This window comes from Eleutherodactylus coqui, chromosome 1 (assembly GCF_035609145.1).
Source record: "Eleutherodactylus coqui strain aEleCoq1 chromosome 1, aEleCoq1.hap1, whole genome shotgun sequence".
In the NCBI taxonomy this organism is placed as follows: domain Eukaryota; kingdom Metazoa; phylum Chordata; class Amphibia; order Anura; family Eleutherodactylidae; genus Eleutherodactylus; species Eleutherodactylus coqui.
Genome location: NC_089837.1, coordinates 529,905,559 through 530,049,737, shown reverse-complemented (window position 1 = coordinate 530,049,737; position 144,179 = coordinate 529,905,559). Strand labels below are relative to the sequence as shown.

Genomic DNA, 144,179 nt, shown 5'->3' with positions numbered 1-144,179 from the left:
TAAAATCTCGCAATTCTAATGTTAAAAATGCATCGCATTGTGCGAAAATCGCAAGGTTGTGCGATGCGATGATCAGGGGAAACGGGTTACAGAACAAAGCAGATCGCGGCGGTCGAGAAAACATGGCTAACGTGAAGGAGCCGTCGGAGAGCGCGGCCTTCACTTCTGTGTGTTGTCTCACGCTAGCTCATCGCAGAAAAATAGCGCGATTTTGTCGCCTGTCTGAGAGCGGCCTTAGGTCGCATCGCTACACGGTGATCTGTACGACCGCTGTGCGACCAGTAGTCGGTGCATGGCCTTGTCTAAAGTGCAGATGTCTGCAGTTCGCCTTGTGACCTTCGCGGTACGGATCTCCGGTGGAGGAATGACGTCCCAGTGCAGCGTCCAGCCCCGGCTGCCATGTTGGGTTCCCACGCTGCGACAAGCATGGCGGGTGCGAAGACTTCCTCACAGCGCTGCATTACCCGCCAGCTGGGATCTTTCTGCTAGCTTCTGCGCTGCCCGCTCTTCCACATCAGGTTGGCACCGCAGCGACGTCGCCCCGTCCTCCTCGGCTTGCGGCCGCAGTGGGAGGCTATATGCACTCAGGGGAAGGCGAATCGCACGTTTAAGCCTCCACTTTGTCGCAATGGGCTTTACAAGAGTCGTGCGGTTTTGCAAAAGTCGTGTGTATTTTTAATAGGAAAAGCTAAAAGTGCGCAGCAATATTTTGGGGGCGAAGTCTCTGCGGACTGTAAACCGCGCGCTGCGATATTTCTATCTCACGGCATCGCTACAAGACAGAAGCACATGTAGATCCACCTATTGCAAATAACGGGTTGTATTTCCGTGCGATTGTCTCAGCCTACGAGCGGCATGACACGGCTGTGTTCGCAGAGAGAACAGAACCCGTTATTTTCTCACCTTCGCTTTTACACACAAAAATAAAACGCAGAACGCATTTCTGCACCGCAGGCACCAGAGGAGTCCATAGCTGTGAATTGTGCAATGAACTTCGCAATGTTGCAGGTAAAACAACACGCCGGGGACTAATTAGCACTGCGCCTCCTTTTTATTCACATCATAGATGTCCTGCGCCAATGTGGACGGTACCCGGCTGTGCAGAAAGCCCAGTGAGATGTGTAGACGTGCGTGCGTGACCTTCACTGGGCAAATTCACGTTTTAGGCGCACAAATACAATAGGGTCTATTCTCTGCGTATTGTGTGCGCAAATACGTCCGTGGAAAGTCGCCCTCAGCCACTACGTCTGTCCTGCAGCCGGTTAATGCCTCCGCCCCAGCAGATAATCTGTGTCAGCTGCAGGTGATTGCGCCCCCTGCACTGTTCTGCAGGTGATTGCGCCTCCTGCACTGTTCTGCAGGTGATTGCGCCCTCTGCACTGTTCTGCAAGTGATTGCGCCTCCTGCACTGTTCTGCAGGTGATTGCGCCTCCTGCACTGTTCTGCAGGTAATTGCGCCTCCTGCACTGTTCTGCAGGTAATTGCGCCTCCTGCACTGATTTGCAGATGATTGCACCCCCTGTGCTGCAGGTGAGTATCCCGCTGGCGGTGAAGACTCATGCAGCTTGCACTTTGCCCCCAGGAGGAGGCGGTGAGGATCTCCTGTTTTTTCTCCAGTCTGCAAATCCTAGTGGAGATAAAAGCAGCTCCACCTGATCCCCCCGATCTGACCACCACCTACCTGCCCATAGTGGTAAGTACGCACCACTGAGTGGTCACAAGCCCCTGCAGTAGAGGCGAGGCGAGGCGAGGCGAGGCGGGGCGTGGCGAGGCGTCTGGCTACAGATGTTGCGTTAGGGCCCAGAAGCTACAAGTTTTATCCTGCCTTTTTTGCTCTATTTATCGCTTGACCGATATGTCACCATTATGGCCACCTGTGCGCAATACGGAGCATATATATATATATATATATACCTCTTTCGGTGAGCCCTAAGGGTTTATTCACGGGCGTATTTGTGCACTGCATTAGAGTGAAAAGAATCCATTGACTTAAATGGGTTTGTTCGCGCAATTTTAAGTCACGTCAAAAAAATATGTAGCGTGTGCTCCTCTGGGCAGCACGGGGGTCTAAACTAGTCCAGAGAAGTAAATAGTTAGTCGTTCTCCCTGCGTCCAAATGACATCGCTGGGGATTTCCTGCACAAAAAGGAACGCAATCAGCGCAACGAACCCAGCGAATAGTTTGTCTGTGACTGCGCTGCCCGTGTGAATGAGCCCCTCCAGAAGGAAGCAAGATGCAAACAAGTACAATCGCTGTACAAGGAAAAGTTCTGGAACTTTCTAATAAACTTTCGTGAGTTCAAAAGAGCTCTGCCTGCTGTCAGTGAATGGCAACAATGTAACCTATAGTCAGATTCCTGTAGACGCCTGATGCTTCTCACAGCTGTGGGCTGTTACAATGTATCACTCCAGACCAGTGTTCCCAACCTCCAGGCCTCAGCGCCCCCAACAGGTCGTGTCTTCAGGATCTCCTATACTATAGTAAGAACACCAGTGGAATGTCTGAGGACCGACAATAATTACATCACCGGTGCGATATACTGAGGAGATCCTGAAGACATGACCTGTTGGGGGTCCGGAGGATGGGAGGTGGGAAACGCTGGTCTAGACTATCTCTGTGTCCCAAACCCGTCAGTAGCACAAGTCTGTCTCCTCTCTTGAGTTTATGTTTTCGCTGCATTAATACATTGTAGAAGTCTTTAAACTGGAGCAAACCCCCAAGTAAAGGGGATGCAGAGCTGGCGGATGTACCAGGCGCCCAAGGGACCCTCCACCCTCTCAGAGGTCACCAGTGTTATAAATGGCACGTGGTGGGGGCGGGGTCCTGGCACAGACTTTTATGGTGTCTATGGCTGTAAACAAAAAAATTAACCTTATTCACTAACTGCAAGCAGAGATCTTGAAAATGCTGAAAAGCAGCCGATTGGTTGCAAAACTTCTTACACCCTGATAATACTTGTATAACAGAAGGTCCTCGGGTTGTCATGACTTCTTCATGTAAAGCAGAAACTTCCTGAACTTAACTAATTATCAGTAAGAACCTAATGAGCAACACCAGAGCCTAGAATGATCGGCTGATAGAATCCGGAACATACTGATATATGTTCATCACCCTAGAACCATGCTGCGCTGCATCCTCCTCCTCACCGCTGTATCCTTATTGTACGCTGCCAAAGAGGACTTTATGGATGTGTGCATAAATGGTACACACCAGAAGACTAAACCAGGGCCCGAAGATAAGTTGCATGGTCAGGTGAGAGAATATAACTACTATAATACTGCCCCCTATGTACAAGAATATAACTACTATAATACCGCCCACTATGTACAAGAATATTACTACTATAATACTGCCCCCTATGTACAAGAATATAACTACAATAACACTGCCCCCTATGTACAAGAATATAACTACTATAATACTGCTCCTATGTACAAGAATATAACTACTATAATACTGCCCCCTATGTACAAGAATATAACTACTATAATACTGCCCCCTATGTACAAGAATATAACTACTATAATACTGCCCCCTATGTACAAGAATATAACTACTATAATACTACCCCCTATGTACAAGAATATAGCTACTATAATACTGCCTCCTATGTACAAGAATATAACTACTATAATACTGCCCCCTATGTACAAGAATATAACTACTATAATACTGCCTCCTATGTACAAGAATATAACTACTATAATACTGCTCCTATGTACAAGAGAATAACTACTATAATACTGCTCCTATGTACAAGAGAATAACTACTATAATACTGCCTCCTATGTACAAGGATATAACTAATATAATACTGCCTCCTATGTACAAGAATATAACTACTATAATACTGCCTCCTATGTACAAGAATATAACTACTATAATACTGCCCCCTATGTACAAGAATATAACTACTATAATACAGCCCCCTATGTACAAGAATATAACTACTATAATACTGCCCCCTATGTACAAGAATATAACTACTATAATAGTGCCTCCTATGTACAAGAATATAACTACTATAATACTGCCTCCTATGTACAAGAATATAACTACTATAATACTGCCTCCTATGTACAAGAATATAACTACTATAATACAGCCCCCTATGTACAAGAATATAACTACTATAATACTGCCCCCTATGTACCAGAATATAACTACTATAATACTGCCCCCTATGTACAAGAATATAACTACTATAATACTGCCCCCTATGTACAAGAATATAACTACTATAATACTGCTCCCTATGTACAAGAATATAACTACTATAATACTGCCCCCTATGTACCAGAATATAACTACTATAATACTGCCCCCTATGTACAAGAATATAACTACTATAATACTGCCCCCTATGTACAAGAATATAACTACTATAATACTGCTCCCTATGTACAAGAATATAACTACTATAATACTGCCCCCTAGGTACAAGAATATAACTACTATAATACTGCTCACTATGTACAAGAATATAACTACTATAATACTGCCCCCTAGGTACAAGAATATAACTACTATAATACTGCCTCCTATATACAAGAATATAACTACTATAATACTGCCCCCTATGTACAAGAATATATCTACTATAATACTGCCCCCTGTGTACAAGAATATAACTACTATAATACTGCCTCCTATGTACAAGAATATAACTACTATAATACTGCTCCTATGTACAAGAATATAACTACTATAATACTGCTCCTATGTACAAGAATATAACTACTATAATACTGTCCCCCTATGTACAAGAATATAACTACTATAATACTGCCCCCTATGTACAAGAATATAACTACTATAATACTGCCCCCTATGTACAAGAATATAACTACTATAATACTGCCCCCTATGTACAAGAATATAACTACTATAATACTGCCCTCTATGTACAAGAATATAACTACTATAATACTGCCCCCTATGTACAAGAATATAACTACTATAATACTGCCCCCTATGTACAAGAATATAACTACTATAATACTGCCCCCTATGTACAAGAATATAACTACTATAATACTGCCCCCTATGTACAAGAATATAACTACTATAATACTGTCCCCCTATGTACAAGAATATAACTACTATAATACTGCTCCCTATGTACAAGAATATAACTACTATAATACTGCTCCCTATGTACAAGAATATAACTACTATAATACTGCCTCCTATGTACAAGAATATAACTACTATAATACTGCTCCCTATGTACAAGAATATAACTACTATAATACTGCCTCCTATGTACAAGAATATAACTACTATAATACTGCCCCTATGTACAAGAATATAACTACTATAATACTGCCCACTATGTACAAGAATATAACTACTATAATACTGCCCCTATGTACAAGAATATAACTACTATAATACTGCCCCTATGTACAAGAATATAACTACTATAATACTGCCCCTATGTACAAGAATATAACTACTGTAATACTGCCCCCTATGTACAAGAATATAACTACTATAATACTGCCCCTCTATGTACAAGAATATAACTACTATAATACTGCCTACTATGTACAAGAATATAACTACTATAATACTGCTCCTATGTACAAGAATATAACTACTATAATACTGCTCCTATGTACAAGAATATAACTACTATAATACTGCTACTATGTACAAGAATATAACTACTATAATACTGCCCCCTATGTATAAGAATATAACTACTATAATATTGCTCCTATGTACAAGAATATAACTACTATAATACTGCCTCCTATGTACAAGAATATAACTACTATAATACTGCCTCCTATGTACAAGAATATAACTACTATAATACTGCCCCCTACGTACAAGAATATAACTACTATAATACTGCTCCTATGTACAAGAATATAACTACTATAATATCGCCCCCTATGTACAAGAATATAACTACTATAATACTATCCCTATGTACAAGAATATAATTACTATAATACTGCCCCTATGTACAAGAATATAACTACTATAATACTGCCCCCTATGTACAAGGATATAACTACTATAATACTGCCTCCTATGTACAAGAATATAACTACTATAATACTGCCCCCTATGTACAAGAATATAACTACTATAATACTGCCCCCTATGTACAAGAATATAACTGCTATAATACTGCCCCCTATGTACAAGAATATAACTACTATAATACTGCCCCCTATATACAAGAATATAACTACTATAATACTGCCTCCTATGTACAAGAATCTAACTACTATAATACTGCCCCTATGTACAAGAATATAACTACTATAATACTGCCCCCTACGTACAAGAATATAACTACTATAATACTGCCCCTATGTACAGGAATATAACTACTATAATACTGCCCCCTATGTACAAGAATATAACTACTATAATACTGCCCCCTATGTACAAGAATATAACTACTATAATACTGCCCCCTATGTACAAGAATATAACTACTATAATACTGCTCTCTATGTACGAGAATTTCAGATGCTGCTGATGTGATATTTGGTGCTGCTTTGGCAGTGATTGGAGTCTTGTCTATTCAGTTGCTCCTGATTGGTCTCTATCTTTAGTGCACTCCGTGGAAGCTGAAGTCCTGCTGCACTACAAGCACCTCTGAAGCTGCCCACCAGGACCAGTCCTTCCTGTATAACTTTAACTGGGATCACTGCGGCACCATGTCTGAGCAGTGCAAGACGCACTTCATCCAGGACACGTGTTTCTACGAGTGCTCCCCGAACCTGGGGCCCTGGATTGTGCAGGTGAGAAGGGGGTCTATTGGGGGACGTCTCCAGCTGTGTCCCCTGGTGGTGCGGAGCTCCAGAACCTCCTACCTCTTCCAGCAAAGCTGCAGTCCCAGTTATTGTGGTAAATCATTGGTTCCACCAGTCACATCCAGAGCTGCAGTCACAATGAAGGCTGTTGTTGGGAATCAGTTGTGACACTACGGGGTTAATTTGCTGCGCTGTATTTCAGGAGGTGTTTAACTGTATGGCGAATAGTACATCTCCCACAATGCACCACAGCTCTCTACAGACCCTTTCAATGGGGCTAATTGACGTTGGGCCGTAACGTAAGGGAATGGTAAAGCAGTATGTTCAGCTGTCGTAGCAGCAGAATTGTAAATGCAGCTCTGGATGCAACTACACGATTTACTCCTTCCCGCCCAGGATGTACAGTTTCTATGAATGGGCATATACTTGCAGGCTTAGAAGCTGGAGCTGACTAGGACTGGCAGCGGGCCTCCTGCTGTATCAGCGGGGATGGGTGATAATACTGATCCTCACTGTTAACCCCTTAAAGTGCAGCAATCGCTGTTGGTTATCAGCCGTCACCATGTAATCGTGCAGAGCTGACAGGTTGCCATAGCAATCAGATGACAGACAATAAGGTCCTGTGGTCTGTCTGAGAAGTGATAATGCATTGCAATACAGAGGTACTGCAGTGTTTGGTGCAGCAATCATAGCGTCACAGGTTCAAGTCCCCTACAAGGACAAAAAAAATCTTTATTTTTTTTGTGCACTTTGCTTTCTTTACGTTTTTGGGTTTTGTTTTTTTTTGTTTTTTTCTTCATTTCTCACTCCGCCATCCAGAAAAAAACCTTCCAGTCCTCAGAGCTCCGCCCACAGGAAAATAGGTTAGGGGATTTGGAATGCAGCAATTTAAAAAAAAAACCAAAATAACTTTGCCGTAATCTTACCAACCCGCAGGAAAAAAATGTATCGTGATGTTTGTTCTGCGCAATTAATGCTGTATAACAAAACTAACCAAAAAATGGTACCAATTAAAAAACAAAAAAGAACTACTACAGCTCGCCCCGCAAGAAGCCAGCCCGTGTACGGCCGTGTGGGCGGAAAAATAGAGATGAAAATCCCCCTAAAATTGTTGTCCTTATGGCCAAAATAGGTGGCGTCACTAAGGGGTTAAATAGTGCAGTTCAATTGTGAGTTCAGCTCTGGAGGTGACTGCAGTAGTTGCTCTCTTTGGCTTGTACAGGCGGACCAGCAGTGGAGGAAGGAGCGGATCCTGGACGTCCCGCTGTGTAAGGAGGACTGCGAGGCCTGGTACAACGACTGCAGCGCCGACTACACCTGCAAGGACAACTGGCACAAGGGCTGGAACTGGACGTCGGGTGAGTGAGCCCTCCGAGGCCATGAGTGGCGCTGCCGAGCCACCGCTGTAATGTCCGTGACCGCCTTATCCTGTATGTACGCGGGCAGGTTCTGCGCACTGCGAGATGTACAAAACTTGCACAGAAGTGGAACTTTTTTTTTTCTTCAGTGTGCGAGTTTTCTCTGCTGTGCGATTTGGCGCAGAGCTGTCCCGCTGCCTGCTGCTGCGCGTTAAGATTCGCACGTACGGACGCGATTCATACGGTGAAGCGTTTTTAATTTAATTATTTTTTACAGTCTTCCTGTTGACTAAACTTGAATTTTCTCACTCGCAGTGAAAATCACATTTTTCAAGTTCCTCAGCCCGATCTTGTGCCGCTCCGTATAAATGCCGCCTTAAAGCTGTAGCTCCCACTTTACTCCCTTCACAGGAACCAATGAATGCCCGCTGGGGACGTCGTGCCGCAAGTTCACCGCCGTCTTCCCGTCAGCCAGCGACTTCTGTGAGAAGGTCTGGACTAATTCCTACAAGTTCACGGAGTCCACGCGGGGCAGCGGCCGCTGCATGCAGCTCTGGTTCCAGAATGATGATGTCACCCCCAACGTCAGAGTGGCGGAGTACTACGCCGCTGTCAAGGGCTCCGCCCACTCCCTTCGCTTGGCGCTGCTCATGATGCTGGTGCCTCTCTTCACACTGTTGGCATTGTAATGTGGGGGAACCCAAGACCCCTCCGTGTATCACTGCTTGCAGGAACTGACTGCGCCTCTCTGCTGCCGCCCTGCTGGATGGAGTCATGTCTGCCACAGAACTTCATACCATTAATTCCACTATTAATTATTGTGTCTGCACCTAATACAGATGGAATGTATCTCGATGGTAACAGTGTAACGGCTTGGTTTTTTTTTGCACTCGATGATGTTTATTAAAGGGCCATAGCCACTAATAAAATGGTGTCCGTGGGGTGAAATATGCTGTTGGCTCACTAAGCGGAGGGTGCGGGCCGCTGCGGAGGCAGTACTTCCTATCCACAAACAGTGGCTCTGGGAGCGCTATTACACCGCTGACTTTCCCGCACGACTTCTGTGCATTGCGGATGCGTGGGAACAAGCGTATTATTGTGAATGTGTCCTTTCACACGTTCGGTTTTCCAGCTTGCAGCGATGCTGTAAGGGGGAAGCATGCGGTGTGCCCTGTTTGTGGGTGATACTGGATATTATTGCTGTGGACCAAATAAATTGCGTGGCCCTCGTGGACGCTGCGGCCGCACAGGTGAGGCTATTTTTATTTTTTTCTTTTCCATCATGCATTTGCTGACGCCTGAGAATCGCCGACGCGGTGCTGCGAGGGGGATCTGATTCTTGTGCGCTGCATCACACAGAGCGCGGAGTCTAGATCACACGGACTGATTGTCCCCCTTCTCTTCGTTAGGCCTCATGTCCATGGGCGGATCGGATCCGTATGCGAGAGTCTGCAGTGGGATCTGACCCTGGCTGCGGACACTGCGCTAAACCGTCTGGGTCTGTGGATGTAGGCGGAAGCCTAGCCAGCGCTTTGGCGCGCATGCTCAGAACCTCTTCCTTTTTTTTTTTTTTTTAATTCCTGCTTTCCTGTGGAATCCACGGCCGGTCTGCAATTCAGTTGTGTCTGGTCCGTGGATCAAATAGCGGATTATTATTTTTTTTCTTCTATAATAGCCGTCTACAAATATCTGAAGGGCTGTCACAGTGCAGAGGGATCAGCCCTATTCTCATCTGCACAAGGAAAGACTAGAAGCAATGGGATGAAACTGAGAGGGAGGAGATACAGATTAGATATTAGACAGTGAGGGGGATCGATGAGTGGAACAGGTTGCCACTGGAGGTGGGGAGTTCTCCTTCAATGGAAGTCTTTAGAGGTCGCAGTGCTCCCAACAGGTCATGTTTTCAGGATCTCCTCAGTATCGGTCATGTACTTATTGTCGGTCCTCAGACCTTGCCACCGATGTAATTACTATAGGATATCCTGAAGACATGACCTGTTGGGGGCGCTGAGGACTGGAGGTGGGAAACAGCTGCCTGGGGTGACTTAGTGAGCCTGCACTGAGCAGGGAGACCCAACGCCCCCCGGGGGTCCTTCCAACGCCCCCCGGGGGTCCTTCCAACGCCCCCCGGGGGTCCTTCCAACGCCCCCCGGGGGTCCTTCCAACGCCCCCCGGGGGTCCTTCCAACGCCCCCCGGGGGTCCTTCCAACGCCCCCCGGGGGTCCTTCCAACGCCCCCCGGGGGTCCTTCCAACGCCCCCCGGGGGTCCTTCCAACGCCCCCCGGGGGTCCTTCCAACGCCCCCCGGGGGTCCTTCCAACGCCCCCCGGGGGTCCTTCCAACGCCCCCCGGGGGTCCTTCCAACGCCCCCCTTCTATGTTCCCCTAATGGCTCCTCAGGTCTCAGTCACACAAATATGAACCCTGTCCGTGTGAACGGAGTCCTACACATAAGATGTTTTCGCACATAGAACATGCCGCGGGTTGCTTACCGCCGTGCCCATCTCCCTGCGCACTCACATCACAGCGCCATTGTTTTTAATGGGAGGATCCTCGCAAGCGCCTGCCGCGGCTGTGACATCCGGAGAGGCCGGTCCCCCGCAGTGACAGAGGGCTGTACTCCCATGACAACGCCTCGCGCCCTCCGCGAATCCACATAAATGGCGTGGGAGATGAGGGGCGGGATCCACGTGGTGCGCTGCGGATTGGGTTGTGACGTTTTCTGCACCGTGTGGATAAGTTGGTTTTCTCATTGCGCCCGTGTAGCTTGTAGTGCAGACGTGCCCCCTACGGGCACGGACCCTGAAGCCCCTCTCACACGAGCGCTTCGTATGTGTGGCATGAACCATGCTTTTTTGCGCATACATCAGCGCACTTTACCGTCCGCAGGGCACGTTTATTAGAGCGCTGCAAACAGACGCGCTGAGTGAGATGGCTAATTAGACTAATGAGCTTCAGAGCGCCGGAGGATTGCAATGTCACAGAAGCGATGCCATTTTTTATTACAAACACTTCACACGTTGGCCAGCGCCCTATCACCCGATGTTCTCAGCGCGATATCGCCCTCGCCCGTGTGCGTGCAGCCGTACTGCACTGAGGTACAAGGTCCCGGCGCAGCGACAGCCCAATGTGATAATACACTGCAGTGCCTGTTATCTCGGTGTAATGGTTAACCAGCAGTTATTGGAGGCAAAGGCCAGCGGAGTACAGTGGCCTCTGCTGCCCTCTAGTGGCCACCTGCAGACCTGCATACACTAAGGGATATGGTGGCTGATGGTGACTTCAGAGCTTTCTGCAGCCTATGAAGTGTGTGCTGCGCATCTCCCGGCGCGGTGGGGGGTCGCGCTCACACGGGCGGCTGTGTCTCACGTATTCGGCTGATTTCACACAGCTGAGAAAATCGCCCAAGATTAGTGCGGTGCGAGACGGAGAATGCGAACTCCATTCTGTTGAACGGGGTTGTATACATGCGCCATTCTTTAGTTGCGGCATGTCCGCTCTTTAGGCGCGCCTTTGCATCGCAGCACTTATTGTTTTCAGTGGGGCCGGCAGCAGCAGCGCATCGGGGGGGAGGGGCCCGCGGTGCGATACCAGGTTTCCCATTGAAAACAATTGGAGAAACTCCGAGGATCGCTACTTCCCCAAGGTGATGCCCGACTGCGCCGACTGCAACAGCCAGCGGTGCTTCCGTTGGCGGCCAGCAGGGTGTCGGCCGCACGTGGTTTTCATCCGTCACAGTGGGACTGCTAATGATCACTGGGCGCTTCAGCTCGGCCACGTTTGACGGTCCCATTGACATGGATGGTGCGGCTGCCCTCCCTCCGGGACGTGCGGGGACCCCGCTCTCAGAAGCTTTGGGGGTCTCGCACCCTGGCAGTTCTCCTCTATGATGTAGATAGGCGATGACTCCTCTGCCCGGTACGTCCGGGGTCCTCCGCTAGGCCGGATGGAGCCGGGTCTATATGGTGACATATTCTATGGCTGCGGCTGAACAAGGACACACAGACTCCTCACATCTCCTCTGCGGCCCCGAGCGACCAATCACAGCGCAGCTTACATTTTACCCCAGCAGGTTCCGAAATATAAGCTGTGCTGTGATTGGTTGGTTGGGGCAGCAAAAGAAATGGGGCCTCACAACCACCACCATCCTCCTCAGGGAGCCTGCTGTGAGTTGTGGTGCACAGAGGCCAAACCACTAACCTAACGCCGCCACACGTAGGGCAGGCGCTGACCGCCCCTTTCATACCCTCCATTTAACAGCATTGGACTCCTTCGGCCTTCACAACGGCAGCCATTCATCGTGGCGTAGATCCCGTGAGGGGATAAAACCGTTCTGCAGGAATGTCGGCCCCTGCGGACAGGAAGCTTCTCGTAGTTGCTGTAGATTAGATGGCGGTGCTGACATGTTTTGTCCGGCTGACGGGAAGGGGTCAGCGATTCTTAACCCCTTCCTCCCCAGGATGTAAGCTTATGTCCTACAGATGGCGCTGGATCAGAATCTGACCCCAGGCCATCCGCAGCGGGACTGACAGCCTCCGCTGCAACACAACGGAAGCAGCGATGCCCGCTGTTAATCCCATACATCCCGCAAGCAGTGTACCTCACGGCATGGAAAAGGTTCACAGAGGGATGGCGCTTCCTCTGTGACATCATCAACCCATCGCTAACAGCGTCCTGGTCCGTCACGGCCTGTGATCTCTACCATTGGCAACAATACATCGCAGTACAGAAGTACTGCACCGTATTATCAGTGCGATCACTACAGGGATATAAGGATGCCGAAAAAAGAAAACAAATATTTTAAATAATGTAAAAAAAAACCCTTTTTGCAACTTTTTCTTTCTTTAACCCCTTAATGACTGCCCATACGTATTTTATAGGCGCTGCATTAGAAGCCATGCACTTGCTCTAACAGTTTAACAGATTACACGTTGTGATGTGTGACTGCAGCATGTAAAAGGCTGACAGAGGGAAGGGGCTCCCTCTGTCACCCATCGGACCCCCGTAGTATGATTGCGGGGTCCCTATGGGTTGCTATGGCACCCAGAGGCTTGACAGCTATGGTGGCCTGTGAGGCTCAGTCTCTGCTGTACTGGAAGAATGAGAAAAGATGCTGAGAATGAAGTGTGCCCCCCCCCCCCCCCCCCCCCCCCGTGGGTCAGAAATAAAAATGTGAAAATCCCCCCCCCCCCCCCCATTACTACCGGTATGTAAAAAAAATTAACATGTAATTGCTGCGTCAGAGCCGTCAGAGGAGCAACATCGCGCATTATTTACCCTGCGCCGCGCACGCCACGACAAAACGTACAAAAAAGTGGTGATAATAGATTTAATTTAACATATTTATCCCGCAAACTGCCAGCAGTGCCGGCGCCGCGCTCAGCGACATCCGGGAGGGAAGACGCATCCGTTTATTTACGTTTTAATTCTATTTCTCTGCTCCGAAAAGGAGAGAAGGAACAGAATTATGACGGAGGCCCCAACGCCGGTGTGAACTGAGCCTGACGCTGCTGTCACGTCTGCGCCGGCGCCTCCGGTCGGATCATCCGGCACCAAATCCCAGAAGGTAAAGTCCTGCGTGCAGCGCGCAATCTTCCGGTAAAATGCCAGGCAGCTGAGCGGAAACCAAGCGGACCCCAATAACGTATTGGTCGCGGGTCCGCCTGTCGCTGCCGCTTCGCTCGGCCAGGGGATTCCCCTTTCAGGCTGGGTTCTCACAGGGCGCAATCTTGCGGTTTTGCAGCAGTGAAAAACCGCAGGATTTCCACCGGGAAAGCGCAGCTTCAAATCCGACAGCACGGAGCCGCGGGTTTTGGAGCGGCTTGTCCGCATGCTTTTCTGTTGTGGCCAACACTCTTGTATAGACCTGCGGCGGCTCGCCGCACGGCGCCGATGACCTACATTGATTTTTTATTGATCTATTCATACTTGCATATAATATGCGCATAAAAACCGCAGCGGCTCCTATTCTACCGCGTGTTACGAGTGATAAGGCCAATTGTTCTCTAGGGGCGCGTAATAAACGCCGTATACACGCAATTGTGTTACATATGTGCGGAGCTTCTATGCAATGTCGCTAAGCAACAGTGAGGGAGGTTTTTAAAAAAGTCTGTGGTGACCGCATGCGTGAGATATGCTGCCACGCTCAGCGAAAAATCACTGCCACACGCCGGCCCCAGCGCCTCTCAGGGCGCCATAGGATGCAGTATATACACTCAGAGACCTGTATACTTGCTGTGTGTTGCTAACCCCCAAACATTATCTTGACCTTGTATGCGTGTGCACCGTGCCGGGATAGTGCATGCTCTTTGAGAGCGGTACGGCGTATCACTTAGAAACTGTGGGTGTAATACACAGTGACCATATGTAATATACAGTAGCCAAATGTAATATGTAATACACAGTGACCATATGTAATACACAGTAGCCAAATGCAATATGTAATACACAGTGGCAATATGTAATACACAGTAGCCAAATGCAATATGTAATACACAGTGACCATATGTAATATACAGTAGCCAAATGCAATATGTAATACACAGTGACCATATGTAATACACAGTAGCCAAATGCAATATGTAATACACAGTGACCATATGTAATATACAGTAGCCAAATGTAATATGTAATACACAGTGGCCATATGTAATATGTAATACACAGTGGCCATATGTAATATGTAATGCACAGTGGCCATATGTAATATGTAATGCACAGTGGCCATATGTAATATGTAACACACAGTGACCATATGTAATACACAGTAGCCAAATGCAATATGTAATACACAGTGACCATATGTAATATACAGTAGCCAAATGTAATATGTAATACACAGTGGCCATATGTAATATGTAATACACAGTGGCCATATGTAATATGTAATGCACAGTGGCCATATGTAATATGTAATGCACAGTGGCCATATGTAATATGTAACACACAGTGACCATATGTAATACACAGTAGCCAAATGCAATATGTTATACACAGTGACCATATGTAATATGTTATACACAGTGACCATATGTAATATGTAATGCACAGTGGTCATATGTAATATGTAATACACATTGACCATATGTAATACACAGTGACCATATGTAATATGTAATACACAGTGAGCAAATGCAATATGTAATACACAGTGACCATATGTAATATTTAATACACTGTGGCCATTTATAATATGTAATACAAAGTGGCCATATGTAATATGTAATACACAGTGGCCATATGTTATATGTAATACACAGTGACCATATGTAATACACAGTGGCCATATGTTATATGTAATACACAGTGACCATATGTAATACACAGTGGCCATATGTTATATGTAATACACAGTGACCATATGCTTGTGAAAGGGAGGCCTAAAAGATCTAACAGCACTGGAGCAGAAAAACAAAGTTTCAAACTCTTGGCCATGACTGCGGTGAGCAGTGTGTGCGGTTATATGTCTATGCAGTGATTAGTGAGGGATGTATACTGTGCTCGGTGTGTGCAGTGTATATAGTGAGGGGTGTATACAGTCCTCGGTGTGTGCAGTGTATATAGTGAGGGGTGTATACAGTGCTCGGTGTGTGCAGTGTATATAGTGAGGGGTGTATACAGTGCTCGGTGTGTGCAGTGTATATAGTGAGGGGTGTATACAGTGCTCGGTGTGTGCAGTGTATATAGTGAAGGGTGTATACAGTGCTCGGTGTGTGCAGTGTATATAGTGAGGGGTGTATACAGTGCTCGGGGTGTGTGCAGTGTATATAGTGAGGGTTGTATACAGTGCTCGGGTTGTGTGCAGTGTATATAGTGAGGGGTGTATACAGTGCTCGGTGTGTGCAGTGTATATAGTGAGGGGTGTATACAGTGCTCGGTGTGTGTGCAGTGTATATAGTGAGGGGTGTATACAGTGCTCGGTGTGTGCAGTGTATATAGTGAGGGTTGTATACAGTGCTCGGTGTGTGTGCAGTGTATATAGTGAGGGGTGTATACAGTGCTCGGTGTGTGCAGTGTATATAGTGAGGGGTGTATACAGTGCTCGGTGTGTGCAGTGTATATAGTGAGGAGTGTGCAGTGTATATAGTGAGGAGTGTATACTGTGCTCGGTGTGTGCAGTGTATATAGTGAGGGGTGTATACAGTGCTCTGTGTGTGCAGTGTATATAGTGAGGGGTGTATACAGTGCTCGGTGTGTGCAGTGTATATAGTGAGGGGTGTATACAGTGCTCGGTGTGTGCAGTGTATATAGTGAGGGGTTTATACAGTGCTCGGTGTGTGTGCAGCGTATATAGTGAGGGGTGTATACTGTGCTCGGTGTGTGCAGTGTATATAGTGAGGGGTGTTTGCAGTGCTCGGTGTGTGCAGTGTATATAGTGAGGGGTTTATACAGTGCTCGGTGTGTGTGCAGTGTATATAGTGAGGGGTGTACACAGTGCTCGGTGTGTGCAGTGTATATAGTGAGGGGTGTATACAGCGTGCAGTGTATATAGTTAGCAGTGAGGGTTGTCTGCAGTGCTCGGTGTGTGCAGTGTATATAGTTAGCAGTGAGGGGTGTCTGCAGTGCTCGGTGTGTGCAGTGTATATAGTTAGCAGTGAGGGGTGTCTGCAGTGCTCGGTGTGTGCAGTGTACATAGTGAGGGGTGTATACTGTGCTCAGTGTGTGCAGTGTATATAGTGAGGGGTGTATACAGTGCTCGGTGTGTGTGCAGTGTATATAGTGAGGGGTGTATACAGTGCTCGGTGTGTGTGCAGTGTATATAGTGAGGCGTGTATACTGTGCTCGGTGTGTGCAGTGTATATAGTGAGGAGTGTATACTGTGCTCGGTGTGTGCAGTGTATATAGTGAGGGTTGTATACAGTGCTCGGTGTGTGTGCAGTGTATATAGTGAGGGTTGTTTGCAGTGCTCGGTGTGTGCAGTGTATATAGTGAGGGTTGTTTGCAGTGCTCGGTGTGTGCAGTGTATATAGTGAGGGTTGTTTGCAGTGCTCGGTGTGTGCAGTGTATATAGTGAGGGTTGTTTGCAGTGCTCGGTGTGTGCAGTGTATATAGTGAGGGTTGTCTGCAGTGCTCGGTGTGTGCAGTGTATATAGTGAGGGTTGTATGCAGTGCTCGGTGTGAGCAGTGTATATAGTATGGGGTGTATATAGTGAGGGGTGTATACAGTGCTCGGTGTGTGTGCAGTGTATATAGTGAGGGGTGTATACTGTGCTCGGTGTGTGCAGTGTATATAGTGAGGAGTGTATACTGTGCTCGGTGTATGCAGTGTATATAGTGAGGGGTGTATACAGTGCTCGGTGTGTGCAGTGTATATAGTGAAGGGTGTATACAGTGCTCGGTGTGTGCAGTGTATATAGTGAGGGGTGTATACAGTGCTCGGTGTGTGTGCAGTGTATATAGTGAGGGTTGTATACAGTGCTCGGTGTGTGCAGTGTATATAGTGAGGGTGTATACAGTGCTCAGTGTGTGTGCAGTGTATATAGTGAGGGGTGTATACAGTGCTCAGTGTGTGTGCAGTGTATATAGTGAGGGGTGTATACAGTGCTCGGCGTGTGCAGTGTATATAGTGAGGGGTGTATACAGTGCTCGGTGTGTGTGCAGTGTATATAGTGAGGCGTGTATACTGTGCTCGGTGTGTGTGCAGTGTATATAGTGAGGGGTGTATACAGTGCTCGGTGTGTGTGCAGTGTATATAGTGAGGGGTGTATACAGTGCTCGGTGTGTGTGCAGTGTATATAGTGAGGGGTGTATACAGTGCTCGGTGTGTGTGTGCAGTGTATATAGTGAGGGGTGTATACAGTGCTCGGTGTGTGCAGTGTATATAGTGAGGGGTGTATACAGTGCTCGGTGTGTGTGCAGTGTATATAGTGAGGGTTGTATACAGTGCTCGGTGTGTGCAGTGTATATAGTGAGGGTGTATACAGTGCTCAGTGTGTGCAGTGTATATAGTGAGGGGTGTATACAGTGCTCAGTGTGTGTGCAGTGTATATAGTGAGGGTTGTATACAGTGCTCGGCGTGTGCAGTGTATATAGTGAGGGGTGTATACAGTGCTCGGTGTGTGTGCAGTGTATATAGTGAGGCGTGTATACTGTGCTCGGTGTGTGCAGTGTATATAGTGAGGCGTGTATACTGTGCTCGGTGTGTGCAGTGTATATAGTGAGGGCTGTATACTGTGCTCGGTGTGTGCAGTGTATATAGTGAGGGGTGTATACAGTGCCCGGTGTGTGTGCAGTGTATATAGTGAGGCGTGTATACAGTGCTCGGTGTGTGCAGTGTATATAGTGAGGGGTGTGTGCAGTGCTCGGTGTGTGCAGTGTATATAGTATGGTGTGTATACTGTGCTCGGTGTGTGCAGTGTATATAGTGAGGGGTGTATACAGTGCTCGGTGTGTGTGCAGTGTATATAGTGAGGGTTGTTTGCAGTGCTCGGTGTGTGTGCAGTGTATATAGTGAGGGTTGTGTGCAGTGCTCGGTGTGTGCAGTGTATATAGTGAGGGGTGTATACTGTGCTCGGTGTGTGCAGTGTATATAGTGAGGGTTGTATACAGTGCTCAGTGTGTGTGCAGTGTATAGAGTGAGGGGTGTATACAGTGCTCGGTGTGTGCAGTGTATATAGTGAGAGGTCTGTACAGTGCTCGGTGTGTGCAGTGTATATAGTGAGGGTTGTGTGCAGTGCTCGGTGTGTGCAGTGTATTTAGTGAGGGGTGTATACTGTGCTCGGTGTGTGCAGTGTATATAGTGAGGGGTGTATGCAGTGCTCGGTGTGTGCAGTGTAAATGGTGAGGGGTGCCTGCAGTGTTCGGTGTGTGCAGTGTATATAGTATGGGGTGCCTGCAGTGCTCGGTGTGTGCAGTGTATATGGTGAGGGGTGCCTGCAGTGCTCGGTGTGTGTGCAGTGTATATAGTGAGGGTTGTTTGCAGTGCTCGGTGTGTGCAGTGTATATAGTGATGGGTGTGTACACTGCTCGGTGTGCGCAGTGTATATTGTGCTCGGTGTGTGCAGTGTATATAGTGAGGGTTGTATACAGTGCTCGGTGTGTGCAGTGTATATAGTGAGGGGTGTATACAGTGCTCGGTGTGTGCAGTGTATATAGTGAGGGGTGTATACAGTGCTCGGGGTGTGTGCAGTGTATATAGTGAGGGGTGTATACAGTCCTCGGTGTGTGCAGTGTATATAGCGAGGGTTGTATACAGTGCTCGGTGTGTGCAGTGTATATAGTGAGGGGTGTATACAGTGCTCGGTGTGTGCAGTGTATATAGTGAAGGGTGTATACAGTGCTCGGTGTGTGCAGTGTATATAGTGAGGGGTGTATACAGTGCTCGGGGTGTGTGCAGTGTATATAGTGAGGGTTGTATACAGTGCTCGGGGTGTGTGCAGTGTATATAGTGAGGGGTGTATACAGTGCTCAGTGTGTGTGCAGTGTATATAGTGAGGGGTGTATACAGTGCTCGGTGTGTGCAGTGTATATAGTGAGGGGTGTATACAGTGCTCGGTGTGTGTGCAGTGTATATAGTGAGGGGTGTATACAGTGCTCGGTGTGTGCAGTGTATATAGTGAGGGGTGTATACAGTGCTCGGTGTGTGTGCAGTGTATATAGTGAGGGTTGTATACAGTGCTCGGTGTGTGCAGTGTATATAGTGAGGAGTGTATACTGTGCTCGGTGTGTGCAGTGTATATAGTGAGGGGTGTATACAGTGCTCTGTGTGTGTGCAGTGTATATAGTGAGGGGTGTATACAGTGCTCGGTGTGTGCAGTGTATATAGTGAGGGGTGTATACAGTGCTCGGTGTGTGCAGTGTATATAGTGAGGGGTTTATACAGTGCTCGGTGTGTGTGCAGCGTATATAGTGAGGGGTGTATACTGTGCTCGGTGTGTGCAGTGTATATAGTGAGGGGTGTTTGCAGTGCTCGGTGTGTGCAGTGTATATAGTGAGGGGTGTACACAGTGCTCGGTGTGTGCAGTGTATATAGTGAGGGGTGTATACAGCGTGCAGTGTATATAGTTAGCAGTGAGGGGTGTCTGCAGTGCTCGGTGTGTGCAGTGTATATAGTTAGCAGTGAGGGGTGTCTGCAGTGCTCGGTGTGTGCAGTGTATATAGTTAGCAGTGAGGGTGTCTGCGGTGCTCAGTGTGTGCAGTGTACATAGTGAGGGGTGTATACTGTGCTCAGTGTGTGCAGTGTATATAGTGAGGGGTGTATACAGTGCTCGGTGTGTGTGCAGTGTATATAGTGAGGGGTGTATACAGTGCTCGGTGTGTGTGCAGTGTATATAGTGAGGCGTGTATACTGTGCTCGGTGTGTGCAGTGTATATAGTGAGGAGTGTATACTGTGCTCGGTGTGTGCAGTGTATATAGTGAGGGGTGTATACAGTGCTCGGTGTGTGCAGTGTATATAGTGATGGTTGTTTGCAGTGCTCGGTGTGTGCAGTGTATATAGTGAGGGTTGTTTGCAGTGCTCGGTGTGTGCAGTGTATATAATGAGGGTTGTTTGCAGTGCTCGGTGTGTGCAGTGTATATAGTGAGGTGTGTCTGCAGTGCTCGGTGTGTGCAGTGTATATAGTGAGGGTTGTATGCAGTGCTCGGTGTGAGCAGTGTATATAGTATGGGGTGTATATAGTGAGGGGTGTATACAGTGCTCGGTGTGTGTGCAGTGTATATAGTGAGGGGTGTATACTGTGCTCGGTGTGTGCAGTGTATATAGTGAGGAGTGTATACTGTGCTCGGTGTATGCAGTGTATATAGTGAGGGGTGTATACAGTGCTCAGTGTGTGCAGTGTATATAGTGAGGGGTGTATACAGTGCTCGGTGTGTGCAGTGTATATAGTGATGGTTGTTTGCAGTGCTCGGTGTGTGCAGTGTATATAGTGAGGGTTGTTTGCAGTGCTCGGTGTGTGCAGTGTATATAATGAGGGTTGTTTGCAGTGCTCGGTGTGTGCAGTGTATATAGTGAGGTGTGTCTGCAGTGCTCGGTGTGTGCAGTGTATATAGTGAGGGTTGTATGCAGTGCTCGGTGTGAGCAGTGTATATAGTATGGGGTGTATATAGTGAGGGGTGTATACAGTGCTCGGTGTGTGTGCAGTGTATATAGTGAGGGGTGTATACTGTGCTCGGTGTGTGCAGTGTATATAGTGAGGAGTGTATACTGTGCTCGGTGTATGCAGTGTATATAGTGAGGGGTGTATACAGTGCTCAGTGTGTGCAGTGTATATAGTGAGGGGTGTATACAGTGCTCGGTGTGTGCAGTGTATATAGTGAAGGGTGTATACAGTGCTCGGTGTGTGCAGTGTATATAGTGAGGGGTGTATACAGTGCTCGGTGTGTGTGCAGTGTATATAGTGAGGGGTGTATACAGTGCTCGGTGTGTGCAGTGTATATAGTGAGGGGTGTATACAGTGCTCGGTGTGTGTGCAGTGTATATAGTGAGGGGTGTATACAGTGCTCGGTGTGTGCAGTGTATATAGTGAGGGGTGTATACAGTGCTCGGTGTGTGTGCAGTGTATATAGTGAGGGGTGTATACAGTGCTCGGTGTGTGCAGTGTATATAGTGAGGGTGTATACAGTGCTCAGTGTGTGTGCAGTGTATATAGTGAGGGGTGTATACAGTGCTCAGTGTGTGTGCAGTGTATATAGTGAGGGGTGTATACAGTGCTCGGCGTGTGCAGTGTATATAGTGAGGGGTGTATACAGTGCTCGGTGTGTGTGCAGTGTATATAGTGAGGCGTGTATACTGTGCTCGGTGTGTGCAGTGTATATAGTGAGGAGTGTATACTGTGCTCGGTGTGTGCAGTGTATATAGTGAGGCGTGTATACTGTGCTCGGTGTGTGCAGTGTATATAGTGAGGAGTGTATACTGTGCTCGGTGTGTGCAGTGTATATAGTGAGGGCTGTATACTGTGCTCGGTGTGTGCAGTGTATATAGTGAGGGGTGTATACAGTGCCCGGTGTGTGTGCAGTGTATATAGTGAGGCGTGTATACAGTGCTCGGTGTGTGCAGTGTATATAGTGAGGGGTGTGTGCAGTGCTCGGTGTGTGCAGTGTATATAGTATGGGGTGTATACTGTGCTCGGTGTGTGCAGTGTATATAGTGAGGGGTGTATACAGTGCTCGGTGTGTGTGCAGTGTATATAGTGAGGGTTGTTTGCAGTGCTCGGTGTGTGTGCAGTGTATATAGTGAGGGTTGTTTGCAGTGCTCGGTGTGTGTGCAGTGTATATAGTGAGGGTTGTGTGCAGTGCTCGGTGTGTGCAGTGTATATAGTGAGGGGTGTATACTGTGCTCGGTGTGTGCAGTGTATATAGTGAGGGGTGTATACAGTGCTCAGTGTGTGTGCAGTGTATAGAGTGAGGGGTGTATACAGTGCTCGGTGTGTGCAGTGTATATAGTGAGAGGTGTGTACAGTGCTCGGTGTGTGCAGTGTATATAGTGAGGGGTGTGTGCAGTGCTCGGTGTGTGCAGTGTATTTAGTGAGGGGTGTATACTGTGCTCGGTGTGTGCAGTGTATATAGTGAGGGGTGTATGCAGTGCTCGGTGTGTGCAGTGTAAATGGTGAGGGGTGCCTGCAGTGTTCGGTGTGTGCAGTGTATATAGTATGGGGTGCCTGCAGTGCTCGGTGTGTGCAGTGTATATGGTGAGGGGTGCCTGCAGTGCTCGGTGTGTGTGCAGTGTATATAGTGAGGGTTGTTTGCAGTGCTCGGTGTGTGCAGTGTATATAGTGATGGGTGTGTACACTGCTCGGTGTGCGCAGTGTATACTGTGCTCGGTGTGTGCAGTGTATATAGTGAGGGTTGTATACAGTGCTCGGTGTGTGCAGTGTATATAGTGAGGGGTGTATACAGTGCTCGGTGTGTGTGCAGTGTATATAGTGAGGGGTGTATACAGTGCTCGGTGTGTGTGCAGTGTATATAGTGAGGGATGTATACAGTGCTCGGTGTGTGCAGTGTATATAGTGAGGGGTGTATACAGTGCTCGGTGTATGCAGTGTATATAGTGAGGGGTGTGTACAGTGTTCGGTGTGTGCAGTGTATATAGTGAGGGGTTTATACAGTGCTCGGTGTGTGTGCAGCGTATATAGTGAGGAGTGTATACTGTGCTCGGTGTGTGCAGTGTATATAGTGAGGGTTGTTTGCAGTGCTCGGTGTGTGCAGTGTATATAGTGAGGGGTGTATACAGTGCTCCGTGTGTGCAGTGTATATAGTTAGCAGTGCTCGGTGTGTGCAGTGTATATAGTGAGGGGTGTATACAGCGTGCAGTGTATATAGTTAGCAGTGAGGGGTGTCTGCAGTGCTCGGTGTGTGCAGTGTATATAGTTAGCAGTGAGGGGTGTCTGCAGTGCTCGGTGTGTGCAGTGTATATAGTGAGGGGTGTATACTGTGCTCAGTGTGTGCAGTGTATATAGTGAGGGGTGTATACAGTGCTCGGTGTGTGCAGTGTATATAGTGAGGGGTGTATACAGTGCTCGGTGTGTGCAGTGTATATAGTGAGGGGTGTATACAGTGCTCGGTGTGTGTGCAGTGTATATAGTGAGGAGTGTATACTGTGCTCGGTGTGTGCAGTGTATATAGTGAGGAGTGTATACTGTGCTCGGTGTGTGCAGTGTATATAGTGAGGAGTGTATACTGTGCTCGGTGTGTGCAGTGTATATAGTGAGGAGTGTATACTGTGCTCGGTGTGTGCAGTGTATATAGTGAGGGGTGTATACAGTGCTCGGTGTGTGTGCAGTGTATATAGTGAGGAGTGTATACTGTGCTCGGTGTGTGCAGTGTATATAGTGAGGAGTGTATACTGTGTTCGGTGTGTGCAGTGTATATAGTGAGGGGTGTATACAGTGCTCGGTGTGTGCAGTGTATATAGTGAGGAGTGTATACTGTGCTCGGTGTGTGTGCAGTGTATATAGTGAGGGGTGTATACAGTGCTCGGTGTGTGCAGTGTATATAGTGAGGGGTGTGCAGTGTATATAGTGAGGAGTGTATACTGTGCTCGGTGTGTGCAGTGTATATAGTGAGGAGTGTATACTGTGCTCGGTGTGTGTGCAGTGTATATAGTGAGGGGTGTATACAGTGCTCGGTGTGTGTGCAGTGTATATAGTGAGGGGTGTATACAGTGCTCGGTGTGTGTGCAGTGTATATAGTGAGGGATGTATACAGTGCTCGGTGTGTGCAGTGTATATAGTGAGGGGTGTATATAGTGAGGGGTGTGTGCAGTGTATACAGTGAGGGGTGTATACAGTGCTCGGTGTGTGTGCAGTGTATATAGTGAGGGGTGTATACAGTGCTTGGTGTGTGTGCAGTGTATATAGTGAGGGATGTATATAGTGAGGGGTGTGTGCAGTGTATATAGTGAGGGGTGTATATAGTGAGGGGTGTGTGCAGTGTATATAGTGAGGGGTGTATACAGTGCTCGGTGTGTGCAGTGTATATAGTGAGGGGTGTATATAGTGAGGGGTGTGTGCAGTGTATATAGTGAGGGGTGTATATAGTGAGGGGTGTATACAGTGCTCGGTGTGTGTGCAGTGTATATAGTGAGGGGTGTATACAGTGCTCGGTGTGTGCAGTGCATATAGTGAGGGGTGTATACAGTGCTCGGTGTGTGTGCAGTGTATATAGTGAGGGGTGTATACAGTGCTCGGTGTGTGTGCAGTGTATATAGTGAGGGGTGTATACAGTGCTCGGTGTGTGCAGCGTGCAGTGTATATAGTTAGCAGTGAGGGGTGTGTGCAGTGCTCGGTGTGTGCAGTGTATATAGTAAGGGGTGTATACAGCGTGCAGTGTATATAGTTAGCAGTGAGGGGTGTCTGCAGTGCTCGGTGTGTGCAGTGTATATAGTGAGGGGTGTATACAGTGCTCGGTGTCTGCAGTGTATATAGTGAGGGGTGTATACAGCATGCAGTCTATATAGTTAGCAGCGAGGGGTGTCTGCAGTGCTCGGTGTGTGCAGTGTATATAGTGAGGGGTGTATACAGTGCTCGGTGTGTGCAGTGTATATAGTTAGCAGTGCTCGGTGTGTGCAGTGTATATAGTGATGAGTGTATACTGTGCTCGGTGTGTGTGCAGTGTATATAGTGAGGAGTGTATACTGTGCTCGGTGTGTGCAGTGTATATAGTGAGGAGTGTATACTGTGCTCGGTGTGTGCAGTGTATATAGTGAGGGGTGTATACTGTGCTCACTGTGTGCAGTGTATATAGTGAGGGGTGTATACAGTGCTCGGGGTGTTGCAGTGTATATAGTGAGGGCTGTATACAGTGCTCGGTGTGTGCAGTGTATATAGTGAGGGGTGTATACAGTGCTCGGTGTGTGTGCAGTGTATATAGTGAGGAGTGTATACAGTGCTCCGTTTGTGCAGTGTATATAGTGAGGAGTGTATACAGTGCTCGGTGTGTGCAGTGTATATAGTGAGGGGTGTATACAGTGCTCGGTGTGTGCAGTGTATATAGTGAGGGGTGTATACAGTGCTCGGTGTGTGTGCAGTGTATATAGTGAGGAGTGTATACTGTGCTCGGTGTGTGCAGTGTATATAGTGAGGAGTGTATACTGTGCTCGGTGTGTGCAGTGTATATAGTGAGGAGTGTATACTGTGCTCGGTGTGTGCAGTGTATATAGTGAGGAGTGTATACTGTGCTCGGTGTGTGCAGTGTATATAGTGAGGAGTGTATACAGTGCTCGGTGTGTGCAGTGTATATAGTGAGGAGTGTATACAGTGCTCGGTGTGTGCAGTGTATATAGTGAGGGTTGTTTGCAGTGTTCGGTGTGTGCAGTGTATATAGTGAGGGGTTTATACAGTGCTCGGTGTGTGTGCAGCGTATATAGTGAGGAGTGTATACTGTGCTCGGTGTGTGCAGTGTATATAGTGAGGGTTGTTTGCAGTGCTCGGTGTGTGCAGTGTATATAGTGAGGGGTGTATACAGTGCTCCGTGTGTGCAGTGTATATAGTTAGCAGTGCTCGGTGTGTGCAGTGTATATAGTGAGGGGTGTATACAGCGTGCAGCGTATATAGTTAGCAGTGAGGGGTGTCTGCAGTGCTCGGTGTGTGCAGTGTATATAGTTAGCAGTGAGGGGTGTCTGCAGTGCTCGGTGTGTGCAGTGTATATAGTGAGGGGTGTATACTGTGCTCAGTGTGTGCAGTGTATATAGTGAGGGGTGTATACAGTGCTCGGTGTGTGCAGTGTATATAGTGAGGGGTGTATACAGTGCTCGGTGTGTGCAGTGTATATAGTGAGGGGTGTATACAGTGCTCGGTGTGTGCAGTGTATATAGTGAGGAGTGTATACTGTGCTCGGTGTGTGCAGTGTATATAGTGAGGAGTGTATACTGTGCTCGGTGTGTGCAGTGTATATAGTGAGGAGTGTATACTGTGCTCGGTGTGTGCAGTGTATATAGTGAGGAGTGTATACTGTGCTCGGTGTGTGCAGTGTATATAGTGAGGAGTGTATACTGTGCTCGGTGTGTGCAGTGTATATAGTGAGGGGTGTATACAGTGCTCGGTGTGTGTGCAGTGTATATAGTGAGGAGTGTATACTGTGTTCGGTGTGTGCAGTGTATATAGTGAGGAGTGTATACTGTGCTCGGTGTGTGCAGTGTATATAGTGAGGAGTGTATACTGTGCTCGGTGTGTGCAGTGTATATAGTGAGGGTTGTATACAGTGCTCGGTGTGTGTGCAGTGTATATAGTGAGGGGTGTGCAGTGTATATAGTGAGGGGTGTATACAGTGCTCGGTGTGTGCAGTGTATATAGTGAGGAGTGTATACTGTGCTCGGTGTGTGTGCAGTGTATATAGTGAGGGGTGTATACAGTGCTCGGTGTGTGTGCAGTGTATATAGTGAGGGGTGTGCAGTGTATATAGTGAGGAGTGTATACTGTGCTCGGTGTGTGCAGTGTATATAGTGAGGAGTGTATACTGTGCTCGGTGTGTGTGCAGTGTATATAGTGAGGGGTGTATACAGTGCTCGGTGTGTGTGCAGTGTATATAGTGAGGGATGTATACAGTGCTCGGTGTGTGCAGTGTATATAGTGAGGGGTGTATATAGTGAGGGGTGTGTGCAGTGTATACAGTGAGGGGTGTATACAGTGCTCGGTGTGTGTGCAGTGTATATAGTGAGGGGTGTATACAGTTGTTGGTGTGTGTGCAGTGTATATAGTGAGGGATGTATATAGTGAGGGGTGTGTGCAGTGTATATAGTGAGGGGTGTATATAGTGAGGGGTGTGTGCAGTGTATATAGTGAGGGGTGTATACAGTGCTCGGTGTGTGCAGTGTATATAGTGAGGGGTGTATATAGTGAGGGGTGTGTGCAGTGTATATAGTGAGGGGTGTATATAGTGAGGGGTGTATACAGTGCTCGGTGTGTGTGCAGTGTATATAGTGAGGGGTGTATACAGTGCTCGGTGTGTGCAGTGCATATAGTGAGGGGTGTATACAGTGCTCGGTGTGTGTGCAGTGTATATAGTGAGGGGTGTATACAGTGCTCGGTGTGTGTGCAGTGTATATAGTGAGGGGTGTATACAGTGCTCGGTGTGTGCAGCGTGCAGTGTATATAGTTAGCAGTGAGGGGTGTGTGCAGTGCTCGGTGTGTGCAGTGTATATAGTAAGGGGTGTATACAGCGTGCAGTGTATATAGTTAGCAGTGAGGGGTGTCTGCAGTGCTCGGTGTGTGCAGTGTATATAGTGAGGGGTGTATACAGTGCTCGGTGTCTGCAGTGTATATAGTGAGGGGTGTATACAGCATGCAGTCTATATAGTTAGCAGTGAGGGGTGTCTGCAGTGCTCGGTGTGTGCAGTGTATATAGTGAGGGGTGTATACAGTGCTCGGTGTGTGCAGTGTATATAGTTAGCAGTGCTCGGTGTGTGCAGTGTATATAGTGAGGAGTGTATACTGTGCTCGGTGTGTGTGCAGTGTATATAGTGAGGAGTGTATACTGTGCTCGGTGTGTGCAGTGTATATAGTGAGGAGTGTATACTGTGCTCGGTGTGTGCAGTGTATATAGTGAGGGGTGTATACTGTGCTCACTGTGTGCAGTGTATATAGTGAGGGGTGTATACAGTGCTCGGGGTGTTGCAGTGTATATAGTGAGGGCTGTATACAGTGCTCGGTGTGTGCAGTGTATATAGTGAGGGGTGTATACAGTGCTCGGTGTGTGTGCAGTGTATATAGTGAGGAGTGTATACAGTGCTCGGTGTGTGCAGTGTATATAGTGAGGAGTGTATACAGTGCTCGGTGTGTGCAGTGTATATAGTGAGGAGTGTATACTGTGCTCGGTGTGTGCAGTGTATATAGTGAGGGTTGTATACAGTGCTCGGTGTGTGTGCAGTGTATATAGTGAGGGGTGTGCAGTGTATATAGTGAGGGGTGTATACAGTGCTCGGTGTGTGCAGTGTATATAGTGAGGAGTGTATACTGTGCTCGGTGTGTGTGCAGTGTATATAGTGAGGGGTGTATACAGTGCTCGGTGTGTGTGCAGTGTATATAGTGAGGGGTGTGCAGTGTATATAGTGAGGAGTGTATACTGTGCTCGGTGTGTGCAGTGTATATAGTGAGGAGTGTATACTGTGCTCGGTGTGTGTGCAGTGTATATAGTGAGGGGTGTATACAGTGCTCGGTGTGTGTGCAGTGTATATAGTGAGGGATGTATACAGTGCTCGGTGTGTGCAGTGTATATAGTGAGGGGTGTATATAGTGAGGGGTGTGTGCAGTGTATACAGTGAGGGGTGTATACAGTGCTCGGTGTGTGTGCAGTGTATATAGTGAGGGGTGTATACAGTTGTTGGTGTGTGTGCAGTGTATATAGTGAGGGATGTATATAGTGAGGGGTGTGTGCAGTGTATATAGTGAGGGGTGTATATAGTGAGGGGTGTGTGCAGTGTATATAGTGAGGGGTGTATACAGTGCTCGGTGTGTGCAGTGTATATAGTGAGGGGTGTATATAGTGAGGGGTGTGTGCAGTGTATATAGTGAGGGGTGTATATAGTGAGGGGTGTATACAGTGCTCGGTGTGTGTGCAGTGTATATAGTGAGGGGTGTATACAGTGCTCGGTGTGTGCAGTGCATATAGTGAGGGGTGTATACAGTGCTCGGTGTGTGTGCAGTGTATATAGTGAGGGGTGTATACAGTGCTCGGTGTGTGTGCAGTGTATATAGTGAGGGGTGTATACAGTGCTCGGTGTGTGCAGCGTGCAGTGTATATAGTTAGCAGTGAGGGGTGTGTGCAGTGCTCGGTGTGTGCAGTGTATATAGTAAGGGGTGTATACAGCGTGCAGTGTATATAGTTAGCAGTGAGGGGTGTCTGCAGTGCTCGGTGTGTGCAGTGTATATAGTGAGGGGTGTATACAGTGCTCGGTGTCTGCAGTGTATATAGTGAGGGGTGTATACAGCATGCAGTCTATATAGTTAGCAGTGAGGGGTGTCTGCAGTGCTCGGTGTGTGCAGTGTATATAGTGAGGGGTGTATACAGTGCTCGGTGTGTGCAGTGTATATAGTTAGCAGTGCTCGGTGTGTGCAGTGTATATAGTGAGGAGTGTATACTGTGCTCGGTGTGTGTGCAGTGTATATAGTGAGGAGTGTATACTGTGCTCGGTGTGTGCAGTGTATATAGTGAGGAGTGTATACTGTGCTCGGTGTGTGCAGTGTATATAGTGAGGGGTGTATACTGTGCTCACTGTGTGCAGTGTATATAGTGAGGGGTGTATACAGTGCTCGGGGTGTTGCAGTGTATATAGTGAGGGCTGTATACAGTGCTCGGTGTGTGCAGTGTATATAGTGAGGGGTGTATACAGTGCTCGGTGTGTGTGCAGTGTATATAGTGAGGAGTGTATACAGTGCTCGGTGTGTGCAGTGTATATAGTGAGGAGTGTATACAGTGCTCGGTGTGTGCAGTGTATATAGTGAGGGGTGTATACAGTGCTCGGTATGTGCAGTGTATATAGTGAGGGGTGTATACAGTGCTCGGTGTGTGCAGTGTATGTAGTGAGGGGTGTATACAGTGCTGTGTGTGTGCAGTGTATATAGTGAGGGGTGTATACAGTGCTCGGTGTGTGCAGTGTATATAGTGAGGGGTGTATACAGTGCTCGGTGTGTGTATATAGTGAGGGGTGTATACAGTGCTCGGTGTGTGTATATAGTGAGGGGTGCTCGGTGTTTGCAGTGTACACAGCAGTGAGCGCCGCTTGCAGCGGGTTGTTCCGCGCTTCCCGCTGTGGCTGCAGTGCCGCGCTGTGGCCACCCGGGGGCGCCGCTGATGTCCGGGTTGGAGGCGGCGGCTCTCAGTTCGGCGCTTCCTCTTTGCGGCCGCGGGATGGGGCTCCGCTGTGCGCCCGGGCTGCGCCCTCCGTGCGCCCGCTGACTGCGGCCTCCTGCCCGGTGGGCGCGGGGTCTCCGCTGCTGCCGCCGCCCGGGGCTCTCGGCTTCTCCTCTTCTGCACTTTTCTACTTTTTGGATTTCCCGTTATTTGTGTTTTTCTGCTTTTTCTCCCGTTTTTTTGCTGCAGTTTTTGACTATTTTTGCTTTTGGAGTTTTGCAGCGATGGCGATGAGCTGCAGCAGCGTGCCAGCGGCGGGCGCAGCCGGGAACATGGCGCTGCCCTGGTACCACCGGGACCTGAGCCGGGCGGCCGCCGAGGAGCTGCTGGCCAAAGCGGGGCGAGACGGCAGCTTCCTGGTGCGAGACAGCGAGAGCGTCACCGGCGCCTACGCCCTCTGCGTCCTGTAAGTAGCAACCCTTCCGGAAAATGGCGCAAACATGGCTGCAAATGTGGCGTTCGTCGCGGGCACCGCAGCGTCTGACCTGCTAGCACTTGTATATTCGAGTATCGGGCCGTAATATCGTGACTCCGTAGCGCCCCAGCATGGCGGTCACTTGTGGCGCATACAGCGCTGCCCCTCCGCTAGTCGCACTGTTGATGCGTCCGCCGCCGGCTGTATGGAAAATAGGGCAGATTCAGAATGGCGCCATTTCCCATTCGCCCGTCCCAGCATCACATGACCTCCAGAGGACGTTGCGTCATTTGGGCCTAGAGACTTGTGAGGCCTCGTACCCAAGAGCTTACAATCTTCTGCAGTCCTGTCTGTAGGGTCCGGCGGGCGGCTGCCCTGATCTGGATGATGAGCGCAGTGGGAGGCGCAAGAAGTCTTAAAAGGTTCCCTAAGGAAAATTGCGCGATTGTAGTGTGATGTCATCAGACGCAAACGGCAGCCAAGAATAGACGGGCGCGAGTGCGAAGCCACACGGGCGTATGATAAGGCGCAGCGCCTCCTCCTGGGGAAACCAGAAGATCTTAAGTCGCCAGCGATCAGCGGCGTCCTTCACAGACCGCCGTCAGCGAGTCACAGGACCGCGGCTTCTGTTCTCGCGGTTACGTTCGGCGGGATTAGATACTTTTTTAATACAAGAATTCTCTAACCAACACCCCCCCCCCCCTTCGCCCGCACCCCTCACCCCCCCACTGGTGCCAGTCTCGTGCCCGGTAAGAGTCTACAGGCGGTTGTCGGGCAGCTCGGGGGGCATACTTGCGGGTCTCATCACCGTCGCCGAGGTCGGAGCATCAGGGAGTCCCTCCAGCCGTTCCGTGGAATGAGGCGTTCGTCGCGGCGGCACAAATACCGTATCGGTTCCCACTGAGCTTTACTGAATCACAAAGATGGCGTCACGAACCCGCATGTCTGACTGGGTATAAAGGCGCTCTGTGTGGCGCAGCTGCAGGCTGGAGACCACCGTGAGCCCGGACCACTTAAAGGGACAGTAACCTCAACGTAAAAGTTTGTAGAGAGAAGAAAAGTCCAGAGCGTTTGGCTCGTGCCGCCAGGCAGATTTGCGCCACGTATTACACGGTGAGTAGAGCCCCCCCGATCTCAGTACGCTCGTTCGCGTGGGCGCCTGTTATCATGGGACGATTGAGTGAAAAAAATGCGCGTCCCGCCTTGTTGCGTATTACGTACCGCAATAGGCTGTTGAAGAGAACGTTCCGGCGCAAATACTCAGGAAGCCGCATATTCACGGCAGATTTGCGCAGCGGATACACGGGCGCTCTGAGTCCGCGCACATAATCGGTTTGGGGTCGCATAAATGCGCAGTGTATTTGCACAACTGAGTCCCGCTGTCGCCGTGCGAATGAGCCCCAAGGCGGAGAAACACGGAGCGGTATCGCGCTTGTAAACGCGCTTTTCATGCGTGACTATTGGTTTTTTCAGTAGGAAGAATTTCAAGCCCCATCGCCCGCACGAAGCCTCCGCCTACGGCGACTCCAGCGCGGCGCCATGTTTTTAACTCGCCCGTAGCAAATAATGGGTGAGTTTCCTGCAATTTGGTGGACGCGCTGCAGTTTTTTCGTCTCATAGTGTCGCTTCAAGAGGAAAATCGCAGCCTGTGCGTCTCACAGTGCGCAAAACTCCCGGGGAATATTGTCCGTGTAAAGCAGCCCTCAGGCCGTATTGACACGTGCGATATTGTTCGGACACACCCGTGCGGATACTGCGCTCCCAGATTGGCGATTTCTGCGCCGCTGCGATGCGTCTTTTTACGTGAGTGAAAATTGCGTGTTTCAGTATGAAAAAATTTAAATCGCATCTCATTCGCGGTAAACACGAAATCTGCGAGTTTCATGTAAGTGCGATGCAAATAATGAATTTTCTATGAAATCACGCAAAACGGAGCGTCGGTTATTCCGTCCCGCAGAATCGCTGTCAGAGGAAAACGGCTGTGAGAATTGACCGTTGTCAGCAATGGGTTAATACCTCGCAGAATCCCGCGTGTCGCGCAAAACACAGAACTCGTGCGATTCTCTCCTAAAGGAGATCGCCGACTAGAAAGTGTCACTGGATGAGGGACCGCCCCCTTCTGACAGGAGGGCGGGGCTAGGAGCAGTCAGCCCCACCCCCGGGTCCGAGAGAGGATGATAAACATGGCCGCCCACAGTGGTGAGGTCCCCGAGGAGGGACCAGAGGAGCCTCCGCTCCGTGTAACGCAGCATGAACCCCACAGACCTGCGTTGTGGCGTCAAACGTGCGTATTACGGACTGAACCGCCCTTGTAAGTCAGCGGCAGCGCTAAAACACCGCGGCGAGCGCGGCGCCTGATTACAAGCACCCGAGACATCATTCACTCACTCGCACAGAAATGGCGTCCGTTATTTGCGAGCGTTGTTCACAGGCGCGACTTTTCTCTTGCAGCGATTCCGTGAGCCGCGTTATTCTGCCGTTCCGCTCGTGTCGCCGCGGCGCCGTCCGCTTTGTAAATCTTCTCGTTGAAACGACTTGTCATTTTCATGCGGGTGAAAAATCCAACTCGCTTGGGGTTGCTGTGATTGAAGGGGGATGGGCAACTCCCTTTCCTGCTGGACATGGCTGATAACAGAGAGCAGTAGATAACGGGTGTACTGTTCCTTTAAAATGAAGTTGCGACATCTCCGCTTGATAGTTTAACCATGCGTTTGCTGGAGCCTCGGGATCACATGACGCAGTGACCCCGGAGTCATCCTGTCCAGGAAGAGGACTCTCATTACAGCCTCGGCGCCAGCGGCCGCGAATACTACTGCTGGGCTTAAAGGGGCGTTACACTGTAGTCTGCCCGCTACTGTTCCCTGTTATCAGCCATTTCAGGCTAAGGAGACTCTGCCTTCAGTGTTCTTCATTGAGATGTGTGACAAGAAGTGTAGAAACCTCGCGGCGATCGCCATCACGTATCCGTAGAGGTTCTCCGCAGTGGAGGCGTGTACTGCATACGCCGCGACAAACTCATGACGTGTCACATGACCGCCCCGTCCTTCGCCATCAGATCCGCAGCGATTCATCCTGCTTCTTCAGATTCCACTCAGGGATGAAATCGATCTGCAGGAATATCGGCCCCTGCGGACAGGAAGCTTCTTGTAGTTGCTGCAGATTAGATGGCGGTGCTGACATGTTCTGACCAGCTGACAGGAAGGGGTCAGCGATTCATGCTGCTTGCGCCAAATTCTGACCTCCCAGCAGCAACAGACATCTGGCCCCATCTGACCAGGAGAGGTTCTTCTGCCGCACAGTGATACAAGTTTTGCGCTGTTTTGCCCGCCGGAGATGTCTGTTGGGTGACGGCGCTGACCGTTACGGGGGACGAGCGATCGGCGGTCAGTGGGAAGGCTATTTAAACGATCGCTGATCTTGTTGATTGGCGCTCATCATCCGGCGCGGATCGAGCCGTGTAAAAGCCCACTTAGACGCCGCTGTCATCCGTATTGGCTCTTCTGGTCCTCTTTAACCCTTTGTGGAGGGGGTGTGATCTGCCGATCCTGGGCTGAGACCCCCTGACTGCCCCGCGTGCCCCCTGAACGCCCTCGTCGCTCCAGCGATGCCATCCTGCCGTCCCGTCCGGCGGTTACGGAGTCGGTCGCGCGGTTTTCTGCTTCTCCTTGAGGTATTCTAGGTGCTGAACACGTAAAGAGGATGTGGCGAACCAGAGGCGCCGCCGCCGCACGTTGGTCCAGTTGTGCTGACTAATTAGAAGTTGCCCCCGTTGAATCACGGTGGGCGCTCTTGTCGGTTCTCACATTACTACCGCTGAGGCCGCGGACGCGTTCGCTCGCGGTTACGGTGGAAGCCCTTCCGGCCGCCTCTTTCCTGAGACGAAGAGGAAGTGAAGAGCTTGTCACCGCCGCAGGTTGCCACTCCGCCCCACTGACTAATCAGTAGTCACATCCAGAGCTGCACTCATGATTCCGCTCCGGCCGCTGCTGCCCACCTTTCTGTCCCGCTGACTTGCATTGTGGGAGTAGTGGTGTTCAGCCCCGGAGCGTACACTGGTCTAAGGTGAAGCCCCGCTCTCTGGTGCGCCCGATACGGCCAGCCTGAGCTTGGCATGGCGGACAGAGCCATGAATGGCGCCATCATTCGTGCCCCTGTGTGCCTGCAGTCTCTCCGGTACGGCGCTCTCTTGCGTCTCGACATACGAGGAATGTGGAGAAGAAGCCCAAGAAACAGCTGCAGCCGAGAGACCCGACAGATGCAGAACAGCAGCTGTGCCCGCAACACCCACATGTCCGCTACCCGGGTATATTTAGCCACATGCCGCCCGCCAACAGCACCCAGCGTGTATACAGCCACCCACCAACAGCACCCCGCTACTTACATACTCGGGTCACGACTATTCGGTACAGAGCTGCTGTATCTAATCCTGTAGTGTGATACTGTCAGCTGAGCCGTGTATCTAATCCTATAGTGTGATACTGCTTGCTGAGCTGTGTATCTAATCATATCCTGTGTGATACTGTCTGCTGAGCCGTGTATCTAATCCTATCCTGTGTGATACTGTCTGCTGAGCCGTGTATCTAATCCTATCCTGTGTGATACTGTCTGCTGAGCTGTGTATCTAATCCTATCCTGTGTGATGTCTGCTGAGCTGTGTATCTAATCCCATCATGTGTGATACTGCTTGCTGAGCTGTTGTATCTAATCCTATCATATGTGATACTGTCTGCTGAGCCGTGTACCTAATCCTATCCTGTGTGATACTGTCTGCTGAGCCGTGTATCTAATCCCATCATGTGTGATACTGTCTGCTGAGCCGTGTATCTAATCCTATCCTGTGTGATACTGTCTGCTGAGCCATGTATCTAATCCCATCATGTGTGATGCTGTCTGCTGAGCCGTGTATCTAATCCCATCATGTGTGATACTGTCTGCTGAGCCGTGTATCTAATCCCATCATGTGTGATACTGTCTGCGGAGCCATGTATCTAATCGCATCATGTGTGATACCGTCTGCTGAGCCGAGTATCTAATCCCGTCGTGTGATAGTGTCCGCTGTGCCGCCGTATCTAATCCCATCCTGTCTGCTTGGCTGCTGTATCCCAGCCTGGGATACGTCCTGTGCCATGTGTTTTTGGCAGACCCGAGTAGCGGCGACTGATATTACATGACATGAGGCGCTTTGGTCGGCGACCGTCCTGCAACGTTGCGGTATAGAGGATAATGGAGGGGGTGTAGCGGCGACTGTTGGCCGCAATATGGCTGCTTGTTCCCTGGAGGTGCGACAGCCCTGAGGAGGCTTCCGGTCCGCCATATTAAATCCATCTGAAGGAGCAACCAATCAGAATCCTTCTTTCATCTTCTAAGCTTTGGTGGTCATAGCAACCAATCAGAGCTCGGCTTTGCTGCTGCGCCCTGCTGTGGAGGAATGTAAGCTGAGCTCTCATTGGTTGCTATGGTGACGTGTGGCTCGCGGTGCGGTTTGTCGGCTCCTTTAGCGCCATTTTCCCCACATGGTGGCGTGATCGTTGTGCCTCTGATAACCGTGTTGTGTGGGGACGATGGAGGATTAGTCGCGGGCGAGCGCCGGCCGTGTGATCCCTGAGGCTCGTCGGGCTGAAGGACCCCTAATTATACATCCTGTACACGCGGCAGCGCGGTCAGCGGCCGCAGACCTTCTACACGGAACGCTTGGCGCTCAGTAAATCGATGGAGGCTGCGAATCTGAAGCTAATCGTTCCGTGTAAGCATGGCGCCGATTGGGCGAGAATTCGTTCGCTTTGCGCTCCTCGCTTGTTTTGTTGGCGCGGCGCTGCATGCGGATGGCGGTCGTTTAGTCGCTCACATTCACTGGCACAACCGAACAATTTGCGAATGCAATTCCGATCGGAAGCGCGAACGATTTATCTCTCCGTGTATTAGGAGCCTTTCACAGCCGAGCTTAAAGGGGATGTCCGAGCTTAGAACAACATGGCTGCTCGCTTCATAAAACAGCGCCACCCTTGTCCACAGTGTTGGCTCTGCAACTGCAGCTCAGCTCCCATTCACTTCAATGGAGCTGAGCTGCAATACTGCACACAGCCTTATGGACAAGGGTGGCGCTGTGCTTGGAAGGTGGCAGCCATGTTTTTTTAACCTTTGCCATCCCCTTGAAGCACAGTTGTGTGTGATGTGGACCTCATGTGCCGTACCTGACACAACCAATGTCACGAACCGCGAGCCCTAAACACCGCGCCGAGGTCGTGCACGGGAGATCCGCCCAGTTGTCACACAAGTCTAGAGGCTGGCGCTCTGCATGGTGAGAGGGCTGTGCCTCCATATTGGCGTAGTGATGGCCCCCACCCGTATCATGGCGCCGCTCTCCCGCTCCGGCTTTTGTTACTCTGTATATTTGCGCGGCGTCTTTACATAATGGAGAAGTCAGAGCCAAGATTTCCATATGTAAATCCGCCTGGGGAAGCTGGAGGTCATGTGACACGGACAGGTGTGCGCGGCGCCCCCTGCGGGCGGCTGATGGCAGCTTTTACGTCTCCCTGCTTTGTTTTGTTTTAATCCAGATTTTCCTGATTATCAGACTGCGATATAAAAGTTGTGTGCGGCGGGACGGCGTGACGCACGGCGACGGGTTACACGCAGGGCGCAGATTTATGACGGCGGGCGCCACAATTCTACATGGTTTGTGCCGCACTTTGGTCTTTCTACGCCGCCTTCACTAGTTTTTAAACTAATTGGGCGGGGCTTAGCAGAAGGGGTGTGGCCAACCGTAACTTCACGGATTTATAATATCGTACACCGGAAACTGGCGGAATGATGGCGTATATTGTAGCGAGGACACTTAGAGGACGGCCGGCGAGCTGCCAGATCTATTAACCCCTTCGTGACCACAATGCGCCTTCATACTGACCTCGCTGGTGGGCTGTAAACCTGCACATACGTCTTTATAAGGCGCTGACAGCCAGGATCCTGCTCTAACCGCCAGGCATGGACACCCCTCAGAGCCTGGCAGTTTAACCCTTTACATGCTGTAGAAACGAAACCCCAAAACAGAATTTCTGTGTAGGGGTTCCATCTCTCCCCCCCGAAATGTAATAAAAGTTATCCAACCCATTATATGTCCCCCAGAGTGCGGCCAGTAACATCTCCAACACATATGTCCCCCAGAGTGCGGCCAGTAACATCTCCAACACATTATATGTCCCCCAGAGTGCGGCCAGTAACATCTCCAACACATTATATGTCCCCCAGAGTGCGGCCAGTAACATCTCCAACACATATGTCCCCCAGAGTGCGGCCAGTAACATCTCCGACACATTATGTGTCCCCCAGAGTGCGGCCAGTAACATCTCCGACACATTATGTGTCCCCCAGAGTGCGGCCAGTAACATCTCCGACACATTATGTGTCCCCCAGAGTGCGGCCAGTAACATCTCCGACACATTATGTGTCCCCCAGAGTGCGGCCAGTAACATCTCCGACACATTATGTGTCCCCCAGAGTGCGGCCAGTAACATCTCCGACACATTATGTGTCCCCCAGAGTGCGGCCAGTAACATCTCCGACACATTATATGTCCCCCAGAGTGCGGCCAGTAACATCTCCGATACATTATATGTCCCCCAGAGTGCGGCCAGTAACATCTCCGATACATTATATGTCCCCCAGAGTGCGGCCAGTAACATCTCCGATACATTATATGTCCCCCAGAGTGCGGCCAGTAACATCTCCGACACATTATATGTCCCCCAGAGTGCGGCCAGTAACATCTCCGACACATTATATGTCCCCCAGAGTGCGGCCAGTAACATCTCCGACACATTATATGTCCCCCAGAGTGCGGCCAGTAACATCTCCGACACATTATATGTCCCCCAGAGTGCGGCCAGTAACATCTCCGACACATTATATGTCCCCCAGAGTGCGGCCAGTAACATCTCCGACACATTATATGTCCCCCAGAGTGCGGCCAGTAACATCTCCGACACATTATATGTCCCCCAGAGTGCGGCCAGTAACATCTCCGACACATTATGTGTCCCCCAGAGTGCGGCCAGTAACATCTCCGACACATTATGTGTCCCCCAGAGTGCGGCCAGTAACATCTCCGACACATTATGTGTCCCCCAAAGTGCGGCCAGTAACATCTCCGACACATTATGTGTCCCCCAGAGTGCGGCCAGTAACATCTCCGACACATTATGTGTCCCCCAGAGTGCGGCCAGTAACATCTCCGACACATTATGTGTCCCCCAGAGTGCGGCCAGTAACATCTCCGACACATTATGTGTCCCCCAGAGTGCGGCCAGTAACATCTCCGACACATTATGTGTCCCCCAGAGTGCGGCCAGTAACATCTCCGACACATTATGTGTCCCCCAGAGTGCGGCCAGTAACATCTCCGACACATTATGTGTCCCCCAGAGTGCGGCCAGTAACATCTCCGACACATTATGTGTCCCCCAGAGTGCGGCCAGTAACATCTCCGACACATTATGTGTCCCCCAGAGTGCGGCCAGTAACATCTCCGACACATTATGTGTCCCCCAGAGTGCGGCCAGTAACATCTCCGACACATTATGTGTCCCCCAGAGTGCGGCCAGTAACATCTCCGACACATTATGTGTCCCCCAGAGTGCGGCCAGTAACATCTCCGACACATTATATGTCCCCCAGAGTGCGGCCAGTAACATCTCCGACACATTATATGTCCCCCAGAGTGCGGCCAGTAACATCTCCGACACATTATATGTCCCCCAGAGTGCGGCCAGTAACATCTCCGACACATTATGTGTCCCCCAGAGTGCGGCCAGTAACATCTCCGACACATTATGTGTCCCCCAGAGTGCGGCCAGTAACATCTCCGACACATTATGTGTCCCCCAGAGTGCGGCCAGTAACATCTCCGACACATTATATGTCCCCCAGAGTGCGGCCAGTAACATCTCCAACACATTATATGTCCTCCAGAGTGCGGCCAGTAACATCTCCAACACATTATATGTCCCCCAGAGTGCGGCCAGTAACATCTCCAACACATATGTCCCCCAGAGTGCGGCCAGTAACATCTCCAACACATTATATGTCCCCCAGAGTGCGGCCAGTAACATCTCCAACACATTATATGTCCTCCAGAGTGCGGCCAGTAACATCTCCAACACATTATGTGTCCCCCAGAGTGCGGCCAGTAACATCTCCGACACATTATGTGTCCCCCAGAGTGCGGCCAGTAACATCTCCGACACATTATGTGTCCCCCAGAGTGCGGCCAGTAACATCTCCGACACATTATGTGTCCCCCAGAGTGCGGCCAGTAACATCTCCGACACATTATGTGTCCCCCAGAGTGCGGCCAGTAACATCTCCGACACATTATGTGTCCCCCAGAGTGCGGCCAGTAACATCTCCGACACATTATGTGTCCCCCAGAGTGCGGCCAGTAACATCTCCGACACATTATATGTCCCCCAGAGTGCGGCCAGTAACATCTCCGACACATTATATGTCCCCCAGAGTGCGGCCAGTAACATCTCCGACACATTATATGTCCCCCAGAGTGCGGCCAGTAACATCTCCGACACATTATATGTCCCCCAGAGTGCGGCCAGTAACATCTCCGACACATTATGTGTCCCCCAGAGTGCGGCCAGTAACATCTCCGACACATTATGTGTCCCCCAGAGTGCGGCCAGTAACATCTCCGACACATTATGTGTCCCCCAGAGTGCGGCCAGTAACATCTCCGACACATTATGTGTCCCCCAGAGTGCGGCCAGTAACATCTCCGACACATTATATGTCCCCCAGAGTGCGGCCAGTAACATCTCCGACACATTATATGTCCCCCAGAGTGCGGCCAGTAACATCTCCGACACATTATGTGTCCCCCAGAGTGCGGCCAGTAACATCTCCGACACATTATGTGTCCCCCAGAGTGCGGCCAGTAACATCTCCGACACATTATGTGTCCCCCAGAGTGCGGCCAGTAACATCTCCGACACATTATGTGTCCCCCAGAGTGCGGCCAGTAACATCTCCGACACATTATATGTCCCCCAGAGTGCGGCCAGTAACATCTCCGACACATTATATGTCCCCCAGAGTGCAGGCACAGGTTAGGCTGGTCACTAAGGGGTTAAGAGGGTCGTGGCTCGGGGTAGATTTGGCGCACCCTCCTTCTCCTCCGGTGGCTGCAGATGAATAAATTGCTATGAAGGTTTTACCACAATCAGAGGCAGATCTTATAAATTGCGCGTTCCACTTCTGTCCTTCACCACAGGCGGCGCTCTGATACTCCGCTGTGTGGCGCTGCCGCCATTGTTAATTTATAAAATGTGCGGCAAATACGGATGTGCGAATGATCCTTGATGGCGGAGGTTGTGTTTACACCTTTTGACAATTTTAAAAAGTGGGGCGGGGCTAAGAATTGTAAAATGCACCAAATTTATAACGGATTTGCTCCATTTTTTTTGTTACAATAACCCCACATTTTAGTCCAGCAGACAAAAGGTGACGGGAGGAACGTCTGCAGGTCTGTCAAGTGGCGCCAAATGTATCAGGCAGCCATTGATAAAAGCGGCAGCACATCGCGGTGTAGTATGTGATGCGTGATCCGTGGCGGCCGGCGGTAAGTCCGCCTCCAGGAAGCTGCGTTGTAGGGAAATAAGGCGTGCCGCGTCGCTCTGTGGACTCCGCACGGGGTTCACCCGCTGTAAAGGGCCACGTCGCGGTGCGGATCGGCGGTCCTGCATCTCCGTAGCTGCCATGTTGGATTCTGCCGTCTGCACCCACGATACGTGACGCTCACCCTCGTGGCGCCTCTTGAGTTGGCGCCTATTACACCAATATTTTGTGCCAAATATGTAAATTTGGTGTAATTGACAATTCCTGTGAGTCGCTGAGTCTCCCACAATTCCCTGCTCTGCAGCCTGTACCGTATTTGCTGATCCTTCTGGTTCTGGAATAAAATGCCTGAATCAGTGAAGACTGACACAAGCAGAGCAGTAGGAGAGAGGAAGCAGCGGTGATATCTGCTATGAACATTGTAATGGCGGCCATCGTGTTGGCTCGGCGGTCGGAGCGGCGTGTGCTGCTGCGCCAGTCAGTTGTTTACCGTATGACCTGGTTGGCACAATAACCCAAAACATGTTTGTTGTGAGCCGAGCGCTCGGGTGACCCGACAAGGACGCAGCTGCAGGACATGGCTGGAAAGTCCCAGCATCGTCTGCTGCGGGCCGCGCCCGTCCCGCTGCGCCCGTCTGCCGGATACTCCGGAGCCCCTCCCCCACTAGCATCCAGTAACTAGTAGAACTGTCCGCTTTCCTGGAGTCCTGAATGGCAGAGCTGCGAGGTGGGCAAGAGATGCAGCCGCTGATTCACAATAGACTCGCCACTCAGGGTTGTAGGAAAGCTGGGTGGCCAAGGGTGCACTAGAAGTGACCAGGGACCAGGACTGCATCCACAGACAGTCCCCGCAGTAAACCCTACAGAGGACCTCGCAGACCCGATCCCTACAGAGAAGCTCCCAAGAAAGTCCCCACTAGGATCCCTTCAGTGATCCCTCTAATGAACCTCCCAAACAAGACCCCACAATGATCTCTACTGTGATCCTGAATCTCCCAGATAGCTTCTCACAGTGATCCCTACAGGGAACCTGAATCTCCAAGGCTGATCCCCACAGAGAACCTCCCTAGCAAGACCCCACAACGATCCCTACTGTTGTTCTAGACTAATTTCCAAGGAGAACCTTAAAAAGTCTCTAGAATGATCCCTACACTGAGGGTTTGGCCACACAAGGCAGGTCCACAACAGAAAATCTGCAGTAATCCCTACAGAGACCCCAGTAATCCTTACAGAGACCCTCGACAGTGAGTACTTACAGTGAGTCCCTGCAGCCACTTCCTAAAATGATCCCTACAAAGATCTGTTAGACATCCCTATAAAGAGCCTCTGCAACAAGCGCACACACAATGATCCCTACAGAGAACCTCCCCAGAATGTAGGACCGGTCAGTCCCTGCAGCTACGCTGATCCCCGCCGTCGGCCTCCACACTACTGCATTATTTCACTACTGCCCTACAGATGACCGGACCACAAAGAAAGAGCCTTCTGTTTGTAGGATGTGACCTGTAATAACTCCTGTATCCTCTCCCCCGCAGGTTCCAGAAACACGTGCACACCTACCGCATTCTGCCCGATGAAGAGGACTACCTGGCTGTACAGGTACCACAAGAAGTCTTCTCTTATAACGCTGCTGTACTGTAATAAGATGGGACTGATATCAGCCGCTCCTCTTATATAACACTGCTGTACTGTAATAAGATGGGACTGATATCAGCCGCTCCTCTTATATAACGCTGCTGTACTGTAATAAGATGGGACTGATATCAGCCGCTCCTCTTATATAACACTGCTGTACTGTAATAAGATGGGACTGATATCAGCTGCTCCTCTTATATAACGCTGCTGTACTGTAATAAGATGGGACTGATATCAGCCGCTCCTCTTATATAACGCTGCTATACTGTAATAAGATGGGACTGATATCAGCCGCTCCTCTTATATAACACTGCTGTACTGTAATAAGATGGGACTGATATCAGCCGCTCCTCTTATATAACGCTGCTGTACTGTAATAAGATGGGACTGATATCAGCCGCTCCTCTTATATAACACTGCTGTACTGTAATAAGATGGGACTGATATCAGCTGCTCCTCTTATATAACGCTGCTGTACTGTAATAAGATGGGACTGATATCAGCCGCTCCTCTTATATAACGCTGCTGTAGTGTAATAAGATGGGATGGATATCATCCGCTCCTCTTATATAACACTGCTGTACTGTAATAAGATGGGACTGATATCAGCCGCTCCTCTTATATAACGCTGCTGTACTGTAATAAGATGGGACTGATATCAGCCGCTCCTCTTATATAACGCTGCTGTACTGTAATAAGATGGGACTGAAATCAGCTGCCCCTCTTATATAACACTGCTGTACTGTAATAAGATGGGACTGATATCAGCCGCTCCTCTTATATAACACTGCTGTACTGTAATAAGATGGGACTGATATCAGCTGCTCCCCATATATAACACTGCTGTACTGTAATAAGATGGGACTGATATCAGTCGATCCTTTTATATAACACTGCTGTACTGTAATAAGATGGGACTGATATCAGCCGCTCCTCTTATATAATGCTGCTGTACTGTAATAAGATGGGACTGATATCAGCTGTGCCTCATATATAACACTGCTATACTGTAATAAGATGGGACTGATATCAGCCGCTCCTCTTATATAACGCTGCTGTAATATAATAAGATGGGACTGATATCAGCCGCTCCTCTTATATAACGCTGCTGTACTGTAATAAGATGGGACTGATATCAGCCGCTCCTCTTATATAACGCTGCTGTACTGTAATAAGATGGGACTGATATCAGCCGCTCCTCTTATAATCTGTACTGTAATAAGATGGGACTGATATCAGCCGCTCCTCTTATATAACGCTGCTGTACTGTAATAAGATGGGACTGATATCAGCCGCTCTTCTTATATAACGCTGCTGTACTGTAATAAGATGGGACTGATATCAGCCGCTCCTCTTATATAACGCTGCTGTACTGTAATAAGATGGGACTGATATCAGCCGCTCCTCTTATATAACGCTGCTGTACTGTAATAAGATGGGACTGATATCAGCCGCTCCTCTTATATAACGCTGCTGTACTGTAATAAGATGGGACTGATATCAGCTGCTCCTTTTATATAACGCTGCTGTACTGTAATAAGATGGGACTGATATCAGCCGCTCTTCTTATATAACGCTGCTGTACTGTAATAAGATGGGACTGATATCAGCCGCTCCTCTTATATAACGCTGCTGTACTGTAATAAGATGGGACTGATATCAGCCGCTCCTCTTATATAACGCTGCTGTACTGTAATAAGATGGGACTGATATCAGCCGCTCCTCTTATATAACGCTGCTGTACTGTAATAAGATGGGACTGATATCAGCTGCTCCTTTTATATAACGCTGCTGTACTGTAATAAGATGGGACTGATATCAGCCGCTCTTCTTATATAACGCTGCTGTACTGTAATAAGATGGGACTGATATCAGCCGCTCCTCTTATATAACGCTGCTGTACTGTAATAAGATGGGACTGATATCAGCCGCTCCTCTTATATAACGCTGCTGTACTGTAATAAGATGGGACTGATATCAGCTGCTCCTTTTATATAACGCTGCTGTACTGTAATAAGATGGGACTGATATCAGCCGCTCCTCTTATATAACGCTGCTGTACTGTAATAAGATGGGACTGATATCAGCCGCTCCTCTTATATAACGCTGCTGTACTGTAATAAGATGGGACTGATATCAGCCGCTCCTCTTATATAACGCTGCTGTACTGTAATAAGATGGGACTGATATCAGCCGCTCCTCTTATATAACACTGCTGTACTGTAATAAGATGGGACTGATATCAGCTGCTCCTTTTATATAACGCTGCTGTATTGTAATAAGATGGGACTGATATCAGCCGCTCCTCTTATAATCTGTACTGTAATAAGATGGGACTGATATCAGCCGCTCCTCTTATATAACGCTGCTGTACTGTAATAAGATGGGACTGATATCAGACGCTCCTCATATGTAACACTGCTGTACTGTAATAAGATGGCACTGATATCAGACGCTCCTCTTATATAACGCTGCTGTACTGTAATAAGATGGGACTGATATCAGACGCTCCTCTTATATAACACTGCTGTACTGTACTAAGATGGGACTGATATCGGCGGCTCCTCTTATATAACACTGCTGTACTGTAATAAGATGGGACTGATATCAGCCGGTTCTCTTATATAACACTGCTGTACTGTAATAAGATGGGACTGATATCGGCGGCTCCTCTTATATAACACTGCTGTACTGTACTAAGATGGGACTGATATCAGCCGGTTCTCTTATATAACACTGCTGTACTGTAATAAGATAGGACTGATATCAGCCGCTCCTCTTCTATAACGCTGCTGTACTGTAATAAGATGGGACTGATATCAGCCGCTCCTCTTATATAACACTGCTGTACTGTAATAAGATGGGACTGATATCAGCCGCTCCTCTTATATAACGCTGCTGTAGTGTAATAAGATGGGACTGATATCAGCTGTGCCTCTTATATAACGCTGCTGTACTGTAATAAGAAGGGACTGATATCAGCTGTGCCTCTTATATAACGCTGCTGTACTGTAATAAGATGGGACTGATATCAGCCACTCCTCTTATATAACGCTGCTGTACTGTAATAAGATGGGACTGATATCAGCGCTCCTCTTATATAATACTGCTGGACTGTAATAAGATGGGACTGATATCAGCCGCTCCTCTTATATAACGCTGCTGTACTATTATTAGTTTTGGACTGAGTGTTACTGGCCTTTAAATCTCCCCTGCATGTATGACGCATTAGCTATGTGATTCACGTGTGCGGTCATGTGACCTCTCTGATTATAGTAAATGACTGTGCTGGTACCGTACATCCCAGAAGTCGTATGCAGTCGCGTTTCCTATTCGGTACGCCTGCAGCGCGCCGTTCTGCGTGTCGTCAGGTGACATCACAGAGTCATGTGATTGCGGCATGTACATATAACGGGACTTGTCCACTCGGCCCACAAGAGTGACCCCAAGCAGGTCTTGTGTGTGATGCCCCCTGTCATCGCGGCTCACCCCCAGGACGGGGCACGGACAGGTGGTGGCGTGGCTCGCTGTGGGCGGGGTTTACATGTTCAGCTCACTACAGGTTAATGGTGGCGGTCCAGCCGCCCGGTGACAGCTGCTCCATACATCAGTCTAGACTGGCAGCTGCAGGAACAGGTGTCAGCACCCTGCAGCCTCCGACAGCTGCGGGGGAGGGGCACAGTGCTGCCTGTACTAATCTCATCTGACCACTAGGGGGGCCGCTCAGCCATAACATTAAAACCCGGGCGATATCAGCGGCGGATGCTGGAAGATGTGCGGTGCGCCCTCCGTTGGTCGCATGAGATCTAGAAGAAGTTGTCACCGTCCTCGCTCTGCCTGTCGGTTCCTGCAGTGTGGAGCATTATCCTACCGGGGGCGCCACCAGTAGGGGATCCCGCTGCTATGAGGGAGGGGGGGTTGTCTGTAAAATGTTAGGTAGGTGGCACATGTCACATGATGCCAGGACCTGGGTACCCCGCAGCATGTTGCCCATCACACCCTCCTGCGGCCCCCTCCTCCCCAGGTGAGTGATATGCCGGCCGTCCGCATGGTGTAATGTGATTCATCAGTCTGGCTGCCGCCTTCCATCACCCCAGTGCTGGTGCCCACTGTTGGTGCTTCTGGTGGTGGGCATCGGTCCCGGGGTCACATGGGCTCTCTGTCCGGTCTGCGGACCACCCGGTGGGATCGGACTCCGTTCTATCATCGCCAGGGGGCGACCTCATCAGTAACTACTCCTGCAGTCGCCCTTCTGTGGGATCTGACGGCGCTCTCCCTACCACACCGGCGCCCCTCACCCACCCCACAGACCAGCCTTCTTCACATCAAACAGTAGTCCTCATCACAGTCGCTTAGATCCCCCCCCTTGCTGCGCATACAGGCAGCGTATATACCCCATATCTCCCCCTGTCGACAGGCGCCGCTGTTGCCGGATAATCCGTGTCCCTTCCCTGGCTGACCTGCAGTGTTACTCCTCTGTACTGGGGGCGCTGACCGCACATAGCCCGCGAGGGCATCGCCAATCCCCTTCCTGGCCCAGCGCCCGACCACACATACCGCCCGCGGGGGCGTCACTGACCCCTTCCTGGCTCAGTGCCCGACCGCACATAACGCCAGCGGGGGCATTACGGACCACTTCCTACAGTCACACTTCCGTATATGTTATTATATAGTACGCCTGTGCAGTCTCCTCTGCCATATACGTTATTATATAGTACGTCCGTAGGTCACCTCTGCCGTATATGTTATTATATAGTACACCCTTATGGTCACCTCTGCCGTATACGTTATTATATAGTGCGCCCGTGCGGTCACCTCTGCCGTATATGTTATTATATAGTACGCCCGTAGGTCACCTCTGCCGTATACATTATAATATAGTACGCCCGTACGGTCACCTCTGCTGTATACATTATTATATAGTACGCCTGTGCAGTCACCTCTGCCGTATACGTTATTATATAGTACGCCTGTGCAGTCACCTCTGCCGTATACGTTATTATATAGTACGCCTGTGCAGTCACCTCTGCCGTATACGTTATTATATAGTACGCCTGTGCAGTCACCTCTGCCGTATACGTTATTATATAGTACGCCTGTGCAGTCACCTCTGCCGTATACGTTAGTATATAGTACGCCCGTGCGGTCACCTCTGCTGTATATGTTATATAGTACGCCTGTGCGGTCACCTCTGCTGTATATGTTATATAGTACGCCTGTGCGGTCACCTCTGCTGTATATGTTGTTATATAGTACGCCCGTACGGTCACCTCTGCCGTATATGTTATATAGTACGCCCGTACGGTCACCTCTGCCGTATATGTTATATAGTACGCCCGTACGGTCACCTCTGCCGTATATGTTATATAGTACGCCCGTACGGTCACCTCTGCTGTATATGTTGTTATATAGTACGCCCGTACGGTCACCCTTGCCGTATATGTTAGTATATAGTACGCCCGTGCGGTCACTTCTGCCGTATACGTTATTATATAGTACGCCCGTACGGTCATCTCTGCAGTACATGTTATTATATAGTACGCCCGTACGGTCATCTCTGTCGTACATGTTATTATATAGTACGCCCGTACGGTCACCTCTGCCGTATATGTTATTATATAGTACGCCCGTACGGTCACCTCTGCCGTATCCGTTATTATATAGTACGCCCGTACGGTCACCTCTGCCGTATACGTTATTATATAGTACGCCCGTACGGTCACCTCTGCCGTATCCGTTATTATATAGTACGCCCGTACGGTCACCTCTGCCGTACATGTTATTATATAGTACGCCCATACAGTCACTCTTGCCGTATATGTTATTATACAGTACGCCCGTACGGTCACGGTGCCATATATATTATTATATAGTACGCCCATACGGTCACCTCTGCCGTATATGTTATTATATAGTACACCCATACGGTCACCTCTGCCGTATATGTTATTATACAGTACGCCCATACGGTCACCTCTGCCGTATATGTTATTATACAGTACGCCTGTGCGGTCACCTTTGCCGTATACGTTATTATATAGTACGCCCGTACGGTCACCTCTGCCATATATGTTAGTATATAGTACGCCCATACGGTCACCTCTGCGGTATACATTATTATATAGTACGCCCGTAGGTAACCTCTGCCGTATACGTTATTATATAGTACGCCTGTGCAGTCACCTCTGCCGTATACGTTAGTATATAGTACGCCCGTGCGGTCACCTCTGCCGTATATGTTATATAGTACGCCCGTACAGTCACCTCTGCTGTATATGTTATATAGTACGCCTGTGCGGTCACCTCTGCTGTATATGTTGTTATATAGTACGCCCGTACGGTCACCTCTGCCGTATATGTTATATAGTACGCCCGTACGGTCACCTCTGCCATATATGTTATATAGTACGCCCGTACGGTCTCCTCTGCCGTATATGTTATATAGTACGCCCGTACGGTCACCTCTGCCATATATGTTATATAGTACGCCCGTACGGTCACCTCTGCTGTATATGTTGTTATATAGTACGCCCGTACGGTCACCTCTGCCGTACATGTTATTATATAGTACGCCCGTACGGTCACCTCTGCCGTATATGTTATTATATAGTACGCCCGTACGGTCACCTCTGCCGTATCCGTTATTATATAGTACGCCCGTAAGGTCACCTCTGCCGTATACATTATTATATAGTACGCCCGTGCGGTCACCTCTGCCATATACGTTATTATATAGTTCGCCCGTAGGTCACCTCTGCCGTATACATGATTATATAGTACGCCCGTATGGTCACCTCTGCCGTATACGTTATTATACAGTACGCCCGTACGGTCACCTCTGCCGTATATGTTATTATATAGTACGCCCGTGCGGTCATCTCTGCCGTATACGTTATTATATAGTACGCCCGTGCGGTCACCTCTGCCGTATACGTTATTATATAGTACGCCCGTACGGTCACCTCTGCCGTATATGTTATTATATAGTACGCCCGTACGGTCACCTCTGCCGTATATGTTGTTATATAGTACGCCCGTACGGTGACCTCTGCCGTATATGTTATTATACAGTACGCCCGTACAGTCCCCTCTGCCGTATATGTTATTATACAGTACGCCTGTACGGTCACCTCTGCCATATACGTTATTATATAGTTCGCCCGTAGGTCACCTCTGCCGTATACATGATTATATAGTACGCCCGTACGGTCACCTCTGCCGTATACGTTATTATATAGTACGCCCGTACGGTCACCTCTGCCGTATACGTTATTATATAGTACGCCCGTACGGTCACCTCTGCCGTATCCGTTATTATATAGTACGCCCGTACGGTCACCTCTGCCGTACATGTTATTATATAGTACGCCCATACAGTCACTCTTGCCGTATATGTTATTATATAGTACGCCCGTACGGTCCCCTCTGCCGTATATGTTATTATATAGTACGCCCGTACGGTCCCCTCTGCCGTATATGTTATTATATAGTACGCCCGTACGGTGACCTCTGCCGTATATGTTATTATATAGTACGCCCGTACGGTCACCTCTGCCGTATATGTTATTATATAGTACGCCTGTGCGGTCCCCTCTGCCGTATACGTTATTATATAGTACGCCCGTACGGTCACCTCTGCCGTATATGTTGTTATATAGTACGCCCGTACGGTCACCTCTGCCGTATATGTTGTTATATAGTACGCCCGTACGGTCACCTCTGCCGTATATGTTGTTATATAGTACGCCCGTACGGTCCCCTCTGCCGTATATGTTATTATATAGTACGCCCGTACGGTCACCTCTGCCGTATATGTTATTATATAGTACGCCCGTACGGTGACCTCTGCCGTATATGTTGTTATATAGTACGCCCGTACGGTGACCTCTGCCGTATATGTTGTTATATAGTACGCCCGTACGGTGACCTCTGCCGTATATGTTATTATATAGTACGCCCGTACGGTCACCTCTGCTGTATATGTTATTATATAGTACGCCCGTACGGTCACCTCTGCCGTATATGTTGTTATATAGTACGCCCGTACGGTCACCTCTGCCGTATATGTTGTTATATAGTACGCCCGTACGGTCACCTCTGCCGTATATGTTGTTATATAGTACGGTCCCCTCTGCCGTATATGTTATTATATAGTACGCCCGTACGGTCACCTCTGCAGTACATGTTATTATATAGTACGCCCGTACGGTCACCTCTGCCGTATATGTTATTATATAGTACGCCCGTACGGTCACCTCTGCCGTACATGTTATTATATAGTACGCCCGTACGGTCACCTCTGCCGTATATGTTGTTATATAGTACGCCCGTACGGTCACCTCTGCCGTATATGTTATTATTCAGTACGCCCGTACGGTCACCTCTGCCGTATATGTTATTATATAGTACGCCCGTACGGTCACCTCTGCCGTACATGTTATTATATAGTACGCCCGTACGGTCACCTCTGCCGTATATGTTGTTATATAGTACGCCCGTACGGTCACCTCTGCCGTATATGTTATTATTCAGTACGCCCGTACGGTCACCTCTGCCGTATACGTTATTATATAGTACGCCCGTACTGTCCCCTCTGCCGTATATGTTATTATATAGTACGCCCGTACGGTTCGCACGGGCGTATTATATAACGTATACAACAGCGTGACCGTACGGCTGTGCGGTCCTTGTACTCTGCTTGTCTCACTCTACAGATGACATGTTTGCTCCCCTGTCTCCTCTTCTACACATGTCTCAGGGGGCAGCGGGTGGCTGTGCGGTCCTTGTTCTCTGCTCGTCCCGCTCTACAGATGACATGTTTGCTCCCCTGTCTCCTCTTCTACACATGTCTCAGGGGGTAGCGGGTGGCTGTGCGGTCCTTGTTCTCTGCTCGTCTCGCTCTACAGATGACATGTTTGCTCCTCTGTCTCCTCTTCTACAGACGTCTCAGGGGGCAGCGGGTGGCTGTCCGTTCCCTGTACTCGGCTTGTCCCGCTCTACAGATGACATGTTTGCTCCTCTGTCTCCTTTTCTACACATGTCTCAGGGGGCAGCGGGTGGCTGTGCGGTCCTTGTACTCTGCTCGTCTCGCTCTACAGATGACATGTTTGCTCCTCTGTCTCCTCTTCTACAGACGTCTCGGGGTAGCGGGTGGCTGTGCGGTCCCTGTACTCTGCTCGTCTCACTCTACAGATGACATGTTTGCTCCTCTGTCTCCTCTTCTACAGACGTCTCAGGGGGCAGCGGGTGGCTGTGTGGTCCTTGTTCTCTGCTCGTCTCGCTCTACAGATGACATGTTTGCTCCTCTGTCTCCTCTTCTACACATGTCTCAGGGGGCAGCGGGTGGCTGTGCGGTCCTTGTACTCTGCTCGTCTCACTCTACAGATGACATGTTTGCTCCTCTGTCTCCTCTTCTACAGACGTCTCGGGGTAGCGGGTGGCTGTGCGGTCCTTGTACTCTGCTCATCTCGCTCTACAGATGACATGTTTGCTCCTCTGTCTCCTCTTCTACACATGTCTCAGGGGGCAGCGGGTGGCTGTGCGGTCCTTGTACTCTGCTCATCTCGCTCTACAGATGACATGTTTGCTCCTCTGTCTCCTCTTCTACACATGTCTCAGGGGATAGCGGGTGGCTGTGCGGTCCCTGTACTCTGCTCGTCTCACTCTGTGGATGACATGTTTGCTCCTCTGTCTCCTCTTCTACAGACGTCTCAGGGGGCAGCGGGTGGCTGTCCGGTCCTTGTTCTCTGCTCGTCCCGCTCTACAGATGACATGTTTGCTCCTCTGTCTCCTCTTCTACACATGTCTCAGGGGGCAGCGGGTGGCTGTGCGGTCCCTGTACTCTGCTCGTCTCACTCTACAGATGACATGTTTGCTCCTCTGTCTCCTCTTCTACAGACGTCTCGGGGTAGCGGGTGGCTGTGCGGTCCCTGTACTCTGCTCGTCTCACTCTACAGATGACATGTTTGCTCCTCTGTCTCCTCTTCTACACATGTCTCAGGGGGCAGCGGGTGGCTGTCTGGTCCCTGTACTCTGCTCGTCTCGCTCTACAGATGACATGTTTGCTCCTCTGTCTCCTCTTCTACACATGTCTCAGGGGATAGCGGGTGGCTGTGCGGTCCCTGTACTCTGCTCATCTCGCTCTACAGATGACATGTTTGCTCCCCTGTCTCCTCTTCTACAGACGTCTCAGGGGGCAGCGGGTGGCTGTGCGGTCCTTGTTCTCTGCTTGTCCCGCTCTACAGATGACATGTTTGCTCCTCTGTCTCCTCTTCTACACATGTCTCAGGGGATAGCGGGTGGCTGTGCGGTCCCTGTACTCTGCTCGTCTCACTCTGTGGATGACATGTTTGCTCCTCTGTCTCCTCTTCTACACATGTCTCAGGGGGTAGCGGGTGGCTGTGCGGTCCCTGTACTCTGCTCGTCTCACTCTACAGATGACATGTTTGCTCCTCTGTCTCCTCTTCTACAGACGTCTCAGGGGGCAGCGGGTGGCTGTGCGGTCCTTGTTCTCTGCTCGTCCCGCTCTACAGATGACATGTTTGCTCCCCTGTCTCCTCTTCTACACATGTCTCAGGGGGCAGCAGGTGGCTGTGCGGTCCCTGTACTCTGCTCGTCTCACTCTACAGATGACATGTTTGCTCCCCTGTCTCCTCTTCTACTCAGGTCTCAGGGGGTAGCGGGTGGCTGTGCGGTCCCTGTACTCTGCTCGTCTCGCTCTACAGATGACATGTTTGCTCCTCTGTCTCCTCTTCTACAGACGTCTCGGGGCAGCGGGTGGCTGTGCGGTCCTTGTTCTCTGCTCGTCCCGCTCTACAGATGACATGTTTGCTCCTCTGTCTCCTCTTCTACAGACGTCTCAGGGGGCAGCGGGTGGCTGTGCGGTCCCTGTACTCTGCTCGTCTCACTCTGTGGATGACATGTTTGCTGCTCTGTCTCCTCTTCTACACATGTCTCAGGGGGCAGCGGGTGGCTGTGCTGTCCCTGTACTCTGCTCGTCTCACTCTACAGATGACATGTTTGCTCCTCTGTCTCCTCTTTTACAGACGTCTCAAGGGGTTCAGGTGCGACGCTTCAAGACGCTCGGTGACCTCATCGCGCTCTACCTGCAGCCCAACCAGGGCATGGTGTGCACCCTGCTGTACCCCGTGGAGCGAGAGAAGGAGAAGGACATCATGGAGGACAGAGACTACTCCGGTCAGTGCAAAAGAAAGGGAATGCTGGCACTTGTGGTGCTTCAGATTGTTACAGGCTGACAGCATGTTACAGGTTAAATCCTTAACTGTACTACTTGCGCTCCGATCGTGCGTGTCACATCCAGAGCTGCGCTCACTGTTCAGCTGTGTCATAATGTCTTTCCTAGCTATGGCTGGCCGGCCCGAGTGATTGCCTAGTAAGACCCGTCTTGGGGCGCATTCACACAGGCGAACGCGATACCGGACAAGCATCGTGCTCGTAAGACTGCAATGTTCGCTGTTAGTATTTTCAGTAGGCAGTCCTGAAGAGGTTAAATGTTGTCTTCAGCCGGCGTTATACTCTAGTTACATCCAAAGCTGCATTCACAATGCACAAAACTCATGCAGGAAGCTCGCTCGTGCGAGTGCACCCTTAATGAAGGCCTGCAGAAATACCATATACTGCAATACTGAAGTATTGCGTTGTACTGTATGAGCGATGGGTCACAAGTTCAAGTCCCCTAAAGTCAAAATAAGTAAAATTAAAACATTTTGCAGCACATTATACGGTGTGTTAAGTGGCGCCATCGAACAGTACAGCTCGTCCCGCAATCAGTAACCCTCCTCCCAAATGGAAAATAAGGCTGCAGCGGGAAGAGGTTAATACCGCCATGTAGGGCACCGGTGAGGCTGCATCTCTACGAATGTCTACGATACGTAAATGGCGGATTAAAGGACATTTTCGGTGGTTCATTGGTCTGTTTTTATCACGTGTTTCAGATGGCGAGGACGAGAAGCCTCCCCTGCCGCCGCGGTCGGCCTCTGCCAGTTTTTCTGGAGGGTCTGGGTTGAGTTTGGTGCCAACCAGTGGCGACATCAGCCCGTCCGAGAGGTAAGGAAGGAGCCTGGTGATCGCTGATATTGTCAGGGTCTCCCACCCCCTCCAAATGCAGCTGCTTGAGTCTCCCTCCCGTAAAGTGTTAAAGGGGTTGTACAGTATTGACTGCCTATCCTGAGGACAGGTTTACGGATAGTAGAGCAGCGGGGTCTACTGCACAGGACTCCCGCTGGTCAGTGCACTGAGCAGACAGTGCTGTTCTCACTGCAGTGGCCAGGGTTGGTATTGCAGGCAGAGTTTTGGTTCTGTCTGCTTCCTGCACACTTCAGCTCTGTGCACAGGCTCATCGGCTGCGGACCACCACCGATCTAATGTTCCTCACTAATCTTACGGATGGGTCATCAGTAGTTTACAACTGGACAACCCCTTTAAAGAAACCTCCTACTTCTCAGTTGTAGCTGCTTCTGCTGAAGCCTGATGACTACCGCGGTTGCCATCAGGCCAGTAATGGAGTCTAAAGTCCGCTACTGATATTTATATGTTTACCAGCCACATTGATGGCCAGTAAAACAGAATTGTCAGTCGCCCTCCGGACATCATTAAGCATTGAACTCGCTCCTGTCCGGAGGCTGCTGGAATCAGACTGTGACCCCTGACCTCTCCTGCTCAGCAGCTAGTGTGCAGCATGCAGTGCAGACACTATGGGCCACTAAGGGGATCACTATTACTACTGGGGTAACTAACGGAGGCGCTATCAGTTACTGCTGGGGTCACTAAGGGGGGCACTATTAATATTGGGACCATTAAGGGGGTCACTATTACTACTGGGGTAACTAACGGAGGCGCTATCAGGTACTGCTGGGGCCACTAAGGGGGGGCACTATTAATATTGGGCCACCAAGGGGGTTACTATTACTACTGGGGCCACTTAGGGGACGCTATCAACACTGAAGTTACTGCTGGGGTCACTAAGGGGGGCACTATTAATATTGGGCCACTAAGGGGGTCACTATTACTACTGGGGCAACTTAGGGGACACTATCAACACTAAAGTTACTGCTGGGGTCACTAAGCGGGGCACTATTAATATTGGGACCATTAAGGGGGTCACTATTACTACTGGGGTAACTAACGGAGGCGCTATCAGGTATTGCTGGGGTCACTAATGGGGGCACTATTAATATTGGGACCATTAAGGGGGTCACTATTTCTACTGGGGTAACTAACGGAGGCGCTATCAGGTACTGCTGGGGTCACTAAGGGGGTCACTATTAATATTGGGACCATTAAGGGGGTCAGTATTACTACTGGGGACACTGATGGCTTCACCATTACTAGTGGGGCCATTATGCGGGGTAACGATTACTATTGGGGCCACTGAGGGGGATGGGGGGCACTGGAATAGCCGAGTTAAACGCCTGTGGGTGATACCCGTGTCCCCTTTTACCTTGGCCGGTATTTTTCTGTGACAAAGGAGGTAACCGTAGTGCCAACCACTATGGTCACCATTACATGTCCGGCATGCTGACCCCCCACAAGCAGATTGGTGGCAAAACCCATTAAAAAGAGGCATTTATTCTCCATCCGTCAGGCATGGGGTAACAGTCTGTCCTCGGAGGGTCCGACCGGCGATCCTGAGAGACCACCTACAGGGGAGACCACTGATCTCCATGTCTCATCAGAGTGTCCGGGCCGACGTGGCATCACCGCTTCCTTCACAGGGGCACTGAGGGGCGCAGTTCTCAGGATCCCTGGGGCCCCAGCAGTCGGACATTAACCCTTTGTCCTGTTGCTGGGGATACATGTCTGTGGTATGATCCGTTGCGGTCGGCTCAGTAATTGCGCAGTGATGTTGCGGCTCTTCACGTCTCTCCGTTTTCTGCCGCAGTTCCACCAACGGGCTGAGCACCGTGTCTCACGAGTACCTGAAGGGCAGCTACGCTCTGGACCTGGAAGCCGTGAAGTCGGGGGCCACCAGTCTGCCGCACCTCAACAAGACGCTGGTCGGCTCTTGCAAGCGGCTGCACGGGTAAGACACGGCGGAGGGTCCGTCAGCGGGCGCTAGGCGGGCCGTTGTAGGGATTGTGACACGAGCCTCCAGGGGTGGACGACTTAAAGGGGCCCTGCAGGCAAAACTGATTGTGTTATACATGGTGCAGGGCCTGAGGGGGTGGAGCCTGATGCTCACAGGTTGGGGCTCGAGGCAGCACACTGATACATAAGGGCTCTTCAGTTGCGAGAAGTTGTGTGATTTTAAGTAAATTCGCCACAGTCACTGCCGACCGCCATGTCCAGATACATTGATGCCAAGTACGCCATGGAATCCTCCCTGACAGCCAGCGCCCCCTTTACTGACCTCACTGATGGACTACAAACCTGCACAGACATCTTCTTAAGGTGGTGGGACGGCTGACCACTGACAGCCCGGCTCCTGCTCTAACCACCGGATAGGAAGAAACCCCAGATCCCAGCAGTTTAACCCATTACATGCCACCATGAATAGCAACTGCAGCATATAAGCCGATGAGGGGGGGGCCTTCTTCTGTCACCCATTGGCACCCTGCAGTGTGATCACAAGGTACCGATGGGCTCCCATGGCAGTCAGATGCCCGACAAAAGCCTCCATGAGTCCGAACTCGGACTATTAAAACCCAAACAATGGCGGACTTTCTGTTCCCTCCCACCCCCAAAAAAATGTTTCATAAATGATCTCCAACACATTATATGTCCCCCAGAGTGCAGCCAGTAACATCTCCAACACATTATATGTCCCCCAGAGCGCGGCCAGTAACATCTCCAACACATTATATGTCCCCCAGAGTGCAGCCAATAACATCTCCAACACATTATATGTCCCCCAGAGTGCAGCCAGTAACATCTCCAACACATTATATGTCCTCCAGAGTGCGGCCAGTAACATCTCCAACACATTATATGTCCCCCAGAGTGCGGCCAGTAACATCTCCAACACATTATATGTCCCCCAGAGTGCGGCCAGTAACATCTCCAACACATTATATGTCCCCCAGAGTGCGGCCAGTAACATCTCCAACACATTATATGTCCCCCAGAGTGCGGCCAGTAACATCTCCAACACATTATATGTCCCCCAGAGTGCGGCCAGTAACATCTCCAACACATTATATGTCCCCCAGAGTGCGGCCAGTAACATCTCCAACACATTATATGTCCCCCAGAGTGCGGCCAGTAACATCTCCAACACATTATATGTCCCCCAGAGTGCGGCCAGTAACATCTCCAACACATTATATGTCCCCCAGAGTGCGGCCAGTAACATCTCCAACACATTATATGTCCCCCAGAGTGCAGCCAGTACCATCTACAACACATTATATGTCCCCCAGAGTGCGGCCAGTAACATCTCCAACACATGATATATCCCCAGAGTGCGGCCAGTAACATCTCCAACCCATTATATGTCCCGCAGAGTGCGGCCAGTAACATCTCCAACACATGATATATCCCCAGAGTACAGCCAGTAACACCGCACTCTGGGGGACATATAATGTGTTGGAGGCCAGTAACATCTACAACACATTATATGTCCCCCAGAGTGCAGCCAGTAACCTCTCCAACACATTATATGTCCCCCAGAGTGCAGCCAGTAACCTCTCCAACACATTATATGTCCCCCAGAGTGCGGCCAGTAACATCTCCAACACATTATATGTCCCCAAGAGTGCAGCCAGTAACATCTCCAACACATTATATGTCCCCCAGAGTGCAGCCAGTAACATCTCCAACACATTATATGTCCCCCAGAGTGCAGCCAGTAACATCTCCAACACATTATATGTCCCCCAGAGTGCGGCCAGTAACATGTATAACACATTATATGTCCCTCACAGTGCGGCCAGTAACATCTCCAACACATTATATGTCCCCCAGAGTGCAGCCAGTAACATCTCCAACACATTATATGTCCCCAAGAGTGCAGCCAGTAACATCTCCAACACATTATATGTCCCCAAGAGTGCAGCCAGTAACATCTCCAACACATTATATGTCCCCAAGAGTGCAGCCAGTAACATCTCCAACACATTATATGTCCCCCAGAGCGCAGCCAGTAACATCTCCAACACATTATATGTCCCCCAGAGCGCGGCCAGTAACATCTACAATACATTATATGTCCCCCAGAGTGCGGCCAGTAACATCTCCAACACATTATATGTCCTCCAGAGTGCAGCCAGTAACATCTATAACACATTATATGTCCCCCTGAGTGCGGCCAGTAACATCTCCAACACATTATATATCCCCAGAGTGCGGCCAGTAACATCTCCAACCCATTATATGTCCCGCAGAGTGCGGCCAGTAACATCTCCAACACATGATATATCCCCAGAGTACAGCCAGTAACACCGCACTCTGGGGGACATATAATGTGTTGGAGGCCAGTAACATCTACAACACATTATATGTCCCCCAGAGTGCAGCCAGTAACCTCTCCAACACATTATATGTCCCCCAGAGTGCAGCCAGTAACCTCTCCAACACATTATATGTCCCCCAGAGTGCGGCCAGTAACATCTCCAACACATTATATGTCCCCAAGAGTGCAGCCAGTAACATCTCCAACACATTATATGTCCCCCAGAGTGCAGCCAGTAACATCTCCAACACATTATATGTCCCCCAGAGTGCAGCCAGTAACATCTCCAACACATTATATGTCCCCCAGAGTGCGGCCAGTAACATGTATAACACATTATATGTCCCTCACAGTGCGGCCAGTAACATCTCCAACACATTATATGTCCCCCAGAGTGCAGCCAGTAACATCTCCAACACATTATATGTCCCCAAGAGTGCAGCCAGTAACATCTCCAACACATTATATGTCCCCAAGAGTGCAGCCAGTAACATCTCCAACACATTATATGTCCCCCAGAGTGCAGCCAGTAACATCTCCAACACATTATATGTCCCCCAGAGCGCGGCCAGTAACATCTACAATACATTATATGTCCCTCAGAGTGCAGCCAGTAACATTTCCAACACATTATATGTCCCCCAGAGTGCAGCCAGTAACATCTCCAACACATTATATGTCCCCCAGAGTGCAGCCAGTAACATCTCCAACACATTATATGTCCCCCAGAGTGCAGCCAGTAACATCTCCAACACATTATATGTCCCCCAGAGTGCAGCCAGTAACATCTCCAACACATTATATGTCCCCAAGAGTGCAGCCAGTAACATGTATAACACATTATATGTCCCCCAGAGTGCGGCCAGTAACATCTCCAACACATTATATGTCCCCCAGAGTGCAGCCAGTAACATCTCCAACACATTATATGTCCCCAAGAGTGCAGCCAGTAACATGTATAACACATTATATGTCCCTCAGAGTGCAGCCAGTAACATCTCCAACACATTATATGTCCCCCAGAGTGCAGCCAGTAACATCTCCAACCCATTATATGTCCCGCAGAGTGCGGCCAGTAACATCTCCAACACATTATATGTCCCCCAGAGTGCAGCCAGTAACATCTCCAACACATTATATGTCCCGCAGAGTGCGTCTAGTAACATCTCCAACACATTATATGTCCCCCAGAGTGCGGCCAGTAACATCTCCAACACATTATATGTCCCCCAGAGCGCGGCCAGTAACATCTACAATACATTATATGTCCCCCAGAGTGCGGCCAGTAACATCTCCAGCACATTATATGTCCCCCAGAGCGCGGCCAGTAACATCTACAACACATTATATGTCCCCCAGAGCGCGGCCAGTAACATCTACAATACATTATATGTCCCCCAGAGTGCGGCCAGTAACATGTATAACACATTATATGTCCCTCACAGTGCGGCCAGTAACATCTCCAACACATTATATGTCCCCCAGAGTGCGGCCAGTAACATCTACAACACATTATATGTCCCCCAGAGTGCGGCCAGTAACATCTACAACACATTATATGTCCCCCAGAGTGCAGCCAGTAACATCTACAACACATTATATGTCCCCCAGATTGCAGCCAGTAACATCTACAGCACATTATATGTCCCCCAGAGTGCGGCCAGTAACATCTCCAACACATTATATGTCCCCCAGAGTGCAGCCAGTAACATCTCCAACACATTATATGTCCCCCAGAGCGCGGCCAGTAACATCTCCAACACATTATATGTCCCCCAGAGTGCGGCCAGTAACATCTCCAACACATTATATGTCCCCCAGAGTGCAGCCAGTAACATCTCCAACCCATTATATGTCCCCCAGAGTGCAGCCAGTAACATCTCCAACCCATTATATGTCCCCCAGAGTGCAGCCAGTAACATCTCCAACACATTATATGTCCCCCAGAGTGCGGCCAGTAAAATATACAACTTGTCCCACAAATAACCGGCTGTTGGTGAGTTATGGCTCCTGCTTTGCAACAGTGAAAATTTCTTGGTCCTGAAGGGGTTAATAATAAATGAGGGCCAACGGATTGCACCAAAGAGAGTGAATTCTGCTTGCTGTCAGTGATTGACACATTCTTGTCTGCATTCAGATGCTAAATACCTGCACATGGCCCGATACTTCTCCCAACTAATGGCCTTGTCCAGGTACCGTTGCAACAAACCCTCAGCTGTGAGAAGTATTTGGTTTACCTCTGAATGTAATAGGTGTTTACTTTCACTGGCAGCAAGCAGAGTTCCTGCGCCTGTTCTGTTTCTTATCCAGTCTGGTGTTTGGAGTGGCTGCAGGGCAGATCCTGCAGGGTCTTACAGCCGGACCCTCCTGTATTTATACCGCTGCCCACGTTATCGGACCCCCCTATTATATGTAATGTTTATTGTACTTTTCAGGGAAGTCGATAAAGTTTTATCCGGGCTGGAAATCCTCTCTAAGATCTTCGACCAGCAGAGCTCGCCCATGGTGACCAAGATACTGCAGCAGGTGAGGCTCATGTACTCCACTACACACATAGCTCCAGCACCGGACCCCCAGAGGACCTCCGCAGTCTGATGAACAGCGCCCCCTGCAGCCTCCTGACCTCATCACATAGCCGATTGTATCCTGTTCACATGCTGGGATCCTCCTAAGATGACCGCAGGATCGGAGCACGGATCGCCCAATGTGGATTTTGCGTGGAATGGATATGTCCCTTTTTAATTTTTTTATGCACGCAGATTTCAAATCCACGGTTCTGGATGTGACCACGGCTGCACGTTACACGTGTACACGGTGCGGGATGTGACCACGGCTGCACATTACACGTGTACTCGGTGCGGGATGCGACCACGGCTGCACGTTACACATGTACACGGTTCTGGATGTGACCACGGCTGCACGTTACACGTGTACACGGTGCGGGATGTGACCACGGCTGCACATTACACGTGTACACGGTTCTGGATGTGACCACGGCTGCACGTTACACGTGTACACGGTTCTGGATGTGACCATGGCTGCACGTTACACGTGTACACGGTGCGGGATGTGACCACGGCTGCACGTTACACGTGTACACGGTGCGGGATGTGACCACGGCTGCACATTACACGTGTACACGGTTCTGGATGCGACCACGGCTGCACATTACACGTGTACACGGTTCTGGATGCGACCACGGCTGTACGTTACACGTGTACACGGTTCTGGATGCGACCACGGCTGCACGTTACACGTGTACACGGTGCGGGATGTGACCACGGCTGCACATTACACGTGTACACGGTGCGGGATGCGACCACGGCTGCACATTACACGTGTACACGGTGCGGGATGTGACCACGGCTGCACATTACACGTGTACACGGTGCGGGATGTGACCACGGCTGCACATTACACGTGTACACGGTGCGGGATGTGTCCACGGCTGCACATTACACGTGTACACGGTTCTGGATGCGACCACGGCTGCACATTACACGTGTACACGGTTCTGGATGCGACCACGGCTGCACATTACACGTGTACACGGTTCTGGATGCGACCACGGCTGCACGTTACACGTGTACACGGTGCGGGATGCGACCACGGCTGCACATTACACGTGTACACGGTGCGGGATGCGACCGCGGCTGCAAATTACACGTGTACACGGTGCGGGATGCGACAATGGTTGCACATTACACGTGTACGCGGTGCGGGATGTGATCACGGCTGCACGTTACACGTTTATTAGAGCTGCACATCGGTGAGGGGGCTCCGGACCACCACACCCCAGCCCTGTAATGGAGCCGTGTTTTGCAGCGTGTGCGGGAGGAGCAGCCTCTTAAAAGCTTCTTTTCTCCCTGGAGTCTTCAGGACTTTTATCTCCCCCCCTCTCATCCTCAGGCTGCAAACCAGAGCGGGGAGCAGGAGCTGGAGAGCCTGGTGTGCAAGCTGTCCGTTCTGAAGGACTTCCTGTCCAGCATAGAGAAGAAGGTGGGTGCAGGGGGGCACAGTGCGGGTGGGAGGTGGTATAGGGGGCACAGCGCGGGTGGGAGGGGTGCAGGGGGGAGCACCGCACGGGTGGGAGGGGGCAGGGGGGCATAGTGCGGGTGGGAGGTGGTATAGGGGGCACAGCGCGGGTGGGAGGGGTGCAGGGGGGAGCACCGCACGGGTGGGAGGGGGCAGGGGGGCATAGTGCGGGTGGGAGGTGGTATAGGGGGCACAGCGCGGGTGGGAGGGGGTGCAGTTAACCTCCTGCATCTTAACGATCCTGCTACAGTACAAGAGGGATCCCCGTGATATCTGCCAGGAACAGCAGAGCTCCGGGGAGGGGAGGCTGGGCATGTCCTTTACTGAGAGCGTCATGTAGTACTGGGATTATCTACCGATCATTGATCTCATATCTATCGAACTCGTATCTGTTTATTGCTGGCTTTCTCATCCATATTATAGGGGGACACAGCTCGGACTGGGGGATAGCTACTGCCATTAGGAAGCGGACAGTAAGCAATAAAATAAGTGTCCACTCCTCCCCCCTGCAGGCACCATGCTCATCAGTTTTAGCTTGGTATCGGTAGGAGGCCGGTCTTCAGCTGTTATCCTTTCCCATCCGGTAAGTTGCCTGTGTGTTGCCGGCCCGACCCTCAGGAGGTAAGGAGACCTGGTCAATGTCAGTGAGACCCTCAGCTCTTGTGGTCCCCTTATTGGAGCCCCCCCCCTTCCTGCCTAACGTCCGTCGATCATCGGGGCGCACACCGCTGGAGTCCCGGTACTCTGCAGTCTGCAGCGGATAGGGGAGGATTCTCTTCACCGGTACAGCCAGCAAAATGAAGTGAAAAAAGCCGCCCTTTCTTGGGACAACAGGATGATACATAAAGCGCGGTGTACAATCCCCGAGGGCGGTTAGAACCTTGACTTCATTGCAACACGATTCAGCATTCAATATACGTTCCTTACATTCTCTTCACTGGGGTAAGTATCCTCTCCCCCTTCTTATTTTCCTCTTCTACAGCCACTACAACCCCCTCCCCCTATCCTGCGGCTTCCCTACCTGTCACAATCGCCCTTGTGGGGGTTCCTCAGCGTGATCTCTGGGTGGCCTGGAGGCTTCCCTTCGGGAGACTTTCCCAATTTCTTCTGCCTGTGTGACATTCCTGCTTGGGATGGGGATGGCAGCGTCTTATGTGGCCTCGGGCCTTGGAGCTGTTGGGGTCTCCTTCTCCTGGGTCCTCTTACCAGACCGCCTCATCGCATTATTCGTGGCACTGCTGACGGGGATGGAGATACAGACTAGGTGCGATTCCATCCTCCCAGCACCGTGGGGCCGTGTACCCAATGCAGGACTCTGCACACCTGAGCCTGCAGTTCTCCCACAGGCTTCACTGCCGCGCCATTTTCCCGGCCTTCCACACTAATTTATGCCCCAGCTTCATCCTAGCCGCGGCAGTCCCGTGGGCGCAGGCCGTGCTGCCGCTGGTCTAATCACGGCCTGCACTCGGAGGGCCTTCTGCCTTTCCTCCTATCCTCCTGCAGCGCACCCAGTAACATACTTATTGGCTCCTACCTTCTCTTCTCACACAGCCCTCCTCCTCTTGACAACCTTCCTGCACTGGGCCCCACATCCTTCCGCAGCCTGCTGGGACCAGTGGTGCTTCTGATGTGCTCAGGCTCAGGCCTGTTCCCCTTCTCCTGCTTTCTTACAGTGCCCCTAGCAGTAGGCCATATACAAGCCGCTCGACTGACTACTGTCCGCTGGCCCTTGGCATCATATCCGACTCCAGAGCCTAAGGCTCCAGACAAGGCCCACCCAGAGGCCCACATTATGCGAGCTTTTGCTGCGGTACCAAATTCCGATACGGCAGTCTGCCTCGAGACAGGCAACTGGCAGCCACCTGTCCAGCCCTTGTTACCTGCCGAACCGGAATGGGCACGCTCTCTACCTTGGGTGGTACCTGACCTTGGTGAAGCATTCTTTATCATCACGGACAGGCTGGACCGCTCGATTCATCAACCATCACGAAGCGAGTTTGATGATAATGATTTTGCCACGCATGACCTGTCTCATGGTAAATGGGCTACAACCCCTCATCACGGCAATCCTCTAGCTCTCTCGCATCGGCTTCTTCCTCTTTCTGTGCAGCAATGTGCTCAAAGTGTTCCCACAGAGGTGAACGTTGCCCTGAAGGCCAGCTTTTCGTCTCTCTCTTGGATTTTGACCTGGACGAGGAACAGGTATCTAAGCTCTCTTGTCTGGTTGATATCCTGATAGTGGGGGTGAAAGAGACCCTTCAGGTGAAGGATAAGGCACCCGCTTCGTCTGTGGAAGCCTTTTCCTTCAGACAGCCAAAGTGTTCCCATCTCATACTGAGTTCGAGGATGTTGTTGGCCAAGGATTGGAACCTTCTTGACTTTGCCCCATTTTTGCTTGGGTCAGTAGGGCCACTACTGAATGGGCTAAGCAACTATTAGAATTAGAAGACCTTGCACAGCAGATAAGCCAGGCGGAAAATTTCTGTGTGAAGCCTCCCTAGATATGGACAGATTATTGGCTCGCACATAAGCCGCTTCGCTTTCCTCTCGCTGGACTCTGTAGCTCAATTCCTGGGCTCCAGATTCCACCTCCAAGCAGTCTTTAACACATCTTCCCTCCGTTAGCTCATGCCTCTTCAGTGCCAGACTAGACAAGATTATTTCCGAAGCAACTGGAGGTAAGCGTTTTCATCTACCACAATACAAGACCAGCCATGCGAGATCTATACAGAGGAAGAGGTCTCAGTTTCATCTCTTTTGCCACTCCAGCCCCAAAACAAAAAATCCTTGTAGGACCAAAACCGAAGACTCTCCTACAAACCACGTCCTTCCTGGCATCCCGAACGCAATCCTCCAAGTCCACTTCCACTTAATTCCCCGCATGAAGGGCAGCGCCCACCCGAGCCATCCAAGGTGGGGGGACGACTTTTCCTATTCAGGGAGACTTGGCTCGCTCGTGTCTCAGACGCCTGGGTTCAGGAGGTCATCTCTTCAGACTACGCCATAGAGTTTTCCGCCCGCCCCTCAGGTCACTTCTTCAGTTCCAGAATTCCGCAGTCTCCTTCAAAGGCCAATGTTCTGGCTCATCTGATAAACACTCTCCTCTCAGGGAGGAGTGTAATAGTCCCTGTTCTAAGCTGAGAACAGTACAAGGGCTTCTGTTTCAATCTCTTTGTGATGCCCAAGAAGGATAGCACCGTCCGACCGGGTCTGGATCTGAAAAGGTTAAATAAATACGTCAAGGTTTGACACTTCCATATGGAGTTCTTGAGATCATTGCGCCCATGGAATTGGGGGAATTTCTGTTCTCCATCAACTTCAAGGATGCGTATCTTCATATTGGCATCTATCCAGCACATCAACGATTCCTCCGCTTTACCATCCATTCGTAACCACTTCACCGTCCTTCTATTTGGGTTGACCACGGCCCCCTGAGTCTTCACAAAGGTTCTTAGATCAGTGATGTCTCTTTTACACTCCAAGGGGATAGTGGCCAACCCCTATCTCGGCGAAGGGTCCGACCCGGATGGACAACCTGAAGAGTCTCCATATCACACTAGACACTCTTATCCCGGTTTGGGTGGATCATCAACCACCCCCAGTCTTCCCTCTCACCATCGCAACGTCTAGACTTTTTGGGTCTCTCTTTCAACATGGTATGTACCTTTTGTCCTACTCCCGCTGCAGAAATTACATCTCCAGGTGTAGGTGCGCTCCCTGCAATCTAAAACTCTCGTGGGAGTGCTGGAGCTGATGATTTTCTCCTTTTGAGGTGATTCCATTTGGCCAATTTCACCTCGGCCTCCATTGCGCTATTCTCTCTCAGTTGAACAAATCTGGGGAGACTCTCGATCAAGAAATCCACCTACCTCTGGAGTTTTAACGCTCCCTTCTCTGATGGCTGGACTCTCCACAGATCTGAGACACTGTTTTCTGATGCTACACCGGCAGATACTCCCCATGGACGTTGGCCTACTTGGCTGGGAGGTATACTGTAGAAGCTTGGACCATAAGGGAGTCTTCCTTTCCAATAAATGTGTTGGAACTTCGAGCCATTCTCCTGTCTCTTCAACACTTCATGCCCTAGCAGACAGGTCTTCCCGTTCGGGTCCAAACCAACAGTGTGGCGGCTCTCACGAACATAAATCCCCAAGGTGGGACCCACAGCTTGGCAGTCATGGCAGAGGTCGAAAAAATCTTGACATTGCCTGAAGATCATCTTTCATAGAGACTTGGCGGTCCACATCCCAGGCGTGGACAACTGGATAGCCAATATTCTGAGCAGGAAAACTGTTGACCCAATGAAATAGGTGTTACATGCCCAAGTGTTCCAAACACTTTGCCAAAAATGCGGTCACTAGGATTTCGATCTGATGGCATCCAGAATAGACTGCAAGCTCCTGACCTTTGTGTCCAGGTGTCCGGATCCCGAAGCTCGAGCAGTGGATACCCTCGTAATTCCTTGAACAAACTTCCAGTTCCTGTACATCTTCCGCCTATTTCCACTCATTCTATGACTTCTCAAGAAGATGAAGATGGAAAGCCTTCTCATTGCCCCAGGCTTGCCTCGTTGCTAATGATATGTGGATGTCGTCGAGAAGATCTTCTTATACCAGGAACCCCGATTCCACCAGAGTTTCTCCACGCTTCGTTTCAGTGTCATTCAAACTTTGATACAGGTCAGAAAGCCCTCCTCTTCCATGGTTTACCATCGTGTTTGGAAGACCTTTTTTCTCTCTGCTGTGAACAGAGCAACTACCACCATTCTGTGCATTTTTTTTCTTCAAGAGGCTCTGAACATGGGATTAGGCCCCCCGCCCCCCATGGCGTCTAAGTAGACCTTTCTACAAGGAGTTGCTCACACCCGTTCTCCTGTCCCGGCTTGGGACCTGAATTTGGTCCTGGACTCATCCCTTTGAGCTATTACGCAACATTCCACCCTTGTCTTTTATCCTGTGATAGTGGCCATTTTGCTGGTGATTGTGTACATCCGACGGGTCTCTAAGCTTGCGAGCTTGTCGACCAAACCTCCATTCACCATCTTCCTTCAGGATTAAGTGATCTTGTGTCCTATTCAATCCTTTCTCCTTTCCACTTTCTCTCTGGAGTTTGCGAGGTTCTCCGCTGTGTTGTGGTCTTTTAATGTTTAAGTTGACTGTTTATCTCTCTCCTATCCTAATTGGCTGCTCCAACTGCTTGCATACGAACTGATTAGTGTGGTGCCTTCAGGAGGGGTATAGCTGGTAGGAGGAGCCAACTATTTTTGCTTAGTGACCGCCTCCTAGTGGCAGGAGCTATACCCTCGGTCTCCAGCTGTGTCTCCCAATGAAGGCGATGAGAAGCAGACTTTACAGTAAGTACAAAAATCTTGTCTATCTACAGTACAGAGCAAAAGTTTTAGGCAGGTGGGGAAAAATGCTGCACAGTAAGAATGCTGCCAAAATAGAGGCGTTAATAGTTTATTTTTGTCAACAAAATGCAAGGTGACTGAACAAAAGAGAAATGGGAATCCCATGGCATTTGGTGTCACCGCCCTTCGCATCAGAACCACACAATTTTTCTAGGTACACTTGCACACAGTCGGGGATTTTGTAGGTGCATGAATAACCAATTACGTCAAACAGATCATCATTTACATATGCAGGTTGAAACTCAGTCATTAACTAACAGAAACAGCTGTGTAGGAGGCTTATAACTGGTTGAGGAACTCTGCTACAGAGGTGAGGTTGTGGAAGACAGTTTCATATCACAGGTCATACACCATGACTAGAGTGATCACAGACACAAGGTAGTTATACTGCATCAGCAAGGTCTCGGGCAAAGATTGCACAGCAGCCTGGGGTCTCAAGATTTGCTGGTCAAGCTCTTTCGAAGAAGCACAAAGGACCGGGCACGTTGAGGACCGTAAACACAGTAGTTGGCCAAGGAAACTGATTACACAGCATGAGAGACCGATTATAACTTCCCTTTGAAATCCGAGGATGTCCAGTAATGCCATAAGCTCAGAACTGACAGAAACCAGCGAGACCCAGGTATTGTTTGGAGATGTCTGGCCAGAAGTGGTCTTCATAGGAGAATGTGGCTAAAAAGCCAAACCTTGCATATAGAAATAAAGTAAAAGAGACTCAACTATGCACGAAAACATAGGAACTGGAGGTGCAGAAAAATGGCAACAGGAGCTCCGGACAGAGGACTCGCATTGTAAAATACTTGGCTGTAACTAAAGGAAGTTTGTCCAATGAAGGGCTACAGAGCGGTGCAATAATGAGTGTCTGCAGGCAGCAGTGTATCACAGTGGAGAGCGGTACAGTAATGAGTGGCTGCAGGCAGCAATGTAGCATAGTGGAGAGCGGTATAATAATGAGTGTCTGTAGGCAGCAGTGTAGCAGGGGGGGAGGGGGAGCGGTACAATAATGAGTCTCTACAGGCAGCAGTGAAGCATGGAGGAGAGCGGTATAATAATGAGTGTCTACAGGCAGCAGTGTAGCATAGTGGAGAGCGGTATAATAATGAGTGTCTATAGGCAGCAGTGTAGCATGGAGGAGAGCAGTATAATAATGAGTGTCTGCAGGCAGCAGTGTAGCATAGTGGAGAGCGGTACAATAATGAGTGTCTGCAGGCAGCAGTGTAGCATGGAGGAGAGCGGTACAATAATGAGTGTCTGCAGGCAGCAGTGAAGTGTGGGGGGGGGAGAGGTACAATAATGAGTGTGCAGGCAGCAGTGATGCATAGTGGAGAGTGGTATAATAATAAGTGTCTGCAGGCAGCAGTGAAGTGTGGGGGGGGGGGAGAGGTACAATGAGTGTCTGCAGGCAGCAGTGTAGCATGGGGGAGGTTCCTTACAATTCTGGGGCTGCATTTTCAGCATATGGAGTTGGGGATTCGGTGAGGATTAATTATGTCCTCGATGCTGAGAATTATAGGCAGATACTTATCCATCATGTAATACCATCAGTGATTACTGATTGACTCCAAATGTAACGACCCCCAACATCCAGCCGATGTCATTAACAACTATCTTCAATGTAAGGAAGAACAAGGAGTCCTGGAAGTGATTATATGACCCCACAGAGCACTGATGTCACATCAGTCAGTCTGGGATTACATGAAGGATCTGAGTGAGCCGAAATCTACAGTAGATCTGGGCTTAGTCCTCCAAGATGTCTGGAACAACCTCTCTGCTGAGTGCCTTCAGAAACTGTGTGCAAGTGTTCTTCCATAACCTAGAAGAGCTAATGAGAGCGGTCATATTCAATACTGATGGGATTACATTTCTCGTTAGTTCAGTCACTTTGCATTTTGTTCATTGACAAAAAAATAAACTATTAATCCTCCTGTTGTTGGATTTTTTCTTACTGCGCAGCCTTGTCCCCCGCCTGCCTAAGGGTGCTTTTGCTCTGGGTGCCCGGCAGCCGTCCCGACGACTATTACAATGGTCGTTGAGAGAGGTAGAGTGCGCTGGAGATCCCTCCTGGACGCCCACCTCCCCTCATAGTGAACAGGTCGTCGTTCATAGAGGCTCAGCTGCCTGTTCGCCCGGAGCAGGACGTCCCTTTTTCGCTCAGTCCCTGTGGGGTTCTGCTTTGATTGCTAGTTTGGGCAATGTGTCGGCTGATAGCCCACGTAGAAGTACCATATCTATCTTGGCCGTCTCCTATCTGTCTCTCCTCGATGTAATCATTAGTTTTCCTCCTCAGGCCCTGAAAGCCTTGCAGGACATGAGTAACTCGGCGCAGTCGGCTCCCGTGCCGCAATCCTCCAGAAAGACCAAGAACATCCCTGTGCAGACCTTTGAGGTGAGCGCGGCCGCTGCAGTGCCCTGCCCCTGTCTTTAGGTGGACAGCGCACACACCTCTACACTGCTCAGGCTGTCCATGTAAAGCTACATAGAAGGGGCCGAGTGTAGACCCTCCTCTGTCCATCACACATATAGAGCCTGTGGACAGGGGGTCGCTGTACCTCCTATATGTCGGCATCCACATCTGAGGTCGCTGCTATCTCCTGCAGGTAAAACTCGACATGCTGGACCTCACCAAGATCGTGAAGTCTCAGAAGTACACACTGAGCGTGGATGTGGACGGAGGGAAGCTGGTGGTCATGAAGAAGGTGAAAGAGGCTCAGGAGGACTGGAACACCTTCGCCCACGACAAAAGTGAGTAGTGTTGGGTTAGTGAGGAACTGCTCCAGGCTCAGAGGTGCCACCAGGAGGCGGCGAGGGTGCAACACAACACTGCAGCCCCTGCTGGTTCAGTGTCTTCATGCAGTGATGCATGGCATTGTGAGAGATGTAGTGCAGCAGTCACCTATAGCATTTCTAGATCAGTCTGTAGATGTCTTATTAGAGCGGCTCCTATTTGTGTCCCTCCAGTCCGGCAGCTGATCAAGTCCCAGCGGGTGCCGTCTAAGCTGGGGATCGTGTTTGAGAAGGAGAAGGATAAAACCCAACGGAAAGACTTCATCTTCGTCAGCGCCAGGGTAAGCGCCACCGCCTGTTGTGACCCGGCTGCATGTGACACTTAACCTTTTAAGGACGCAACCAGCCTTGGAGGGTTTTCATCTCCACTTCTCAGAAGCCATAACTTTGTCTTATCCTCTGCCATGGCCGTACGAGGTGCGGGGGGGGGGGGGGGGGGGGGGTCACTGGCAGCAGTCGTAAAGACATATAATGGATTGTAGAACGCCTATTTTCCCACAGACGGAGGGCTTGTTTTTTTCGTGACAAGCTGCTGTTTTTGTTTGTACTATTTTGGATTTTTTGAGCACTTTTGTTGCATTTTTGGAAGGCGAAAGTGACTAAAAAATCATATTGGCTCCATTTTTTTGCTTTTTTCTATAACGTTTACCGTGCAGGAGATAAAGTGTGTTCATTTACGGGTCATTGCGGATGTGTTGATGCCTAACGCGGTGTGCGAAATAGATGTTTTTCATTTCTATGTCGCTGCAGGGGACCTGAATCTGCTATACTATGAGTGCATTGTTGTCCTAGCCCTCACAGTCCGTGGTCTGGTGTCCAGCTGCCACGGTCAGCCATCAGCCTTCTGGTGTAACATGACAGAGGGCCAATGACATTACAGAGAGCGTGCTCCCTTTGAACCGTTTACATGCCGAGATCAACATTGATTGCAGCATGCAAGGGGTTAACAGCAGGGATCAGCATTCTCAATGATTCCCGCTGTTGCCATGGGAGACTGGCTGTCCGTCGCAGCCTTCCATAGGACGTAAATGTACACCCATTCATGGGAACTGCCAGGCCCTGGGACCGGAAGGGGTTACATGGGTAGTGGTGCTGCCTTCACCTGTATCATCCTGACAGTGTAGTGGCGCTGCGTCCCATCATGGTGTCCCCTCCTCTCTGTAGAAACGAGAAGCCTTCTGCCAACTGCTTCAGTTAATGAAGAACAAGCACTCCAACCAAGACGAACCGGACATGATCTCCGTCTTCATAGGGACCTGGAACATGGGTGAGAACGAACATGAATAAATCTCCATGCCAGTAAAAGTAATGTATGTAGTATTGTAGTTATCACATTGGCCACTAGATGTCAGCACAGCATGTGGCGAAGCAGATCTCGCATTACAGCCTGCTGTAAAACTGATTGTCGTTATCTCTTACACAGGAAGTGTTCCTCCCCAGAAAAACATCACCTCCTGGATGGGCTCCAAAGGGTTAGGGAAGACGCTGGACGAGATGGCGGTCACCATACCTCACGACATCTATGTGTTCGGAACGCAGGAGAATTCTGTGGGCGATAAAGAGTGGGTGGACTTCCTGAGGGTTGTGCTGAAAGAGTGCACAGAGGTGGACTATCGGCCGGTACGTCCTGGGACGCGACTGTTAGGGAATTGCCCTGTAAGCAGTTGCCTGGTGTTACAGTGATTAGTGGTGTTATAATTCTTGTGCTGCCCCCTACAGGTCGCCATGCAGTCTTTGTGGAATATTAAGATCGTTGTCCTGGTTCGCCTAGAACACGAGAACCGGATCTCGCACATAAGCACGTCCAGCGTCAAAACCGGGATAGCCAACACGTTAGGTGAGGAGGTGCGACCTGTGTGAGCGGGACGGGAGGGACAAGATGGCCGCTGTAACACTGTCTCCTCTTGACACAGGGAATAAAGGCGCGGTGGGCATATCCTTCATGTTTAATGGGACCTCGTTTGGTTTTGTGAACTGTCACCTGACCTCAGGAAATGAGAAAACCGCCAGGTAACTCCCAGCATTCATTGCTACGTGATAAGAGTGCTAACACTGCGTCGTTGTCTGTAGTACGGATGTGGGCAGCTGATCGGAGAGGGACGCTCACTGCGCCGTGCGGTCATTTAGCATCCAGTCTCGCCATTTACATTGGGGAGGCGATTGTGTTGCAAAATCCAGATAGGTCTTTAGAAGTATACGTGATGTACAGGTATATATACCGGAGGCTAGAAGATGAAAGTGTCCTCCTGAAGGAGTACCACGGTCCCGCTGGGGCAGTGGTAGCGGCGGCAAGGTCCCAGTGGGGTGATGGCAAGGTCCTGCTGGGTCGGTGGCAGCGGCGGCGGCAAGGTCCTGCTGGGGCGGTGGTAGCGGCAGCAAGGTCCCGCTGGGGCGGGGGTGGCGGCAAGATCCTGCTGGGGCGGTGGCAGCGGCGGCAAGGTCCTGCTGGGTCGGTGGCAGCGGCGGCAAGGTCCTGCTGGGTCGGTGGCAGCGGCGGCAAGGTCCTGCTGGGTCGGTGGCAGCGGCGGCAAGGTCCTGCTGGGTCGGTGGCAGCGGCGGCAAGGTCCTGCTGGGTCGGTGGCAGCGGCGGCAAGGTCCTGCTGGGTCGGTGGCAGCGGCGGCAAGGTCCTGCTGGGTCGGTGGCAGCGGCGGCAAGGTCCTGCTGGGTCGGTGGCAGCGGCGGCAAGGTCCTGCTGGGTCGGTGGCAGCGGCGGCAAGGTCCTGCTGGGTCGGTGGCAGCGGCGGCAAGGTCCTGCTGGGTCGGTGGCAGCGGCGGCAAGGTCCTGCTGGGTCGGTGGCAGCGGCGGCAAGGTGCTGCTGGGTCGGTGGCAGCGGCGGCAAGGTGCTGCTGGGTCGGTGGCAGCGGCGGCAAGGTCCTGCTGGGTCGGTGGCAGCGGCGGCAAGGTCCTGCTGGGTCGGTGGCAGCGGCGGCAAGGTCCTGCTGGGTCGGTGGCAGCGGCGGCAAGGTCCCGCTGAGGCGGTGGTGGTGGCGGCGGCAGCAGCAGCATGGTCCTGCTGGGGCAGTGGTGGCACTGTAGCTTAGTAGGAAACCGCTATTATCCTAAGAGGAGGGGGTGGCACTGTTCTGCTGATGGATGGTAGTTTAGTCCAGCTGGGCAAGGGGTGGCACTATAGTGCTAGTGAGGTGGTGGCACTGTCCTCCATATTTTGGTCTCACATATAATCAAGCATCTTTCTCGTCTCTTGCGCCCCCCTCAGGCGTAACCAGAATTACTTGGACATCCTTCGGCTTCTGTCTCTGGGGGACAAGCAGCTCAACTCCTTCGACATCTCCCTGCGGTTCACTCACCTCTTCTGGTTTGGGGACCTGAACTACCGTCTGGACATGGACGTGCAGGTGAGGCCGTCGCTGGCCGTCTTATGTCCCCTTTTTCAGCTTGCAGATGTATATTACATGGCAGGATGTGCTGCAGCAGCTGTGTCTCCTCCTCATGGAAACGCCTCTTCCTTTATGTAATTATTCATTAACCCTTCAGACGCCACATTGATACATTGTATGGCCGGGATATACTTGTAGTTGCAGCGGAGCGCAGATGTCAGGTGCAGGTAGTGTATAATAATAATAGTCTGTATTTGTATAGCGCCAACATATTCCGCAGCGCTTACATAGACAGGGGGGATACAGAAAGACAAAAGTACAAACATTACAGAACCACGGTTACATAGTAATCAGCTGATGGAGACAATAGGGGTGCGGGTCCGGCTCCAACCAGCCTACATACTACAGGTAATGGGGTGATACAGAAGGTAAAGGGGCTGGAGATGTGCACGGTATGGCGGGCTGGAGATGTGCGCGGTATGGCGGGGTGGAGATGTGCACGGTATGGCGGGCTGGAGATGTGCGCGGTATGGCGGGGTGGAGATGTGCACGGTATGGGGGGGTGGAGATGTGCACGGTATGGCGGAGATGGAGATGTGCACGGTATGGCGGGGTGGAGATGTGCACGGTATGGGGGGGTGGAGATGTGCACGGTATGGGGGGGTGGAGATGTGCACGGTATGGGGGGGGTGGAGATGTGCACGGTATGGGGGGGTGGAGATGTGCACGGTATGGGGGGGTGGAGATGTGCACGGTATGGGGGGGTGGAGATGTGCACTGTATGGCGAGGTGGAGATGTGCACTGTATGGCGAGGTGGAGATGTGCACTGTATGGCGAGGTGGAGATGTGCACTGTATGGCGAGGTGGAGATGTGCACTGTATGGCGAGGTGGAGATGTGCACTGTATGGCGAGGTGGAGATGTGCACTGTATGGCGAGGTGGAGATGTGCACTGTATGGCGAGGTGGAGATGTGCACTGTATGGCGAGGTGGAGATGTGCACTGTATGGCGAGGTGGAGATGTGCACTGTATGGCGGGGTGGAGATGTGCACTGTATGGCGGGGTGGAGATGTGCACTGTATGGCGGGGTGGAGATGTGCACGGTATGGCGGAGATGGAGATGTGCACGGTATGGCGGAGATGGAGATGTGCACGGTATGGGGGGGTGGAGATGTGCACTGTATGGCGAGATGGAGATGTGCACTGTATGGCGGGGTGGAGATGTGCACTGTATGGCGAGATGGAGATGTGCACTGTATGGCGGGGTGGAGATGTGCACTGTATGGGGGGGTGGAGATGTGCACGGTATGGCGGGGTGGAGATGTGCACGGTATGGCGGGGTGGAGATGTGCACGGTATGGCGGGGTGGAGATGTGCACGGTATGGCGGGGTGGAGATGTGCACGGTATGGCGGGGTGGAGATGTGCACTGTATGGCGGGGTGGAGATGTGCACTGTATGGCGGGGTGGAGATGTGCACGGTATGGCGGAGATGGAGATGTGCACGGTATGGCGGAGATGGAGATGTGCACGGTATGGGGGGGTGGAGATGTGCACTGTATGGCGAGATGGAGATGTGCACTGTATGGCGGGGTGGAGATGTGCACTGTATGGCGAGGTGGAGATGTGCACTGTATGGCGGGGTGGAGATGTGCACTGTATGGGGGGGTGGAGATGTGCACGGTATGGGGGGGTGGAGATGTGCGTGGTATGGCGGGGTGTAGGGTGAGGGATGCTATACACACAGACAATGGTCAGACATTTAGCCGTGTGACGGCAGAATCAGTATGACTGCAGGAGGTGGTTGATGGCGGCTAGCAGGGATTGCAGTCAGTAGGTCAGGGAGCATGTTATCAGGGGGAGTACAGAGGGGTTTGTTTAGGGAATTCGGTATGCCTCCCTGAAGAGGTGCGTTTTTAGAGCATGCCTGAAGTTCTGCGAGTCCTGGATTGCCCGGGTATCCTTTGGTAGTGCGTTCCAGAGGACCGGTGCTGCTCTGGAGAAGTCTTGGAGGCGGGAATGAGAAGTTCGAATTAAAGGGGCGCTCAGTCTGGTTTCATTAGCAGAGCGGAGAGCCCGGGCTGGGTGATGGATTGAGATGAGGGAGGCGATATAGGGGGGCGCTGCGCTGTGGATGAGGGATACAATATAGGGAGCGCTGCGCTGTGGATGAGGGATACAATATAGGGAGCGCTGCGCTGTGGATGAGGGATACAATATAGGGAGCGCTGCGCTGTGGATGAGGGATACAATATAGGGGGCGCTGCGCTGTGGATGAGGGATACAGTATAGGGGGCGCTGCGCTGTGGATGAGGGATACAATATAGGGAGCGCTGCGCTGTGGATGAGGGATACAATATAGGGAGCGCTGCACTGTGAAGGGCTTTGTGGAGGAAGGTAATGAGTTTAAATTGAATTCTGTATTTAACGGGCAGCCAGTGCAGTGACCGGCACAGGGCAGAGGCATCCGAGTAGCGGCTGGACAGGAAGATGAGCCTGGCTGCCGCATTCAGGATGGATTGGAGAGGGTAGAGTCTGGTGCAGGGAGGCCGATCAGCAGCGAGGTGTAATAACCGAGCCGGGAGTGGATGAGGGCGACAGAAAGCATTTTTAGCGTGTCTGCGGTTTAATGATGGTATTAAGTATGGCGCACATCGTGAGTGCAGTTCTGGCGCCATTTTTCTTGACTCTTGAGCTTTTTTGTGTTCGTGTCATTTTCTTACAATCTTCCCCGATTTGCAGGAGATCCTGAATTTTATCAGCCGCAAGGAGTTCGAGCCCCTGCTGAAAGTCGACCAACTCAACCTGGAAAAGGAGAAGAACAAGATCTTCCTGCGGTTCAGTAAGACCCGATCCCCGTCCCAGCACACTGCCTCCCCCAATTGTTTCATGGCACTATGTTCTCCCGCTTCCCATCACACTGTTACCCCGCCCAGTCATCCCATGGCACTATGTTCTCCCGCTTCCCATCACACTGTTACCCCGCCCAGTCATCCCATGGCACTTGCCCCCCCACAGCACTGTCCCCTCCACATCGTCCAATCGCACTACTCTCCTCATCATCCCATCTTGACCAGCTGCATATTTGGCTCTGTTGCAGGTGAGGAGGAGATCACGTTCCCCCCCACGTATCGCTATGAGAGGGGCTCCAGGGACACGTACGTGTGGCACAAGCACAAACCCACAGGGGTGAGTAGTCACCGGACCGCCTCGTACCTCCTAACAGGATATTGACCTTGGATCCTGGGGTTGAGCGTCTCGCTTTTGGCTCTTCCAGGTCCGGACGAACGTCCCTTCCTGGTGTGACCGGATCCTGTGGAAATCCTACCCGGAGACGCACATCATATGTAACTCCTACGGTGAGCGCGGATTCCTCGTGTAAGCAGTGCATTGTGGGTACACATGTCCAGATGTCATCTCTCTCTTGTCCTCCTCAGGATGCACTGATGACATCATGACCAGCGACCATTCTCCGGTGTTCGCATCGTTCGAGGTCGGCGTGACATCACAGTTTGTCTCTAAGAAAGGTGGGTAGATTTATGGCCAGATGTTCCATGGCGGCTCCGTCTGCCCTCGTCCTGTGAGCTGACGCTCTGCCCTCGTCCTGTGAGCTGACGCTCTGCCCTCGTCCTGTGAGCTGACGCTCTGCCCTCGTCCTGTGAGCTGACGCTCTGCCCTCGTCCTGTGCGCTGGCGCTCTGCCCTCGTCCTGTGCGCTGACGCTGCGCCCTCGTGCTCTGCCCTCGTCCTGTGAGCTGACGCTCCGTCTCCTGTGCAGGTCTCCTGAAGCCATCGGAGCAGGCCTACATCGAGTTCGAGAGCATCGAGGCCATCGTGAAGACGGCGAGCAGAACCAAGTTCTTCATCGAGTTCTATTCCGGATGTTTAGAAGGTGAGCGGATCCTGGAAGTGAGCTCCAAAGTAAAGCCGCCATAGAATGTGCTCCGCCTCCCCCGCCAGGGCCCCGGGCTCAGTGCGGGGCCCCTGCTGTACCCATAGTAAGGTCTCCTGTCCTCCAACAGAGTACAAGAAGAGCAGCGAGAACGACAGTCAGAGCATCGACAACGTCAACTTCCTAAAGGTCCAGTGGTCATCGAGGCAGCTGCCAACTGTGAGTGACCAACACGTCTGCAGAACATCGCTCCCTCCATCTCATTACAGATATACCCTGCAGATTATTACACCACTGACCTGTAGAGATCTGCAGAGCATCACTCTGTCTGCTCTACCTCCTGATACATAGTGATATACCCTGCAGATTATTACACCACTGACCTGTAGAGATCTGCAGAGCATCACTCTGTCTGCTCTACCTCCTGATACATAGTGATATACCCTGCAGATTATTACACCACTGACCTCTAGAGATATGCTGAACATCGCTCTGTCCGCTCTACCTCCTGATACATAGTCATATACCCTGCAGATTATTACACCACTGACCTGTAGAGATCTGCAGAACATCGCTCTGTCTGCTGTACCTCCTTATACATAGTGATATATCCTGCAGATTATTACACCTGTAACCTCTAGTTCAGCAGGTAGCTGTGATGTCTTCATCCTGCCACCAGGTGGCGCTCCTCTCTGCACTATTGATAGCATCCGGTACAGACCTGATGTAATTCCCGGCTGTGTCCCCCTCTTACAGCTGAGGCCCATCCTGTCTGAGATCGAGTACCTGCAGGACCAGCACTTACTACTGACGGTGAAGTCCATGGACGGATACGAGTCGTACGGTGAGGAACGCGCCGCTCATAAAAGCTCTACAATACATTATATGTACCGATAAAATCTACAGCTCGACGCGCCAAAAGCGCCCCTCACCCGGCCGTGACGGAGGGAAAATACAAAAGGCAGATGAAAATACCCCAAAAATTATATCCTTAGGACCTAAATGGGGTGCGTCATTAAGGGGTTAACAAATCTGTGTAACAGACGGTCCGTGTTGCCCATAGCAACCAATCAGCGCAGCATTCGTTTCACTCCCAGTGTGCGGGATGTGACCTTGGCGCGGTTTGCCATCGTCGGTTCGGTCCGTCTTGCTGTTAGATTTGGGTCTTGTTTATCAAAACTGGAAAGTTACACAACGAGGATTAACCCATTAATGGCGTAACGATTTTTGGAGGGTTTCTGTTTTTTCTTCTTGCCCCTCTTTGTTTTCCCCGGAGCGCTCTGCGGGGTCTTGTGTGCGCGTTGAGATGTAATTTCATGGCTGCCATACCGCGGTGCACACGGATCTTTTATCACTTTTATTGTGTTTTTGGAAACAGAAAATGCATTTTGGCTCCGCAGGAAAAAAATGTGTTCAATATATTGTCCATTACGGTATTAATGAGATCGTATGTGGGGGGGGGGGTTAAATAATGGTAAACTGCATGGAAATTTTCTTGTTTTGTAAATTTTCTGTCCCATTAGGGAGATATGAACGCTCAGATGATACACTGCAGTACTGCTCTACTGCAGTGTATAATAGCTTAAAGGAGATGTCCCGCGCCGAAACGGGGTTTTTTTTTTTTTAAACCCCCCCCCCCGTTCGGCGCGAGACAACCCCGATGCAGGGGTTAAAAAAACCACCCGCACAGCGCTTACCTGAATCCCGGCGGTCCGGCGTCTTCATACTCACCTGCTGAAGATGGCCGCCGGGATCCTCTGTCTCCATGGACCGCAGGGCTTCTGTGCGGTCCATTGCCGATTCCAGCCTCCTGATTGGCTGGAATCGGCACGTGACGGGGCGGAGCTACACGGAGCCCCATAGAGAAGAGGAGAAGACCCGGACTGCGCAAGCGCGGCTAATTTGGCCATCGGAGGGCGAAAATTAGTCGGCACCATGGAGACGAGGACGCCAGCAACGGAGCAGGTAAGTATAAAACTTTTTATAACTTCTGTATGGCTCATAATTAATGCACAATGTACATTACAAAGTGCATTATTATGGCCATACAGAAGTGTATAGACCCACTTGCTGCCTCGGGACAACCCCTTTAAGACCTTCACTGGCATCCGGTTGCCATGGCAACTCATGAGCCCTCTCTGATTTCATGACATACCTTCCTCAATTAACCCTCACTGTCTAATATCTAATCTGTCTCCCCTCCCTTTCAGTTTCATCCCATTGCTTCTAGTCTTTCCTTGTGCAGATGAGAATAGGGCTGATCCCTCTGCACTGTGACAGCCCTTCAGATATTTGTAGACAGCTATTAAGTCTCCTCTCAGCCTTCTCTTCTGCTAAACATTCCCAGAGCCTTTACCCGTTCCTCATAGGACATGATTTGCAGACCGCTCACCATCTTGGTAACACTTCTCTGAACTTGCTCCAGTTTGTCTATGTCTTTATTGAAGTGTGGTGCCCAGAACTGGACCCAGTATTCCAGATGAGGTCTGACTAAGGAAGAGTAGAGGAGGCAATGACCTCACGTGATCTAGACTCCATGCTTCTCTTAATACATCTCAGAATTGTGTTTGCCTTTTTGGCTGCTGCATCACATTGTTGACTCATGTTCAGTCTATGATCTATTAATATATCCAAGTCTTTTTCACATGTGCTGCTGCTTAGCCCAATTCCTCCCATTCTGTATGTGCTTTCTTCATTTTTCTTGTCCAGATGTAGGACTTTGCATTTCTCCTTGTTAGATACCATTCTGTTAGTCGCCGCCCCCTGTGCAAGCTTTTCTAGATCTTTTTGAATCCTCTCTCTCTCTTCCCTAGTGTTAGCTATCCCTCCTAGCTTTGTGTTGTCGGCAGATTTGATCAGTTTCCCATCAATTCCCTCCTCCAGATCATTTATAACAATGTTGACCAACACTGGGCCCAGGACAGAGCCTTGTGCTCCCCACTTGATACATTCTCCCACTTGGATGTGCAGCCATTTATGACCACTCTTTGATCACTCAGCCAGTTGTGAATCCACCTAACAGTTGTCCTGTCAATCCCAGATTTGGTCATTTCTTTAATAAGTATGGTATGAGATACTTTGTCAAATGCTTTACTAAAGTCCAGATATACTATATCCACCGCATTTCCCTGATCAACCCAGTCGGTGATTCTGTCATAGAGGGAAATTACATTAGTCTGGCATGACTTGTTTGTTACAAACCCATGCTGGCTCTGGTTTATTACTCCATTCTCATCCAAGTACTTGCATACAGGCTGTTTAATAATCTGTTCAAAGATCTTTCCTGGTATAGAAGTCAGGCTCACGGGCCTGTAGTTTCCTGGATCCACCTTCTTCCCTTTTTTGAAGATAGGGGCAACATTTGCCCTTTTCCAATCTTCTGGGACTTCTCCTGTTCTCCAGGGATTTTCACAGATTATGGTGAGTGGTTCAGCAATTACCTCCGCTGCTTCCTTCAGTATCCTAGGATGTAATTCATCTGGACCTCGAGACTTGAATTCATGTAAGTTAGCTAAGGGTCCCCTCACCATCTCTGTGCTTACAGATAGCCTGCATTCTTTTATTCCCCCAATAGCACGGGGAATATCAGCTGATGTTCCATCTACTTTCTGAGAGAAAACGGATACAAAATAGGAATTTAATAGTTCTTTCTTCCCAACATCATTCTAAACCAATTCACCATTTTCATCCTGTAAGCATCCAATAGCATCTTTGCTTTTCTTTTGCTTTTGACCCCCAAATCCTTTTTATTGCTTTTGGCCTCTTTTACAAGCCTCAATTCATTATCAGCTTTAGCTTTTCTGACACTATCCCTACAGTTTCTGCAGACCGCATTATATTCTTCTTTAGATATTCCCCCTCTTTCCATTTGATAAACATATGTTTCTTCCTGTTTATCATGTGTACAAGTTCTGTGTTCATCCATCCCGGTCCCTTTAAATGCTTCCCATTCTTCCTTCTTTTAGGGATTGGTAATGATTGTGCTTTGAGAATCTTATTTCACAATATTTCCCAACCTTCTTGGACATTTCTGTCCTTAAGAACATCCGGCCATTGGATTCTTCCTCTTTCTGAGTTCATTGAAATCTGCCTTTCTGAAATCCAACCTTGAGGTCTGAGTCTTCTCAGGTCTTCCTCCCCTTGTTATCCAACATCCAAGGATATCATGATCGCTGCCTCCTAAGGTCCCAGCCACCCTTACTTCCTCAACCATTCCCTCCCTGTTGGTAAGAATTAGGGTCAAGATGGCAGATCCCCTTGTTTTCTCTTCTACCTTCTGGAAGATCACATCAAGGGGTTAAAGGAGCTGTTCCATAAAAACAAGTTATCCCCTATCCAGCTGATGGGGATAACCGGTAGATTGACGGTCCGACCACCGGGACCCCAGCCGGGACCAGCATTCACTCCTGAGTGCAGCGGACCCTTGTTCTCGGGTGGGGGGTCCCAGCTGTCGGACCAGCATTGATGTCCTATAAAGAAGGGCACATATACACGTCACGTGTCCTTGTTATTCCTCTGACAGGCGAATGCGTCATTGCACTGAAGTCGATGATCGGCAGCACAGCGCAGCAATTCCTGACTTACCTGTCTCACCGCGGAGAAGAGACGGGTAACATCCGGGGGTCTATGAAGGTGCGGGTGCCCGCAGAGCGCTTGGGAACCAGAGAACGCTTGTACGGTAAGAGGAGTAAATGGCGCGTCATGAGGGGGGAGGAGTTTGGTAAAGCGGTGTCACGTGACCTGACTCTTCTCTTCCTTCAGAATGGATCAGTATCGATAAAGACGAGACCGGAGCCGTGAAAGGGAAACCACCATCCATGTCCCGCCCCAACCATGAGTACACCAAGTAATGCCCCTCCCACACTGCGCCCCCCCCCCAAACTTGGATTTATGATGTCATCGATCCATTCATGTTTCCCTTCTGATCCTAGATCGACCAGCAGGAAGCCTCCTCCGGCCGAGGCGCCGGCACCCACGCTTGGAAAGCTGTTTGAAGAACCTGAAAAGGGTGCAGCTCATGCCACCGGCCGCCCGCCTGCTGCACTGCCCGCCACCACCAAGGAGGACCCAGCGCTGGCACGGTGAGTCATACTGAACCCGAAGCACTTCACATCTTATGCTGTAGTCACCTCCAGAGCTGCATTCACAATACTCCTGGTTTCATTAACGCTTCCATGCTGCAGTAACCTGCCTTTCTCTGCTCTGCTGCAGTGCATTGTGGGAGTTGTAGTGTTTACTTCGGACACTGTGTGGAAGTGTAAAGAAACAACTACAAATGCAACGCTTGTCTGCTCAGTGCTGATGAATTTCAAGTTGGAGCTAGCAAAAACGCAGCTTTGGGTGTGACTGCAGTTGGACATGTTTAACCCTTTCAGGATCGCCTACTGTTAGCACACAAGTCCTCATACGGCTATAGCGGTGGAAAACTTGAAGTTATGGCTCTTGGCAGGCAGGGATAAAAATGAAAAAAATTGTCCTAAATTGGGTTAAACTGCCCAATTGTGACTGCAGCTCTGGGTGTGACTAGTGTCTGTTACCTCTGCAGGTGTAAAATGGAGGCGCAGGCAGAAGGCGACGGACTTGGCTTGAAGAATAGCTTCAATAACCCCGCCTACTACGTCCTGGAAGGCGTCCCCCACCAGCTGTTACCCCCCGACGGGCAGGCGTCTGCTCCCTCTGCGGCTCCCAAGAACAAGGTCCAGATCACGGTTCCAGCGCAGCAGCGTCCGTTCCAGCACAGCGCCAGGAGCGAGGAGGCGTCGTCCGATGAAGATGGCGGCACCCTAAATCTGCCTCCCCCTGACTTCCCGCCCCCTCCTCTCCCAAAGGCTGCCGACTTCGAGATGCTGGATAACCCTTTCTACATGACGTCCAGCGAGCTGCACTCCAAACCGTCGGAGGAGGCCGATCAGCGCAAGGTCCGGGTGGGCGTTACCTTCAGCGATCCCCCTGAAACAAAGTATCACCCCAAAACCCAGGGCCGGCCGCCTATACCAACCCCCCAATCCTCGTACATGGTGGAGACTCACACCGCGCACCAGGACGACCGCTCCTGCTCCGTGCTGCAGATGGCGCGCACGCTCAGCGAGGTGGACTACTCAGGGAGCAAGGCGGAGTCCCAGAGCCGCTCGGCCCACCTCATGTCCGGGAAAAGCAAGATGGAGCTTTCCCCCCGCAGCATGGACTTCAGCCGCCCCCTCGTCTTCCCACCGCACTGCATCCGGGAGAGCATCCAGGAAGACCTGGCCGAGGAGGTAGGAGGACCACGGGCCCAGCGCTGAACAGGCGCCCCCTCCTGTCACCAGTTAGGTCTGCTGCTGGGTGACAACCGGTAGAGCCGCAGGCACCGCTCTCACCAAGGTTGTCGCCCAGCAGTGGGGCCGCCATCACCTGTGTGTCGCTCTTATCATCCTCTCATCTTCTCCCTTGCAGGCTGCGTACCAGGGGGGTCGTAACTCGCTGCAGGGCTCCAGCGTCGGAGAGTGGCTGCGGGCCATCGGGCTGGAGAGATATGAGGAGGGGCTGATCCACAACGGCTGGGATGACCTGGAATTCCTCAGGTGCGACTGTCACAGGAGCGCCAGCGCCAAACTTCATATGTGTATATATAATAGTATACAGCCAAAAGTATGTGACCCCCCCCCCCCCTCACAGATTTTTCAGCTACTCTGCTTGCAAACAGTTGTCTAAGGTTGGATTCACACGAGCAAATTACACATGTAGGTGGCCAAATGGCCCGGCCCGACCGGACTCGGAGAAACTTAGGGAATTGCACAATGTTGGCCCACAGCGGTCCGGCGTGGTCAGGGGATCTGTAACATCAGGTATAAAGGAGAGGGGCACACAGGAGATCCCAGTACAGAAACCATCAGATGCCACCAGGTGTAGAGCTGACAACGGGGTCTGGTGGGGGAATGACTCCAGGTGTAGAGCTGACAACGGGGTCTGGTGGGGGGATGTCACCAGGTGTAGAGCTGATAACGGGGTCTGGTGGTGGGAGGTCACCAGGTGTAGAGCTGACAACAGGGTCTGGTGGGGTGATATCAGCAGGTGTAGAGCTGACAACGGGGTCTGGTGGTGGGGTGATATCAGCAGGTGTAGAGCTGACAACGGGGTCTGGTGGTGGGGTGTCATCAGGTGTAGAGCTGACAACGGGGTCTAGCGGTGGGATGTCACCAGGTGTAGAGCTGACAACGGGGTCTGGCGGTGGGATGCCACCAGGTGTAGAGCTGACAGCGGGGTCTGGTGGGGGGATGTCACCAGGTGTAGAGCTGACAACGGGGTCTGGTGGGGGGATGTCACCAGGTGTAGAGCTGACAACAGAGTCTGGTGGTGGGATGTCACCAGGTGTAGAGCTGACAACCGGGTCTGGTGGTGGGATGTCACCAGGTGTAGAGCTGACAACGGGGTCTGGCGGGGGGATGTCACCAGGTGTAGAGCTGACAACGGGGTCTGGTGGGGGGATGTCACCAGGTGTAGAGTTGACAACAAGGTCTGGTGGGGGGATGTCACCAGGTGTAGAGCTGACAACAAGGTCTGGTGGGGTGATATCAGCAGGTGTAGAGCTGAGAACGGGGTCTGGTGGTGGGGTGTCAGCAGGTGTAGAGCTGACAACAGGGTCTGGTGGTGGGATGTCAGCAGGTGTAGAGCTGACAACAGGGTCTGGTGGTGGGATGTCACCAGGGGTAGAGCTGACAACGGGGTCTGGTGGTGGGATGTCACCAGGGGTAGAGCTGACAACGGGGTCTGGCGGTGGGAGGTCACCAGGTGTAGAGCTGACAACGGGGTCTGGTGGGGTGATATCAGCAGGTGTAGAGCTGACAACGGGGTCTGGTGGTGGGGGGTCAGCAGGTGTAGAGCTGACAACGGGGTCTAGCGGTGGGATGTCAGCAGGTGTAGAGCTGACAACGGGGTCTGGCGGTGGGATGCCACCAGGTGTAGAGCTGACAGCGGGGTCTGGTGGGGGGATGTCACCAGGTGTAGAGCTGACAACGGGGTCTGGTGGGGGGATGTCACCAGGTGTAGAGCTGACAACGGGGTCTGGTGGGGGGGATGTCACCAGGTGTAGAGCTGACAACGGGGTCTGGTGGGGGGGATGTCACCAGGTGTAGAGCTGACAACGGGGTCTGGTGGGTGGGATGTCATCAGGCGTAGAGCCGCCGCCGCCGGGGTTATGCAGGAAGGTGGGGAGGAGATGTCATCGGGTGTAGAGCCAACGACTGGGTCTGGTGGGGAGGTGGGGATTAAAGGGTGTGTGTCATTGGGTGTAGAGTTGACGACGACGGGGGTGGGGGGGGGGGGGTGGAAGTCATTGGGTGTAGAGCCGCCGACGGGGTCTGGGAAGGGTGAGGGGGGTCCCCAACCAATCAGTACGGGACATCACAGCTTGGCGCCATGTTCAGCGGGACCTCGTAAACTGACAGAACGTGGACAGCGAAGCCTTGTAGGACTGTGAAGACATCACACACATCGTCTGCCCTCGCTCAGGGGGTCTCACAGGACATTGGCATCCATCAGTACCAGAACCCTCCGTAGGGAACACAAATGGCTGCACGGAGCTTCTGGGCCTCAACCCCATCCAACATCTATGTGATGGACACTGATTGTGAGCCGAAGCTTCTACCCCAACATCAGCGTCCCCCCAGACACCCCAAGATGTTGTGGAAGCCTTCCTGCAAGAGCGGGGGGCTGCCGGAGCGACAGAAGGAGCCAACGCCTTATCAATGCACACGGGGGCTTCACCAAGCGGCTCACATACTTTTGGCCCTATAGTGTATGTAGGTGTTGGTAGTTGCATGTTGTTCACCACTAGGTGGCAGCAGCGCGCCCGCGGATGTTATACGCAGGGTGAGACCCACTAGAGTTCTATTGCCAAGCTGCATGGCCGCCTATTGATTGCTGGTTGTGTAAACGGAATCGTGCGGATCACCTCTGTGTCCTGGCTTCCTAATCTAAACAAGCAGCGCTGCAGTGTAAAGCATGGTGGGTAGAGACAGAGCCGTATAACCGCCTACTGATGGTTGATTGTGTGCAGGTCAGATCTGTGTATTATGTTATATGTGATTTATTATAACTGTTGTATTAAATACAAGCAGGAGTGCACATAGCAGTATATACTGACACCTGGCCCCGCCTCTTATCGAGGCTCCTCCCGTCCACCTTTGTGCAGCCCGTTTGCTGATGGCCGGTTTCTCCTTGTAGTATATAAGCTTTTTTCCTTACTGTAATCACCTCTCTGTGTCCGATGTCCTCATCTAAGTAAGCAAAGCTGCAGTGTAAAGCATGAGGCAGAGAGAGCAGCAGCCTGTATAGTGAGATTAGAAGTGGGGTTCAGGCTGCAATGGACAATGCAGCAAAACTGGAGTCCGTAGCATACAGCAGTGTAAAGCATGGGGGAAAGAAGGAGCCGATCTGGCAAGTAGTGAGACTCCAGTAGACAATGCAGATCTACAGCGCTGCAGTGTAAAGCATGGGGGAAAGTCAGCTGCCCAGACAGGAAGTGGGTGGCAGACTCCAGTAGACAATATAGCTAAGCCCCGCCCACAATGATGGTCGCAGGACTTTCCGCTCCTCTCTAACGTGTTCCGCTTTGTGTCTTGCAGCGACATTGTGGAGGAGGACCTGGAGGAGGCCGGCGTGATGGACGCCGCGCACAAGAAGACCATACTGGACAACCTGCAGCTCAGGAAATAACGGCGCGCCCCGCCCCTCCTCCGCGTGTTTACAGTGCTGCACCTTATCTGGCCCCGCCCCCGGGGGCCGCCATCACTAAAGCCTTACGCAGGATATTCCTGCGGCGCTCATGCTGCGTTGCTGGACAACGGCGACGCCCCTCCCCCGTCCTTCTATACATTTCTATAGATTTGATGTGTTCTCGTTGGTCCGGTTACTAATTCCCCGCGGTCGGTCGCTCCTCGCCGCCGCCGGCTCGTCTGTTTGTACGTTTTTCTATATATTTAATACATTTTTCACATTTCAATGTTAGACCAGAATGGCCGCCGCGCCCGGACAGCATCGTGCCTGGTGGCCGTCAGCCGCCATCTTGTCTACCGCTGGTGCCTTATAAATGTTATAGCGGGATGAGAACCCGCGCTCCTTGTTACGCTGACACTGCGGCGGTCGCGGCGCCCTCGTTACATACAGAAGGGGCTAATTAAAAGTCTGCTTAAACAAAAGGGAATGGCGCTGCGCGGGCCAATCGCATTTCATGTCGCTGGATTAGGAGCCATAATCCCCAGCTGTCATGGCGGATGAACGCAGCTGCGAGGACAAGGCGTACAGGACGCTGCCCCCTGCTGGACTGGGTGGACAGAATATACCTACAATGTATAATCTGCTTAGATAGGAAGCAATGATGGCGCAGTGGGCGGAGCCTGAAGAACAGGACGCCTTCACCCTCCTGGTCCGGAGTCCTTTGTGCCTCACTATAGGCAATCGCTAGGGCAGACCTCCGCTGGGGAGCAAGTGCAATCTCCCTAGGATTGTGATCATGAGTTATATCAGGGCTGATGCTCCAGTCCCAGCCAAAGCTGTATTCACCATTCTGCTGTTTCATCTGTGTCTTCTACTCCAGTTACCACCAAAGCTGCAATCTGCATTCTGTTACTTTTCATGTCTTCTACTCTGATTTTGACCAGAACCGCATTCACCATTCTACTAGTTCTTCATGTCTTCTACTCTAGTTATCACCAAGGCTGCATCCACCATTGTCTTATTTCATTGTGTCTTCTACTCCAGTTACCACCGCGGCTGCTCTCACAGTTCTACCGCTCCATCACATGTTCTACTCTGGTAACCGCAAAAGCTGTATACACCCTTCTGTGTTTTATTATGTCTTCTACTCCAGTTATCACCAGAGCTGCAGCCACTGTTGTGTAATTTCATTGTATCTTCTTCTCCAGCATTCTAAATTCTGCCATTTCATCATGTTCTCTACTCTAGTTACCACCAGAGCTGCATTTTCCATGCTGTTGGCTCAGCTTGTCTTCTACTCCAATTACCACCAGAGCTGCATTCACTATGTTTTTAGGCAGCTCTCACACATCTGCTGTATACCGCCCCCTGCTGGTTCAGTTTCTGTTGTGTTGCACAATGCTGTCAGATTCTAAGTCGTTTTCGGCACATCGGATTTCAGCGCAATATCTGTGTGACCAGGAATCGGCGCTGTTCATACTTGTGAACGAGGCTAAAATCTGCATGCGGATCGGCAGCCGCAAAAAAGAGAATCTGACACTAATTTCCTCATGCGAATAGAATTGGTCACTGCCAAGAGTTGTGAATGCAGCTTTAGATGTGACTGGAGTCGAAGACATTGCGTGACTGAGGATCAGGACACAAAAGTGGGAGGAGCAAGTGTGTGGGAGGAGTATTTCTCGGTCATATAACTTCTGGTCACCGGTAAGGACTTTGGATTCACCAGTCAATAATAACATTATCACATAACCTCTTACTGCCCCAAATAGAGCGCTGCCATCTCGCCAGCTGCCAGCCTCCTCTATGATCTGCCCGCGCCCAGCCCAGGAGTTAAAGGGCCATGTATGAGCAGTCGCAGGGGGCCGTGTACGCCTCTACTGAGCGGAGGGTCTTGTATGTTACAATATTGCTGTGGGAGGCTCGTTTACCAGTGTGGGAAGTCCTGGCCACAGCGCCCCCGGTGCTTGACATGGGTAACGAGCCCAAAAATAAGGGAAATTAGACTCATTCCTGGTTAGAACTGCACAGACTCCATGTTGCCGTCAGGCTGCACTAATCTGACTGTATGTTACTGATTGATACTTGTTTGACAATAAAAAGAAATCAAACAAAAGTGTCTGCAAATAACCGAGCGACCGAATGTGACCGCAACATATCAGAGCTGAGCGGGGTTTAATGGAGAGCTCTGCACCCCATAACACCCCACAAAGCAATCGTTGCTGAGTGCAATGAGCTCACACGTTCAATAGTAGCGTCCCTTTACTTTTATCCAGTGTGCCTCTCATTATGCCTCAACGGCATTGCACTGTATACAAGATGGGAGAAAGCTGCTTTCTAATTGCTGCCTACTCACCTCAAATACAAGACTAACTACCATAATACTGCCCCCTATGTACAAGAATATAACTACTATAATACTGCCCCCTATGTACAAGAATATAACTACTATAATACTGCCCCCTATGTACATGAATATAACTACTATAATACTGCCCCCTATGTACAAGAATATAATTAGTATAATACTGCCCCCTATGTACAAGACTAACTCCTATAATACTGCCCCCTATGTACAAGACTAACTCCTATAATACTGCCCCCTATGTACAAGAATATCTCCTATAATACTGCCCCCTATGTACAAGAATATAACTACTATAATACTGCCCCCTATGTACAAGAATATAACTACTATAATACTGCCCCCTATGTACAAGAATATAACTACTATAATACTGCCCCCTATGTACAAGAATATAACTACTATAATACTGCCCCCTATGTACAAGAATATAACTACTATAATACTGCCCCCTATGTACAAGAATATAACTACTATAATGCCGCCTCCTATGTACAAGAATATAACTCCTATAATACTGCCCCCTATGTACAAGAATATAACTACTATAATACTGCCCCCTATGTACAAGAATATAACTACTCTAATACTGCTCCTATGTACAAGAATATAACTACTATAATACTGCCTCCTATGTACAAGAATATAACCACTATAATACTGCCCCCTATGTACAAGAATATAACCACTATAATACTGCCCCCCTATGTACAAGAATATAACTACTATAATACTGCCCCCTATGTACAAGAATATAACTACTCTAATACTGCTCCTATGTACAAGAATATAACTACTATAATACTGCCTCCTATGTACAAGAATATAACCACTATAATACTGCCCCCTATGTACAAGAATATAACCACTATAATACTGCCCCGTATGTACAAGAATATAACTACTATAATACTGCCTCCTATGTACAAGAATATAACTACTATAATACTGCCCCCCTATGTACAAGAATATAACTACTATAATACTGCTCCCTATGTACAAGAATATAACTACTATAATACTGCCCCTATGTACAAGAATATAACTACTATAATACTGCCCCTATGTACAAGAATATAACTACTATAATACTGCCCCCTAAGGACAAGAATATAACTACCATAATACCGCCCCCCTATGTACAAGAATATAACTACTATAATACCGCCCCCCTATGTACAAGAATATAACTACTATAATACCGCCCCCCTATGTACAAGAATATAACTACTATAATACCGCCCCCCTATGTACAAGAATATAACTACTATAATACCGCCCCCCTATGTACAAGAATATAACTACTATAATACCGCCCCCCTATGTACAAGAATATAACTACTATAATACCGCCCCCCTATGTACAAGAATATAACTACTATAATACCGCCCCCCTATGTACAAGAATATAACTACTATAATACCGCCCCCTATGTACAAGAACATAACTACTATAATACCGCCCCCTATGTACAAGAATATAACTACTATAATACCGCCCCCTATGTACAAGACTATAACTACTATAATACTGCCTCCTATGTACAAGAATATAACTACTATAATACTCCTATGTACAAGAATATAACTACTATAATACTGCTCCTATGTACAAGAATATAACTACTATAATACTGCTCCTATGTACAAGAATATAACTACTATAATACTGCCCCCTATGTACAAGAATGTAACTACTATAATACTGCTCCTATGTACAAGAATATGACTACTATAATACTGCCCCTATGTACAAGAATATAACTACTATAATACTGCCCCCTATGTACAAGAATATAACTACTATAATACTGCCCCCTATGTACAAGAATATAACTACTATAATACTGCCCCTATGTACAAGAATATAACTACTATAATACTGCCCCCTATGTACAAGAATATAACTACTATAATACTGCCCCCTATGTACAAGAATATAATACTGCCCCCTATGTACAAGACTATAACTACTATAATACCGCCCCCTATGTACAAGACTATAACTACTATAATACCGCCCCCTATGTACAAGACTATAACTACTATAATGCCGCCTCCTATGTACAAGAATATAACTCCTATAATACTGCCCCCTATGTACAAGAATATAACTACTATAATACTGCCTCCTATGTACAAGAATATAACCACTATAATACTGCCCCCTATGTACAAGAATATAACCACTATAATACTGCCCCCCTATGTACAAGAATATAACCACTATAATACTGCCCCCCTATGTACAAGAATATAACTACTATAATACTGCTCCCTATGTACAAGAATATAACTACTATAATACTGCTCCCTATGTACAAGAATATAACTACTATAATACTGCCCCTATGTACAAGAATATAACTACTATAATACTGCCCCCTATGTACAAGAATATAACTACTATAATACTGCCCCTATGTACAAGAATATAACTACTATAATACTGCTCCTATGTACAAGAATATAACTACTATAATACTGCCCCCTAAGGACAAGAATATAACTACCATAATACCGGCCCCCTAAGGACAAGAATATAACTACCATAATACCGCCCCCCTATGTACAAGAATATAACTACTATAATACCGCCCCCCTATGTACAAGAATATAACTACTATAATACTGCCCCCTATGTACAAGAATATAACTACTATAATACTGCCCCCTATGTACAAGAATATAACTACTATAATACTGCCCCTATGTACAAGAATATAACTACTATAATACTGCCCCCTATGTACAAGAATATAACTACTATAATACTGCCCCTATGTACAAGAATATAACTACTATAATACTGCCCCCTATGTACAAGAATATAACTACTATAATACTGCCCGCTATGTACAAGAATATAACTACTATAATACTGCCCGCTATGTACAAGTATGTAACTACTATAATACTGCCCCTCTGTACAAGAATATAACTACTATAATACTGCCCCCTATGTACAAGAATATAACTACTATAATACTGCTCCTATGTACAAGAATATAACTACTATAATACTGCCCCTATGTACAAGAATATAACTACTATAATACTGCCCCCTATGTACAAGAATATAACAACTATAATACTGCCCCCTATGTACAAGAATATAACAACTATAATACTGCCCTCTATGTACAAGTATGTAACTACTATAATACTGCCTCCTATGGACAAGAATATAACTGCTATAATACTGCCCGCTATGTACAAGAATATAACTACTATAATACTGCCCGCTATGTACAAGAATATAACTACTATAATACTGCCCGCTATGTACAAGAATATAACTACTATAATACTGCCCCTATGTACAAGAATGTAACTACTATAATAGTGCCCCCTATGTACAAGAATATAACTACTATAATACTGCCCCCTATGTACAAGAATATATCTACTATAATACTGCCCCCTATGTACAAGAATATAACTACTATAATACTGCCCCCCTATGTAGAAGAATATAACTACTATAATACTGCCCCTATGTACAAGAATATAACTACTATAATACTGCCCCCCTATGTAGAAGAATATAACTACTATAATACTGCCCCCCTATGTACAAGAATATAACTACTATAATACTGCCCCCTATATACAAGAATATAACTACTATAATACTGCCCCCTATGTACAAGAATATAACTACTATAATACTGCCCCCTATGTACAAGAATATAACAACTATAATACTGCCCTCTATATACAAGTATGTAACTACTATAATACTGCCCCCTATGGACAAGAATATAACTGCTATAATACTGCCCGCTATGTACAAGAATATAACTACTATAATACTGCCCCCTATGTACAAGAATATAACTACTATAATACTGCCCCTATGTACAAGAATATAACTGCTATAATACTGCCCGCTATGTACAAGAATATAACTACTATAATACTGCCCGCTATGTACAAGAATATAACTACTATAATACTGCCCGCTATGTACAAGAATATAACTGCTATAATACTGCCCGCTATGTACAAGAATATAACTGCTATAATACTGCCCGCTATGTACAAGAATATAACTACTATAATACTGCCCCTATGTACAAGAATATAACTACTATAATACTGCCCCCTATGTACAAGAATATAACAACTATAATACTGCCCTCTATGTACAAGTATGTAACTACTATAATACTGCCTCCTATGGACAAGAATATAACTGCTATAATACTGGCCCCTATGTACAAGAATATAACTGCTATAATACTGCCTCCTATGTACAAGAATATAACTACTATAATACTGCCCCCTATGTACAAGAATATAACTACTATAATACTGCCCTCTATGTACAAGAATATAACTACTATAATACTGCCTCCTATGTACAAGAATATAACTGCTATAATACTGCCCGCTATGTACAAGAATATAACTACTATAATACTGCCTCCTATGTACAAGAATATAACTGCTATAATACTGCCCTCTATGTACAAGAATATAACTGCTATAATACTGCCTCCTATGTACAAGAATATAACTGCTATAATACTGCCCGCTATGTACAAGAATATAACTACTATAATACTGCCCGCTATGTACAAGAATATAACTACTATAATACTGCCCCTATGTACAAGAATGTAACTACTATAATACTGCCCCCTATGTACAAGAATATATCTACTATAATACTGCCCCTATGTACAAGAATATATCTACTATAATACTGCCCCTATGTACAAGAATATAACTACTATAATACTGCCCCCCTATGTAGAAGAATATAACTACTATAATACTGCCCCCCTATGTACAAGAATATAACTACTATAATACTGCCCCCCTATGTACAAGAATATAACTACTATAATACTGCCCCCTATGTACAAGAATATATCTACTATAATACTGCCCCTATGTACAAGAATATATCTACTATAATACTGCCCCTATGTACAAGAATATATCTACTATAATACTGCCCCTATGTACAAGAATATATCTACTATAATACTGCCCCTATGTACAAGAATATAACTACTATAATACTGCCCCCCTATGTAGAAGAATATAACTACTATAATACTGCCCCCCTATGTACAAGAATATAACTACTATAATACTGCCCCCTATGTACAAGAATATAACTACTATAATACTGCCCCCTATGTACAAGAATATAACTACTATAATACTGCCCCCCTATGTACAAGAATATAACTACTATAATACTGCCCCCTATATACAAGAATATAACTACTATAATACTGCCCCCTTGTGGATAATGTAACGATGCAGTTTTGCAGCTTTTCAATAAATTACACTTTATTTGGAGGATTATATTGTACAGGCCGTCGGCCGTTTTGCCCTCGGGTCACATGTTGGTGGTGAATACTTCTATGGAGGTTCGTAGGGTTACAGCAGTATATAAGAATACACATATAGTATACTGGGGACTTAACCCTTTCCCCTCCCTCCTCACTGTGTAACACAGATGTTTTTTCACAAGGTGTTGCCGTCTCCTTATCACACAGAGGATCACTATATTATGTCATATTACGCCCTCTTAGAGTTTTTACTCCTCCCTCTTTTTTTGGCGGCTGGAAAATACAAAAAAAGGTCCTATATTCTGTACAGCGATATAAGCCGGAAATATCTGGTCAGTTTTCTGCCATACGGACGCCCTTTTATCTAAAATGACCGATCCAAGTGGGAAGAGATGTTATTTATCCTGGAGTCCGTAATACGGGTGGTTTGTAATAAGCGGTGGTAATATTATAAACAGAGCTGATGCCACTAAGTGGCTGACCCCAGAGTCACCTGGTCACATTTGCCCCGACCTTCTGCATACTCTTATCAGAGGACACTAGAGGTATCACATGACACCTGGCAGCCCTGACTGCTTACAAACAGGAAGAGTCATGTGGGAGGGGCTTACTTCGAGGGATATTTTGAGGATGATTGGACAGAGGCTCCAGTTATAAAAAGTTGCCAAAAAATATGTTTCATTTCTTACAATGGAGTCACAGAAAATAAAAAAAAAACCACGACGCAGTCGCCCGTGACAACCAATCATAGCTTAGAGGAGTATAAAATTAAAGCTGTTTAATTGGTTGCTACGGGCAACAGGACCATTTTCGCATTCTGATGTAAAGGTTTTCTTTGGTCTTTTTGAAAAATCGAAGAAGATGGTCATATAGTCGCCGTCCGAACGTCCCGCGGGTCCTGCATGATGTCGCTGCTTTCTGTACAAAACCGTCAGACAGGAAGTTAAATACAATAAATAATAGATAAAACTAGACGATGGGTGATGACGGGCAGCCTCGCCGTCACCATGGTGATCCGCCATCTTGGACTGGATATCGGGAAGGTCTGATATCACATCGGTGACCCGGTTTTTGTTCTGTACATGGAGGTTTTGACATCTTTGTTAAGTTCTGGCACCAACCTCAGTTAATTCCATTTTTTTCACGCCTTTTGGCGATTTTCCGTCACCATTTATTCGCCACCGCCCTTCGTTTTATTATTATCGCAGTCACTTAGAATAGGTTTGTTTTAAGGACATTTGGCTTTCGATGAAAAGTGGACAGTACACCGGCAAAAGGTCCCGGCACGGCGTCGGCAGGCTGCCAGGCTTTCAGGAGGTCTGCCGTGCTGGTGCTGCTGCTGGTAGGGACTCCGGGCCACACCGGGGGCTTCAGGGTCTGGCTGGTATGACTGGGGGGTAATAAGCTGGCAACAATGCCAGGGCTGGGGCTCAGGCTGCTCCCTGGGCTATTGAGGCTAGCTGCAGTGGGCAGAGACGCAGTACTGTCAGGAGTTGGGCTGCAGTTAGATTCCTTGGACTCGTCATCCTCGGACGAAGATCTTGGGTCAGACTTTTTGCTGTTATTGCCCCCGTTACCGCCGCTTCCGCTTTTAGAATTGGCCGCCCTTTCTTGTTTGCGGAATTTAGCTCTTCTGTTCTGGAACCAAACCTGAAAATGGAAGGAAAAATCTGTAAGACCACCCAACTGTGATGGTAAGTAATGTGTGGACAGTGACTCCACCAGCAGAATAGTGAGTGCAGCTCTGCAGTATTATACAGGATGTAACTCAGGAGCAGTACAGGATAAGTAATGTATGTACACAGTGACTCCACCACCAGAATAGTGAGTGCAGCTGTGGAGTATAGTACAGGATGTAACTCAGGAGCAGTACAGGATAAGTAATGTATGTACACAGTGACTCCACCAGCAGAATAGTGAGTGCAGCTCTGGAGTATAATACAGGATGTAACTCAGGAGCAGTACAGGATAAGTAATGTATGTACACAGTGACTCCACCAGCAGAATAGTGAGTGCAGCTCTGGAGTATAATACAGGATGGAACTCAGGATCAGTACAGGATAAGTAATGTATGTACACAGTGACTCCACCAGCAGAATAGTGAGTGCAGCTCTGGGGTATAATACAGGATGTAACCCAGGATCAGTACAGGATAAGTAATGTATGTACACAGTGACTCCACCAGCAGAATAGTGAGTGCAGCTCTGGAGTATAATACAGGATGTAACTCAGGATCAGTACAGGATAAGTAATGTATGTACACAGTGACTCCACCAGCAGAATAGTGAGTGCAGCTCTGCAGTATAATACAGAATGTAACTCGGGATCAGTACAGGATAAGTAATGTATGTACACAGTGACTCCACCACCAGAATAGTGAGTGCAGCTGTGGAGTATAGTACAGGATGTAACTCAGGAGCAGTACAGGATAAGTAATGTATGTACACAGTGACTCCACCAGCAGAATAGTGAGTGCAGCTCTGGAGTATAATACAGGATGTAACTCAGGAGCAGTACAGGATAAGTAATGTATGTACACAGTGACTCCACCAGCAGAATAGTGAGTGCAGCTCTGGAGTATAATACAGGATGGAACTCAGGATCAGTACAGGATAAGTAATGTATGTACACAGTGACTCCACCAGCAGAATAGTGAGTGCAGCTCTGGGGTATAATACAGGATGTAACCCAGGATCAGTACAGGATAAGTAATGTATGTACACAGTGACTCCACCAGCAGAATAGTGAGTGCAGCTCTGGAGTATAATACAGGATGTAACTCAGGAGCAGTACAGGATAAGTAATGTATGTACACAGTGACTCCACCAGCAGAATAGTGAGTGCAGCTCTGGAGTATAATACAGGATGGAACTCAGGATCAGTACAGGATAAGTAATGTATGTACACAGTGACTCCACCAGCAGAATAGTGAGTGCAGCTCTGGGGTATAATACAGGATGTAACCCAGGATCAGTACAGGATAAGTAATGTATGTACACAGTGACTCCACCAGCAGAATAGTGAGTGCAGCTCTGGAGTATAATACAGGATGTAACTCAGGATCAGTACAGGATAAGTAATGTATGTACACAGTGACTCCACCAGCAGAATAGTGAGTGCAGCTCTGCAGTATAATACAGAATGTAACTCGGGATCAGTACAGGATAAGTAATGTATGTACACAGTGACTCCACCACCAGAATAGTGAGTGCAGCTGTGGAGTATAGTACAGGATGTAACTCAGGAGCAGTACAGGATAAGTAATGTATGTACACAGTGACTCCACCAGCAGAATAGTGAGTGCAGCTCTGGAGTATAATACAGGATGTAACTCAGGAGCAGTACAGGATAAGTAATGTATGTACACAGTGACTCCACCAGCAGAATAGTGAGTGCAGCTCTGGAGTATAATACAGGATGGAACTCAGGATCAGTACAGGATAAGTAATGTATGTACACAGTGACTCCACCAGCAGAATAGTGAGTGCAGCTCTGGGGTATAATACAGGATGTAACCCAGGATCAGTACAGGATAAGTAATGTATGTACACAGTGACTCCACCAGCAGAATAGTGAGTGCAGCTCTGGAGTATAATACAGGATGTAACTCAGGATCAGTACAGGATAAGTAATGTATGTACACAGTGACTCCACCAGCAGAATAGTGAGTGCAGCTCTGCAGTATAATACAGAATGTAACTCGGGATCAGTAATGTGTGTACACAGTGGCTGCACCATTTATAAATACTCATTGTACATGTAACTCATAATAGGGGTTCAGAGGTTCTATATAGTTTAACCCCTTCTATCCCACGTTCCCCAGTGCTTTACCCCTTCATAATTACCTGCACTCGGGCCTCAGTCAGGTCAATCTTGAGTGCAAGTTCCTCCCGGGTGTAGATATCGGGGTAATGGGTCTCAGCAAATACTCTCTCAAGTTCCTTAAGTTGGGAACTTGTGAATGTCGTCCGGATTCTCCGCTGCTTCCGCTTCTCATTGATGCTGGACGGGTCGGAGAAGAACTTGTAGGGCACTGTGGGTAGAAGGGAAGGGTTAGCCCAGCACAGCAGTGATGTGGATCAAGAATGGCGCAGCTGTGATGGATAAGGATGGGGCTACATGGAGACTCTGGTTGTGCGACTGTTTCTAGAGCTGCGATTAGGCTCTTAACAAACAGCTAAATCGCAATCATTTGTGATAGTCTGCGTTGTTAGAGCTGCGTGCAGCTTGTGACCGAAAATGCAGCAGTTTATTTCTGCGACTGCGATTGTGAGGTCTGTTGGTCGCGATGGACGATACTGAGCTCTATAATATTACTGCAGACTTTGGCGTGACATGCGTTATGGCCAAAGTCGCCAAGCAGCCCTCATTCACAGGACTATGTACATTGCAGTCTGTGACATATGCAGCATTATATATATATACTCGTGTGTCCTGTGTGTATTCGTTGCAGTTTTTTTTCACAGGCACTTAAAAAAAGCAAAGCGAGAATTCCCAATTAATTTCACTTGTTTTTCCCGCTGATTCCTGCCAACATGCGTACATAAGCACACAGCTGCATTTCTACAATCCCGTAGACTTTATGGGTCATTTCAGCATTTCAGTCCATAAATATATAAAAAATAGGCCATGTTGCAATTATTTTCATGTGACCGAAAGTCGTGTGAAAAATACGCTCCTGAGTTCTCCAATGCAAATCAATGGGGTTTCTTCTGTCCATTATATGCAGTATAATTACACCTGTAGATGCAAGGACACAATGTGACACTGCGAACATTATGTCACCCTGTAGCCCTATCGGTGATGTTGGCAGGGTCCATTGACGGATTGTGGAGGCTGGCAGGGACCAGTGGTGGAGGCTGGTCTTGGCACAGGTGGCAGCATCCTCTGTGCCCCTGTATAGTTTGTCAGCTCTTGTGGTCAGTCCATGCTGGTTATTTGGGTTGTGCTCAGTGCCCTCCTGTCCATCATCCAGTAATTAGACTCATTAGAGGGTCAGTGTCTATGATAATTGCCCCCGCACAGCTGCATTGCCGGACCAGCAGGAGGTAACTCTCCATTCACATTCCACACATCAAATGGGGGCAGGAAGGGGCCCCCAGCTGGGCCCCTACAGAGTCAGTGCTGGATACAATGTGAGCACTTCAAAGGGAGGATCAGCCTCCTGGGGTCTCCACAGCTTTAAAGCCCAAATCCTAAAAGGGACCCCCCATACAGAGGAATCCCCCTCATAGGACCCTCATGCACTAGAGACCCCTTCCCCCATAAACGGGCTCTTCATCTGCATTGGATGTCTTGAGTAACAGTGGAACAGTCCTGTGACAGCAACCCCCCCCCCCCCCCCCCCCCCGAACCCCACACCCACAGGTCGCCCCGGAAAATGACAGGTAGTCCCTGGCCGTGCCCTGGTGTACACAGCAACAATGCTGCTACTACTGTATTAAATCATGACTATTATATCATCACGACCGGCTGTCACAGAGAAGCGATCATAACATGCATATGTCGAAGTTTGCTTAGGAACCGTCATTCTCCGGTAATTGTGCAAAATATCGTGATATAAACGGATGTAATTATAATCTACAGGTTATTCTAAAGGGATATATTCGAGATATGTAGTGATTTCATAATAATATGGATCTGTATCGTGATAAGAGGCTTTCCTGTTACCAACTGCAATTTCCTTTGATATAGTTAATATTTCACCGAAAATAATGAAGAGATAAATGATGACAGTCATGTTATAATATTACTGCACTATTATCACCACTATTGCTACAGTTAAATTTATATTTTTACTACTACTAAAGGGAAGTTGCGATATACGGGTATCATATAGATGTCCAGGATTTTTCGGAGATGTAATTTTCAGATGATATAGTAATGATTTTAATTAATATATTAGAATAAATGAGGTAGGTCATCTTATAAAGATACAATAATTAGCTTTATATCGAAATATGCGGGTCAGATATCACATCTGTGGACTATTACATCGTATAATGCGAAGGTGAGAAAAAGTCATACAATATTACCGGAGATAAAATCATCACAATCTATATTATGTCGGAATAATAAAGCAATTTATTCGTACTTACAGTTATAGTGTAGTGTAAAATAAGAAAGTTATTTATTGTGTACTGATCATAAAGTGATGTGACAGATATACAAATATCACGATATCCGAGTTTCCTAGTGATAATAAAATTTTGTAGTGAAACAATCACGAAACCATTCTATTTGTAACAAATTTTTACAAACTAATTCAACGAGATACAATCATCTCATCTCAAAACAAAAGTACTATATATTACGGTAATATCGCGATATGAGGGTTTAATACGGACAATAGAATCCTAGATGATTTACTAAACAATTATTTTATCAAATGATCTAAGGATTTAAAAAGTTCAATAATATTACTCAATTACATAACAATACAAATATAGTGATTATGATGTAGTATTATCGCGATATGATAAATGATTGCCATAATAAAATAGCAAAATTGTTACATTTATTTATTTGGGAAAGCTACATTTCAGAGTAGTAATAATATGCATGAAGATGAATCCACTATGATGCACAATATAGAAAGGTATCACGATATTAAGAAGATTTTTTACCATAACGTAAATAGTGGTTATATCGTAATCTGAAGAAATCACAATGATAACGGGAATTAATGTGGATGGAATTTTATCATCAATACATACAAGCAATAAAAATACAAATTACAGTTAATTCCTCCTAATATCGCAGTTATAGATCTGATTGTTTGGCAGCAAATGTGTGTGTATGTATATATATATATATATATATATATATATATATATATATATATATATATATATATATATATACACACACATACATACACACACATACATACACACACATATATGTAGGATAACTAATAAGATAATGAATTATACAAAAGACATTACTAAGCAGTCGGATAAGAAAATCCGTTATTTATAGCGAATGATGATGGGAGTTATAGTCGTTATTTTGGTAAACTGTAGTTACTCAAAAAATATGCTGTCGTGATACCGCAAATATGAAAGATGATTTCGGACACTGAATTCAGGAAGAAGCAAGCAAGGAAAATGTAATCGTAATGTAAGCGCCATGATGGGAGGAAAATAGCCTCCTGCTTCTGTTAATAGTCGCGTTTAGTCCTGATATAACGAGTTCTTCCTGGAATCAGTGAGTAAAGTAAATGTCGCAACTGATACTAATATTAAATACTGGAAGTGGGAGCAGTCCTGAAATGTGCATAATAATAGATACGAAAAACAAACTAATGATGACCTCCCAGCCATCCTGATTGCTGAGTATATATCGCGACATGGACACACTATACTCGACATAATGTTGATAGTGCCGATCATAATTTATAATAGAGGGGAAGAGGGTATTCTATAAAGAGACTAAAGAAATCGTCCGTGACAATAGTTTATGTGAACGGGAGGCCACAGTGTAAACAAGACCCCCTCCTAAAACACAGTGACACCTGATATACAGGGTCCCCCTAATACAGAGACACCTCTATATACAGGATTTCCTCTCTAATACGGACACACATTTACAGGACCCCCTGGCCCTATTACACACACACCTCCATATACAGGCTATCCTATTTAATACACACCCCCCTCATATACCGGGGCGTTCCTCCTCACAGAAGGATCCTCAATACCAGAGACACAGAGCCCCCCACTAACAGGGCAATTACACAGAACTTCCCATAGACCACCAGAAATAAAGGGTCATGTGCGCAATGGTGGTCCCAGAGAATCCCCCGTTATCAGTAGCAAAATTAAGGGACCCCGTAGATGACAGCGGACTCCGGACTGATCACCTGTGGGGTATGGGGGCAGTTGGTTGTGAATTATGGGGTCCAGCTGGTTTGGGTTGTGGAGTGCAGTTATGTGGGTGCAGGTGATGACACTCACCTGCGGAGTAGGGGGAGGGTTGGTGGTCCCTCACTGGTCGGGTGCAGAAGATTGGGATGTATGCGAAAGTAGTTCTGTGGGTGCAGTTGGTGGCAGCACTCACCTGCAGAGTAGGGGAGGGCTGGTGGTCCCTCACTGATCGGGGTAGGTACAGTTGGTTGGGGTGCAGATGGTGGCACTCACCTGCGGAGTAGGGCTGGTGGTCCCTCACTGATCGGGGTAGGTACAGTTGGTTGGGGTGCAGATGGTGGCACTCACCTGCGGAGTAGGGCTGGTGGTCCCTCACTGATCGGGGTAGGTACAGTTGGTTGGGATGCAGATGGTGGCACTCACCTGCGGAGTAGGGCTGGTGGTCCCTCACTCATCGGGGAAGATGCAGTTGGTTGGGGAGCAGTTGGTTCGGGGTACAGGTGGCAGCACTCTCCTACGAAGTAGGGGGAGGGTTGGTGGTCCCTCAAGGGTCGGGTGCATGCAGTTGGTTGGGGTGTAGACGAGAGTAGTTCTGTGGGTGCAGTTGGTGGCAGCACTCACCTGCTGAGTAGGGGGAGGGCTGGTGGTCCCTCTCTGATCGGGGTAGGTACAGTTGTTTGGGGTGCAGTTGGCTTGGGGTGCAGGTGGTGGCACTCACCTCTAGAGTAGGTGAGGGCTGGTGGCCCCTCACTCAGCGGGGTAGGTACAGTTGGTTGGGGTGCAGTTATGTGGGTGCACTTAGCTTGGGGTGCAGGTGGTGGCACTCACCTGCGGAGTAGGGGGAGGGCTGGTGGTCCCGCAGAGCCCCCAGGGTGCAGCTGGCGGGGGTGAGCGGGGGGCAGCCGGGGTTGGCGGTGAAGCCGCTGCGGATGGGGCTGTACTGGAAGCCCCCCGCCTGGCTGCAGCTGCTGTACTCGGCGTAGGCGGAGGCTTCCATGGCTGCCATACAGGAGTCGTAGGAGTTCAGGTAGGAGTAATCCATGGCGACTGCCGGCACATCCCGCTCTGCTCCACCGCCCGGCGCCGCCGCTGCCTCTAATACCCGGGCCTGGCCCCGCCCTCGCCAGCTGCTGGGACGTTATAGGGCTATTACACTACAGGTGACGTCATGCCTTTCAATGGGACGTCACGTCGATTATAGCGTTATAATGTGTCACTATATCGTGATATATCATTATAATACTGTACTATCACTGTATAAGGGTATTATAACACTGAGCCGTGATTATAAGAGTGCAGACACCTCATTATACTGTAATATGACAGTCTGTTATAATAGTTCAGACCCCTCTGTTATCACACTCTGTTAGTTATCACACTGTTATAGCATTATACGGTTAGCACAGAACCTTCTATTATATCACATTACACTTTAGAACTCCCCTTTATGTAGTCCTCTGTATTATTACACTCTGGGAGTCCGCTGTAGTATCTCTGCAGGATTATAAGGTTATTATAGCACAATGTCTTCTGTTAGAACACCTACTTTATAACTACGCTATGCCATGACTTTATATGGTTATAATACTACAGTACCTTCTATCATATCAAATTGTAATGTATCAGTCTTTATAAGGTTATAATAGTCCAGCGCTTCATAATATCGATATATCTGCAAGGCGGCCGCTTATTACAGGGCAGAGGGACATTATAATTACATTATTATATTCCGCTACTGTTGCGATATGTGGGACTAGGAGGGAGAATTCGCCTTTGTTATTAATAGTGATGATATAATGGACGAGGTCTGATATATATATATATATACCCAGTTCCGTCCTGTCACAAACGGAGAAGGAGCTGCTAGACAACGATGATGACGACACAGGGGGGGTATATGACGTTGGCTGAGGTCATACAGACCTGATCGGAGGCCGACATGTTTTCCTCTCACATCCGGAGAATTGAAAACGAAATCTAATTCCAGGAAGAAGAAGAAGTTTCATCTAATGGGAAGCGGCAGTGTTGGGGTTAATTATTCTTAATGACGTCATTAAAATAAAGATGATTATATTCTTACTGGACATTATAACGTTATTATAGCATCACTATTCTTTATATCGTTATTATTTCTCCACTTCACATTATATCGCTGTTTTATCACGACTACACATGATAAAGGTGTGATGTCATCACTGCACATTATAACAACATCATCACTGCAGGTCATGACATTATTAGGTAATCACTACATATTATAAAATTATTATTTCCCTGCTAACGACTACAGATTGTAACGATATATCGTGGCTGTAAGTGAGACAATCAGCACATATAACATGATGCCATCACCATTACACATTATAACATGATGCCATCATCATTAGGTAATAATATTACACCGTGTAGCGGTAATATAATAATCTCTGCACGTTATAACAGTTCTATCTTTCTGACGTCATCACTGTGCAATAGAACATTATTACATCCTCAACACACAATATTATATCACCACTGCACATTATAAAGTTATAAACAATCCGGGCTGTATTACAGGAGGTCCCCTAATAACATTATTACACTTTCCAGCATTATAACACAATTACCGGGATAACAACGAGCAGGACGCGATTATTACACGGTAACATCATTATCAAATTATAACAGATGAATACAATATTACAGGCTTGTAGATAGAGGTCGGAGCAGCCTCTGGACACGGCATTATAGCGTTATTACAGCCCAGCAAACTGCCGATGTGCCGTGAATGAGGAGGATCTACAGGAAGAGGTCTGGCAGAACATATAATGTAAGTGACCTGTGTGTGTGTGTATATATATATATGAGGTTTGTGTATACATGATTTGTGCACTCATTGCCAAAACCAATCCCTCCCCTAGAAGGTGTGTCTATATATATATACACACTGGTAGTCAGTAACATCTGTCCCCTAGAAGGAGTATACCCTGTCCCCCCCCCCCCCCCCCCCCCCCCTCCCAAATAACAAAGGGTCTTATATTAATTTTTGCTCCAAAAGATTTTCCTCTTTCCCATCTTTGGCTGCCTGGACACCATTTAGATCAACTTTTTTTTTATTAATTGTAACTAAAGCTCATTTTTAATTAGGGCTTATTTTCAGGGATATACACTAATTGTCAGCAACATTCTTCCCCTAGAAGGAATATATATGTATACACACACAGTCATTGTCAGTAACATCCCTCCACTAGAAGAAGTCTATGTGTGTGTATATATATATATGATCACTGAGGCTCTAGTGCCGTGTCCTACCACCTCTAGCTTAGATACAAGATGTGATACGGGGGCATGGAGGCTCTAGTACCCTGTTGTACCGCCTCTAGCTTGGATACAAGATGTGATACGGACGGCATGGAGGCTCTAGTATCCTGTTGTACCACCTCTAGCTTGGATACAAGATGTGATACAGGTGGGCGTGGAGGCTCTAGTACCCTGTTGTACCACCTCTAGCTTGGATACAAGATGTGATACGGTGGGCACGGAGGCTCTAGTACCCTGTTGTACCGCCTCTAGCTTGGATACAAGATGTGATACGGACGGCATGGAGGCTCTAGTACCCTGTTGTACCACCTCTAGCTTGGATACAAGATGTGATACAGGTGGGCATGGAGGCTCTAGTATCCTGTTGTACCACCTCTAGCTTAGATACAAGATGTGATACGGGGCATGGAGGCTCTAGTACCCTGTGGTACCACCTCTAGCTTGGATACAAGATGTGATACAGCCGCAGCATGGAGGCTCTAGTACCCTGTTGTACCACCTCTAGCTTAGATACAAGATGTGATACGGGGCATGGAGGCTCTAGTATCCTGTTGTACCACTTCTAGCTTGGATACAAGATGTGATACAGGTGGGCGTGGAGGCTCTAGTACCCTGTTGTACCACCTCTAGCTTGGATACAAGATGTGATACAGGTGGGCATGGAGGCTCTAGTACCCTGTTGTACTGCCACTAGCTTGGATACTAGATGTGATAGTGGCAGGCATGCAGGCTCTAGTACCCTGTTGTACCACCTCTAGCTTGGATACAAGATGTGATACAAGGGCATGAAGACTCTAGTACCCTGTTGTACCAACTCTAGCTTGGATACAAGATGTGATACGGGTGGGCATGGAGGCTCTAGTACCCTGTTGTACTGCCTCTAGCTTGGATACAAGATGTGATACGGGGGCATGGAGGCTCTAGTACACTGTTGTACCGCCTCTAGCTTGGATACAAGATGTAATACGGGTGGGCATGGAGGCTCTAGTACCCTGTTGTACTGCCTCTAGCTTGGATACAAGATGTGATACGGGGGCATGGAGGCTCTAGTACTCTTTTGTACCACCTCTAGCTTGGAAACAAGATGTGATACGTGGGGCATGGAGGCTCTAGTACCCTGTTGTACCACCTCTAGCTTGGATACAAGTTGTGTTACTGGCGGGCATGGAGGCTCTAGTACCCTGTTGTACCATCTCTAGCTTGGATGCAAGATGTGATACGGGGGGCATGGAGGCTCTAGTACCTTATTGTACCACCTCTAGCTTGGATACAAGATGTGATACGGGCAGCATGGAGGCTCTAGTACCCTGTGGTACTGCCTCTAGCTTGGATACAAGATGTGATACAGGCAGGCATGGGGGCTCTAGTACCCTGTTGTACCAACTCTAGCTTGGATACAAGATGTGATACGGGTGGGCATGGAGGCTCTAGTACCCTGTTGTACTGCCTCTAGCTTGGATACAAGATGTGATACGGGGGCATGGAGGCTCTAGTACACTGTTGTACCGCCTCTAGCTTGGAAACAAGATGTGATACGTGGGGCATGGAGGCTCTAGTACCCTGTTGTACCACCTCTAGCTTGGATACAAGTTGTGTTACTGGCGGGCATGGAGGCTCTAGTACCCTGTTGTACCATCTCTAGCTTGGATGCAAGATGTGATACGGGGGGCATGGAGGCTCTAGTACCTTATTGTACCACCTCTAGCTTGGATACAAGATGTGATACGGGCAGCATGGAGGCTCTAGTACCCTGTGGTACTGCCTCTAGCTTGGATACAAGATGTGATACAGGCAGGCATGGGGGCTCTAGTACCCTGTTGTATCAACTCTAGCTTGGATACAAGATGTGATACGGGTGGGCATGGAGGCTCTAGTACCCTGTTGTACTGCCTCTAGCTTGGAAACAAGATGTGATACGTGGGGCATGGAGGCTCTAGTACCCTGTTGTACCACCTCTAGCTTGGATACAAGTTGTGTTACTGGCGGGCATGGAGGCTCTAGTACCCTGTTGTACCGCCTCTAGCTTGGATGCAAGATGTGATACGGGGGGCATGGAGGCTCTAGTACCTTATTGTACCACCTCTAGCTTGGATACAAGATGTGATACGGGCAGCATGGAGGCTCTAGTACCCTGTTGTACCACCTCTAGCTTGGATACAAGTTGCGTTACTGGCGGGCATGGAGGCTCTAGTACCCTGTTGTACCATCTCTAGCTTGGATGCAAGATGTGATACGGGGGGCATGGAGGCTCTAGTACCTTATTGTACCACCTCTAGCTTGGATAAAAGATGTGATATGCACGGGCAAGGAAACTTTAGTACTGGATTCTTCACTGAAGACACCCGGTTCCCCTCCGCAGCGTCTAGTTTCATCATTCACAACTTCACTGCAAACGGAGGTGACGGCGGAGGTGAGAGGCCGTACATGTAATGGGGGTGACGGTGGGGGTCAGAGGCCGTACATGTAATGGGGGCGACGGTGGGGGTCAGAGGCCGTACATGTAATGGGGGCGATGGTGGGGGTCAGAGGCCGTACATGTAATGGGGGCGACGGTGAGGGTCAGAGGCCATACATGTAATGGGGGCGACGGTGAGGGTCAGAGGCCATACATGTAATGGGGGCGACGGTGGGAGTCAGAGGCCGTACATGTAATGGGGGCGACGGTGAGGGTCAGAGGCCATACATGTAATGGGGGCGACGGTGAGGGTCAGAGGCCGTACATGTAATGGGGGCGACGGTGGGAGTCAGAGGCTGTACATGTAATGGGGGCGACGGTGAGGGTCAGAGGCCATACATGTAATGGGGGCGACGGTGAGGGTCAGAGGCCGTACATGTAATGGGGGCGACGGTGGGGGTCAGAGGCTGTACATGTAATGGGGGCGACGGTGGGGGTCAGAGGCCGTACATGTAATGGGGGCGACGGTGGGGGTCAGAGGCCGTACATGTAATGGGGGCGACGGTGGGGGTCAGAGGCCGTACATGTAATGGGGGCGACGGTGGGGGTCAGAGGCCGTACATGTAATGGGGGCGACGGTGGGGGTCAGAGGCCATACATGTAATGGGGGCGACGGTGAGGGTCAGAGGCCGTACATGTAATGGGGGCGACGGTGGGGGTCAGAGGCCATACATGTAATGGGGGCGACGGTGGGGGTCAGAGGCCGTACATGTAATGGGGGCGACGGTGGGGGTCAGAGGCCGTACATGTAATGGGGGCGACGGTAGGGGTCAGAGGCCGTACATGTAATGGGGGCGACGGTGGGGGTCAGAGGCCTTACATGTAATGAGGGCGACGGTGGGGGTCAGAGGCCGTACATGTAATGAGGGCGACGGTGGGGGTCAGAGGCCGTACATGTAATGGGGGCAACAGTGGGGGTCAGAGGCCGTACCTGTAATGGGGGCAACGGTGGAGGTGAGAGGCCGTACATGTAATGGGGGCAACGGTGGGGGTCAGAGGCCGTACATGTAATGGGGGCAACGGTGGGGGTCAGAGGCCGTACATGTAATGGGGGCGACGGTGGGAGTCAGAGGCCGTACATGTAATGGGGGCGACGGTGGGGGTCAGAGGCCGTACATGTAATGGGGGCGACGGTGGGAGTCAGAGGCCGTACATGTAATGGGGGCGACGGTGGGGGTCAGAGGCCATACATGTAATGGGGGCGACGGTGGGGGTCAGAGGCCATATGTCCTTCAGCCAAACGCCTGGAAATGGTTCCGCCAGACACAGTGGTGTAACGATGGCGCCCCCTGTGTCTGGATGGTGGACAATGAAACAGTTGGAGCTACTGGTGGTCTGTAGGGGGCGTCCTGAGCCGGGTCACCTTGTTTGCCCTCACACATCCACTGGTCCCAACACCTCCTAACAGTCTGGTCAGACGCTCCTCTCTACTGGTGGTCTGTAGGGGGCGTCCTGAGCCCGGTCACCTTGTGTGCCCCCATCCACTTGTCCCAACACCTCCTAACAGTCTGGTCAGACACTCCTCTCTACTGGTGGTCTGTAGGGGGCGTCCTGAGCCCGGTCACCTTGTGTGCCCCCATCCACTGGTCCCAACACCCCCTAACAGTCTGGTCAGATGCTCTCTCTCTGAAGTGTGGAGAGGGTGGGGTTAGACCTATAAGTGGGTGTGGCTAGTCTGCAGCTCATGAATATGGAGGATTACTTCCTCCCAGCAGGATGCTCTCTACCACTAATAAAATGGAAGTGTGAAAGAAATGACTTTCCAGACACTTCTACCAAGTACATGGCTGTAATGCCGCCCTCAGAGGGCAGGTGGTCTTGTTTGGGGACCCCTCGTCATATCCTCTATTAGTAGGAGTTCCTGGCTCACACGTTGGGGGGGGGGGGGGGGGGGGGGACGGGGACAATCCCTATATCTGAGCTCTACACAGTGGTATAACCTGTGCGCTCTATGTGACTGTTATTTGGGCTTTGTATGGCGGTATTATGTTGGCACTGTATGGTGGTATTATGTTGGCACGGTATAGGAATAGCTCAGCAATATGCGGCAGGTTTATTAAGGCTGGGGTATATATAACAGGCACTGGGGGGCGTACTAAATTGCTATAAGGTGCACGTCTGTTAACAAATTGGGGGCATCTCTGGCGGCACCAGAACACAAATCTATGCAAGCTGCCTGACGGCGAAGTTTCCACTATAATCTCCACAAGCTTCTGGTGTAAATTATAGTAAATTTGATGGGCGGTGGGATGCCACGCCCCCTCATCAAGCCCCACCCCTTTCTCACCAGTTCAAAGTGACAAGAAACAGTAAAAGTAACAAATTCTAGCATAAATCATGCCGTGGCGCCATCTGAGAGGTGAAGTGTTTGATCACCCGTCACCTACGGTATACAGTATTGGGGCTCCGGCACACTTGGGTTTTTCTTGCGCTTTTTTTTACGCGATTTCATTTCTAATGTTAAAAACGCACAAAAATGGCAAAGCAGCGACCTGCGATGTATTAACACTAGAAATGAAATCGCAAGTGTGCCGGAGCCGTACCTGGAGGGTGCTTCATGCTATTATCGGGCCACGTCATGGTCTTATAATCCCGGTATTACGTGTTGTCATCGGGGCGCGGTGCTGGTATTTGGACGCCGTATGGTATTATTTGGGCATTATATCTGGGCACGCTGTGGTGGTATTATTTGGGCAGAATGGGATATATGTACTGTATGGCTGTGCGCCAGAATGCTGGTGTCAAACAGTCGCAGTTCTGGTTGCTTATGCCGGTCCCTCACATTTGTTACATGAGTGGGCGTGGCCTAGCATTTGGGGAACATTATTTTGGCACTTTATGGTATTGCTATTGCATACTGTACGGTAATATTATGTGGGCAATATGATGTTGTTATTAGATGGGCACGATATGGGGGTATTACTTGGGTGCTGTTTGTTGTCTTTAGGGCACTGAATGGTATTGCTTGGGCACTATATGGTGTTATAGTCACACACCTGGCTGCTGGGGGCGCCCCGCACCAAACTCCGGGGTCCTAAACGTATATCTATGGTATTATATTTTATCACAGATCTGTAGTGGCAAATCATAATATGGGCGGTTTGGGTGGCACTGATATCAGTCTGCAGCGTAGTACCGTATGGCGGTGTAATTGCTGCACTCTGCTCCTCTGCCACTAGGGGGCTCTGTTTAGTTAATTAAATTACACTCTGGATATTAGAGCACCCCGTATTAACCTGTTGAGCTCCAGAAACATATGACACAGCATGAAGCTGGGCATGATACCTGCAGTGTAGCGTTTATATAGGGGGCACGACATCAGTAAAAGCTGGGTACCCCGAGGAGGAGGCAGATACCTTGGTTCACAGTCTGGCGGTGATGATGTAGTTTTGGGGACCTTGGACACGGACAATTCTGCGTCACAATGTTATCCCTGTGTGGACTGAGCTCCGCACCTCTTAAAATCTGCAAGTCCTTACTTAAGAACCACCATGGAAAAGCTTCTGCTGCGCGATAACGGACGTTTTACGGAATTGTTGTGGATTTCTACCTACTGGACATGGAGTTACAGAATGAAGTCTGCGGAAGAAAACGCAAAAAATTCCACAAGACGTTCCGCAGAAGGAACAAAGTCCTCACTAATAGAGAATATCGGCGTCTGCGCTGCGTCCTGCCGATAATTCCTTGCCGTGTGAAAGGTCTGCAAGGAGTATAGCACAGCGTGTCACCCTAGGGCAATATTGCTCTTCCAGGCCGGGTGACTGCAGTGCTGCCCAGAGGGGGCGCCCTCTGTATCTGGGATCTAGGTGACGTCCTGATATTTATCCCTGGAGCCAGGGGCCCTCTGATCTCCCGCAGCTTCTTCAGGTGTCTGTGTGGCTCCACAATCCACATTGTTCTGAGGCTGATTGTAGGACAGGTGAATACAAGCTATTGCTCCCTGTTATCATGTCCAACGAGCTGACTACAGTGTTCTGCAATGGGTCTTCCATACACCCACTCATATGCAGAATAGTAAGAAATATACCGGACCTGCGGCGGCCCCTCTCCACAGGTGTAGATTATAATAGACACCATCATGTAGATTATATCACAAGTTCATTCCTGAAAGCCAGAAGGAATCAAAGGGAACAGGAAACATAGAAGGAAGGAAACTCATCCCTCGTCTGATCCACTGCAGGAGCTGCCAGATAGATAGAGATCTCTGTACTGACCCCTGATATGTCTATACATAGTTATTAGAGCGCCCCCTTGTTACAGTCCTAGGTATAATAGATCACGGGAGAAATCTCTGTACTGACCCCTGATATATCTACACATAGTTACTAGAGCGCCCCCTTGTTACAGTCCTAGGTATAATAGATGATGGGAGAGATCTCTGTACTGACCCCTGATATATTATACATAGTTATTAGAGCGCCCCCTTGTTACAGTCCTAGGTATAATAGATGATGGGAGAGATCTCTATGCTGACCCCTGATATATCTATACATAGTTATTAGAGCGCCCCCTTCTTACAGTCCTGGGTATAATAGATGATGGGAGAGGTCCCTGTGCTGACCCCTGATATATTATACATAGTTATTAGAGCGCCCCCTTGTTACAGTCCTGGGTATAATAGATGATGGGAGAGATCTCTGTACTTACCCTGGATATATCTATACATAGTTATTAGAGCGCCCCCTTGTTACAGTCCTGGGTATAATAGATGATGGGAGAGATCTCTTTACTGTCCCCTGATATATCTACACACAGTTATTAGAGCGCCCCATTGTTACAGTCCTAGGTATAATAGATGATGGGAGAGATCTCTGTACTGACACCTGATATATCTATGCATAGTTATTAGAGCGCCCCCTTGTTACAGTACTGTGTATAATAGATGATGGGAGAGATCTCTGCACTGACCCCTGATATATCTATACATAGTTATTAGAGCGCCCCCTTGTTACAGCCCTGGGTATAATAGATGATGGGAGAAATCTCTGTACTGTGCCCTGATATATCTACACATAGTTATTTGAGCGCCCCCTTGTTACAGTCCTGGGTATAATAGATGATGTGAGAGATCTCTGTACTGACCCTCATATATCTATACATAGTTATTAGAACACCTTCGTTACAGTCCTAAGTATAATAGATGATGGGAGAGATCGCTCTACTGACCCCTGATATATTACACATAGTTATTAGAGCACCCCCTTGTTACAGTCCTGGTTATAATAGATGCGGAGAGATCTCTGTACCTACCCCTGATATATCTGTACATAGTTATTAGAGCACCCCAATTTTACAGTCCTGGGTATAATAGATGATGGGAGAGATCTCTGTAGCGACCCCTGATATATCTATACATAGTTATGACAGAGCCTTCTTGTTACAGTCCTGGGTATAATAGATGATGGGAGAGATCTCTGTACTGTCCCCTAATATATCTACACATAGTCATTAGAGCGCCCCCTTATTACAGTCCTGGGTAAAATAGATGATGGGAGAGATCTCTGTACTGACCCCTGATATATTATACATAGTTATTGGAGAGGCCCCTTGTTACATTTTTTGGTATATAGATGATAGGAGAGATCTCTGTATTGTTTTCTGATATATTTATACATAGTTACTAGAGCGCCCCCATTGTTACAGTCCTGGGTATAATAGATGATGGCAGACATCTCTGTACTGACCCCTGATATATTATACATAGTTATTAGAGCGCCCCCTTGTTACAGTTCTAGGTATAATAGATGATGGCAGAGATCTCTTAACTGATCCCTGATATATTTTACATAGTTATTAGAGTGCCCCCTTGTTACAGTCCCGGGTATAATAGATGATGGGAGAGATCTCTGTACCGACCCCTGATATATTATACATAGTTATTAGAGCGCCCCCTTGTTACAGTCCTGGGTATAATAGATGATGGCAGAGATCTCTGTACTGACCTCTGATATATTATACATAGTTATTAGAGCACCCCCTTATTACAGTCCTGGGTATAATAGATGATGGCAGAGATCTCTGTACTGACCCCTGATATATCTATACATAGTTATTAGAGCGCCCCCTTGTTACAGTACTAGGTATAATAGATGATGGGAGACAGGGGCGTAAGTAAAGGCTCAGGGTCCCTGATGCAAAAGGTAAGCTGCCCCCCCCCCCCCTCTATATGTATCTGTACCCATACCCATACCTAAACCATGCTGCACAAAGACATAATTTGAAGCTTCTGGGCCCCAATGCAAAACCTGTAACAGGGCCCCCAATTATAATGCTTTATTCATAGTACTGGGTTACCTATATGGAGAAGAGAGGCCTTATGGGCCTCCTAAGGCTCCTGGGCCCGGGTGCAACCGCATGCCCTGCACCCTCTATAGTTACGCCCCTGATGGGAGAGATCTCTTTACTGATCCCTGATATATTATACATAGTTATTAGAGCGCCCCCTTGTTACAGTCCTGGGTATAATAGATGATGGCAAAGATCACTGTACTGACCTCTGATATATTATACATCGTTATTAGAGCGCCCCCTTGTTACAGTTATGGGTATAATAGATGATGGAGAGATCTCTGTACTGATCCCTGATATATCTATACATCGTTATTAGAGTGCCCCCTTCTTACAGTCCTGGGTATAATAGATGATGGGAGAGATCTCTGTACTGACCCCTGATATATTACACATAGTTATTAGAGCACCCCCTTGTTACAGTCCTGGGTATAATAGATGATGGGAGAGATCTCTGTACTGACCCCTGATATATTATACATAGTTATTAGAGCGCCCCCTTGTTACAGTCCTGGGTATAATAGATGATGGGAGAGATCTCAGTACTGACCCCTGATATATCTATACATAGTTATTAGAGCGCCCCCTTGTTACAGTCCTGGGTATAATAGATGATGGGAGATATCTCAGTATTGACCCCTGATATATCTATACATAGTTATTAGAGCGCCCCCTTGTTACAGTTCTAGGTATAATAGATGATGGCAGAGATCTCTGTACTGACCCCTGATATATCTATACATAGTTATTAGAGCGCCCCCTTGTTACAGTTCTAGGTATAATAGATCATGGGAGAGATCTCAGTACTGACCCCTGATATATCTATACATAGTTATTAGAGCGCCCCCTAGTTACAGTCCTGGGTATAATAGATGATGGGAGAGATCTCTGTACTGACCCCTGTATATCTGTACATAGTTATTATAGCGCCCCCTTGTTACAGTCCTGGGTATAATAGATGATGGGAGAGATCTCTGTACTGACCCCTGATATATTATACATAGTTATTAGAGCGCCCCCTTGTTACATTCCTGGGTATAATAGATGATGGGAGAGATCTCAGTACTGACTCCTGATATATCTATACATAGTTATTAGAGCGCCCCCTTGTTACAGTTCTAGGTATAATAGATGATGGGAGAGATCTCTGTACTGACCCCTGATATATCTATACATAGTTATTAGAGCGTCCCCTTGTTACAGTTCTAGGTATAATAGATGATGGGAGAGATCTCTGTACTGACCCCTGATATATCTATACATAGTTATTAGAGCGCCCCCTTGTTACAGTTCTAGGTATAATAGATGATGGGAGAGATCTCTGTACTGACCCCTGATATATCTATACATAGTTATTAGAGCGCCCCCTTGTTACAGTCCTGGGCGTAATGGATGATGAGGGAGATCTCTGTTTTGACCCCTGATATAGTATACATAGTTATTAAAGCACCCCCTTGTTACAGTTCTAGGTATAATAGATGATGGAGAGATCTCTGTACCGACACCTCTTATATAATTATGTATAATCATTTGGTCACCCCACAGCCGTCTTTTTTCCAAAATAAATTTTGATAACCTCTGTGGGTATTGTAGTCCGCCCAATGAATTTATTAATTTAGTTGCCCGCCTTTGAGTATTGGGCATAACGTTCTCATCATGCACCCTGGACCTCTTCTGATGCCCTCCATGATCATATTTGCCTTTGCAGCAGCTGCCTGACACTGGTTGCTCCAGTTAAGTTATAAAATCCTCGCGTTCTTCTTCATGTCAGTGTTCTCCAGCAGGTTCACATGTAGTATGTAATAGTGACATGTATTTCCCTGCCGTGTGCAGACTGCTCAGGTAATATGAGAGCTGCGCTGTGATTGGTTGCTACAGGCAATAAAGACAGATTTTCTTCTAGACGGTGTTCATAACGATGAGTTGCCGGCTGTTCCTTGTGGATAGAATGCTTCATACATCGGTCCAAGTAAAGTTTGTGCCAGAAATGTATTAAGCGCTCACTGACGCGGACCCTACGGGCGCCGTGCATTTTAAGCTCCTGCAGCCTATATGTGGTACTCGTGTAATGCAGAGCCCCCCTCCGTCTGTGTGAGCGAGCCCTCAGAGGGCTGAGCCTTGTAATACATTTGTCCCATCTGTCAGACGGAATCCTGCACCAGCTACAAACTGTCCTGGGTTTGAGCTAGTATTTATGCCAGTTTCATGTAGCCACACCTCCTAAAGCTAGGCCCCACCCACTATTTTAAGTGGCGGCCCATTGTGAGTGCTGATAAACTCGCAATTTTGGCACTAGCGCTAGAATTGCGCCTTTTTACTCCATAAGTCTAGCACAAGCCAGATACTACGTGCGCCGATGTGTTACACGGTTACTTAGAGCTGATACTGTAGTTTGCAGGGGGTGCATACTTCTTCACGGCTCTCTGATTCTGTACTGTATGCTTTGGGGTGTATATATTAGTGGGTTGGGCTGTGATTGGTTGTTCTAGTTTCTGGCAGTTTGGGGTCCATTGATGGCTTTAGCACTTGGGTCTATTTCAATGAGGTTACCATGATGAAATGTGCGCCAATCGCCTCCAGGATATTCTTCGCATCTTGAGATACATTACCATTATTCTGCAGCACGTGACGCCATTTTCTCGATGATTGGGATCTTATGCGCAATCACAATTATTTTATGACGGAGGATTGGCGTTCATCCGACCGGAGAGAAGATTCGTTATCGTGTGTAGACAGGCGGAAATAATCACTGCCTGTTATAAGGAATATATTGTCACAGAGGAGCGAAATAACTCTACGCTCACAGCCACACTGGATGACGGGCAGTGAGGGGATTTCTGGAGTAGTAGGTGCTGGATAAAAGGAATTGCACTGTATTTGAGTGGAGATCCTGCCATGCTTGTGTGCAGCTGGGCATTCAGGAACTTGTAGTGTCACTGGAAAACACATACCACCCTCAGAGGGTCTTATTTACCCAGGACTCAGTGAAAGCAGAAAGACCCCACTGGGGGACATAAACCTGGAAATAGCCACATGAAAGGGTCAGGACTGAGGACTAAGCCGGATTAGGAAGTCTAACTGAACTCGCCTGCCTCATTGTCTGCGCCATTCATGTGCAGCCACTGAACCCATGCGGGAAATGGTCCATTGCATGATTGCTCAGATCACTGCCCATATTCAGTCAGATGATGGGGGGGAAAGGTTCCTCATGGAGAGATATGAGATAGATAGATAGATAGATAGGAGATATGAGATAGATAGATAGATAGATAGATAGATATGAGATAGATAGATAGATAGATAGATAGATAGGAGATAGATAGATAGGAGATATGAGATAGATAGATAGATAGATAGATAGATAGGAGATAGATAGATATATAGATAGATATAGATAGATAGGAGATAGATAGATAGATAGATAGATAGATAGGAGATAGATAGATAGGAGATAGATAGATAGGAGATAGATAGATAGATATGAGATAGATATGAGATAGATAGATAGGAGATGGATAGATAGATAGGAGATAGATAGATATGAGATAGATAGATAGATAGATAGGAGATAGATAGATAGATAGATAGATAGATAGGAGATGGATAGATAGATAGGAGATGGATAGATAGATAGGAGATAGATAGATAGGAGATAGATAGATAGATAGATAGATAGATAGATAGATAGGAGATAGATAGATAGATAGATAGGAGATGGATAGATAGATAGGAGATAGGAGATAGATAGATAGATAGATAGGAGATAGATAGATAGGAGATAGATAGATAGATAGATAGATAGACAGATATGAGATAGATAGATAGGAGATAGATAGGAGGTAGATAGGAGATAGATAGATAGATATGAGATAGATAGATATGAGATAGATAGATATGAGATGGATAGATAGATATGAGATAGATAGATAGGAGATGGATAGATAGATAGGAGATAGATAGATATGAGAGAGAAATAGATAGATAGATAGATAGATAGATAGATAGATAGATAGATAGCTATGAGATAGATAGATAGATAGATAGATAGATAGATATAAGATGGATGGATAGATAGATATGAGATAGATAGATAGATGTTAGATAGATAGGAGATATGAGATAGATAGATAGATAGATAGATAGGAGATGGATAGATAGATAGATAGACAGATATGAGATAGATAGATAGGAGATAGATAGGAGATAGATAGATAGATAGATAGGAGATAGATAGATAGATAGATAGACAGATATGAGATAGATAGATAGGAGATAGATAGGAGATAGATAGATAGATAGATAGATATGAGATAGATAGATATGAAATAGATAGATAGGAGATAGATAGATAGATATGAGATAGATAGATATGAGATGGATAGATAGATATGAGATAGATAGATAGGAGATGGATAGATAGGAGATAGATAGATATGAGAGAGAAATAGATAGATAGATAGATAGCTATGAGATAGATAGATAGATATAAGATGGATGGATGGATGGATGGATGGATAGATAGATAGATAGATATGAGATAGATAGATAGATAGATGATAGATAGATAGGAGATATGAGATAGATAGATAGATAGATAGATAGGAGATAGATGGATGGATGGATAGATAGATAGGTATGAGATAGATAGATAAATATGAGATAAATAGATTGATAGATGTGAGATAGATACATAGATAGATAGATATGAGAGATAGATATGAGATAGATAGATATATGATAGATATGAGATAGATAAATACATAGATGAGATGGATATGAGATAGATAAATAGATAGATATGAGATAGATAGATAAATAGATAGATATGAGATAGATAGATAGATAAATACATAGATATGAGATAGATAGATATGAGAGATAGATATGAGATAGATAAATAGATAGATAGATATGAGATAGATAGATAAATATGAGATAGATCGATAGATAAATAGATAGATATCAGTTAGATAGATAAATAGATAAATATGAGATAGGTAGATAAATAGATAAGAGATAGATATATGATAGATATGAGATAGATAGCTAGATAGATGGATAGATATGAGATAGATAGATAAATAGATAGATATGAGATAGATAGATAAATATGAGATAGATCGATAGATAGATAAATAGATAGATATCAGTTAGATAGATAAATAGATAAATATGAGATAGGTAGATAAATAGATAAGAGATAGATAGATATATGATAGATATGAGATAGATAGCTAGATAGATAGATAGATATGAGATAGATAGATAAATAGATAGATATGAGATAGATAGATAGATAAATATGGGATAGATAAATAGATATGAGATAGATGTATAAATAGATAGATATGAGATAGATTGATAGATAGATAGATAGATAGATATGAGATAGATAGATACATAGATAGATATGAGATAGATAGATAGATAGATATGAGATAGATAAATAGATATGAGATAGATGTATAAATAGATAGATATGAGATAGATTGATAGATAGATTGATTGATTGATAGATATGTTTCACCCCATTACTTGTAGTATGTAAGCTGGTTGGAGCAGGGCCCTCCCACCCCTATTGTTTCCATCAACTGATTACAATGTAACTGTGGTTCTGTAATTTTTGTACTTTTTGTCTTACTGTATTCCCCCTTTCTATGTAAGCGCTGCGGAATATGTTGGCGCTATACAAATAAAGTTTATTATTATTATATGAGATAGATAGATAAGTATGAGATAGATAAATAGGTAGATATGAGATAGATAGATAGATAGATATAAGATAGATAGATAGATGGATAGATAGATATGAGATAGATATGAGATAGATAGATATGAGATAGATAGATAGATAGATAGATATGAGATAGATAGATCGATTGATTGATATGAGATAGATAGATATTAGATAGATAGATCAATTGATTGATATGAGATAGATAGAATATAGGAGATAGATAGATATGAGATAGATAGATATAAGATAAATAGATAGATAGTCATAAGATAGAGAGATATATAGACAGATATGAGATACATGGATAGAGATACGATAGACAGATAGATAGATAGATAGAAAAAAGAGATAGATATGAGATAGATGGATATAAGATAGACAGATAGATAGAAGAGAGAAAGAGAGAGATATGAGATAGATAGATAAATATGAGATAGATAGATGATATATATAGATAGATATGAGATAGATAAATAGATATGAGATAGATAGATTGACAGATGATAGATATGATATTGATAGTTGATAGATATGATATAGATGATAGATAGATATGAGATAAATAGATAGATAGATATGAGATAGATAGATCGATACATATAGGATAAATAGATAGAAGAGTGATAGATAGATAGATAAATATGAAATAGATAAATAGATAGATATGAGATAGATTGATAGACATGAGATAGATAGATATGAGCTAGATAGATTGATAGATATGAGAGAGATAGATCAATAGATAGATCGATAGATATGAGATAGATAGATATATGATACATATGAAATAGATATGAGATAGATAGATAGATGGATGGATATGAGATAGATAGATAAATATGAGATAGATAGATATGAGATAGATAGATAATAGATAGATATAATATTGATAGATAGATAGATATGACATAGATGATAGATCGATAGATGATAGATAGATAAATAGATAGATATTAGATAGATTGATAGATATAGGATAGATAGATAGAACAGTGATAGATGGATAGATATGAGATGGATAGATCGATAGATATAGCATAGATAGAACAGTGATAGATAGATATGAGATAGATTAGATAGATAGAACGATATAGATATGAAATAGATAGATATGAGATAGATAGATATGAGATAGATAGATCGATAGAATGAGATAGATAGATAGATATGAGATAGATAGATATGAGCTATATAGATCGATAAATATGAGATAGATAGATAGGTAGATAGATATGAGATAGATGATAGATAGATAGATAAATAGATAGAATGAGATAGATAGATAGATAGATATGAGATAGATGATAGATAGATAGATAGATAGATAGGAGATAGACAGATATGAGATAGATAGATAGATAGATAGATAGATAGATAGGAGATATATAGATAGGAGATATATAGATAATAGATAGATATAAGATAGATAGATAGATATGAGATAGATAGATAGATAGATAGATAGATATGAGATAGATAGATATAAGATAGATAGAGAGATATGAGATAGATAGATAGATTGATATAAGATAGATAGATAGATAGATATGAGATAGATAGATAGATATGAGATAGATAGATAGATAGATAGGAGATAGATAGATAGATAGGAGATAGATAGATAGGAGATAGATAGATAGGAGATAGATAGATAGATATGAGATAGATAGATAGATAGGAGATAGATAGATAGATAGGAGATAGATAGATAGGAGATAGATAGATAGGAGATAGATAGATAGATATGAGATAGATAGATAGATAGATAGATAGGAGATAGATAGATAGATATGAGATAGATAGATAGATAGATAGATAGGAGATAGATAGATAGATATGAGATAGATAGATATAAGATAGATAGATAGATAGGAGATAGATAGATAGATATGAGATAGATAGATAGATAGATAGATAGGAGATAGATAGATAGATAGGAGATAGATAGAGAGATAGATAGATAGAGAGATAGATAGATAGATAGATAGATAGATAGATAGATAGATAGATAGATAGATAGATAGATAGGAGATAGATAGGAGATAGATAGATAGATAGATAGATAGGAGATAGATAGATAAATAGGAGATAGATAGACAGATATGAGATAGATATTGTTATCCCACTTTGGTGCATATTTACAATTGTTGCTGCCTCAACTAAATTCTCCAGATTAATTTTGGGGAATTCCACTAAATCCATTAAATTAATCTGCTTTGTACTTATTTACGTATTTTTTCGGCGCATACAATATAACGGAGAGAAAACACATCTGAATATATATTATTTTAGACTGTTTTGGGCTCTCTTTGCCTGGGATTCGGCCATATGCGTCGTGTTTAGGGTGGATGTGAATGGAAAAGCCACTGTTGTATAGATAATCAGCTATGGAGTCGGGGAGCGCGGGGCGCAGGGCGCTCCCCCCGTCCGCGGTGTCTTTGCACTGGAGCAGGTTGTTAAACAAGTTAATTAGATAAAGAAGATGGGTCCTGTCTGCTGAATGAGAAGCACCAACTGTCAGCCGCAGCATCCCAGCAGCCTCACACCTAATTCAATTACATCTCTTCTCTTATAAACTAATTAGACAACAATCTGCCACGAGAACTCTTTCCTGCCTGAGCCGGGAGAGGAGGAGGGGGGCGGCTGGGGAGGGAGGGGGCGCTATACACCCCGTGCATCTGGGAACATCTAAGGGCGCAGTCACACAAACAGTTCTGGCGCACCTGACGCCCGGCGCGATATGGACGGAACTCACACAGCAAAAGAACCCATTGCGTTAACCCCTTAGTGACTGGCCTGTTTTGTGCCATAAACATGAAGTGATTTTTATCATCGTATCGCAGGCGCCATGATTCGCTGACCGCCGTATGACGGCTTGCGCTTTGTGGGAGGAGCTGTATATATTACTGGTTGCACTCCGGGGTCCATATAATGTGTTGTAGAACTTTTATTACATGTTCTAGGGGAGATGGAAAAACCGTTCAGAAATTCCTCCATTGTTTCCGTGTTTTGTCTTCACGGCGTTCACCATTCAGTAATAATGACCTGATAACATTATTATCTGATCGGCGCGATTCTTGCGACACCAAGTCAATTGAGATATTCTGTTACTACTTAAGCAAAAAGAAAATCAACGGCCTGCACCGCCACATTCTGAGGCCTCTTTACACGAGCCGTGCGATCTGTGGCTGTCCGCATCGCGGCCGCGTCCGATCTTTTGCCGGTGCCAGTTTTTGCGCATCATTAATTCGTTCATGCGAATGCTTCAGTAGGAAACCATCGGTACGGAGAGATGCGGCTATTTGTGTGCAAAACCAACCGCAAGTCTGAACGAGGCAGAAAACGTCTCTTGTAGGCAAAAGAAGAATAGCAGTTATGGGGTTAGACTTATAACTGATTGTTACGGCGGCCGCCGAGCATATATATATGCTCTCGCTGTCTGGGTTGTTTTTCTCTCGGGAAAAATGTGGATTTTCTTTTTAAACTTTTCTTTTATTTTAGTTAACGTTATTTTTTAGTTCTTGAAGATGTGATCCTTCAATTGCCAGGCTCGTCCATCTAATGGGGGCAGAGACCAAATTTCCTTCAGCCAAACGCCTGGAAATGGTTCCGACAGACACAGGGGTGTAATGATGGCGCCCCCTGTCTCTGGATGGCGGACAATGAAACAGTTGGAGCTGCTGGTGCTTGTTGGACGATCAAATGCTCCTCTCTACTGGTGGCCTGTCGGGGGTCCTGAGCCCGGTCACCTTGTGTACCGCCATCCACTGGTCCCAACAACTCCTAACAATCTGGTCAGATGCTCCTCTCTACTGGTGGTCTGTAGGGGGCGTCCTGAGCCCAGTCACCTTGTGTACCCCCATCCACTGGTACTAACACCCCCTAACAGTCTGGTCAGATGCTCCTCTCTACTGGTGGTCTGTAGGGGGCGTCCTGAGCCCGGTCACCTTGTGTACCCCCATCCACTGGTACTAACACCCCCTAACAGTCTGGTCAGATGCTCCGCTCTACTGGTGGTCTGTAGGGGATGCCCTGAGCCCGGTCTCCTTGTGTGCCCACATGCACTGGTCCCAACACCTCCTAACAGTCTGGTCAGACGCTCCTCTCTACTAGTGGTCTGTAGGGGGCGTGCTGAGCCCGGTCGCCTTGTGTGCCATCACACATCCACTAGTCCCAACACCCCCTAACAGTCTGGTCAGGCGCTCCTCTCTACTGGTGGTCTGTAGGGGGCGTCCTGAGCCCGGTCACCTTGTGTGCCCTCACACATCCACTAGTCCCAACACCCCCTAACAGTCTGGTCAGATGCTCCTCTCTACTGGTGGTCTGTAGGGGGGTCCTGAGCCCGGTCACCTTGTGTGCCCCCATCCACTGGTCCCAACACCTCCTAATAGTCTGGTCAGATGGTCTTCTCTACTGGTGGTCTGTAAGGGGCGTCCTGAGCCCGATCACCTTGTGTGCCCCCAACCACTGGTCCCAACACCTCCTAACAGTCTGGTCAGACGCTCCTCTCTACTGGTGGTCTGTAGGGGGCGTCCTGACCTCGGTCACCTTGTGTGCCCCCAACCACGGGTCCCAACACCTCCTAACAGTCTGGTCAGATGCTCTTCTCTACTTTTTTAATATCTAATCTGTGTCTCCTCCCTTTCAGTTTCATCCCATTGCTTCTAGTCTTTCCTTGTACAGATGAGAATAGGGCTGATCCCTCTGCACTGTGACAGCCCTTCAGATATTTGTAGACCGCTATTAAGTCTCCTCTCAGCCTTCTCTTCTGAAAGCTAAACATTCCCAGATCCTTTAACCGTTCCTCATAGGACATGATTTGCAGACCGCTCACCATCTTGGTAACTCTTCTCTGAACTTGCTCCAGTTTGTCTATGTCTGTTATAAAATGGGGTGCCCAGAACTGGACCCAGTATTCCAGATGAGGTCTGACTAAGTAAGAGTAGAGGGGGATAATGACCTCATGTGACCTAGACTCTATGCTTCTCTTAATACGTCCCAGAAATCTGTTTGCCTTTTTGGCTGCTGCATCACATTGTTGACTCATGTTCAGTCTGTGATCTATTAGTCTACCCAAGTCTTTTTCACATGTGCTGCTTAGCCAAATTCCTCCCATTCTGTATGTGCTGTTTTCATTTTTCTTGCCCAGATGTAGGGCTTTGCATTTCTCCTTGTTAAATACCATTCTGTTAGTCGCTGACCACTATGCAAGCTTTTTTAGATCTTTTTGAATCCTCTCTCTCTTCCCTAGTGTCAAGGCCCGTTTACACACACAGATATCTTTCAAAAGAACAGTGATCGTTTGGCATAAAGTACTAATAGGCACTAATTGCTATAAGTACTTTTTTAGCTTCATTTCCATGCAAATGAGCTTCTAGGAGCTGGTACAGAAATCAGCAGGTCTGAGCTCTGTAATTAGCTCCATTGTTCAGCCACGGGCTCCATGTGGAAAATTCAGCACCATGGACAGCAGACACAGCATGTGGTCCTGCTTATCAGCTGTTCTGCCAATGGGGCTGAGAACAGCTGTAACTATATTATCAGCTCTCCTGGGCAGAACACAGCGTGCAGTCCTGCTTATCAGTAGTTTTGCTAAAGAACAATTTTTAAGCAGAACTGAAAGCCATCGTTTGGCCAAAGACTGAAAAATAGGCACATTTAGACACAACAATTATCGCTCAAAAGACGGCTTTTGAGCGACTTTTGAGTGATAATCGTCGCGTCTAAATGGGCCTTTAGCTATCCCTCCAAGCTTTGTGTCATCAGCACATTTGATCAGTTTCCCACAATTCCCTCCTCCAGATCATTTATAACAATGTTGACCAACACTGGGCCCAGGACAGAGCCTTGTGGTCCCACTTGATACATTCTCCCACTTGGATGTGCAGCCATTTATGACCCCTCTTTGAGTATGATCACTCAGCCACTTGTGAATCCACCTAACAGTTGCCTTGTCAATCCCAGATTTGGTCAAATGCTTTACTAAAGCCAAGATATACTATATCCACAGCATTTCCCCGGTCAACCCAGTCGGTGATTCTGTCATAGAAGGAAATTAGATTTGTCTGGCATGACTTGTTTGTTACAAACCCATGCTGGCTCTGGTTAATTACTCCATTCTCATCCAAGTACTTGCATACATGCTGTTTAATAATCTGTTCAAAGATCTTTCTCGGTATAGAAGTCAGGCTCACAGGCCTGTAGCTTTCTTAATTCACCTTCTTCCCTTCCCTTATACACAGAAAATGCCCAGGTTATACCAGCATGGTCTATATAACTATATACAGGGAGAAGTATAACTTATACCAGCTGTACATATATCATTATATACAGGAGATACCCAGGTTATACCAGCATGCTCCATATCACTATATACAGGAGATGTATAACACATACCAGCTGTACATATATAATTATATACAGGAGATACCCAGGTTATACCAGCATGCTCCATATCACTATATACAGGAGATGTATAACACATACCAGCTGTACATATATAATTATATACAGGGGATACCCAGGTTATACCAGCATGCTCCATATCACTATATACAGGAGATGTATAACTTATACCAGCTGTACATATATAATTATATACAGGGGATACCCAGGTTATACCAGCATGCTCCATATCACTATATACAGGAGATGTATAACTTATACCAGCTGTACATATATAATTATATACAGGAGATACCCAGGTTATACCGGCATGCTCCATATCACTATATACAGGATGTATAACTTATACCAGCTGTACATATATCATTATATACAGGAGATACCCAGGTTATACCAGAATGGTCCATATCACCATATACAGGGAGATGTATAACTTATAGCATCTGTACATATATAATTATATATAGGAGATACCCAGGTTATACCAGCATTCTCCATGTCACTGTATACAGGAGATGTATAACTTATACCAGCTAAGCATATATAATTATATACAGGGGATCCCCAGATTATACCAGCATGCTCCATATCACTATATACAGGAGATGCATAACTTATACCAGCTGTACATATATAATCATATACAGGAGATACCCAGGTTATACCAGCATGCCTCATATCACTATATACAGGAGATGTATAACTTATACCAGCCATACATATATCATTATATACAGGAGATACCCAGGTTATACTAGCATTCTCCATGTCACTATATACAGGAGATGTATGACTTATACCAGCTGTACATATATCATTATATACAGGAGATACCCAGGTTATACCAACATTCTCCATGTCACTATATACAGGAGATATATAACTTATACCACCTGTACATATATAATTATATACAGGGGATCCCCAGGTTATACCAGCATGCTCCATATCACTATATACAGGATGTATAACTTATACCAGCTGTACATATATAATTATATACAGGAGATACCCAGGTTACCCCAGCATGCATCATATCACTATATACAGGGGATGTCTAGCTTATACCAGTAGTACATATATAATTATATACAGGAGATGCCCAGGTTATACCAGCATGCTCCATATCACTATATACAGGAGATGTATAACATATACCAGCTGTACATATATAATTATATACAGGAGATCCCCAGGTTATACCAGCATGCTCCATATCAGTATATACAGGAGATGCATAACTTATACCAGCTGTACATATATAATCATATACAGGAGATACCCAGGTTATACCAGCATGCTCCATATCACTATATACAGGATATGTATAACTTATACCAGCTGTACATATATAATTATATACAGGAGATACCCAGGTTATACCAGCATGCCTCATATCACTATATACAGGAGATGTATAACTTATACCAGCTGTACATATATAATTATATACAGTATATACCCAGGTTATACCAGCATGCTCCATATCCACTATAACAGGAGATGTATAACTTATACCAGCTGTACATATATAATTATATACAGGAGATACCCAGGTTATACCAGCATGCTCCATATCACTATATACAGGAGATATATATCTTATACCAGCAGTACATATATAATTATATACAGAAGATACCCAGGTTATACCAGCATGCTCCATATCACTATATACAGGAGATATCTAACTTATACCAGCTGTACATATATAATTATATACAGGAGATACCCAGGTTATACCAGCATGCCCCATATCACTATATACAGGAGATGTATAACTTATACCAGCTATACATATATAATTATATACAGTATATACCCAGGTTATACCAGCATGCTCCATATCACTATATACAGGAGCTGTATAACTTATACCAGCTGTACATATATAATTATATACAGTATATACCCAGGTTATACCAGCATGCTCCATATCACTATATACAGGAGATATATAACTTATACCAGCTGTACATATATAATTATATACAGTATATACCCAGGTTATACCAGCATGCTCCATATCACTATATACAAGAGATGTATAACTTATACCAGCTGTACATATATCATTATATACAGATGATACCCAGGTTATACCATGCATAGTGTGGCTCTTGTACACTGTGTAGGTCGGGGTCAGAGATGCGGATGGCATTATTGCTCATCATCAGATGATATCTCTGCCCGTGATGTCAGTCCATATCACTCCTATATTATATTGGGCGATGTGGTTTCTTGTTGGAAATCTTAAAATATGGTAAATCCAATACAAAACTTATTACGGAGCGGAGGAAGATGATAATGGGGTGGGGGATGGGTCAGGAAGATGTCAGCCTGTGCGGACTGAGACAGTTCTGGATCAATAAGTTAGAAGCTGTGGACGCCTCCAGTAGATTGTTAGCTCTTATGTACCATAAGTGTTGGAGGGAGGAAGGCAGATATTGTCGCCACTTATGGAGAATCAGTCGGGCCGCAAAGAGTGATTCACGCGCAGGTCTGAGGCAGCGGCAGTTTAATGCAGGGAAACCAAAGACGTAAAAAGCCTCTTGTGCTGTGCCACGAACTCTGAAGCTGCATTACTGAGACACCCTACACTCCCCGAGGCTGCACTACTGAGGCAACCTACACTCCCCGAGGCTGCACTACTGAGACACCTGGCATTCCCTGAGGCTGCACTACTTAGACACCCTACAGTCCCTGAGGCTGCACTACTAAGACACCTGGCAGTCCCTGAGGGTTCACTACTGAGGCACCCTACGGTCCCTGAGGCTGCAATGCTGAGAGATCCTACAGTCCCTGAGGCTGCACTACTGAGGCACCCTACGGTCCCTGAGGCTGCACTACTGAAACATCCTACAGTCCCTGAGGCTGCACTACTTAGACACCCTACGGTCCCTGGGGCTGCACTACTGAGACACCTGACATTCCCTGAGGCTGCACTACTTAGACACCCTACGGTCCCAGAGGCTGCCCTACTGAGACACTCGGTGGTCTCTGAGGCTACACTACTGAGACACCTGGCAGTCCCTGAGGGTTCACTACTGAGTCGCCCTACGGTCCCTGAGGCTGAACTACTGAGACACCCTACAGTCCCTGAGGCTGCACTACTGAGACACCCGACAGTCCCTGAGGCTGCACTACTGAGACACCCTACGATCCCTAAGGCTGCACTACTGAGACACCCGGCAGTCCCTGAGGCTGCACTAGTGAGACACCTGGCGGTCCCTGAGGTTTCACTACTGAGACACCCGGAGGTCCCTGAGGTTGCACTACTGAGACACCTGGCGGTCCCTGAGGCTTCACTACTGAGGCATCCTATGGTCCCTGAGGCTGCACTACTGAGACACCTGGCGGTCCCCTAGGCTTCACTACTGAGACATCCTATGACCCCTGAGGCTGCACTACTGAGGCACTCGGTGGTCCCTGAGGCTGCACTACTGAGACACACGGCGGTCCCTGAGGTTGCACTACTGAGACACCTGGCGGTCCCTGAGGCTTCACTACTGAGGCATCCTATGGTCCCTGAGGCTGCACTACTGAGACACCTGGCGGTCCCCTAGGCTTCACTACTGAGACATCCTATGACCCCTGAGGCTGCACTACTGAGGCACTCGGTAGTCCCTGAGGCTGCACTACTGAGGCACCCGGCGGTCCCTGAGGCTGCACTCTTGAGACATGCTACGGTCCCTAAGGCTGCACTACTGAGACACCTGGCGGTCCCTGAGGCTATACTAGTGAGGCATCCTATGGTCCCTGAAGCTGCACTATTGAGACATCCTACAGTCCCTGACGCTGCACTACTGAGGCACCCGGCGGTCCCTGAGGCTGCACTCTTGAGACATGCTACAGTCCCTAAGGCTGCACTACTGAGACACCTGGCGGTCCCTGAGGCTGTACTACTGAGGCATCCTATGGTCCCTGAAGCTGCACTATTGAGACATCCTACAGTCCCTGAAGCTGCACTACTGAGGCACCTGGCGGTCCCTGCTGTCTGGGAACAGGGGGAGATTTATGAAATTATTTAGAAGAAAAACTGACCTAGAGCCCTTCTAGATGGACCGATAAATCATTCAGCGCATCCAGCGTGAATCTGTCTAATTCTCCAGTCACATCCAGAGCTGCAGTCACAGTTCTGCTGACTGCCATCTAGAATTCATGAGAGCTGCACTCCTGTTTAAGTGTAGAAGGAAGTCCCTCTACATCAGTGTTTCTCAACTCCAGTCCTCAGGACCCCCAACAGGTCATGTTTTCAAGATGGCCTATAGTGAGCCTTTCTTCCCCAGATATAGCGCCATGCTTGCACGTGGCTGTATGTGGTATTGCAGCTCAGTCTGCTGAATAGATGTAGAGCTTTCCTCAATACTCTGAGCCCTTTAACCCTTAAATCTATCTCAGTCAGGTGCATTCTGGGATATATGCTTATTTCCAGTCTCTCCCTGATGTAAACACTACAACTCCCATGATGCCTCGCAGCGCCTGGACACACACTGGGCCAGCAGGGCCTCTATTTTGGAATCCAGTAGAGTTTTGACTGTGGCTCTGGGTGTGACTAGAGTCTAATGATGAGCAGAAGACAAGTGAAGCCTGAGATGCGGCAGAGGCGTGCACTCGAGGCGTCTCCCCGGCCGCCATCGTCCCCTGACAGTCAACGCCACAAAATGAAAGCCAATAAATAAAGTTGTTTGCTATTTAGTTGCCGGAGGCGTCAGATGCGGCGGCTGCGAGTCACGGGACAGGACAGATCTGCGCCGTCACCGAGATGAATGATCCCCGCACAAACGGGATATTCTACAGCATGGAAAGGATGAATTATTAACCACAAACATATGATAGCGGCGCAGCGTTATTAATGACCCCCCGACGTCACACTATATCACACCCGAATATTATACCAACACCGGCCAAGGACCCGGATCAGAGGGGTCACATCTGTAAGAACACCAACCCTGACTTACAGCATGTCTTATACTCCAGTCACATCTGAAGCTGCACTCACATCATACAGAGAATGGGGGAAGAGATAAACTGCTCCAATGAAAAGACTAAGTACACCTCAAAAAAGTACAGCAGCGTTATATAAGAGGAGCGGCTGATATCAGTCCCATCTTATTACAGTACAGCAGTGTTATATAAGAGGAGCGGCTGATATCAGTCCCATCTTATTACAGTACAGCAGCGTTATATAAGAGGAGCGGCTGATATCAGTCCCATCTTATTACAGTACAGCAGTGTTATATAAGAGGAGCGGCTGATATCAGTCCCATCTTATTACAGTACAGCAGCATTATATAAGGGGAGCAGCTGATATCAGTCCTATCTTATTACAGTACAGCAGTGTTATATAAGAGGAGTGGCTGATATCAGTCCCATCTTATTACAGTACAGCAGCGTTATATAAGAGGAGCGGCTGATATCAGTCCCATCTTATTACAGTACAGCAGTGTTATATAAGAGGAGCGGCTGATATCAGTCCCATCTTATTACAGTACAGCAGTGTTATATAAGAGGAGCGGCTGATATCAGTCCCATCTTATTACAGTACAGCAGCGTTATATAAGAGGAGCGGCTGATATCAGTCCCATCTTATTATAGTACAGCAGCGTTATATAAGAGGAGCGGCTGATATCAGTCCCATCTTATTACCGTACAGCAGCGTTATATAAGGGGAGCGGCTGATATCAGTCCCATCTTATTACAGTACAGCAGCGTTATATAAGAGGAGCGGCTGATATCAGTCCCATCTTATTACAGTACAGCAGTGTTATATAAGAGGAGCGGCTGATATCAGTCCCATCTTATTACAGTACAGCAGTGTTATATAAGAGGAGCGGCTGATATCAGTCCCATCTTATTACAGTACAGCAGCGTTATATAAGAGGAGCGGCTGATATCAGTCCCATCTTATTATAGTACAGCAGCGTTATATAAGAGGAGCGGCTGATATCAGTCCCATCTTATTACCGTACAGCAGCGTTATATAAGGGGAGCGGCTGATATCAGTCCCATCTTATTACAGTACAGCAGCGTTATATAAGGGGAGCGGCTGATATCAGTCCCATCTTAGAACAGTACAGCAGCGTTATATAAGAGGAGCGGCTGATATCAGTCCCATCTTATTACAGTACAGCAGCGTCATATAAAAGGAGCGGCTGATATCAGTCCCATCTTATTACAGTACAGCAGTGTTATATAACAGGAGCGGCTGATATCAGTCCCATCTTATTACAGTACAGCAGCGTTATATAACAGGTGCGGCTGATATCAGTCCCATCTTATTACAGTACAGCAGCGTTATATAACAGGAGCGGCTGATATCAGTCCCATCTTATTACAGTACAGCAGTGTTATATAAGAGGGGCAGCTGATATCAGTCCCATCTTATTACAGTACAGCAGCGTTATATAACAGGTGCGGCTGATATCAGTCTCATCTTATTACAGTACAGGAGCGTTATATAAGAGGAGCGGCTGATATCAGTCCCATCTTATTACACTACAGCAGCATTATATAAGAGGAGCGGCTGATATCAGTCCCATCTTATTACAGTACAGCAGCATTATATAAGGGGAGCGGCTGATATCAGTCTCATCTTATTACAGTACAGCAGTGTTATATTAGAGGAGTGGGTGATATCAGTCCCAGCTTATTACACTACAGCGGCATTATATAAGAGGAGCGGCTGATATCAGTCCCATCTTATTACAGTACAGCAGTGTTATATTAGATGAGCGGCTGATATTAGTGCCATCTTATTACAGTACAGCAGTGTTATATAAGGGGAGCGGCTGATATCAGTCCCATCTTATTACAGTACAGATTATAAGAGGAGCGGCTGATATCAGTCCCATCTTATTACAGTACAGCAGCGTTATATAAAAGGAGCAGCTGATATCAGTCCCATCTTATTACAGTACAGCAGCGTTATATATGAGGACCGGATGATATCAGTCCCATCTTATTACACTACAGCAGTGTTATATAAGAGAAGCAGCTGATATCAGTCCCATCTTATTACAGTACAGTAGCGTTATATATGAGGAGCAGCTGATATCAGCCCCATCTTATTACACTACAGCAGTGTTATATAAGAGGAGCGGCTGATATCAGTCCCATCTTATTACAGTACAGCAGTGTTATATAAGAGGAGCGGCTGATGTTAGTCCCATCTTATTACAGTACAGCAGTGTTATATTAGATGAGCGGCTGATATTAGTGCCATCTTATTACAGTACAGCAGCGTTATATAGGAGGAGCACTGATATCAGTCCCATCTTATTACAGTACAGCAGTATTATATAAGAGGAGCGGCTGATATCAATCTCATCTTATTACAGTACAGCAGTGTTATATAAGAGGAGCGGCTGATATTAGTCCCATCTTATTACAGTACAGCAGTGTTATATAAGAGGAGCGCTGATATCAGTCCCATCTTATTACAGTACAGCAGCATTATATAAGAGGAGCGGCTGATATCAGTCCCATCTTATTACAGTACAGCAGTGTTATATAAGAGGAGCGGCTGATATCAGTCCCATCTTATTACACTACAGCAGCATTATATAAGAGGAGCGGCTGATATCAGTCCCATCTTATTACAGTACAGCAGCATTATATAAGAGGAGCGGCTGATATCAGTCCCATCTTATTACAGTACAGCAGTGTTATATAAGAGGAGCGGCTGATATCAGTCCCATCTTATTACAGTACAGCAGTGTTATATAAGAGGAGCGGCTGATATCAGTCCCATCTTATTACAGTACAGCAGTGTTATATAAGAGGAGCGCTGATATCAGTCCCATCTTATTACAGTACAGCAGTGTTATATAAGAGGAGCGCTGATATCAGTCCCATCTTATTACAGTACAGCAGCATTATATAAGAGGAGCAGCTGATATCAGTCCCATCTTATTACTGTACAGCAGTGTTATATAAGAGGAGCGGCTGATATCAGTCCCATCTTATTACAGTACAGCAGCGTTATATAAGGGGAGCGGCTGATATCAGTCCCATCTTATTACAGTACAGCAGCATTATATAAGAGGAGCAGCTGATATCAGTCCCATCTTATTACAGTACAGCAGTGTTATAAGAGGATCTGCTGATTCCCTCTGCTGTGACAGCCAGCTGTTGTTGGGGGGCGCTGCAGCACCTTTAGTGTGTGGATGATGAACGTCTCCTTGTATTTTTGTAACTTTATAACAGAAAGTTCTGTTTTTACTAATAGATTTTCTGTTTCTGTCATCACATATTTTTAGTCAGTGAATGGGAACATTATTGTTTGTATCTAGAGATGGAAAACCTATCAGGAGCTAATACTTTTCACAGCTGAGGGTTTGCTACAGTGTATCCCGTCCAGGCAATGCTCTGTGGACTCCAGACGGATACAGGTTACCTGCACTGATATCAGGAGGGGAGGGAGATGTGTAACTGCTGTGTTCATCTGAGGAGTCTCTTCACCACTAGATACAATGAAACAACTCATCAGCTGTGTGTTACAATGTATCAGACGATCGCTGCGGCTCTGCCAGGGTTATTTCAAAACCGTGCCATTTGTTGTATAATACGCCATGGCGGCTCAGCGTCTTTCTGCGTCACGGCTGCGCTGTGACCGCTGTGTGTGTTTGGACTCTTAGGTCAGGAGTGAACCTCACAGCTTTGGATGGCAACAAGAATGTTCCAATTCACTGACAGCAAGCAGAGAGCTCCTAAAACACAATAGCATATGCCACGTGGGCGCTGGAGTAAGATACGTCAAATTTATCAAGAGGCGCCCATTATACTAAATCTGCTAGAGGCTCCGCCCCTTCATTAAAAACCCACCCTACTCCTGTGAACAGCAATGAGAGCAGCGTAAAATACGAAACATGTTGCCAATTATTTATGCTAAATAGGCGTGTGCTAAAATACATGCCTTTTATTACGATGACATGATGAGGGGGGGGGGGGCACATATTAATCCTATTGAGATGCCAGTATAAACCGCCACGCCTCTGCCCGCCCCTGTACATTGTCTTTGTGCGTCTGTCACTCCGCGTCGTGCGCCCCGCAGGCAGCTCTGCAATAAGATCCTAATAAATTCAGCATATACATCACCGGCGACAGTCATGCGTTACTTAAAGTTCAGCCTCATCAATATCGGCCAATTAGAGGAGGGAGAGAGGGGGAGCGTCTACACTAAATGAACATTCATTCCTCATCTTGGCCCCATTATCTGCACACACTGCAAGATCCCTGGAGCAGCAATCACAGCGATTCATCCTAGCGTTTAAAGTCATCGCCCACTTCCTTCTGGTTCATGAATAGAATGCTAGAACTGCAGTGCAGACTGGCACATCAGACAAGATATAGGAGAGATGGGGCAGGAGTGTTGTAACACATTCATGTCATTCAGGACATGTGGAAAGCTGGGTGACCCACTGCATGGGCTGAGTAATAACAGACTATTACTAGACGAGGGGCTGACCTTGGGGGTGGGGAATCAGGCCAGAATGATGACTTGCTTGTCCATTAAAACTATATATGGCACACGCCATACAACTCAATGCAGTCCTACGAAAGGCGACGCAGCTCGCTGCTCCTGCTGCATCCTAAAATGCTCTGTGCTGCTGTGTCCAGCCCCATGGACATGACCTGCAGATATACTGCTGTGTATAATAGTTAACCGGAAGCTGCTGCTCCTCAGACCGGGGACTGACCGCAGATAAAACACTCTGTTTCCCGGGTAATGGCGAATGACTGCACAGAAGACATCTTTAATTACATTGGATCCAATGATGAATACGAATGACTGAGATACAATCGCACTGGTGTCATATAAGAGATCTGCAGGGCTATGATGTCACTGGTGTAATATATCTTATATCTGCAGAACGGTGATGTCACTGGTGCAATAAGTTTCATATCTAGAGAGCAGTGATGTCACTGGTGTAATATATCTTATATTTGCAGAGCACTGATGTCACTGGTGTAATAGATTTCATGTCCGGGGAGCAGTGATGTCACTGGTGTACTATATTTTATATCTGGAGAGCAGTGATGTCACTGGTGTAATACGGTATATCTTATATCTGCAGAGCGGTAATGTCACTGGTGTAATATATTTCATATCTGGAAAGCAGTAATGTCCCAGGTGAAATATATTTTATATCTATAGTGTGGTGATGTCACTGCTATATCTTTATTCGATGATTAGTAATGTCACAGATGTCATACATCTTACATCTGATGTCACTGGTGTAATATATCCATTATCTAACATACATCTGCAGAGCAGTGATATATCTCGTGTAATATATCCTTTATCTGATGATCAGTAATGTCACTGGTGTTATATATCTGGAAAAGGGTGATGTAAAATACACATTATATCTGGACATCAGTGATGTCACTGAAACAACATAAAGCTTATATCAGGAGAACCGTGATGTCACTGCAGTAATATGTTATCTGATGATCAGTGATGTCACAAATGTTGTATATGTTATATTACCAAAGCAGTGATGTCACCACTGTAAAATATCTATCCCATATCTGCACAGCAGTGATGTCACTGATGTTATTTCTTAGCTTTGTATATATTAACACTTGTAAGCTCGCACTCTACAGCTACACAGCCTGCTGCCCACTGATATAAAGGTATAAGGTATATACATCCTATATATGGACACTAGCATTGGCCACACAGGGACAGAGAGGTGACCGCACAGTCATGGCCAGGAGAGGAAAGAACCCACAGTGATTGGTTTCCAGGAAGAGTTGACAGAGGGAGATGTGAGGATTAATTACACACGGACACATGCTTGTAGGATTCATGCTTGTCCAACTGACGGACGTCTCATGGGGCCCAATATGGCTGACAAGAAGTTGCTTCTTCTTACCGTGGAGAAGTGAAGGCAAAAGAAGCTGGTTTGGGCCAAGAACGTCCAAGGTTGTAAGGTGAAGGGAGCGCAGAGGAGGCCGGAGCCGCCATCACCTCCCACAGCAGATGGTAAACCCCTGCATAGATATTCCCCTCCTCCATGTCAGTATTAGCGGGGGCTCTTCTGGCAGATATTACCAGGTTTGTGGACACTGACATCTTTCTGCATTATACTTTGCAAATGTCATCACACCCTCCATCGCTCTAGGGAGCGGCCGCTCTAATTGGCCAGAGGTTGTCTGTGTAGCTTTTATTTCATGGCTGTGGCCATCGTCTGGTCATTCGATACATTTCCTCAGTGTCAGTTCTCCTGCAGGTTTTCCTCCAGGATTTGCTGTATTTTGGGGCTTCCTCCACAGCCCCGTCTGTTTCATCCAAGCACAGAGCCGGAAGTTATCAGCAGTCTCCCCCCTTACCCATAGAGAGGGTGCGGTTCCGTCAGAGTTGTCCTAGGGCTCCTGGCGACCTGCCTTACTAATGTCCTCCTTCAAGAGTCTGTTCTATGCAGCCATGTCATATTCTCCCCATTTATGTAACTAATGTGGCCACATGAATGAAAGCAGTCGGAGCTTCCAGGTACAATTGCTGATGCAGAAGCGTTAAGGTCCATTTACACACACAGATGATTGCTCAAAATTAGTCAGAGACTCACAGCTTTGAGCGATCATTTTGCATTAGCTACTAATGGGTTAATGAGCCGACTAGTAGCTAACTTGCTTCATTCGCATGTATTGAGAGAACAGTGATCTGTTCTCTAAATACATCACTAATGTTCTCCAGCAGGACAGCAGCTGAAAGAATGTTATCAGCGCCGCCCACGGAGAACTCAGCATGCAGTCTTATCAGTGCCAGTGGATTTTAAGCTGAGCTGAACTCAGCGATGGACGAAAAGTGCAGGGTAAGTGCATGATGGGTGCACATTTACATGACTTTTGAGAGAATATCATTGTGTGTAAAAAGGCCTTTAGCGTAAAGGCCCATTTACACGCAAAGATAATTTTTCAAAGGATTGAAAGTATTAGCAATTGCTTTGCATAAAGTGTTAATGAACATCAATGTCCATTAACTCTTTATCATCTTCATTTGCATGTAAAAGGGCCTCCAGGAGTGGTTGGCAGAGCCCAGCATGTGACTAATCACACACAGCTGCATTGTTGTCAGTGGGGCTGCCAGCAGGTTACAATGTAATCTTCCGGCTCCTGTGGAGAGATCACCTTAAAATCATCATTCAGACGGAAAAGTGCCCGATTCCCGCGTCTACATATAATGATAATTGCTCATTTTCGGTCATTTAAAGGAATTTTGAGCGATAATCGTTACGTGTAAATGGGCCTAAAGAGGTGTGAATAGTTCTGCATCGCCTCTCTTGTGTTTTCTAGTCCCCCAGCTGATTGTGGCCATATGATGGAGCCTCCAGGTACAATGGCGGATGCAGAAGTGTTGTAGTGAGGGGTGAATATTCTTGTGTGTCTGTCTGCACTGCGCTCCATGTACCAGTCCAGGGCTGGGTACACTCTCGCTACAGCCCCTGGCACACAGGCCGTGTATGCTGTGGGTCAGCGGGTCTCGCCCGGGCTGTGATGTCTAATAATATGGAGAATTTGTGTGTGTGACGCCGCGGATCTTCTGTCACTGTCTGTCTCTTGTTGGGTTTGCGCTCTCCTCTAATCGAATTATCGCCTCCCGCACGGGCTGAGGGCTGCTGCTAATTGAATTGCTCTCGTCACAGGCTGCGGCCTCTCCCCTCCGGACACCGCTGCTCTTATTGTTTCTGGGGCGGCCGGGCCGACACATTTATTTGATCTGTCACCGGGAGTCGTCCAACCTGCTACTGTTTGCTTAGAGGCACAGAGGCGCCCCCTTCCTGCAACACAATTAAAAACAAATAAAGCAATCTGGGACCTTATTTATGTATTCTGACGGCCCGAGAGCGCGCTGCGCGGAGCAGAGGGGAGCGCCGCGCCGGCTCTGCTACTTCAGTGCCAGGTGTAACTGCTAGCTGTATCTAATCCTATCCTGTGTGATCCTGTCTGCTGAGCCGTGTATCTAATCCTATCCTGTGTGATACTGTCTGCCGAGCCGTGTATCTAATCCCATCCTGTGTGATACTGCCTGCGGAGCCGTGTATCTAATCCCATCCTGTGTGATACTGCCTGCGGAGCCGTGTATCTAATCCCATCCTGTGTGATACTGTCTGCGGAGCCGTGTATCTAATCCCATCCTGTGTGATACTGCCTGCGGAGCCGTGTATCTAATCCCATCCTGTGTGATACTGCCTGCGGAGCCGTGTATCTAATCCCATCCTGTGTGATACTGCCTGCGGAGCCGTGTATCTAATCCCATCCTGTGTGATACTGCCTGTGGAGCAGTGTATCTAATCCCATCCTGTGTGATACTGGCTGCGGAGCAGTGTATCTAATCCCATCCTGTGTGATACTGTCTGCTGCGCTGTATATCTAATCCTGTCCTGTGTGATACTGCCTGCTGAGCTGTGTATCTAATCCCATCATGTGTGATACTGTCTGCTGAGCTGTGTATCTAATCCCATCCTGTGTGATACTGTCTGCTGCGCTGTGTATCTAATCCTGTCCTGTGTGATACTGCCTGCTGAGCTGTGTATCTAATCCGATCCTGTGTGATACTGTCTGCTGAGCCGTGTATCTAATCCCAGTGTGTGATACTGTCTGCTGAGCCGTGTATCTAATCCCAGTGTGTGATACTGTCTGCTAAGCCGTGTATCTAATCCCAGTGTGTGATACTGTCTGCTAAGCCGTGTATCTAATCCCAGTGTGTGATACTGTCTGCTGGGCCGTGTATCTAATCCTATCCTGTGTGATACTGTCTGCCGGGCCGTGTATCTAATCCTATCCTGTGTGATACTGTCTGCCGGGCCGTGTATCTAATCCTATCCTGTGTGATACTGTCTGCCGGGCCGTGTATCTAATCCTATCCTGTGTGATACTGTCTGCCGAGCTGTGTATCTAATCCTATCCTGTGTGATAGTGTCTGCCGAGCGGTGTATCTAATCCTATCCTGTGTGATACTGTCTGCCGAGCTGTGTATCTAATCCTATCCTGTGTGATACTGTCTGCTGAGCTGTGTATCTAATCCCATCCTGTGTGATACTGTCTGCTGAGCTGGGTATCTAATCCTATCCTGTGTAATACTGTCTGCCGAGCTGCTGTATCTAAGCTCAGACGGGCGCATGCCGTTTCGGTCCGTGTAATACACTGCGTTTTACTGTATTTCCCCCTTTTATTACACTTCCCATGTGCGGACCCAGGGAGAAGGTCCCAAGGATTTCCGTGCCTGCTTGCATAAATATGCATTGACTACGCAGGTCTCACATATATACGGTCACACTGCACAGCGCCCCTCCTGCTGGCCTGTATACATACACTCTTCAGCCCCCCGCACTGTCTTACATGTTGTTATATTGTGGCCCCCTCGTTCTGCTCTCAGGACCCCAGAATGACAGAACCAGAGAGATCCTTGTAAATGTTTTTAAAATACCCCCCTCCCCCCTGCGGTGACATAAGTATTCACACCCCTGTACTCAGCACTTCAGTGAAGCCCCTTTGGCAGTGATTCCGGCCTCCAGTCTTCTTGGGGATGATGCCACACGGTTTGCACCCTTGGATTTGGGGATTTCCTGCCCTCTGTCAGGTTGGATGGGGGCCGTCTGCGGACAACCATTGTCAGGGCTCCCCAGAGGTGTCCCATTGGGTTCAGGGCTCCGGCCGGGCCACTCAAGGACAGTCACAGAGTTGTCCCTAAGCACCTCATGGCTGGTCTTGGCTGGGGGTCTTGTTGGAAGATGACGCTTCTGCCCCCTCTGAGGTCCCTTGTGTTCTGGATCAGGTTGTCATTATCTCTGTACTTCCCTCCATTCAGCTTTCCATCCACCCTGACCGCTCTCCCCTCCCCCAGCATGATGCCCCACCACCAGGCTTCACTGTAGGGATGGTATTTCTGGGGTTCTGTTGTCACTTTATCATTATGGGGTCCGGAGTGCAGAACGAGGGGGACACAACATAACATGTAAGAAAAGAAGTCTAAAGCCTCTGCAGACCTCCTGTATACATATATACTGCTCATGCTCAGTAGCACTTCTTCCATCGGTGAGGATGAGATTGATGGGGATGCGGCACACATCACTGTATAAAGCAGATCTGCCCTGTGCATTTATTACAAGACATCTGAGAACAGCGCCCCCTTCAGTCTGGGTCAGGTCCATTATGAGACACTGGCTTCTTATCTCATTCTGCTGCCAGCTTGGCTCTTGTATAAAGTCTCCATTTACCCCCTCAACGTCCACCATCCGGGCCCCTCCGACCCGCGTCCACCATCCGGGCCCCTCCGACCCGCGTCCACCATCCGGGCCCCTCCGACCCGCGGCCACCTTCAGAAGATGGATGCGTCCTCTACGGACAGCGGCTCCCTGATGTCCAGTCTGCGGCTCTTGCTGCCCTGCTCCACAATCTCCAAGCGCAGTCGGGGCGTCTTCCGGTTCGGCCCCTCGTCTTCATCTGCCCCCTTACCCTGCAGTAGGTGTTTGTCGGAGTCGTCCACCGTGACCCTCAGCGTGCAGCCGCGGGGCAGGAGATCCTGTTCATAGGCGGCCGCCAACTGGTTCACCACCCGACGGTCCACCTGCAGGGGCAGAAACAAGAAACAGGCAGATACAAGGGTGATTATTGTGGTCACTGTGGTGCCCCCACCTGTCAGCTATGGTAGCCCTGCGCCACCATGGCGCCTCCTACGGGGGTCAACCAGCTTTCCCTGTAACCATACCTCATGTTTGATGGAGCGGGCGCCGTAATGCACATTGTAGCCGTCGACGAGGACGTCCGTCACTTCTCGGTCCCAGATGAGCGTGATG

At 48.0% G+C, this 144,179-nt stretch overlaps 4 protein-coding genes across 6 annotated transcripts in view; 2 read left to right on the top strand and 2 right to left on the bottom strand.

Moving 5' to 3' along the window:
- The first annotated feature begins 1,641 nt into the window (after positions 1–1,641).
- LOC136615225 (folate receptor alpha-like) lies at positions 1,642–9,067 on the top strand. Its single transcript, XM_066594154.1, has 5 exons — positions 1,642–1,693; positions 3,118–3,253; positions 6,580–6,768; positions 8,003–8,138; positions 8,550–9,067. Exons 2-5 carry the CDS (start codon positions 3,122–3,124, stop codon positions 8,825–8,827), a joined length of 735 nt encoding a protein of 244 aa, XP_066450251.1. The 5' UTR covers positions 1,642–1,693; positions 3,118–3,121; the 3' UTR covers positions 8,828–9,067.
- A 21,331-nt stretch (positions 9,068–30,398) lies between these two features.
- INPPL1 (inositol polyphosphate phosphatase like 1) lies at positions 30,399–90,759 on the top strand. The gene is made up of 28 exons (XM_066588392.1): positions 30,399–30,824; positions 42,986–43,049; positions 54,131–54,281; positions 55,040–55,151; positions 56,986–57,126; positions 61,929–62,019; positions 63,403–63,492; positions 71,226–71,324; positions 71,536–71,680; positions 71,897–72,003; positions 72,887–72,989; positions 73,146–73,342; positions 73,442–73,559; positions 73,636–73,732; positions 74,942–75,080; positions 77,805–77,904; positions 78,163–78,251; positions 78,340–78,421; positions 78,500–78,589; positions 78,840–78,953; positions 79,084–79,172; positions 79,710–79,797; positions 83,476–83,631; positions 83,715–83,799; positions 83,885–84,034; positions 84,499–85,207; positions 85,386–85,513; positions 88,556–90,759. Exons 1-28 carry the CDS (start codon positions 30,643–30,645, stop codon positions 88,644–88,646), a joined length of 3,807 nt encoding a protein of 1,268 aa, XP_066444489.1. The 5' UTR covers positions 30,399–30,642; the 3' UTR covers positions 88,647–90,759.
- A 6,431-nt stretch (positions 90,760–97,190) lies between these two features.
- Positions 97,191–105,230, bottom strand: PHOX2A (paired like homeobox 2A). Of its 3 annotated transcripts, none has more exons than XM_066594151.1 (3): positions 105,017–105,230; positions 100,166–100,353; positions 97,191–98,036 (listed from the first exon to the last, which is right to left on the bottom strand). In XM_066594151.1, exons 1-3 carry the CDS (start codon positions 105,228–105,230, stop codon positions 97,533–97,535), a joined length of 906 nt encoding a protein of 301 aa, XP_066450248.1. In that variant the 3' UTR covers positions 97,191–97,532. The 3 variants fall into 3 exon arrangements, with proteins under 3 accessions (XP_066450248.1, XP_066450249.1, XP_066450250.1); XM_066594152.1 differs by having other exon boundaries at positions 97,191–98,006; XM_066594153.1 differs by having other exon boundaries at positions 97,191–97,970.
- Positions 105,231–143,451: 38,221 nt separating this feature from the next.
- Positions 143,452–144,179, bottom strand: part of CLPB (ClpB family mitochondrial disaggregase) — a 57,665-nt gene continuing 56,937 nt past the window's right edge. The window contains exons 15-16 of the mRNA XM_066588390.1: positions 144,092–144,179; positions 143,452–143,950 (exon numbers count right to left, since the gene is read on the bottom strand). The exon at positions 144,092–144,179 is cut by the window's right edge and continues 17 nt beyond it. Coding sequence (XP_066444487.1) covers positions 143,702–143,950; positions 144,092–144,179 — 337 coding nt within the window. The 3' untranslated portion in view covers positions 143,452–143,701. The remainder of the gene's footprint in view (positions 143,951–144,091) is intronic.

Coding starts and splice junctions, on each gene's coding strand:
- INPPL1 (XM_066588392.1), top strand. CDS start 30,643: ATGGCGATGAGCTGCAGCAGCGTGCCAGCGGCGGGCGCAGCCGGGAAC. Junction 77,905..78,162: donor CAAGATCTTCCTGCGGTTCA/GTAAGACCCGAT, acceptor GCTCTGTTGCAG/GTGAGGAGGAGATCACGTTC. Junction 83,632..83,714: donor AACCAGAGAACGCTTGTACG/GTAAGAGGAGTA, acceptor CTCTTCCTTCAG/AATGGATCAGTATCGATAAA.
- LOC136615225 (XM_066594154.1), top strand. CDS start 3,122: ATGCTGCGCTGCATCCTCCTCCTCACCGCTGTATCCTTATTGTACGCT. Junction 6,769..8,002: donor TGGGGCCCTGGATTGTGCAG/GTGAGAAGGGGG, acceptor TGGCTTGTACAG/GCGGACCAGCAGTGGAGGAA. Junction 8,139..8,549: donor GGGCTGGAACTGGACGTCGG/GTGAGTGAGCCC, acceptor CTCCCTTCACAG/GAACCAATGAATGCCCGCTG.
- PHOX2A (XM_066594151.1), bottom strand. CDS start 105,230: ATGGATTACTCCTACCTGAACTCCTACGACTCCTGTATGGCAGCCATG. Junction 100,354..105,016: donor GCCCTCCCCCTACTCCGCAG/GTGAGTGCCACC, acceptor TTCTACCCACAG/TGCCCTACAAGTTCTTCTCC. Junction 98,037..100,165: donor TGACTGAGGCCCGAGTGCAG/GTAATTATGAAG, acceptor CTGCTGGTGGAG/TCACTGTCCACACATTACTT.